Source organism: Melanerpes formicivorus, unplaced genomic scaffold (genome assembly GCF_026170545.1).
Source record: "Melanerpes formicivorus ecotype bairdi unplaced genomic scaffold, bMelFor1.0.p_v2 SCAF_2, whole genome shotgun sequence".
Taxonomy (NCBI): Eukaryota; Metazoa; Chordata; class Aves; order Piciformes; family Picidae; genus Melanerpes; species Melanerpes formicivorus.
In genome coordinates, this window is record NW_027142354.1 from 47258113 (window position 1) to 47383731 (window position 125619).

Here is a 125619-nt window from a genome sequence, read left to right on the forward strand (position 1 = left end):
TCTGCTGACCTTGCCATCAGAGCTGAGTTTCCTCTCTCTCCGCACCGCAGCTCTGGCTGAGTAAAAAGGACACACATCCAGCCCATGAAGTTCCTGCACAGAAAAATATTGGTTTTCCTTGAAGAGGAATCTCATCTGGATGCCTGCTCTATCACTGCAGCAACCAAGAAGGAGCATGGGCCAGCATGTTTGGATGGTGTCACATGGGGCAAGTTAAAAGCTCAGCAATGGGCTCAGGAATTGCCAAAATGTCACAGAGGTAGTGGAAGAAGTCAAAGTCTTGCCAGCTCTCACAGGAATGTGTGTTGGCTCTAGCATTCCCCCTGGAAGTCTTTATGTGGCAACTTGAATTTCCTCAGCTCACTCCTCTTGTTTCAGTTATCCGGTCAGGGCGTGAAAAAGCAAAACAAAACACAAGCACCCAAGGCCCATGATTAATAACTCACTCTGCAGAGCCCACAGGAACCAGCCAAAGCCTGGTCACGGCAAATAATTCACCAGCACTCCACGAGCTGAATACATTTGTGTGCAGTGCTCAGCCAGTCCTGGCCAGCAGGCTCAGAAATGGCTATTTGCAGGAAACTCATCAACAGAAAAATATGAGGTATTTGGTTTTGGCACCTTGACCACTTCTGTTGTTTGCCTAATATGGCAAACATGGCAAAGAGGAAGCAGAAGGTGCAAACGAACCACAATATATTGAGAGCAGCTCTGAAGAAAGGGACTCAGGTGTGTTGAGTGAGGAGAAGCTCACCAGGAGCTGGCAGTGTGCTCATGCAGCCCAGAAGGCAAATTGAGTCCTGGGCTGCATCAAGAGGAGTGTGGCCAGCAGGGCAAGAGAAGGGATTCTGCCTCTTTGCTCATGTGAGACCCCACCTCAAATACTGTGTCCAGTTCTGGTGTTCCCATCATAAGGACACAGAGCTGTTGGAGCGAGTCCAGAGGAGGGATACAAGGATGATTCGAGGGCTGGAGCACCTCTGCTATGAGGATAGGCTGAGGGAGCTGGGATTATTCAGCCTAGAGGAGAGAAGTCTCTGGGGGGACTGCAAAGCTGCCTTACAATACCTGAAGGAATCCTACAGGAAAGCTGGAGAGGGACTTTCCATAAGGGTGTGTAGAGATAGCACAAGGGGGCATGGTTTTAAGCTGAGGGAGAGTAGGCTTAGACTGGATCTTAGAAAGAAGTTCTTCATCATGAGAGTAGTGGGACTGTGGAATGGGCTGCCCAGGGAGGTTGTGGATGCCTCCTTCCTGGGGGTGTTCAAGGCCAGGTTGGATGAGGCCTTGAGCAGCTGAGTCTAGTTGAGAGGCATCCCTGCCCATCAGAGTAGAGGAGCTCAAACTCCACTTCCAACCTAAACCATTCTATGATCAGAAACCCAGGTGGGTACAAGGGTCCATGGAAGGACATTTGGCTTTATCACTATTCAGGATTCAAATCTTCCAGCAGTCACAAGTGGGGCACAATTTTTCCAAAGCTTTGATTGAGTTCAGCCCCATACACACTCAGATTTTCAGGAGCAGGTCACACCAGACATACTGAGTCTGTTTGGAAACCACAGCTGTCCAAGTGGGTCCCCAGATGAATTCTGAACTCTGTTGGAACTAACCATTCAAAGCTAATAACCTGGTTTTGGGCTTGCTAGTGTCTCACAGTGGTCATCAGATGCAGGAGAAAAATGAAACCTTGAGGGTGAAAGATCTTATCCAAGCTCATCAGTGGAAATGCATTGTTCTGCAAACTTATTTTCTAAATGGGCTTCCCTCCCACTACACCCCAAGTGGCACAAGGCCTGAAACACAGATGGATCAGCACCAGCACTTATACAGCTGTAAATAGATCACATATAATGGTGTTTCATTTTGCATTCCCAGCTTGCCAACAGATATTAGACCATGTGTCTGGTCGTGAGAGAGAGAACTTAAGCCCTGGAATAAGAGCTACAAATTTTTCCTCAGTATATAGCTGTGGAATAAGGGCCCCTAAGCAAGATCAAGGTCCTGTTGTGGCTGAGTGAAATGATTCATGCAAAGTCATGAACAAGCAGATGAGCATCTGAGCTGAACCAGAGCCCACATCTCTGAATGAAGGGAGGCTGCCCTGAAACTTACTGAATCAAAGAATTGTTTAGGTTGGAAAAGACCTTTATGATCATCAAGTCCAGCTATTACCTAACTGTACCAAGTCTGGCCCTAAACCACATCCCTCAGCACCACATCTCTCCCTCTTTTAAACACCTCCAGGGATGAGGATTCAGCCACCTCCCTGGGGAGCCTCAGCCCCAGCTGTTTCTCATGTCTGTGGTGCTTACCCCCCTGCTTTGACTGCCATCTGAAATGGTAAACAAGGCAAATAATCTGGCAAAGCCAGGCTCAGTAAAAATCTTTCACCTGTGTAAAGTCACCAAAGCACATGGAGAACCCAAACCCACTATTGCTGGCACAGGTACACTTCAGATAACTGGAAAACAAACAAACCACAACACAGAAGAAAGTACAAGGAAGTTCTGCTCCGAGGCATTGCTGTTCTTAGGTTAATTCTTAGGTTAATTAGCCATGAACAGTAGCCATGGCTGTCTTCCTTCTTGCATCCATGCAAAATGACCATGTGCTCCAGAAGAACCAAAGGACAAACAGGCAGGTCTTTGTTCTGTGTTTGATGGGTTTGCTTCTTGTAGCACCAAAACATCACTGAGCAGTTCTAGGGCAGTGTGCACACACCTTTCCATGCTGCAGTTGTGACTAATAGAGCCCCACCGTCTCTACACTGCAGCATTTCCAGTGCAAATAGCTGCAAGCTTAACATCTTCCCTGAAGATTGCTCACAGATGCACAGACTGCACCTGGGTGGAAGGGACCCTCAAAGGTCATCTTGTCCAACCCCCCTGCATTCAGCAGGAACACTGCCAGCTAAATCAGGCTGCCCATCCAGTCTGATCTTGTCCTAGGGTGCTGAGAGAGCTGGCGGATGTGCTAGCTAGGCCACTCTCCATCATTTTCCTCCAGTCCTGGCTCACTGGTGAGGTCCCAGATGACTGGAAACTGGCCAACGTGGTTCCCATCCACAAGAAGGGTCGGATGGAGGAACCTGGAAACTACAGGCTGGTCAGCCTGACCTCAGTGCCAGGGAAAGTGATGGAGCAGATTATCCTGGCAGCAATAACTGCGCACCTGAAGGATGGCCAAGGGCTCAGGTCCAGCCAACATGGATTCAGGAAGGGCAGATCCTGCCTCTCCAACCTGATCTCTTTCTATGATCAGGTGACCCGCCTGGTGGATGTGGGGAGGCCTGTGGATGTGGTCTACCTAGACTTCAGCAAGGCCTTTGACACCGTCCCCCACAGCAAACTGCTGACTAAGCTGTCAGCCCGTGGCTTGGACCACTACACTCTGTGCTGGGTTAGGAACTGGCTGGAGGGCCGGGCCCAGAGAGTGGTCGTGAACGGTGCCACATCCAGCTGGAGGCCAGTCACCAGTGGTGTCCCCCAGGGATCAGTGCTGGGCCCTGTCCTCTTCAACATATTCGTTGATGATCTGGATGAGGGGGTCGAGTCAGTCATCAGCAAGTTTGCAGATGACACAAAGTTAGGGGCAGATGTTAGTCAATTAGAGGGTAGAAAGGCTCTGCAGAGGGACCTCGACTGACTGGACAGATGGGCAAAGTCCAATGGGATGGCTTTCAACAAGTCCAAGTGCCGAGTGCTGCACTTTGGCTACGGCAATCCCATGCAGAGCTATAGGCTGGGGTCGGAGTGGCTGGAGAGCTCCCAGACAGAGAGGGACCTGGGTGTGCTGATCGACAGCCACCTGAATATGAGCCAGCAGTGTGCTCAGGTGGCCAGGAGGGCCAATAGCATTCTGGCCTGCATTAGGAATAGTGTGGCCAGCAGGAGCAGGGAGGTCATAGTGCCCCTGTACTCTGCTCTGGTTAGGCCACACCTTGAGTACTGTGTCCAGTTCTGGGCTCCTCAGTTTAAGAAGGACATTGAGACACTTGAGCGTGTCCAGAGAAGGGCAACAAGGCTGGTGAGAGGCCTTGAACACAAGCCCTATGAGGAGAGGCTGAGGGAGCTGGGATTGTTTAGCCTGGAGAAGAGGAGGCTCAGAGGTGACCTTATTGCCCTCTACAGCTACCTGAAGGGTGGTTGTAGCCAGGAGGGAGTTGGCCTCTTCTCCCAGGCAACCAGCACCAGAACAAGGGGACACAGTCTCAAGCTGCGCCAGGGGAGGTTCAGACTCGAGGTGAGGAGGAAGTTCTTCACTGAGCGAGTCATTCGGCATTGGAATGGGTTGCCCAGGGAGGTGGTTGAGTCATCGACCCTGGAGGCGTTCAAGGGGAGATTGGACGTGGCACTTGGTGCCATGGTCTAGTCATGGGGTCTGTGGTGTCAGGTTGGACTCGATGATCCTCGAGGTCCTTTCCAACCTAAGTGATACTGTGATACTGTGATCTCCAGGGATGGGGTCTCAGCCGCATCTCTGGGCAGCCTGTTCCAGTATTTTACCACCTGCACTGTAAGTAAATTCCTCCTAATGCCCAAAACTAAATCTACCTTGCTGTGGTTTCAAACTGTTGCCCCTTGTCCTACCACAGATAAAAGACCTCAGACACATAAATACCCAGAGTAGACAGCACAGAGGAGACAAACACAAGAAGCTACATCCTACATGTGGACTCGAAACTGCAAACATCCCTGTTTAGGGACTGCATGCCTCCCAGCAAACACACCAAGGGGAATACTCAAGAGGACAGGTTACCTAATAATAAGACCAAGAATGTTTCTCTTCCAGAAATAAAACAGGGCACATATTTCCTCTGTTCCCTGTGATCTGGGAGGTCCAGATTCTGCTCAATGAGATGTCTCAAAGTAAGTTCTAAGCACAAGATGCCATGGGGAGTGCATGTGTGAGTGAGACAGGCTTGCATGTGACAGCCTTATCATGCTCATCACAGGTGCAAATCAGCTCAGGCATTTTCTGACCCCATGCCTGCTGCAGCCCCCTCCATAGCCAGCCAGCCCCTGTAAGCATGGCTTTGAAGGAAAAGTTCACTCATTCTTCAGCACCACTCTTTGCCTAGCCAGTCACGCAGGCCTCATTTTGGGATTGCTTTCAATGCTGCTCCTGCTTTTGCCCTGGATATATGATTTTTCACCCTTTGTCCCAGTTCTCTTTCCAACCCTTGTCAAGGCAACCAGTGCAGGCATTCACTGAAATGAGATCTTTACCAAAGCAGCATCTGACCTCTCTTGTCTTCTCTTCAGACATCACTGGCAGTGGGCACACAGTAGCAGTAAGGATGCTGCTAGTGAAAAGACAGTATTTCTCCAAGCACAATACACACACACAAACCTCCTTTGTCACATCTGCAGCTTGAAAACAGAGCTGGGAAGAAGTGAGGACCAGTGCAGGCCCAGCAAGACGTTCAACCTGCAGCACAGGATTGCCTCTTAACAAATACCTCAGTCCTGAGATCCAGCCTGGCACTCTGCTCAACCACGTGCTTACTGGAGGAAAAAAAAACCACATCTCCCATGGGAACACAACCACTTCCACACTAATCATCTTCTAAGTCAAACTTAGAATTAAACTCCCTGGCATAACATTATCAGCTCCTAAGGTCCCTTCCCAGTCTCTTGGTCCAGCAGCTAATGTACTCAATGTGTTGCTAACTCAGCTATGTAGCAGCTGCCTGCTGCTGCGCCCTGCTCTTTGAGCTGGTCCGTGTTTCCACCAAGCCTTCCCAGTGCTTGAGAAGATATACCATGGCTGTTGCTGTGGCAGACCACTAAGGAGCACACTGCTTGGTTCTCTTTTCTCAGCCTGAGCCAGGCAACCTACTAGAAAACTTAAAGGATCATGGTGCACAGGGCATCAGGAAGCACATCTTTGGGGCAGCATCTTCTCCCTCACCATGCCAGTTTTTACTTGGACTTGGCTTTTTATTTGTCAATGTGCAGACTTTTGCCAGCAACAGCATGAAGAGACAGAATCAAGTGGAGACATCATGGGGGTTCAAGTAGAATGCATCAACTTTCCTGTAACTGTACAGCTGAAACATCAGAAACTCCAGCCTGGGGTGAGCAGGGTCAAAGGAAAGCTGTGGTGGCATAGAGGGGAAACAGTATCACAGTATAACTTAGATTGGAAAGGACCTCAAGGATCAACACAAAGCACTGGTCCTGCCACCACAGACTTTGTCCAAGATGTAAACTGCTCTTTTCCACCATGATGCAGTTCCTTAACAATGAACAGGGACAGGACTTCCTTTTTCCCCACCCTCTTCTGGCCTTCTCTGTTCAGAAAGCTCTGGTCATACAGGTACACACAGAGTCTTTATTAAACTGTGGCTTAGCAACAGACTTTGTAGTGTTGGACTGATGGTTGGACTCAATGATCTGAAAGGTCTCTTCTAGCCTAAATGATTCCATGTTTCTACATTCCTACAGCACATACAAACTCAGCACTTGCTTAATTTTCCAGACTCCACCTAATTATATTGTCTAAGGTAAGAGGTTGGAGTCCACAGCCAGAGATTGATCAGAAGACTCAAGCAAACCCCAGGCTGGAGAGAACTCCCCAGCTGAAGCTGTGCAAAGCAACACATCAAGACAGGCAGCAGGCAGTCATGGGGGGGGGGGGGGGGGGAAATTAATTTTTTCCCAAGCAAAACATTTTTATTCATTTGATAACCAGCAGCATTTTGTTCCAACACACAGGGTCAGATTCCAGACTAGATAATGGGAAATGGCAGCTTGCTGGTAAAAGTGGAGGAATTTAGCCTGCCTTGTTTTTTTTCTAACAGCACCATTCAGCTCACTTGGAAGCCTTTGCCCTGCTGCTGCTGGGGAGTTTCACCTATAGCAGCGTGCACTGCTGTGTGCTCTAAAAAATATTTCCATATGCTACAGGAATGCAAATGGCTGCCAAGGAAAGTGGCTGTTACAGCAGCAGGCTTGGGCTGGTTTTGAAGGAAAAAGCTGCTGCAGAAAGGAGGTATCCACAGAGGTGCACTAAAGCAACACTAACTGCAGTGACCTTGAGATGACCTAGACCTCCTCATATTACAAAAATGAAAAGGGAGTTAGAAAATCTGAGGCCAATTAGGTGCTTTTTTTTTCCTCCTTCTTCTTCTTCTTCTTTTCTTGCCCCCCTTTTGATTTTTTTTTTTTCCTGGAGACATGATGAAATTTCCTGAAACAAAAACTTTAGCAAATTCTATAAAATACTTCTAGCTTTGGTGGAAAAATAAATGATTGCCTTTTTATCTCCTCATTCCTGAGGCACAGAACTGGCCCACTTCTGTTTGTGCAGATGGATTGGAGGGAAAACACCCAAAGAAGGGCCAAGTGGTGAGATTCTTGGCACCAGCAATTAAGTGTGAAGTTATTCTCAGGGCTGCCTACTTGTTATTGCAGCAGGAATCATTAAGATTATATGGAAAGATATTGTCTGGGAAAAAGTGTGAAGCAAGGATTATATGTCCTGAAGTGCGATTAGCGAGCGAGGCATCGGCTGTCCTCGTCAGGGGCTCTTGGCACCAGCAGCACAGAGGTGGCCACGCTCCAATGGCTCCCAGGACACTTTGCCTTTTGGTCTGAACTTCACTTCTGAAGCACATCCATCAACCAGGGACAGAAGCAGGAGACATCAACGAAGCGAAGAGATTGCCTCTTCACTGCCCTCCAGTGCTGTGGAGCATCACTCACAGCATGTGCAGGCACAAGCTATCCCCAGAGGAGGGTTTGGTGTTCAGCAGCTTCCCATCAGCACAGCCAAGCAGAGGTGGGTGTGATGGTTCAGCCTCCTGTTGAACACATCCCACATTGGCTCTCTCAGGGAGAGACACAGCTTTGCCTGGCCTGCTTGGGCCGCTGACCACAGTGTCTGGACATCCCGGGCACCAGCTACGCAGTGGGAGGAGACCTGCCTCTGCCCTTGGCTCATAGCTGAAGACAGCTTCTCTGTGTCAACGAGGACATAGCCAAGGCTCCTGTGGGACATACACCAGCAAGTGCAGCCTCTCCTCTGCCCTGTGCCTGGATGAGCTCCCCACCAGCAGGTCCCAGGTTTCAGGGCCAAAACAGTGGGGCAGAAGAGCACTGCTGCCCCTGTCTGCTGCTGTCCCTCCACCAACTTTGCAGACTTCCAGTTGCCCAGTGAGACAAGAGTAGACTGGGAAGGCCAGAAGAGCTAGCTGAGCTCCATGCAGAGCACAAGCTCTAATGTAGAGCCCAGGAACACCATTTTCAACTCTTCATTTACGTCTGTCAGCAGTGCCATCATTCCAGGAGGGAGTAGCTTTCTCTGCCTTTCCCTTGCTAAACACAACCCACTTCTTCAGCACAGGATAAGAAAGCGCTAGACTCCACTGCCAACATAGCTCCAGCTGAGGTCCCTCATGATGGACAGGCTCCATGAAGGGTGTGAGCCCCATGCTGGTCTTCACAGCCCAGATGAACACAGCCACTCAGCTCAGAGCAGTCAGTGATGGACATTGAATCTTAGGGCTCTGCTGATGCACATCTGTCCCTACCTTGGATGTCTGGGACCACCTGATGTATGCCCCACAGATTAGATTTAGATCACAAGGCAAAGGCTGTCCCTCTGCCAATCACTGTGACTGCCCATTGCCTTCTCCATCCAGGAGGTGCTGAGCAAGAAGAAATGGGTGCACTCAGGACAGATAAGGCATCTCTGCAAAGCAAACTTTTCTTGCCTGGCTCCTGACACTGCTGCTGTGCTGCTTCCCCATCTCCAAGCCCCCTTCCCACCCCTCTTTTATCTGTGGGCCAGAATCAAATGGAGAAGGTCTGCAGAGAAGGGTGGGGTATCATGCCAAGGAGCAGCAAAGTGGGGATCAGAAAAAATGAAATGTTCTCAGCAGATCACAGCCAAACCATGTGCCAAGGCCTACTGCCCCTCTGCACCTATGTCTGTACAAGCCCAAGGCTCCACAAGCAAACCAGTAAAGCCATTTGCTATCCCAGCTAAGGTAGAGTAGAGGTTTGGGGCCACACCACCCTGGCCACTTCCCTGCACCTCTCTTCCTTGCTCAGCGCAATCACATTCAAGAGGGAAACATTTGTGTCTCAGTCCAAATGCTGGTGGTTTGGACCTCTCCTTCCACAGCCCAAGCCTCATGGCATCTGCTGTGGAGAGTGACAAGGGTTTGCAAGCTGGCCAGGAGCATGTGCTGAGATAAATGGATGCCTTTTCTCCATCAGTTCTTCCACAGGGATTTGGAGTCGAAGATGTGTGTGCCAAGTGCTCCAAGGGCCTTTTCTCCATCAGTTCCTCCGCACCAGCTCCGGGGAGCCGTGGCCATGCAGACAGCACGCTGTGGGGAGAGGGGGCAGCCACATGAGAAACTCATCAGGGGCGCTGTGTTTAGCCAGGAAAGACCTGCGAGATCATCACCTTCATCTGCTGGTGAGAAGCTTTCTTGTGCTGACACCAGAAACCCCACAGACAAGAAGAACCTGCATTCCTGGGACATGGCTGGATCAGCCACCCCCAGGGCCATCAGACAGGAGGAAAGACAACACCGGGGAGAGAGAATGTGGTTGAACTCCAAACCTCTCCAGATGTAGCTGTAACCAAATACTGTTCCCACAGTGCTGATGGTGCTCAGGCAAGAGTGTGGAGCAGTGTTAGGTCATCATCAAAGAGAAGACAAAACGGGGTGGTTGCTGCTCCTGGACTGGATACATCCAATTGTGCCTTGCAGCGGTGCAGAAACCACACTGAAAAACATGAAATGTCTCTCAGGTTCAGCTGTAATTTTGACTAGTTAACCACAGAAACACAAAATATTAGGGGCTGGAAGGAACCTCAAACCATCATCTAGTCCAATCCCCCTGCCAGAGCAGCTTCACCTAGAGTAGGTCACACAGGAAAGCATCCAGGTAGGCTTTGAAAGTCTCCAGAGAAGGAGACTCCACAACCTCTCTGGGCAGCCTGTTCAGGTTCTCCATCACCCTCACAGTGAAAAAGTTTTTCCTTATGTTTCCATGGACTTAAGTTACTATTTAGCATATTCAAAAATCATCTGACCACTGAAAACAAAAGGCAAATCTTCTTAGGATAAAAATGCCCCACTTCAGGCAGTGCTGACAGCTTTGAGAGGGCACATAGCACACATTCACTGATAGCAGAAACACCCAGGGAACCCGAGTGAGCTCAAACAACTACATCAAGACGGGTATAGGCTTGAGTAAATCCTTCATCCTGCTACAGCACCTGGACTCAGCCCCAACTAGGTCTTCAGCCATAGATATGGGTAATTACTGTTGATTTTTGTCACCTTATGCCCTGAATTCCAGCTTTTTGTCCATAACAGCCTCTGTTGGAAAATGAAAAGCATTTCTAGAGCAGGCGTGCAGCGCCGTGCAGCAGCTGCCTCCCACAGCACCGCTTTTTCCTGGTATGCAAGTGATTAACAACTGACTGCGCCCCGTTCCAGTACCACAGAGCATAGCACAAATGCTTTCAGAGTATCCAGGGAAAAGCTGAAGCTTGGAGAAGCCAACGAATGCTCCAGCCCACCCCACTCCTAAGCAGTGGCACGGCGGGGCTGCAGGAACACAGGGCTGAGCTGGCGCAGGGCAGCTACGAGAGCCACTGCTGACAGAGAGCAGCACTTTGCTTGGCAAGCAAACCCATCCAGTCATGGCACAGCAACACCGATGCAGCTTTAGCATCCCCAGGGGTGGCCGTTCAAGCACAGCCATGACCACAGCCTGGTTCGAGCAGCTCAGCTTGTGAGGCACCTGGAGCTTTTTGCTCCACCTCTGCTGCTGGAGTAGCACATGTAAGGGAGGGCTGTGCTCTTGTGGGCTGGGTCTGGATGGGGGTTGGTAGGAAAAGCTCTGATGGGGTGGTATGGAGAACAAGATCTTCCCTGAGTTTGGTTTTTGCGTTATTCCTGTGCTCTTTCTTTAGAAGTTGGTCCTGAAGCTCCCTGTGGCACTCAGGAAGGGTGGAGTGGTGTCCATGACACCGCTTTGCTCCCAGGCAGCCCCTGGGCTCTCAGTGCAGAGGAAGGTCTATGTCCAGCACAGACCTGTTCTCCCCAGCCGCTCTGCCAGTGATGCCATGTTGTTTAACCAGGCTGGAAGCTTTTGGCTGCCAGAAATCCACTGCCCAGACCGCTACACACCTTGAAAATAAGGACTAAGGCCTTCATCTTGTTCCAAGGGGATGTTGTGGTTGGTGCTGTAAAAATACAGATGCTGAGGGCATGAATCTGAACTCGCTCTCTTGGAAAAGTGCTGAGAACTCAGTCCTGTGACCTGCTTCCCACATTAAGCAGGTGGCTCCCGTGGGAAACTCAGCCTCTCTCGGGACTCAGCTGAAAGGTGCAGCATATAGAGCTGCAGAAGGCACTGGCTCCATCACTCCCAGGATTTCCATCCAGCTTCAAGAGGCAAATTCTGAGACCTCACTACAGCTTTCATTTGGCCCTTCTTTGCCTGGGTTTTGCTTTTCCAAAGTGCAGGAGGATTTCACCACCCACATTAGAGAAGCAGATTTCCTGTAAACTAACTTCCTCAGCAACAGATCAACTTCAGTAAAGCTATTAAAGACATGAGAGCAAACCCAGAAGATGGAATTTTGGATCTTTTTGTGAGCTTATGTCCCTGTTACTCTTCACCTGCAGGAAACAAGTGAGCACCATGGGGAGCACAGAAAGGATCAGCATGAACTGGACAAGCATCTTCCCATGGATGCAGGTAACATGGAGCCCAGCCCAGCAGATCAGCTTCTCCAGCTGTGAGCAGGATGAAATGCACTGACCCTTAAACAGAGAAGGTCATAAACATCCCAGAGGCAAATCCCTTTAAAGCTCCCAGTCCAAGACCCAGTGGCTGCTGGCTGGGGATTAACTGCAGCAGAGGGAGCTTGAGAGGAGAACAAACCTCTTAGCTGTTCCCCATAACCTGCCCCAAAGAAATCGCATCACAAAACTAAGAGCCACAGGGGACCCCTAAAACAAGCTGCTCTGCTGCCGAAAACACAAACTGGAGCGTTCACGGCAGCTCCTTCCCCACCTCTTGTGAGCACCATCTCACCCACTTGAAAAACAAACTACAACTCTGCAAGACTGAGCTGCTCCTGAAACCTTGAGAGACTGGTTGACTCTATCCTTTCCATCAGTTTTTAATCACAAGTACACTCTTCCTTCAAAACCATCCCCCCCCATCAGCAAAATTCAGTGCACTGGCATACGGACTGCTCTCCAGTTCCCAAACCTGAGCAGGCACAGCCTCGCCACTGAGAGCTGGGGAAAACCAGCCCCACTTTGAGTCCTGCAAAGCTCTGAGCAGCTATTTGAAAGTGCTGCTGCTCAGAGCATCCCAAATCCTTGAGTCTGAGGAGGCTTCATCAGTCCTAGGCATGACCACCACACAGGAAAACTCAGGGCACTTGGCCGGGTGCTGTGCATCCCACAGCTCAGTCCCTGCCTTCCAGAGAGCTGCTGTAGAGAAGCTCAGGTTTCTACAAGAAACTCAAGTATCAGGGTGAAAGAGTACACTGCATGGACATGGAGAGGGTAAATCTGGTGGCAGTAGCTCAGAGAACCTGGAAAAACTGACCATGGCCAGGCATGATTCTCCTCTTCTTGTTTGCAACTTGTCTGTTCTAGCAAGACTTCAGGGGTCTCCCCAGGTGAGGTGAGGACATGTCTCAGAGTTGACTTTAGCGTGGCCAGGGGCTGTGTTGTACATGACACTGGGCAAATGGTGACTGTGCAGCTAGAGTCTGAACCAGCAGCAGCAGGGAGAGATGGATTCCTCCCCTGCTCCACACACCTCAAAGCATTGCTGGTTTTGGCTGCAGAGCCTGGTGCCTCAGTTTACCTTCGGTGTCTTCTCCTCAAGGCATAGATTTGGCTGTGGCAAATCCTTTCAGCAGAGTCTCTGCCAGAGGGATGTGCCAGCTCAGGAGCAGCCATTGCTGCTGCGGTGGCTCCACAGACAGCAAACAATCTCATCCAGCCAAAGGGGCAGGCACCACCTCTGCCCACTGCCCACCTGGCCTAGAGGCTCATCCCATGAAACCAAAGTCCCTGGTTCCCAGCTCGCCTGTTCCTCTGGTACGGAAGTGCCAGCCCTTCTTGGTGGAAGAAAACCCAAGCCTTTCTTCTGAGCATGGTGTGTCCAGAAATTAAAAACAAAACCTTCAAAGAGCTCCTTCAAAGCAAAAAAAAAAAAAGGGAAAAGAAAACAGGGAATGTTCAACTGTGGAACAAAAAACACTCAGGAGATACAAACGCATCTCGCTGTATTTGCACTGGCCTGTGCCAAGGAAAAGATGAAACTGCGACTCCTTCAATCCTTCAGACAAGGAAACCTGTTTCTACTTCAGCCTGGGACCTGTCTCCAGATAAAAAAGGGCCACCCAGAGTGGGGCTGCGCACGGCCCCGGCCAGCAGAGGCCAGGCAGTTTCTGTCACAGGGCGGCGTGCAGACGGACGTGAGGGCAGCGGCTCCCTCACCAACACATCGTGCACAAGCGTGCTGGAGCTGAGCAGTGGAACCATAAACACACAGCGGGGACGCTTCACAGCTTGCTCTCTGTGACCAGAGGGGAAATGCCTCCCCAGAGCTGGTGCTCACCCTCATCCATCTTCTCCTCTTCTTGGCACGTGTAGCCACTGCTGTTCATGGAGCCTTTCCACCATGTATCAAGAACAAACCTCCTCAAAATCACACCTCTTGCACTTTTCCAGAAGGGAAAATTGCTATTTCTGATCCCCCTGAAGAATTCTGACCTGTGCACACAGCAGCTCCATGTTGTAGCTGAGCAGCTCTTCGGAGAGCAGTGGCTGTCTCCTGTAGGCACTGGCAGGACTGCCTGCTCCCCCTGAAGGGCCAAGGGAGAGGATCTGCTGCTGCTTTTGTACATGAGGGTTTTGTGGTGCTCTCTGCACAGGTCTGCTCTGCACACTTTGCTGCAAAGCTTTGGGAAGAAAGGCCAAGATGTCATTCCAGGTGCTTCCTTAGTTCAGACCCCTTGAAGCAGTTATTCATAGTGGTGCAAGTGCTTCCAGAGTCACCTGGTAGCCAACAATCAATTCCTGCTCTGTTGGAAGTGGCCAGATGATACCCTGCAGTAAAGCATAAAGAATTCTTACAGAAATAACTAAGGATGCTTTTAGGGATGCTTGTAGACTGAGGAGATAAGGATGAAGTAAGGACTCCAGGACATTTGCCCATGCCTGGAAGTGGTCTTGCACAAAACAGGAGAAATCAGTGACACAGCTCCCCAAAAAAAAGACATCATCTCCCCCAACACAGGACCTTGAGGGACCTCACATGCCCCATTGCCTCATCTCTAAGTACAAACCCTCTCCCATTGCCTGGTTACCAGCAGAGATCAGCAGCTAGGACCAAGAGCACCCTAAGCTGCCCCAGCTCCCCCCTCCCTGAAGGCATCAAGTAACACCCCATGCTGCTGCACCACAATGAGCAGGGTAAACCCCAACCCACCACACAGCTAATGGCCAGGGCTACCTCAGCCCTTGCAACCTGAGAATGCTCCATGGCCTCTCCTTAACCAGGGCCAGATGGTCCCCAGACCTGCCCTCCTTGCCCACACACCCTCGGGGTGTTTCACAACAGCTCGGCTGTATCACACCCAGGGCAGCAAATCCCTCCCAAGCCTTGGTTGGGAGGGGAGAGTCAAAAGGGGCCCCAGACCACACCAGGATGGGTGGGAGCACCCATAGAGAGGTGCCTCCACAGCTTCACTGTGAAGTCCTCTGGTGGGAATGAACAGATGATTGTTAAATAAGCTACAATTGCAAGGGGGAAAAAAACCCAACCCACCACAACAACAGAGTCCAACCCAAAGGCCACCCAGGTGAGATGGAATTCCCAAGTCTGACCTCAATGTTTATACTCCAGATTTTAGCAGATAGCTCACAGAGCTGGGATGGCTTTTTTGGACAGCAGTACTCAGCAGGGCACTCACAACCCCTTGATTCACGGTTTGTTCACTTTTCAGAGTGAACTCCTAGCAGAAAATGAGATTTTACTGGCTTTGCTCTCCCTGAAGCTGCAGCCAGGGCAGCAGCAGCAGCGCTTCAAAAACGATGACCAAGTGTCAAGAGTGGGCCAGGGATATAAAGTCATTCAGAGACATTCTGAAGATTAAACTTAGCAACACTTAGCCAGAACATTAGCACCATTTATAGCACCTTTAAAAACATTCCAGGTCAGAGCTTCCAAACTAACTACACAGAACTCTTTCAAGAGAAGGTGGCTGGTGAGCCCCACGGGCAGCACACAAAGCCAGCTCAAGCACTGCAGGGAGCTTGAAGGAGACAATGATTTAACAAGACATTTTCACCACGGCTGCCCTTGCACCCAGGCCCTGACAAGCCAGTAAGATCCTGGCCAGTCCTGCTAGTGGCATGAGGCAGCAGCAGAGGATCTGCACAACCCATCGCTTCTGGTCTGATGGTTCAGACATGAACTGGAGCAACTCATGAACTGGGCAGCAGCAGCTTCACAAATCATTCAAAAGCGAACAACTCACAAAGACAACTGACAGCAGACAAGGGCGAGGATGAGAACTATGACTCACTTGTTCTCACCACATCACAGTCACAGAATCACAGAATGATAGGGGTTGGAAGGGATCTCTGGAGGTCATCCCGTCCAACTCCCCTGCCAGAGCAAGTTCACCTAGAGCAGGTCACACAGGAACACAATGTCCAGGTGGATTCTGAGCGATTCCAGAGGTGGAGACTCCACCACCTCTCTGGGCAGCCTGTTCCAGTGTTCCACCACCCTCAAAGAAGTTCCTCCTCATGCTTAGATGGAACTTCCTATGTTCAAGTTTGTGCCTCTTACCTCTTGTCCTGTTACTGGGCACCACTGAAAAAAGACCAGCTCTATCTTCCTGTCACCTAGCCTTCCAGTATTGATCAGCATTGATGAGATGCCTGTCTCCTCCAGGTTGAAAAGCTGCAAGTCCCACAGCCTTTCTTTGTAACACAGATGTTCTACTTCCTCAATTATCTTTGTAGCCCCTTGTTGTACACTCTCTAGCAGTTCCCTGTCCTTTGTGGACTGAGAATCCAGAAATGGACACAGGACTCCAGATGAGACCTTTCCAGGGCAGAGAAAACCCAGGAAGAGGCTTTTCTGGAGATAGAAGCAGCACTGGAAGACCCTTTCTCCACAGGGGGCTCAGGGCATGACACCAATTGCTTCAGCAGCCCAGGGACTGGGAACATTTGACACTTCCTAGCTGCGCTCTGGGTAAAGCGAGAATCGAGTTTTCTTGTGAGGGCTCTGCTGACATGACACAGAGAGGAGGATCTCAGTGCCTCTGAGACGAGTGACCCAGCTCAGCTCTGCTCTTCACCACATCCTCCCAAGGCCTGCAGTAACAGAGGGATAAAAGCCATCTCAGAACTGCACGTACCTGTGGCCAAGGGGTGCAGCTGGGCCACAGCAACTGTGCTTTGGGCTCAAAATGCTTTGGCTCAGCAGCTTCGTGCCCTATGCTGGGCACTGCTGAGTGACCAGGGAAAGGCACTGCCAGCACCAGCACACAGCCTGAGGGGCACTCAGCAGCACCAGCCCCCAGCAGCAACCTCACTCAGCCACCTCTTTTAAGTTCAAACTTCTTTTTTTTTATTATTAAGCACATTCCACAGTACAAAGCTTTAGATCATGAACGATATCTGTACAATTTAACAGTTCCAAGAAGCTGTTCATACACCAACTTTCCAAACAGATAATTGGCAAACATAATTACAAGTTAAAGAGTTAGACTATCCCAGTGCTTCGAAACATTAATATCGCAGTAATGTACAGTTGCTCAATTATGGTTAGCAAAACAAAGTCCAGGGTGCAGCCAGGATCGCTACCATGAATCCCAGGAGCCACGTTCCTTGGGTGCCAATCACAAAAGTCCACCGCTATGGTACACAAAGCACAAAAGTTTCGACTGCATGTTCAATACCATCACCTCCCCAAGGAAAAACAGGAATTTCAATCTTACACATGCATTTAAGGGAAGGAAGGAAGGAAGGACTCCGCTCTTCGGGAACAAAGAAACCTGGTTTTGTTTTCCTCTTCAGGGCTGCGACAGATTTTTGTTCTTCTTCAACAGTTTAATATTAAAGCTATTAGATGAGAAGGGTAAAAGTAAGACACTTCACGAGCTACTGCCAAGCTTACCAAAACAAAAAGTGATCTGATGGATCACGCTCGGGAGCGTGCCTGTCGTCCTCAGAACTTCCTCACATTCGGTCATCTCCATGAAATAAATATTGTCAGAGGAACGTGTTAAGTGGGAGTTTAGGGTCAACGCTGATCCCAACACCTCTCTCCATGTGAAGGGTGAAGAGGAGGAAGCCTTAAGTCACTCTCCTGCAAGGGTTTGGTAACACCTTGATGAACGCTCTCCCTGGATTCGCTGGGGACAGAGGTGATGTGCCCCACCACGCCTGTCCCGCCGGTACCGACCCCTCGGCAGCCGGGTGTCCTCTCACCCTTCTGACTGGAAAAGGGAAAGCGCAACCCCAAGAATGTGCTGCCAGAGGGGGAAAATACAAACAAACAAAACTCCAACAAAACCCAAAAAAGAAAAAAAATACCCAAAACACCACAGAGGGTACAAAGGAGCAGAGGAATGAGGAAACATTTCTGTGCCAGCACGTGTCCTCCCCAGGAAACTGGCCGAGTTCACACCACGCTTGGCTGGAGCAGTAAAGAGAAGCCACCACCACCACATGCAGCTGACGCAGGTGGAACACCCACCTCTGCACTGATCCATGCCCCAGGCTGGCAGCAAAAAATAATGCAGCAGCATTTGTGTCACCACATAAATTAGAGAGGAGACCACGGCAGTGTCAGGAGACGCTGCACGGACTTCCTAAGCAAAGCGTGAAGAGAAACCGTGACCAGGACATCGTAACACCGTCACAGCTGCCAGCTACAGAAAACTCATTAGCGTGGTCACCAGCATGGGAACCAGAGCACCGACTTGAGGCACCTCCACTCCACCACACCAAAGTGTTACAGATCAAACACAAATAACTTGAACTTTGGCCCATGGTGTCTTCTCTCACTGAGCAGCCAAAATAACGCTAGAGAAGGACATCAGCAGTCGCCCTGCTGGTGTGGAAGGAAAGACATCTGTAAATACTGCAGCACAAAAATATAAGATACAGAACATAAATTAAACACCTTTTTAATTCTTAAAAAGTTTAGAAATTACAGTTTAAAATATGTATTAAAAAAAAATAAGTCATAAAATGAAATAAAACCTCTCAGGAATACTGAAAACCTCCTTCTGCAGAGAACAGGTCTGGGTGACTCACAGGAACCCCTGCAGTGCCAGGAGTGAGAAGATCCTGCTGCCAAGGGCCACCGGGGTCGGCGTCAGTGTGTAGTGTCAGGGGGTCCCGAGCCAGCCCCAGAGGCTGTGCTGTTATGTACACCACATCTACATGCTGACAGAGGGCTGGGAAGTGAGGCAAGCACACACGGGGAGCCTTTGCTCTACCAAACGCCGGGAAGCGCGGGACAGCTGGAGTACAGAGCGCAGGGCGAAGGGAAAGACAGTGCTACACAACTAGTTCAGATAAGCTAGCCTGAATTCATTACGAGGAATCTTTAACTTAAAAAGAAACTCTTGGTGCAGAAACAAGTAAACTGGCATCCAAAAAAGAAAGAACACAAAAAAAAAAAGGAAAACAAAAAAAAAGAAAACCAATTCTTACTGAGCAATTCAGCAACATTTCTAAGAGTCCAAGGTATGCTCCTACCAAACCAACCAGGCTCTGGATCTGGCATGAGAGTAAAGTCTAAAGGACAACGGTGACTTGGAAAGCAAAGCTCTGTACATTCTGGGCATGTGTTTGGCACCCAAATTTCATTGGAGAATGTTTGTTGGTTGGTTGTTCTGGTTTGTTGGGGTGTTTTTTTGTTTGGTTTTTTGTTTTGTTGTTGTTGGTTGTTGTTTTTTTCTTTCTTTTAAAGTCAGACAAAAGTGCAAAGCAATATAAATTAGGCCAAGTCCTTTCTTGACTTCTGATTTATTTCTGAAAAACAAGCCATCAGAGTTCGGTTTCTACGGACAATTTACATGTGAAGCTTTGGATTTCTCAACGCAGGGAAGGGAAGGCTTCGGAAATTCATCTACTCGGAGTCAGTGAATTTGTAGCAAATTCAAAGACGGCCACTGAGAGCAGGAAAGAGTAAGAAATTTAGATATAGAATTGTGCTGCTTTGCATCTACACAGCATCTAGAACCAATTCTGACTTTAGCTGTCAATCAACATCTTCAGGCATGTAGTAGCCAAAAATCCAGTAGTTCAGACTGTGAAACCCTGAAAAAGACAAAAGAGAAGCTGAAGTGACAAGACACACATCATAAAGCACCATTTGGAGGCATCTGGAGGTCAGCCCCACACCAACTTTTACACTGCAAGATGAAACTAGAGGAGCAAAACAAGAGGAAATAGTCTCAGGCTGCACCAGGGGAGGTTTAGGTTGGATGTTAGGAAGAAGTTCTACACAGAGAGAGTGATTGCCCATTGGAATGTGCTGCCCAAGGAGGTGGTGGAGTCACCATCATTGAAGGTGCTCAGGAGGAGACTTGATGGGGTGCTTGGTGCCATGGTTTAGTTGATCAGGTGGTGTCGGATTGGTTGATAGGTTGGACGCGATGATCTTGAAGGTCTCTTCCGACCTGGTTTATTCTATTCTATTAAACCTGTGAGGGTGGCAACACTTCTGTGACATATTAAGAATGTACCTCCTGATAAGCACCTCCCTCTGTGCCCCAAGTCCTTCCTTCAAGGAGGGTTACACCACCAACAGGACACTGCCTTTGCTGTGGAACACACTCTGAATTCAGCTAAAGAGCAAAGTTCTCAATGTCAATAGCCCCTTGGCTCACCTACAGCTTGGCAGTTTGCTTATGTGTAGCAAGAATCTAAAACCCTGCTGGGGACATCAGGTGGACCCCAGCTGGTCTGGCTCCATACTGAGGGCCATGCACTGTACGGTGACCTGTACTCAGCAGCAAGATGGTGTTCCTTTCCTCTCCACACTGCAGAGGAGCAAGCTCAGCACAGGATGCACCTCAGTTGCTTTAACACACAAATTTTGAAGTAAACAAACAAAAACATCCAGCAGTTATGTATTTCAGTTCCCTTTTTCAGCTGCATGAGTCCAGCGTAAGAGGGACATGGAACTGCTGGAGAGGGTCCAGAGGAGGCCAAGAAGATCATCAGAGGGCTGGAGCACCTCTCTTATGGGGACAGGCTGAGAGAGTTGGGGCTGTTCCACCTGGAGCAGAGGAGGCTCCAGGCAGACCTTACAGCAGCCTTCCAGGACCTGAAAGGGGCCACAAGAAAGCCAGGGAAGGATACTTAACAAGGGCTTGTAGTTACAGGATGAGAGGGAATGGATCTTAGCTTGAGGAGAGCAGATTTAGATTGGAGATTAGGAAGAAATTATTTACAGGGAAGGTGGGGAGACAGTGAAACAGGTTGCCCAGGGAGGCTGTGGATGCCCCCTCCCTGGAGGTGTTCAAGGCCAGGTTGGGTGAGGCCTTGAGCAACCTGGGCTAGTGGAAGGTGCCCTGCCCATAGCAAGGGGTTGTCACTAGATGATCTCTAAAGTCCCTTCCAACCTAAACCATTCTATGATTCTATGCATTACTAGCTTGGAGCCAGGGCAAGTTCTTAGTGTAACTAAACCTGAACTGTGCTTTTTCCCTTGCCACTTCCCCAAACCATTTTCTTGGCCTGGGGAGAAGCTCCCTCCTTCCGATGAGAAATTCCCACGAAAGGTTAAAACATCTTTAGGCACTTGCCCTTCGCTTCCCTCCCCCCCGCCCAAGGCCTAGTGCTTAATACAAGAATATTAGGCTATCATATGGTAACAATTTTTATCGTGTTACAATAAACAGGAGGAATTCAACAGAAAGCAATAAAACTCTGGCAGCCAACTGCCAGGACTGTCAGAAACCATCGGCGCTGAAGAGGCGTCACATTGCAAGCCTTGTGAAACAGCGCACAGGGCTGCTGCAGACTTCAGAAACCATCCTGGCTGAAAGCACAGAAACCTGTTTCATTAAATGTCACAGTGAAATATTAGCTGCTTGACCATGGTTTTACGTAGATTTATGGGTTCTGGCTTCTGAAGTCAGACAAACCTGTCAAGAAGTGACATCACAGCATCTCTCCCTGCACAGGAAAGAATTATTAAGAGACTGCCATTCCCAACCCAGCAGCTCCCAGGATATGGAGATCTGCATGGGTTTGGGTGCACAGAATGTTAGGGGCTGGAAGGGACCTCCAGAGGCCATCGGGTCTGACTCTGCACACCAGTTCATCTGTGTGTGAGACTCCTTCCTTAGTCATGGGACTAATGACATTAAGTAACTGCAAGTTCAGAAGACAGCTTTTTGCTTTGACCCCCTGTTACAACACAGAGCCAACAGATCCAAGTGTCATTTCCAGAGGGGATGTTATCCTGGCTTGTTATTTGTTAGTTAAATGAGCAGGAGTCCACTTGGTAGGAAAAGCAGCCAACCTTTTCCCAAGGAACATTCACAGGTGAAAGAAAACCTAGGATCTCAAAGAAGCAAACTGTTTCTTTGCAGTGGTGCCCAGAGACAGGACAAGGGCCAATGGACACTAAATGGAACCCAGGAGGTTCCATCTGAACATAAGCAGAAACTTCTTTCCTGTGAGACTGCTGGAGCCCTGGAGCAGGCTGCCCAGAGAGGTTGTGGAGTCTCCTTCTCTGGAGAGATTCAGAACCCACCTGGCCATTGCAAACCTGATTGATGCTGTTTTAGCAGCTAGGGTGGACTAGGTGATCTTCAGAGGTCCCTTCTGACCCTCACCATGCTGGGATTGTGTCTTTGCAAGGGAAAGTGTTTCCTAACCAGAAGCAGAGATCTGCAGAAGGAGTGGAAAAACCTGAGGGCCTCATTACCACCTATACAGGCAGATAATGAAGATCCCTGTTCAGGAAGAGTTTTTCCTACAATGTTTAGGAAATATTAATCATCTTCTTAAATAAAACAGATCCTTCCTGTTGGGGAACAATGTTACTCCCTACTCTTCTTGCTGTGGTATCTCCCCATCCAGTCTTGGTGCTGGCAGGGACAGGCCCTGGAGAGAGGTGTGAGCACTCTGCTTTGGTGGGCAGCTCCTCTGTTTCCAAGTCCCAGCACTTGCAGCTGTTTATAGTGTGAAGTGCAAACGTTGGCAGCAGTGCAGATGGCATAAGGAAAAGAATCCCTTCTCCTAATGAACAGATCTACACCAGAGCTTTCACCCACTGTGCTTCAAGAGCTAAGTGAAGATGACTCACAGAAAAGTGGAAACAAACCAGGCAGAGTTCCTGTGCACCATTTCTGACAGCTCTGAGTTGTCACATTGCCTAACAGGATGCAAGTTTCAGTTCTGAAAGCTTTCCCTGCCATTTGTGGTCATCACCAAAGAGCTCATTTCTGATGAGCATCTGTCCAAAGATCATACATACTCAGCTGACTACAGATGCACTACAATGCCTGTGACAAAGCTTCACATGGTGAGCAGATGCACCAGGAGTGCTGGAAGGCTCTGGTTTCACGGAATACCTGTGCAATACACCAAGCCTGCTCAAGGTCCAAGGATGTTGTGAATAAGTTCCCATAAATATCAAATTCTAAACAGAAGGGATCATAGAAGGGGGTGAGATAACATGACAAGGTTTGTTAAGCTGAAGCATGACCAAACAATGACCAGATGGTTAAAGAAGTGGCAAAATAGCTGTTACTTTCTTAAGGAAAGCACAGAATCATAGAATGGTCTGGGTTGGAAGGGACTCCCAAAGGTGATCTAGTCCAAACCCCCTGCAATCAACAGGGACATCCTCCACTAGATCAGGTTGCGCAGAGCCTTGTCCAGCCTGAAGATTTCCAAGGATGGGGCCTCAACTACCTTCCAGGGCAACCTGTTGCACTGTTCCAACACCCTCATGATAAAGAAGTTGTTCCTAACATCCAATCTAGATCTCCTCTTTTCTACCACGGGCTGCTCATTTTGACTAAGGTGAATCGCAGGCGGAGAGCTAAGTTCCGAGGCTTCTAGTAGATCCAGTAAAAGGGAGACTTACCTTCTGAGGGCAGTAAAGTGCAGACTGTTATCTGGAGATGTAAGTGTATGTTCTAGATGGAGAGCGGGTCTCGTTCTGGGCACTGGGTGGCACGTTTAGGAAGTCCCAAATCAGAATGGTATCGTCATGGGAACTACTGATGATCTGAAACTCATCAAACTGGAGCCTAAAGACACGGCCCGAGTGCTCCTGCGAGCAACACAAAACCAAGTTAGCGAGGCAAGAGGAGGCTAGCATTTCAGTGGTACTCACAGGTGTGTCTGCACACAGAAGGCTGTGCCCAACCCCTGGAGTTCTGCTTAAGAAACCCTGAGTCCTAATTACACTCAAGCTTAAGCAAAGCTGCTTCTGCAGGTCAGCTTTCTTCAGCAGAACACATGGCTCCCAAAGTCAATGCTTGCAAAGTCCATGGCCTCCCCCAGCAGGGCCAGCCTGAGGTGATGAAAGCCAAGAGGCAGCAGCAGTTTGGAGGGCTGTCTGGCACGGACAGCCTGCTAGGGCTCCTCTTGCATAAGACTCGTGATTAGCTCTGCTGCTGATTCACCACATCAGGACGTGCTGCTGGACAGATCATTATGGCTCGCTTAGGAGTCAGAGTGACTGTGCTCAAAGGGTGCCACAGAAAGGTTGCTGGAGAAGCATACACGCCATCACCTCTTCCAAGGAATCCCAAAATGGCACTTAGAGACCCAGGAAAGGCTCTGCTCTTTGTCCTGCTTAGCCATTTTTTATGAATCCAAAAGCAGCACACTGCTTTCATTAGAAAACTAACCAAAGCTGTCAGACTGATCTCCAGACTATGACCTGAGCTACAGCACGCCCACAGCAGAAGAATCAGCTCTGTCAGTACAGCTACATACACCCCATTCAGATGGAATCAAAGATGACTTAGATCTTATCTCTGCAAAAACTACTGAACAGCAAGAAAAATGAGAAGCCTTTCTGGCCACGAAAGCCCTTTTTGAGGTGTTGGAAAGGCCAAGCACAGGCTGAGTAAGACAGTTACCATCACAGGCAGTCAGTAACTTTGGGTTGCTACTCGCTTGTCAGACTGACCCCTGCACTAAAATTTCATGCACATTTCATTCTTTGCAAACAATTAACTAATTTTCTGCCTATTTTTAGTTCAGTCCATTGTCACAAATCAAACCCCTTATATGCAAAGAAAAATATCTCTTAAATTTGAGAGTCCCCTGAAGTGACTGTAAGTTCCTAGGGGAATCCATTGAACTCAACCATCCCTTCTCTTCACATCTCTTCCTCCCTAACTGAAAGGTAAGGAGAAAGGTTTGGGATAGGTTCAGAAGATTCCTCCCCTCTTTTTAATGTGAGGAAATTTACAGTCACTGATCTCAGGGAAACACACCAGTAATCAGAAGGACTTGATCTGTGAATCTCCAACAAGAAAAATCTTGATTGATCTTTTAAGCTCAGATCTAAATCATTCAGGATCTATCAATGTAGATTTTTCTTCTTTATTCTTAGAATAAGCAGCAGCCCAGGCTTTATAAAACATCCTGAGATTCTCACTTAGCCCACTACCAAATAATAATATGCTTCTTACTCTCAATCAAAAGATCTGAGAGAACCCCAGGTGGCCAAGAAGGCCAATGGCATCCTGGCCTGCATGAGGAATAGTGTGGCCAGCAGGAGCAGGGAAGTCATTGTGCCCCTGTACTCTGCATTGGTTAGGCTGCACCTTGAGTCCTGTGTCCAGTTCTGGGCCCCTCAGTTTAAGAAGGACATTGAGACACTTGAATGTGTCCAGAGAAGGGCAGCAAGGCTGGGGAGAGGCCTTGAGCACAAGCCCTATGAGGAGAGGCTGAGGGAGCTGGGATTGTTTAGCCTGGAGAAGAGGAGGCTCAGGGGTGACCTCATTGCCCTCTACAACCTGAAAGGTGGTTGTAGCCAGGAAGGGGTTGGTCTCTTCTCCCAGGCAACCAGCACCAGAACAAGAGGACACAGTCTCAAGCTGCACCAGGGGAAGTTCAGGCTCAAGGTGAGGAGGAAGTTCTTCACAGAGAGAGTCATTGGTCATTGGAATGGGCTGCCCGGGGAGGTGGTGGAGTCACCGTCCCTCGAGGTGTTCAAGAGGGGATTGGATGTGGCACTTGGTGCCATGGTCTAGTCATGGGTCTGTGGTGACAGGTTGGACTCGATGATCCTTGAGGTCTCTTCCAACCTTGGCAATACTGTGATACTGTGAATTAGTTTTACTTACCACTAACGTACGCAAGCATAATGTACTTGCTGGGGCACGGGGGTCAAGAGCAGCTTGCAAGTCCCAAACTTTAATTTTGCTATAAGAGGAAACAAGAAGGTCATTATGAAGTCTTGGCTCAAGGATAAGAACAAAAGCAACACCTAAAGCAATGGAGAGCGTGCCAGATTTTCCCTACAGCTGGTTCACCAGGATTAAGCAAAACGTTAGAACCTGTCTTTGCTAAAACACTCTACCTGGTAAAACACACCTGGGCTTGGGTTGCCTTTTTAGCAGCAGAGTGCTGTCTTTGTGATGGACCAAAGGGGTTGGTTATATGGAAAACTTAAGTATGCACAAGCTACTCTGGAACTGCAGAGGATCTCAAAAGCTCACAGCAAAGTTCCAGTGGGAACTGCCAGCCCCAGTGGGGCACTAAACACAAATAATAGGCTAGAGACAAATACAGTTCAAGAGCTGTTTTCAGTAACTCTGCTGCCTGCTTCAAGCATTCATCAGGCAGAGAAAGAAAGGAAGGATTTAGGCGTGGGTCTAAGATGTGTGTATCCACTGAACACAGGCAATCTGAGCAAATCAGGAGCACCAACAGTGGGGCTCCCACCCTCAACCCAGCAGAAATCACCACTGAAGACTTCTGAGAGCCCCACCAGATATAATTGTGCTCACAACAAACACTTTCAGTGCTGCTGCCTTACAAAAATAGCCTAAATTACTGTAAGCACAAGGGAAGGATTCCTGCAGGAACAAAGGAATGTCACTGCAGCCAAACAAAAGCTTGAAAGTCACACCTGAGAGACAACAACTGAGGAGTGTGCTAAAGAGCACCAGAAAAGCAGTTTCTAGGCTACTTTTTTTGCAACCTACTGCATCCAAACGCTTGAGCAGAAGCTCCTCAGTGAAATATTGATCCCAGAGTCAAATCAGGAGAGAACTTTTCCACCAGGGAGCACAAGGCTCAGTGGCTTTCAGAAAATGCTTTGCTAAGGAGGTTCAGAAACATACCCATCGTAGGCTCCACTGACAATCCTCTTGTTGTCGAACCTGATGCATCGAACCAGTTCTTCATGGCCTTCTAATACTCTTAAACAGGCACCACACTCGATGTCCCATAGCCTTAAGAGAACAGAGGAGAGAGTTCTGGACCACTGCAGGCTCAGCACTGCCTCACCTGCAGCGATGGAAGCATGCAAATGAGAGGGTTTCCATGGCAGATAACACATCACTGGCTTCAAAGAGCATGAGAACCATGGTGGGCTCCTTGCCTGCACTTCAGAAAGAACTTTGTGTTGCAGCTTCTGTACCGTGTCCAGCTCCAAGCATTATGTCCAGTTCTAAGTATGGGGTTCAGCTCGGGACTCTCCAGTTCAAGAAGGACAGGGAACTAATGGAGAGAGTCCAGTGGAGGACACAAAAATGCTGAGGGGCCTGGAGCATCTCTGTGGGGAGGAAAGGCTGAGAGATCTGGGGCTGTTGAGTGTAGAGAAGAGCAGCCTGAGGGGGGATCTGCTCAAAGTTCAGCAAGAGCTAAAGGGTGGGGCCTTGTCAATGGTGCCCAGGTACAGGACAAGGGCCAACAGGCACAAACTGGAACCCAGGAGGTTCCATGTGAACATGAAGAAAAGATTTTTGCTGTGAGGGTGCTGCAGTCCTGGAGCAGGCTGCCCAGAGAGGTTGTGGAGTCTCATTCTCTGGAGAGCTTCCAAATCCACCTGGCCATCATGATCCTGGGCAAGCTGCTGTAAGTGCCCCTGCTTTTGCAGGGGGGTTGGACTGGATAATCTCTAGAGACCTCTTCCAACCCCTGCCATGCTGAGATTCTGTGTATCAAAACTGAGTCACTGAAACTCCCATCCAAGTGAAGGCTGGATGTGTGTTGAGTTATCTTGGGAAATTTTTTCTGCTTGCAAAAATCAACAATTCAAGGCTCAGAACATAATTAAGAAACCCAGTGAGCAGTGTTTTCCTCACCTCTCCAAGCAGAAGACAAGGTGATAAACCACAGCAATAGGTAAGAATCTTTGTTTACCTTTGACACAAAGCTCAGTGCCCCACTGCTTCACAGGGATGGGACATGGACACAGCATGTTCACTCTCATACTAAGTTCATTCATACATCACCTGCTCCAGGAGCGAGATGCTTAAGGATGCTTTGCAGATGCAGCAGTGCAAGCCAGCACCCAAGGGGAGAGGAAAGCCTGTTCTCACTCACACGCTGTCACATACCAACAGCAGCTGGTGGGCACCCACCTAATGGTGTTGTCTGAGGAGCCGCTGACGACCAGTCGATCCCTGTACTGCAGGCAGGCAATGCCACGCTTGTGCCCATTGAGAGTGCGGACAAACTCACACGTACTCGTGCTCCACACCTGCGAGACAGCAGACAGCCTCCTCTCAGAACTACACCCAAACAAGGCTTTGCAGTTCCAATATACATCCTTAGGAATTCACAGATAGAAGAGGTCTGAAGCCAAACTTTGCTAGACACTGGAATGGAAACTTATCCTGGTGTGTATTAGAAAGGGTGTGGTTAGGAGGTTGAGAGAAGCTCTCCTTCCCCTCTATTCTGCCCTGGTGAGATTACATCTGGAATATTGTGTCCAGTTCTGGGCCCCTCAGTTCAAGACAGACCTCAAGGAACTACTTGAAAGAGTCCAGAGCAGAGCCACAAAGATGGTGAAGGGAATGGAACATCTGCCTTCTGAGGAAAGGCTGAGGGAGCTGGGATGTGAAGGGCAGTGTCAGGAGAATGGAGCCAGGCCCTGCTCAGTGATGTCCAATGACAGGGCAAGGGGTGTAAGCTGGAGCATAGGAGGTTCCACCTCAACATAAAGGGAAGCTTTTTCACTTTGAGGGTGACAGAGCCCTGGAACAGGCTGCCAGGAGAAGCTGTGGAGTCCCCTTCTCTGGAGTCTTTCAAAACCTGCCTGGATGCATTCCTGTGTGACCTGCTTTGGCACGGGGGTTGGAACTGGATGATCTCCCAAGGTCCCTTCCAATCCCCAACATTCTGTGATGTTCTAACTCGGTAGGCAAGCAGATCTGGATCAGAGCTCTTAAAGTCAGATTAGAGTCAGAGTCTGTCTTAAAATCCAACCTAGATGAGAGCTGTTAAGCTGAACTCACTTTAATGGTCCTATCCCCTGATGCTGACACAATGTACTTGTCGTCGAAGTCCACCACGTTGACAGCCGCACGATGGCCGACTAGGACACGGCGCAGGGTGATGTCCGTCGGCGATGCCATATCCCAAACAGCAATTGATCTGTCCTTGGAGCACGTCACCATCAAGCCGTTGCTGAACCTCAAATGAAGCACCGCTTCGTTGTGATGAATCAAGGTGTTCAGAACTTCACCTGTATTTACATCCCATACTCTGCAACACAGAAGGGGGTTGTTGCAAAGGAAGGGTGACGGCCGGGCACGGTGGCAAGTGTAAACATGAACAAGGCTGCTGCTGTCTCTAACGGAGGGCTCCCTGGTTGTGTAACAACTCTCTGGGCTGGGGGAAGGCAGGAGGATGAGAGCTGGAGAGATACCTTGCTCACCTTGCAGATTTACAAGCAACTATTAACAACAGGGAACAATTAGGCCAGGAACTGCCTATGCTGGGACCACTGCCAGGACAAAGAGCTTGCATAACAATTCTGCAACTCCTCCAGGTGATTAAACATTGTATGATGTATAAAGTGATGTGACAGACCACAATGAATACCAACCAATATGGTGTTTTCTTCCAGTTTTACACTGTTCATGCAGGTTTCACACATGCCAGTAGCAGCTGGGATGGAGCTACCTACTGTTTATACGAAGAGGAAGTTACACTAATATAGAATTAGAACTTGAAGGGTGTTGAGCTCAGCTCTTACACCAGATTGGTACTGGCGTATGAATGCAAGACAAAAGGAGGGGACACCAGAAGAGACAAGGCCATTCCACTGAACTGTACCCAAGTGTCTTCACATTGGACATCTCCTGACCATTAAATTCATACAAGAATTTAAACTCTCTCATCAGAACTGCAGTCAGACACTGCTCCACGTACACCAAATACCCTTGCATTAGTCATAAGAGATGTCAGAAGGCACTGGAAAATACCCTAACTGAAGGAATTATTGTATAGCTGGCCACCAGCCATTCTATAACTTCAGGATATGCCTTGAATCACATGAGTCATGGCTCTCCAAAATTCTTAATACTATATACAAAAAAACAACCCACCAACAACTATATTTGAAAAGAAGAAACAAACAAAACCCCCAAACTTATTGAAAATGATGCTTTGCCAAGTATGAGTATCTTTGTCTTGGAGATGTATCACACTCAAATTAAGGATGTTTGCTGATATTTAGAGATTACTGTAACTACTCCCAGCCCTGATACTCAAATGACTTCTCTACAAACCCTTACGCACTCACCTCACTGTAGAATCTGAAGATCCAGTTACAATGACTCTCTCATCATACTGCAGACAAAGAACTGAGCCAGTATGTCCTGTTAGTACTTTCAAACATTCCAAGCTTGTTTTGTCCCAGATCTGTTAAAGACAAGAAGTATAAACGGCTCATCAAGATGGAGCTGGGTCTCTGTAGCTTGGAGGAGACTGAGAGATGACCTCATTCATGTTTATAAAGATGTGAAGGGCAGTGTCAGGAGGATGGAGCCAGGCTCTGCTCAGTGATGTCCAATGATAGGACAAGGGGCCAGGGGTGCAAGCTGGAGCAGAGGAGGTTCCACATGAACATAAAGAAAAACTTCACTGTGAGGGTCACAGAGCTCTGGAACAGGCTGCCCAAACAGGTTGTGGTCAGACACTGGAACAGATTGCCCTGGAAGGTCATGGAAGCCCCTCTCTGTGGAGGTGTTCAAGGCCAGGTTGGATGAGGCCTCGAGCAACCTGATCTAGTGGAAGGTGTCCCTGCCCATGGCAAGGGGGTTGGAACTGAATGGTCTTTTGGGTTCCCTTCCAACCCAAACCATTCTGAATCAATGAATACTGGTTTCACAAGCATTTCTCTGTGGTCAGTGGCACTGATCTCTGGCTGGCAGTTCCCAAACTTTCTGAAGTACAGGTGAGAGCTCTGCCAGGCTGCAGAAGAGATCCCATCCTCATGAAGCCAGCACAGAAAAATACTGCCTCATGGAGACAAAAGAACTCAAGGAAACAGAAGCAGCCAGGCTTTGCAAGGCAAACTCACCCCCTGATCTCTAGGCAAAAGACTAGTAACAGTGCTTACCTTAATAGAGTTATCTCGTAGGCCACTGATAATCTTCTCATCATCATACTGTAAACAGTAGACACCTTTGCTGTTCTCTGAGCGGCACTGAATCCTTTGCAAGTTGTGTCGCCCGCACCGCCAGTTAGATTCTATAGTCTGACAGGGGAGACAAGCAGCAGTTAGGCTTCAGTATGACTCCTCCAAGACATACACAGCAACCCCTCCACCTTTACACACACCATTTCCACCTCTGAAGTTATGGAAAACTCTCATGTATCTTCTTTTCCCTCCTTAAAATGTGATAACTATAAACCTGAAGATTTCAAGTAACCCAAACTTACCTTCTTCCCTCCTCCCTGAAATGCATGGAAGTGCAAGTCTCAATGTTTTCCTTCTAAGGGTTATCTCCAAGGAAAGAGAGCTGATACCTTAAGTCACAAACTACTTCACAGCAGAACCAAGATGACTGCAGTGCTGTAATCAGCTTTATTACTTGCAAGACTACCAGGGTTGGGATTTTGAATAGGAAGTTTGTAACAGCAATCCATGCAGAGAACTCCAGGCCAACACCTACATCAGGTAGTGATAGGACTAGGGGGAACGGAATGAAGCTGGAGGTGGGGAGATTCGGGCTAGATGTGAGGAGGAGGTTCTTCACCATGAGAGTGGTGAAGCACTGGAATGGGTTGTCCAGGGAGGTGGTCGAGGCCCCGTCCCTGGAGGTGTTTAAGACCAGGCTGGACAAGGCTCTGGCCAGCCTGATCTAGTGTGGGGTGTCCCTGCCCACGGCAGGGGGTTGGAACTAGATGATCCTTGTGGTCCCTTCCAACCCTGAATGATACTATGATACCTGCAGTACCTACACAGACTGGGATGCTTTCCATCTTCCCACACAGGACCAGAACAATCCAGTTATTCCACTACTTCTCTGAGATTTCCTCCAAACACTGCATGGAAAGCTGGGCAGAAGGTGATCGACTACCAGCTTGTTTGGAAAAGCATTTCTATAACCAAATCTTCACTTCCAAAGCAGTGGCAGGCACCCCTACATCTCCTCCAAGACTGAAATGCAACTAAGGTGCTTACTTCAGACAAAGGTGCAGGATACATTGGAACTGTGACATCCCAGCTCCAGGAAATCATGCCTCCTCCAAGGGAAAACTAATCCAGCACTTTGTTTTCCACGTGTTTGCTCCTTCAACTGTCTCCCCTTATGCAACTTAGGGAGAATTACACACAGCATAATCCAAACCTGAGACACCACAGGAATCTGCCTAAATTGTAAGCACTAAGAGATGCTTCTAGAGGAGCACATTGATGAATTACTCATCTCATTCTCTTCCACTTTGGTGGAGAAACTAATGAAATTAAGATAGCAAGTCATCTCTCAGTTTGGGATCAGCTTTTCTGCTGATTTGCAGTCTGGGAACCAGGCTTAAAATGCTCAAACCAGAAACTGTGCTGGTTGGGTCATGGACTCCTGCCTTTAGGGTAGCAGACTGCTCTTTCTGTTACCTCTCAGCATAGGATTGAGGTTTTGAGGAGGAAGGACAGGCAATTCTCAAGCTTTATCTGAAGATTTATCATCTCTGCTAAGAACTCATCAACTCCTTTGCTGCTACAGAGGTGACCCTCAGAGAAGACTGCAGACATTAATAGCATGAACCAACAGAATTACAGATCTGAAGGCAAGATATCTAGAACTGCAGTACTGACAGAGGAGATAAAGCATCACAAATTTCAGCCTGCCAATTTTGGTAGTTTTACAAACCACTTCTGTTCAGATATTCAATTCTAGGAAGAAAAAGGAAGAGTTTCCCTAAAGCAAGGTTCTTGGAAAGGTCTGAAATCAGCAGCTGTACATAACACCCCCTGGATGTCTCCAGCTGCTGTCAGGTGGTGTTTGAGCACTGTCACACTGCAGCTTCTGTGACAGTGATTACCAAGAGCTACAGAACACGTAAAGAACATCACAAATCAGCAATTTTCCTTGTAGCAGCTTCCCAAGCCAAAAAGCAGCCAGAAAAGTAGGCTTGCTGGGGTTGTTCAGCCCAGAGAAGTGAAGGCTCCAGGGGAGAACTCATAGCAGCCTTCCAGTACTCCAAGGGGGCCTACAAGAAGGCTGCAGAGGGACTGTTTACAAAGGCCTGGATAGGACCGGGGCAATGGTTTGAAATTAGGGAAGAAGAGACTTATATTGGATGTTAGGAACAAGTTCTGCATCATGAGAGTTGCTCAGGGATGTATTTGAGGCCCCACCACTGGAGATATGCAAGGTCAAGCTGGACAAGGCTCTGAGCAGCCTGATCTAGTGAAGGGTCCCTCCTGACTGCAAGGGGGTTGGGCTAGATGACCTTCGGAGGTCCCTTCCAACCCAAACTGCTGTGTGATTAGTTCACTATAGGAAGCTACTTAATAAGACAATGCTGGCTGCAGACAACACTTGAGTTTTTCATTTAGGTGAAAGCACTCCACAGCTGTGAGTGCCATGCAGGTGCACAGCTTAATTATGTGAGGAGCTGTCACTGCATTTAGGCACTATACAGCGTGGCTACTGTGGGAAAATACTTGCTGTGTTCCGAGCCCTTGTAAAATCCCCTTACACTGAGTCAATGTTCAATAGGCTGGGAAAGTGGCCACGGTACACAGAGAACATACAGCAGCATTTCAACTGGCAACAGAGTGAAAACAGATGTGGAGGTATAGAGAAATAACATTATTTTAGATGACTAAATAGGCTGAGTGGGTGGGCGACCTGGAGGACCCTCTGAAAAGGAACATGTTTAATACAATACTGGCAACCACATGAAAGCTGCTGCCTGTAGGAAATTTCTGGTTGTTACTGGATAGTGGTTAGTAAAAGGCTTCATCTGCAGCCTCCTTCCAAGAGATATCTTAATACACTGTGTATAGGCTGAGTAGGTAGGCATGCACGTAGAAGGGGCGAGGAAGGAATTGCTGTGTTTTATGGACTGTTACAAGCACCAGGGAGCCAATGATCATAGAATCTCAAAATTGTTTTGGCTGGGAAACACCCCTAAGATTATAGAGTCCAGCCATTATCTACCCACTCTTGTGCTAAACCACGTCCCTCAGCACCATATCTCTGCCTCTTTGACACGCCTCCAGGGATGGGATGCAACCACCACTCTGGGCAGCCTGTTCCAGGGTTTGAGAACCCTTTCAGTGAAGAAGTTTCTCCTAATGTCCAATCTAAACCTTCTCTAGTGCAACTTCAGGCCATTTCCTCTTGTCCTATCACTTGTTACCAGGGAGAAGACAACAACCCTCACCTCACTCCAACCTTCTTTCAGGGAGTTGTAGAGAGCCTCCTATTTTACAGGCTGAACAACCCCAGGTCCCTCAGCTGCATCTCACCAGCCCTGTTCCCCAGTCCCTTCATTGCCCTTCTCTGGACTGGCTCCATCACCTCAATGTCCTTCTTGGAGTGAGGGCCCAAAACTGAACCCCATACTCAAGATGTGGCTTCCTCAGTGATATCTCAGGGGAACAATCACTGCCCTGCTCCTGCTGTCCACACTATTGCTGATGCAGGCCAGGATGCTGGTGGCCTTCTGGAGTACATGCTGGCTCATGGTCAGCTGGCTGTTGACCAACACCTTGAGGTCTTTTTCTGGTAGGCAGCTTTTCAGCCACTCTGCACCAAGTCCAGGAGCATCCATGGGGTTGTTCTGACCAAATAATGAACAGCCCCTTGGTTTATTTGCATATTTATGGCACCAAACCTAACACACACAACACCCATGGCTGTATTTTCTACAGATCCCCTCTAAGTCTCCAAGATAACTGCCTCTGAAGACAGGCAGATAATTAAGAGAAGTAGCAGAACCCCATCTTCCCAGTTCACACACAGAGAAAAACACATTTTTCACACTTTCTAAAAGCTCATTGGAGCAACAGCAGCAAGTAGCTGACAAATGTTGCATAACCAGCAAAACCTGGACATCCAAGGGATAAAGACCAAGCACGGAGCCAAAGCATCTGCCACAGCAGGAGAGCCATTTGGCAACTGAAGAAATGTATAAATGGATTACCAAAAGAAAAAAAAAAGACATTTAGTGAGGAAAGTACACACAGGATATAGTCCAAGCCATAGAGGTATAGCCAAGCCTTGACTATGCCAGAATATGTTTGCTGGTACAAAGATGCACAGTAAAAAAAAACAACACATAAGAGATGCAGTTCATCTGGACTAACAGTTGGAACATTAACTACACATTGGATGTGTTATGGATAATCTTCTAGGAACAGGGCTTTCTTCCCATTTGATAATGTACACTGTGTTCAGCTACTTGGCTATAAACTGCATTTTAGCCTTTTGAATGTTATTGCAGAGCAAGTGGGTTTATCTTAATCCCATAAAGCAAGGAGCTTCTGTTCCCTCTGCATATACAATTCTCCTGCAAATGGGGCAGAAAAAAAAGAGAAAGGAACACACACATCTGTTCTGTACCTGGGGGTCTCTCCTGAAGCACCGGGCATTTACACTAGGGGCAATTCAAATCCAAACCCTCATCCAGTGTACATGGGAAGACCAATAGATGTCACCTATATGGGCTTTTGTCAAGCCTTTGGCAGTCCCCCACATCCTTCTCTCTATGCTGGAGAGATAAGGATTTGATGGGTGGACTGTGCAGTGGATAAGGAATTGGTTGCATGATCACATCCAAAGGGTAGTGGTCAACAGCTCCATGTCCAAAGGGAGACAGGTGACAAGTGGTGCCCCTCAGGAGTCTGAACTGGGACCAGTGCTGTTTCATTTCCTCATCAATCACAGTATCACTAAGGTTGGAAGAGACCTCAAAGATCATCAAGTCCAACCTGTCACCACAGACCCATGACTAGACAATGGCACCAAGTGCCACGTCCAATTCGCTCTGGAACACCTCCAGGGATGGTGACTGTACCACCTCCCTGGGCAGCCCATTCCAATGACAAATGACTCTCTCGGTGAAGACCTTTCTCCTCACCTCCAGTCTAATGCTACAGACAGCAGGATTCAGTGCACCCTGAGCAGGTTTGCAAGTGACACCAAGCTGAGCTGATACGACTGATGGATGAGATGGCATCCAGAGGGACCTGAACAGGCTGGAGAGGTGGGCTGAGGAGAACCTAATGCAGAGCAAAGATTTCAAAGTCTAGCTGAAAAGATGTCTAGGGACAGAATGCTGACTGGATTCTCTACACACACAACACTTCTCCAGCATCACCATCAGAACTGGACTAAACAAACCCCTCTCTCTCAGTAACTATACGCTGCAACTTTCATAATCTAATGCTGGCAGTGCCTCAGGCTGAGAGTTGACTTTTTCTCCCTTTCTGATTTTCCCAAGGCTTCACAGTTTCAGTTCTAGTTCTAAAATCAGACCTTTTTCAAAATTCATAAGAACACACATGGTGTTTATCTGGTGGCCTGGCACCAGATCTTCTTAAAAATCTTCAGCAAAGCCACATTAATTCTCATCTTAATGAGGTGAACCTAAGTCTCCATGGAAACAAGATGAGGGCACTTGCCATGTGCCTTAAGATAAGGAGAATATTTATGAAGTAAGTCTCTCAGCTCATCGCAAGAAATAGATACTTGGGCTAATCCCGGGGGAAAAGCAGAATAGTTGGCCAAGCTTCACAAATAATATGGAAAAAATCCAGGGACTTGGGGTTCTGGAATCAGCAGCACTAAACCTCCCACCCTGGCACAGCGCCACGAAGCAGCTGATCTTCCCCACACCGCTGTGGGACTGCACCCGGGCACAGGGCTGCACCCAGGGCCAACCAGACTATCTCCACAAACAAGGGCTCGCAAACCCGGGTTCAGCCTTCCAGGATAATCCCCAAATCAGCTTTTCTCTTTAGAAAAAAAACACACTCCTAAAGAAAGTTGGCAATTCCACATCTGACTTGGAGGCTTTTGAAATGACTGGACCACCTCTTGTGAAATGAAAACTAATTAAATATTTGGCTTCACAGTGGAGGTGGAGAGGAGCTACCTCTTTCCAAGAATCGGGTTTGGGATCTCTAAATGCCCTCTCATGTTCGAATCCAAGGGTTTCACAAGCGACATTATGTTCCTGAAATGTGCTTGGCATGAAGCAAACAGGCATTGGCACCAGGAAACTTTCAGAGAGGCAAGGGCACCTCCCTCTGCCAAGTCACTGCCTCGAAGCTAACAATGCTTTGTGGCTGCGTGGACTTTTGACCCAACATGCAAATAGAGCCCAAGGGAAGGAATTCAGATTTGCTGTTTATCATTTCTCATTTTCCCTTCCAATTGTTGATTCAGGTTTTGGATTTCTTTGCAAACCCTGTCAATCAATCCCAAGGGGGAAAAAAAGCACATTCTCCTTTGAGCTTACCTCTGCCCACAACCCACTTTAGTACCAGTGGCAGCAAGTTAAGAACTCTTCTCATTAGATACGGTCTAGCAGAATTTGGTTCATCTTTGTGCCCCACAGACAGAATTTTTCTGTTACATCCAATATGTATTTTACAGTATTGAAGAAAAAAAATCCAACTCCTTTTGACCACCAGAAAGATTGCTTATAAAAATACTTCTGTAATAATATAAATGCTAATATGGCAGCCTTTGGCTCATCACTAGCTCCCTAAACTCTGACCCTCTGACAGAAACAGGAAGATCTTATTAAAGGTCCAGGAAAATATTTGAAGGAAAAACATTTTGGTATTCAGAGATACAAAAAGCTTCATCACAGCTAATATCAAAGCCTTATTGAGGAGTTTCTGCACATGGCTTTGAAAAATGAAGGGATGGGGAAAGTATGAAACTGAGGGAGAGCATGACTGCAGGTTTCACACCAGAGTAAGGGGAGGAAAAAGAACTCCTACTCTTCTAAGTTCTGTTGGTGGTGTTACTCATCAGCTACATTTTTAAACAGCATTAAAAGCTGGGTTTGACAGTCCTTTAGGGAAGCAATTTGCTAACAGTGCTTCAAAGGGTGATTCATTAGAAAAATCATAATAGACTTTTGGAAGTGGAAGAAATGTTGGACCCTTGACCAGTGGCAGAAGCAGGTTGGAAACCTGTGAAACCCCAGTATTTCAGAAGTCTGGAAGGAAGCACCTAGGCAAGGAGAAATTCAATGTGGCACAAGAGCCCTCCCCTTCCAGATCAGCAACTCTGAAGAACCAGGAGAGCAAACATGCTGCCTCCATACCCTAGGCACCAATGACTCTGCAAGTAGCCATTAGTTTTCAAAGAGAGATTTCAGCACCCAGAGACACAACTGTTTCCTGAATTTGGGCAAGCAGAGGCTTACATTTACTTGCGCTCAAGGGAAGTTTAGAGGCAAGCTCCCAGAGCTGACAGATCCTGGCTCCTTTCTGTTTTACTGCTCTACCAAAGCATCCATGGACAACACTGTAGTCAGTTGCCAACACCTTAAATTCCACTTCAAGTGACTTACAGCCACAAATGACCAAAGGTTTTCTGTAGCTTTATAGACACAAGCATGGAATAGGAAGCACAGAACTATAGATTTCCCCTTGACCACTCCTAATCTGCTTCTCTCTTCTACCTCCTCCATCTAAGCCTGAGACACAGAGGAGGTCCCTGTGTGCCCCAGCAGTACTTAACATCATTAAGGATGTATCATTGAGTCATTGTGTTCAGTTCTGGGCACCACAGGACAGGTGGTTCTGCTGGAAAGCAGTTCCATAAAGACAGACCCTGGAGTCCTGGTGGACAATGAGTTACCCACGGCACAGCAATGTGCCCTTGTAGCCAAGAAGGCAAATGGTCTCCTGGAGTGCATCAAGAAAACTGTGTCCAACAGGTCTAAAGAGGTTTCCCTTGTCCTCTATACTGCCTTGGTGAGACCACACCTGAAATACTGTGTCCACTTTTGGGCTCCCCAGTTCAAGACAAACAGGGATATACTGGAGAGTCTAATTGAGGGCTACAAAGATGACTGGGGGCTTGAACGTCCCTCCTGTGAGGAAAGACTGAGAGACCTGGGGCTGCTCAGTCTGGAGAGGAGAAAGATGGGTGGGTGTCAAGATGAAGGTGCCAGGCTCTTTTTGGTGGTGCCCAGTGATAGGACAAGAAACAATGAGGACAAGCTGGAAGACAGGAGGTTCCACCTCAACATGAGGAGAAACTTCCTTACTGTGAGGGTGACAGAACACTGGAACATGCTGCCCACAGATGTTGTTAGAGTCTCCTTCTCCGGGGAGTTTCAAAACCCACCCAGATGTAATCCTGTGTGACCTGCCCTAGGTGATCCTGCTCTGGCAGGAGGGGTGGACTCAGTCTTTGGAGGTCCCTTTCAACTCCTAACGCTCTGTGATTCTGTGATAAGTTGCTGAGGGTAGTTTTACACTGTCTAAAGAAGCAGAGCTCAGAAAGTAGTAGTGATACAGCTACACATTGTATGCTTCATTGCTCCAACATGCACCAACTTTCAAACACCAGCAACATGCAACACGATTGCCCCCACAGATAACAAGCACCAGAAAACATACCTCTATATCCTGTATTATCTTTGGGTATAAGGACCTGTAAAAGGAATTTGGGGGGCCATCTGTTGGTCTGTTTTTAAACAGGTACTGATCCCTAGGGAAAAAAACAAACAAAACAGAAACATTTTTTTTAAGCAAAGAATCCAAACTTGAAAGGAATCAGAAATATGCACAGAACAAAACCTTTGTTTAAGGCCAGGCTGGATGAGGCTTTGAGCAACCTGGTCTAGTGGAAGGAGTCCCTGCCCATGGAAGGGGGTTGGAACTGAATGATCTTCAAGGTGTCTCCCAAGCCAAACCATTCTATGATTATGACACATTCTGAGGATGTTTAGTATTGCTGTTCCAACAGCTGTGATTAACAATTTGACAGCTGTATTTTAAATGACCAAGAGTAACAAGGTCACAGGTGTCATCTTGGTGGTCTTCCAAGCTAGGGTTCACAGCTTCTTAAGGCTTTTAGCCTGCTAGATGCCATTCTCTTGCTCTTTACAAGGGCACCTTGCATTTTCTTAGGGACACCGCTAGAGAGCACAGAACAGCAGGTTTCTAAAGCAGAACACTTCATCTCTTCAGATACTTGTACATGAGCTGAAAACTCCACTGCCACAAAGATAAAAGGTTTCTCTCTGCAGCACAGTCAGCTTTTACATTTTCAACAAAAGGAAGTCTAACTGAAATAGCCTTGCAAAAGACATTGCTAGCTTTCATGAGCTGATTCTGTGTGTCACTTCTCCCTGCAAAACAGAAATCACACATTTGCAGACAGAAAGCAAGTGTGGAAAGCCACTGGGGCGTCAACAGAAAGGGGGCAAAGCCAAAACAGGAAGAGGAACAGACAGCTTTCACCCCAGCTACCCCCACGCGTCTGTAGCAGAGAGGAGTCTCAGCAACACCCATTTACTCTAAACTTACCTACTAGCAGAGTTTATGACTAGGGCAATTTGGAAAGGTGAACTTAGCTGTTGCCAAGGTACTTACCAACCCCTTCTCTCTGACAGTCCCTTCCACAGCGGGTCTGTGCGTACCATTCTCTCAATCAGCTTCTTCCATAGCATTCCCTCAGAGATGACTCTCTGCCACTCCTTACAGACCAGCTCTGCTGCACAGAGTGATCTGGCATCGAGATAGGAAAGGATGTTTTCTGCTATGTGATCTAAGCCTTGCTCTACAAAGAAATAAAGGCAATCAGAACATCTGTCACTTCACAGTACACTACTGAACAAGCTCTGCCATCCATCCAGAGAAAGCCAGTGCAGCTTTAAGGCACTTGAGGAACACAAAGGTTCAAGTGTCATAGAAGCACCAGGTACAAATTCATCCAAACAGATACACCAAAATATCTCTCACACTTTACTCCTTTCCTACCCCACTCTGCCTACTGGACTGCTCTGCTCCCACAGAGTGAGAACAAGCACAGTCCAAAATTCAGCACAGCGTGAAAGCAGCAGGAAACATTTGCTTCTTGGCACAGAATCCTGGATGGCTTGAGCACATAATGCTACATGGTCCAGAAAGACCATCATCTTCAAGGTGATGCTTCGCCAAGCAGCAGTACTGCTACATTAAAATAATTGTTTTACTGCTCCCTTAGATATGACAACAGATAATCCCACTCAGAACACAGGACACCAGAGGGAACAGACACATCCAGGAGAAGCATGAGCAAAGATTCTGTGATAACTTTCTTGCATCACCTGTGAGGCCACCTCTCTATTTAAGCTCTATAACCTGCAGTTGCCAAGTCCACTCATGCATTTCACTCAGGACTCTGTTGGTGGAGCACATAAAGATCTCATGCCCTGCAGCCTGGGCTAGAGAAGGGAAAATCAGTGAGATTGAGTTTGATAGCAATTTGTTAACTGCAAATGGTGCTTTAACACTTAAGGCTTTATCCTGACTCATGGTTCACCACCACTAGACTCCATACTTAGAGAATTTTTTACTGAGTGACACCAGAAGCTGGGAGTTTTGAGGCTTCTTTTCAGCTACAGAAAAATTGAAGAGGGACAATTTTCTAGAGACAACTTCAAGTTCAGTAAATCATACTGGAATATTTAATGCAATACTTATGTTGGGGCCAATGGGTGCAGTTTTTTCTAGTGTGAGACTCAGCAAAGAAACCTCAGGATCAGGAGTCAAGTAACCCCCAAATAAATGAAAAGTGACAGCTTAGCTTCTGCACTAGAAATTCCAGTGCAAAGGGAATTTAGCTACACAGAGGTCCCAACACATTTACAACTGCCATATGAAGTGATATCATCTTAGCACTTGTCTTGCATCTGCTGCTCTTCCTCCCTCCCTCTGGGCACACCACCTTCCACAGCATGCTGTGCCAGTTTGCACACTGCTAATGTGATGATGCCAGCTCTACTGGCCCCAAGAATGAGTTCAGCAATGTACCACACCAGAACTCCCAAGTAAAACAAAATTACTCCGGAGGAAAGCCTTTTGGTAGTACTCAGACATCCCAGAAACAACATCTACCCGCTAACTCGCATGCCCTGTGCTCAGCTGCAGCACTACGTATGCTGGTCAACCAGCACAGCTAATAGTGGAGTGGGAAAACACTGACTGCCATCATGAAGAACCCAGCCACCAGAGCAGCTTATTAATCCCTTCGAGCACAGAACCCCAGCACAGTGGGAGATTGAAAAGGACCTTTGGGGATCATCTAGCCTAAGTCCCCTACTAAAGCTGGGGCACCCACAGCAGCTTGCCCAGGTGGGTTTGGAATCTCTCCAGAGAAGGAGACTCCACAACCTCTCTGGACAGCCTGCTCCAGGGCTCCAGCACCCTCACAGCAAAAAATTTCTCCTCCTGTTCAGATGGAACCTACTGGGTTCCTGTTTACACCTGCTGCCACTTGTCCTGTTGCTGGGCACCCCTGAAAAGTCTGACTCCATCCTCCTGACCTTCACTGTTTAGATATTGATGAGCATTGAGAAGATCCCAAATTTCCTATCATGATAGGGTTAGATTCACATATTAAATACACTCTACACACCAGCAGAAGTCCAGGTATACAAGAAGTAGGGTCCTGCCCATTGGTCAAGGTCTGTGTAAAGCAATGTGCTACAAGAGCTTATTCCAGAAATATCAGTTAACTCTTACCCAGAAGCACCAAGATGGTACCAGCTGAAGCTGTTAGAAAGGAAAAGCATATCAATAAAGATGATGGATACAGCAAGCTACCACCAGAGATCTGTCAAGAGGTACACCAGGTAGAACACTGCGTGCACCTGCTCACTGTCTTTGCCTAGATCTTCCCTCCTGCTGAGAGGTGTTGAAAACAGAACTGTAACTAAGTAAATGTAACATTACATAGATGGTCACTTGCATTTAAAACAGCAAACTCTTCTTGTTTGTGTTCCAACTACACTGTCATTGCTCCCACAAAATAAAATGCCTGGGAGATCTGTTAGGTTATTCCAAGAGAGCTGCCACTTTGATTTCCCCAAGACTCCACCAAGTCAGAGATGGAGAATAACTTCACTTTTGTGAATAACCTTATGCCAGTTGGCCAAGCATGAAAGAGAATAAATCTTTCAAACTAGGAGATGACCTTCTTAATTTTCCACTTTGTCTCATGACAGCCTCCTTTAGACTTCAAAACAGGCCTGAAGAATCAAAGAAACTCCTGTTAATTTCTACAGAATTAAGGCAGTGTGCTCACACAGAGCTCTGCTGCATGCTAAATTTGGCAGAGCCTTGGTAAAAATGAACAGCAATGGAAAGGAGAAGCCAACACGTGGAGTTGGAGAGCTTTAGTACATTTCTTCAGTGTAGTTTAGAGAACTATGAAAAGGCTTTAAAGAATAGGCAGAGTTCCTACAACAGAAATTGGGGTTATAAACCCAAGAGACCTCCACCTGGAGCACTGCATCCAGCTCTGGGGCTCCCAAGCATAAGAGGGACATGGAGCTGCTGGAACAAGTCTAGAGGAGGGCACAAAGATGATCAGAGTGCTGGAGACCCTCCCCTGTGGGGACAGGATGAGAGTGTTGGGGTTGTTGAGCCTGGAGAAGGCTTCAGGGAGACCCTAGAGCAGCCTTCCAGAACCTGCAAGGGGCTACTAGAAGGCTTTTTACCTTTTACAAGGACTTGTAGGGATGGGATGAGGGACAATGGCTTTGAGCTGGGAGAGGGGAGATTTGACTGGAGTATGGGAAGAAATCCTTTACAGTGAGGGTGGGGAGACACTAGAACAGGTAGCCCAGGGAGGTCATGGATGCCCCCTCCCTGGAGGTGTAGTGGAAGATGTCCCTGCCCACGGCAGGGTGCTTGGAACTAGATGATCTTTAAGGTCCCTTCCAAGCCATTTTTCAATACCAGTAACAACAACAGATTCAAATAACTGAAATGTACCAAAGTCCAAATAACTGCTGGGTCACCAACCTGACCACTTCCAAAGCAGCAAATTCTCTCCTAACACCCCCATGTTTCAAAGCAGCTTTATGTCACACCATCAGCAGTTTGAAGAAAACACCAGAGGCGTTTAATTACATTGGGAAAGTACCTTCCAGCCTGCTACAGCCCAGTCTTTCTAGTAAGTAACAACTTGGAGATTCTAAATACTTGTTACTTAGGATGCATTTATCTTACTGGGGTGTTACATGCTTTGAAACAGTTCAAGGTTTTTCTGTCAGTGTAATCATTGCAAGGTCGTCATTCTCAAGACAGTTTAAAAGAGCCAAGACAAGAAGACAAGCTGAATCATTGTGCACACTGAAAGCCACAGCCAGATAAGAAGAGAGAAGAGAACCAGTTCTGCTGAGCAAGCAGCTCTCTGATGGCAAAGGTTCCATGGGAGGATGGGGCTCAGGCCATGGCTTAGCAGATCTAACAGATATTTTAGACTTCAGTACATTTGTGTTGAACAGCAGCAGATCAGCCTACCCAGAGCAAGGCACTGTCTGGTACATCTAGAATGCTGTTAGCACACAACACAGTCCTCTACAGATTTTCTCAGTTCAACATTACATTTTGAAGAGGAAGAATTTTCAACACCAAGCAATGATGCAAAGTTGATCAAATCCACTATCTGCACAGCCAGAGGAACAGCCCTCCTTAGGCAGAGTCTGGTCCAAACACAGCTATTTATCTCTAGGAAAGATGGGACCACAGGATCAGTGCTGAACAGATGCCCACCTACTGGATGTCTTTCTCATTCCAAAGATGAGCATTGCAATCCTCCCTAACTGACATAAGGCAGTGAAACAATCATCACATGGACACTGACATTCTTAGATGAGGGAAAATGAAATGCTTTTAGTGAAAGAGCAGTAAAACTCTGCACTTACTTCAACCACACAGTGAAAGAAAGGATATGGGACAAAGTAGCCATGCTGGCATGTCAGCTGCTAACACAGCTTTGAGCCAATTCTGAAATGTAAAGATGGTGAACATGTCAGGTGTGAAATAAGCCATTCCCAAGGGAGAAAGTGACAGACAAATGAAGGCCTTCAAATGATGTTCATGCAGGAAAGAATATTTTACAAGTTTATCTGTTGCTGCCATCTCCTGGCAACAAAATAAATGATTATCCTCCCCCAACAGAGAGATGAGAACTCTGACTGCACTGCAAAGCACCCTTCGAACCCAAGAGTGCTTCAGTGGGTTTGGGTTGCTCCCCCTGTCCTAAGACCTGTACAGCTTAAGAGCGGAACTTGAAATGCCTGTCAGTCAGGACTAAGTTTAAAACACATTAAGGCCTGAAACAGCTGCAGATAGCTGTTTCACAATAAAAGACAGTGAGCACTTAGCTTTATAAACCCTCTGGATTTTCTGTAGGAAAATGCATCCTGCAAAATGCAACCTGCCTGGATGCATTCCTGTGTGATCTGCTAGAGGTGATCCTGCTCTGGCAGGGGGGCTGGACTGGATCATCTTTTGAGGTCCCTTCCAGCCCCTAACATTCTGTGATTTATTGGTACACCTGTCAAAGAACAACTCTGTGCCCAACTCCTGTGTCTCTGCAAGAGGCTGTGCAGTTTGACAGGAAATGGTTCATGAACAGAATGCTTTGGAAATTTATGTAGTTTTAAGCCATCAAATGGTTTAGAGTAAATGACTTGCCATCAGGAAGCTCCATCCTGTCATGGACCTGATGGAGTGAGGCCAGAAGAGAGTCATCAGAGGGCTGGAACACCTCTTTCAAGCAGCTCAGACTGAGTTCTTGGGTAAATTTATACATACCACGTGGCCTTCAAGAAAGGCTGAGTACAGGAACAGTTCTTAAAAACAACTAAAGTTGCACAACATAAATGGTTATAGGTACAAATGTAGTGTAAGTAAGAGTCAGCTTATGCACCTCCAAAACATTTTAGGAATAAATAAGCCATATGAAGGAACTGTGCAACTACAAGCAGGGACAGGCTTTATAGCAGGGCCTGTTGTGACAGGCCAAGGGGTGATGGTGTGAAACAAAATGAGGGAGATTCAGACTAGATGGAAAGAAGGTTTTTTTTCCTACTAAGGGTGGTGAGACCCTGGCCCAGGTTGCCCAGAGCAATGGTAGATGCCCCATCCCTGGAAAATATTCCAGGTAAGGCTGCTCTGAGCAACCTGTTCTAATTGCAGATGTAGCTGCTCACTGAAGGGGGGTTAGACTATATCACCTTTACAGGTTCCTTCCAACCTGAAGTGCTCTGTGATTCTGTGGTGTCAGCCCCGAGGTATAAAAACAAAGTCCAGTTGTAACTGAAGCTCACACGTGCACACAACCACTACAACTGGCCACTTTAATTTTCAGTTAGTCCCAGAGAAATCAACATCCAGCACTTTGAAAACAAGCAGGAAGAAACATCCCCACTCCCTGAAGGAGCCAGCTCTCCTCTCCAAACAAGGAGCACACTTTCAGGTGCATGGTCTTCTAAAAAATAACTTACATGAAACTGAGGTTTGAGGGGAAGGGACACTACCTCCCATTCACAGCCCTCTCTCATGTTTTAAGCCTGGTTTTTAAGAGAATACATCTGTAATTCTGTATCACTTCCAGTCTCCTACCCTATGCTCTTCATTACCTTCCAACTACTAAGTTCATTTCAGCCATGCTTGACAGATGAGCCAATATTCTCCCCTTCACCTCCAAAAGTGGAATTCCTCAAGGTTTTGTGAGACCAGCCACCCATAACATCCAAGCACCATTCTGTCCCAGGAACCAGTGAAGTCCACCACACACAAGACCCACCTAAGCACAGCAAAGTCTACAAATGCTTCAGAGCTTCTAACATGACCAATCTTTAAAGAAACTTTACTTCAGTGGTCCCCTGTGCTCCAAAAATGACCATTTGCCAATTCCATTCATGATTTGTTTTGCCTCCTCATCTCCTCTCAGTGCTCATGTTGTGTCTTGGCATTCTTGAAAACATCTGCAGGCTACTCCACCACTGCAGGTGTGAGTCTGAGCTATTGTATCAGTGACAAACTGAACACTTCAAGCACTCAGTTCATGCTTATTTCCCACTCAGGAAACAATGTCCATACATTTGCTTTTCAAATAATCAAATGACTCATTCTTCCCAGCAGCAAAAATCCAAGGACACAATTCCTTCCAGAAATCTATGGGCAATATATCCAAGTTAGCAGGAGCCTGGAAGCTGGAGACTCTATGTAGCTGGTTATTACTGCTTTGGATTGTCTGAAGAAATACACATAGCAAGCACTAAGAACAGATTCCATATTTCCACTCTTGATAAGAGGTTTACACTGAGCAGGGGCAGAAGAGTCTCTGGGCCACAGAATGAAGGAATCATGGGTGGACTATAAAGACCCACAAGTGCTTTTGCCCTGGAGTCTGTAACAAGAGCAGAAAAATGACATAGTAGATATGTTCAGTCTGGAGAAAGTAAGGCTCCAGGTAGACCTTAGAGCAGCCTTCCAGGGCCTGAAGGGGGCTACAGGAGAGCTGGGGAGGGATCCTGTACAAGTGCTTGTAGTGGCAGGATGAGGGGCAATAGCTCTGAGATGGAGGAGGGGAGATTGAGACTGCAGATTAGGAAGAAAATCTTGACAGTGAGGGTGGTGAGACACTGGAAAAGGTTGCTCAGGGAGATCATAGATCTTCCAACCTTGGTGATTCTGTGTTCAAGACCAGGCTGTATGAGGTATTGAGCAACCTGGTCTAGTGGGAGGTGTCCCTGCCTGTGGCAGGAGTTGGAACCAGATGATCATTTTGGTCCCTTCCAACCCAAGGCATTCTATGAATCTAGCAGGAAGCTTTTAAGTTTTGTGAAACTCTGAACAAAACTAAACTGTAATAAAGATTTCCCAAATGAAAACACCTCTGTAGTATTTTCTACACCTAGTGGAGTGGTATGAAAAAGAAAATTCAGACCAGAGCTTGCAGAGATACTTTTGTGACAACTTGGTTCCAATTGCAACACAAACTACCCTTCAGGATACACTACTCAAGCTGCTTTTGCACGGAACAACACTGGCATCCAGTGGCCAATTCAATTAATCACAGAAGGGAATCACTGCAGCTACCCTCCTGTGGATTAGGAAGCATCACTTTACTTACAGGAGACTAATTAAATCTGGAGATGTTTTAAAGGATTTCCATACATCCAAAGTATCAAACAACAAAGAGGACAGGCTGGCAGAGTTGGAGCTGAGAGAAATGGGGCTGGAGAGAGTTGGGGCTGAGCCTTGAGAAATGAAGGCTCCAGGGACACCTTAAGAGTAGCCTTCCAATACCTGAAGGGGGCTGCAGGAGACCTGAGGAGAGATATTTTTACAAGGGCTTGCAGTGATAGGGCAAAGGGAAATTTAGACTGGAGAGGAAGAAATTCTTTCCAGTGAGGGTGGTGAGATGCTGGAACTGGTTGCCCACGGAGGCTGTGGATGCTCCCCCCCGAGGTGTTCAAAGCCAGGCTGGATGAGACCTTGAGCAACTTGGTCTAGTGGGAGGCATCCCTGCCCACGGCAGGGGGTTGGAACTGGATGATCTTCAAGGCGCCTTCCAACCAAGACCATTCCACGAACCTACAAATCAAAAGCACCTCTTGTAAAAATCAATACCGGTTTACCTGGTAGCGCAGTGATGAAGTCCCGTTGTAACATGGGCTTCAAGTAAGAGTTAATATGTCCATGCTGATAGTGACACATTCGTGAAATAAGGTGTTCCACAAATTCCACTTGATCTGATTCAGACCACTGGTCAAAATATTTAATACACAAGTCTTTTTCCTTTTCGTAGTTCCCTTCCGATGGTCTTTTTCTGGAGACGATCACGGAGGAGGTTCCATTACTTATCTGGGAGTAGAAAGGGAGTCGTCAGTGTTTGACAGCAACACAAGGAACTGCTTTGCAAGAAGTGTGACAAGGAGGAATGGGAGAAGATGCAAAGGAACGATCAACAAAACAGTTCAAAACACGTTCTTAGAGCTGTGAGTCACGTCATATAAATTTCATCTCCCCTAGATAAAGATCAATTCCAGAACTTTGTGCATAATTACATTACTTCTTACACTGAAAGACCTGAACTCCCTTACTCCCTTATGATTTAAACAGCAAGTAACTTTACTCTGCTCTGAGTTTACTCACCTGAAGTGCTGCATCCAGCTCCAGAGCCCTCAACACAGGAAGGACGTGGACCTGATGGAGTGGGTCACAAGATGATCAGGGGCTGATGCACCCCTGCTATGAGGACAGGCTGAGGGAGCTTGGAGTTGTTCAGCCCAGAGAAGAGAAGGCTCTAGGGAGACCTAATAGCAGCCTCCCAGTACCTGAAGGGGGGCTACAAGAAAGCTGCAGAGGGACTGTTTACAAAGGCCTGCGGTGATAGGACCAGGGGTGATGGTTTGAAATTAGGTAAGAGAAGATTTAGACTGAATGTTAGGAACAAGTTCTGCACCATGAGGGTGGTAGAACACTGCAACAGCTTGCCCAGGGAGCTGGTTGAGGCCCCACCCCTGGAGATATCCAAGGTCAGGCTGGACAAGGCTCTGACAACCTGAACTAGTGGAAGATGTCCCTGCTGACTGCAGAGTTTTGCCTAGATGACCTTTGGAGGTCCCTTCCTACCCAAACCATTCCATGATTCTATGAACTGAATTCCTTGTAGGACAAACTTTTGCAGATTTAACCAGTGTTTTCTGCTCCATATTTCACTCTGCCTCCACCCATGACTGCCACAGGTTCCAGCAGTTCAAACAATACAGGTACAGAGACCTATCAAACTTGGGTCTTAATGCTCTAATTAACACCAAAACTGAAGCCCCCCACACCCAATGTCAGTGTTGAGCTACTTGTCTGTAACTGAAAACTGAGACTTCTACAACATCAAGGGCTTGTTTTGGTTTTGAAAAATCATTCCTGACCATGCTTGGGACATCCACACAAAAAGATCATTGGAATCCCGGGAGCTCTAGCTAGAAATAAAGATGATACGAGGCAACCACCTCAGGACATACTGCTAATTAGTAAATAGAATCAAAGATTGATGCCAGGCTCTTCTGAGCCCTTCAGGAAACCAACAGGGCTGATGGGGAGCAACTGTCAGCTCTCTGAAATATTCCTTAACTTCTTCAAAGCAAATTGGTTGCAATTCCTCGTCAAGGCAAGGTGCTGAATTTTGCCTTTTCACTGACTGAGCCACGCTCAGAGAGGTTGAGCTGGATTCCCAACTATCCCCTGATGCAGAATTGTCCTTTCAAGGTCAGCACAAACTAGAAAATCTGAGAAGATCTTGTAATTTCTCAACTATTATTCATCAGCATCAGCCTTCACTTGAAGGCTAAGCTAATTTTAGCATGATACAGTCAACTACACACAAGGATGATTATGCAGATGCAAGATTCGGCTTCCCAAAAGCAGAAGCATCTTAAACCCATGCCAACTCTACACAAATGTGGAGTCCTACCTGCCATAGGGTATTTTTCTTTGGAGACTCATCTTCATTCTGATCCTCCATTACTGATGTGTTCTAGGGGAGGGGAAAGAAAGGAAAAAAAGAAGAGGAAGAATTATGACTTTGCTTATTTTCTTCCGTGGCAAACCCTTGCTCTACAAGCATTATGAAAAGGCAAATCAATTGAACAGCTAGCATTCATTTTCCCAGTGAACAGAATGATCAAAGCAGTCTGGCCACAAAACCTGGGTATTATAAATAAATTCTCCTTCTAACTGACATGTTTATCAATTCCATTTACTGTAAAGATAACTCCCCAGCCCCTCTTCAATTTCCTTTGACAGGTTTTCATGCAGCCTTTCAACACTTTTCTCGCTGGGAAATAAATTCTCTTTCATCCTATTCAAGCCAAAGTAATTAAACCTGTCAAAGTAATCAAGTAGCACTTTCTGCCAAAGTTAAATTGCATACATCTAGTTGGAAAAAGAAAATCAAAATTGCTACACACTACTTACATGCAACAGAATGGGACTTTGTTTTCCAGCTCTAGCTCACCACAAGGAGGGACCCTTCTCTGCAGAACACCTCTGCAACTCCCTGCCACAGCCTGTGTCCTAGAACCCTTGGCAGTCACTGTCTTGCTTCACCCTGACTTAATTACCTTGCTCTCCCAACACCATAACTGCTCCTCCCTATTCTTTTCTTCCCTTTTGTTTGAGAACCAGAGATGGAAGAATTTCTACCAATATTCAGCTGCAAATGTTTCTTGTAGATCTTACCTGAGGTTTTGAAAGCCTTTCACTCCTCTTCCCTTTTTAATTACCCACTCCCCTTTGCTGTCCATAGCACAGCCACCAACTATTTCTATCTCTTTGTTGGTATTCCACACCTAGGCAGGAACTACTCACGTAACCTCCCACCAGCCCTGTCCTCCCCATTACTCATGCCCAGGAGACACCAGCTAACTGCCTGAATGTCCTAAAACATTGTCTGCATGTTCTTCAGCCTCCTTCCCCTCTAGTAGCTGGCTCAGCAAAATGAGGAACAGCACTCTCAAGTAAGACACATGATGGAGTAAGTCACACCATTCCCGTACTGCCATCACAGATTATGGATTAACCCCTTAACAGCTGCATCCACCCTCATTCAAAAGGCAGTTCCACCTCAAAAGCATTCACTGCTCCATCTCCTCCTTGCCTAAAGGTTGGACCAGGAAATCAGAAGGCATGACAAATTGATAGTGTTATCCCTCTAGTCAAGCCTTCCTCCACTGCTGGGTCTGAAAGTTACCTTGAACTCTCTTCTGCCTTCCAGTTAGGTAAGAAAAAGCATGGATGAAAGATCCCATTACAAAACCTGTGTCTGTTGGGTGATGAAAAAACATTAAACCTACCTAGTTGTGATGCACATGACAATGACAAATACAAGGCCAGGGGATGGCTAGGGGAGAACCCAAAACTGGACAAAGGCAGGCAAGGTTTTGTGTTACCCCACAGTGTTTCTAGACATACACAGGAAAAGCAAACCACGCTTTCCACATCTTCCAAATGATGGTCTCCTGGGGGCCATTCCAATTATTCATAACTCCATTGTGTCCATAACCAGCACCACCAGGGATGGGCAAACCAGGTGTCAACGATGCCCCACCACCACCTGGTGCCACAAGAGGGAGCACAAAGCAGCCATGGACTTACCAGTCGGCAACTGGGCCACAGCAGTTCCACTACAAAAGCAAACATGACCCCAGGGAACTATGCAGTGGGGTTTTTTTTCCAGTTTAATTTTATTTTAAAGTTGAGAGTGTAGAAATACTAATTACAGTGATTACATGTTGGTTAACAGTGTTTTCAATTAGTATGCCCTTAAATGAGGATGGAACATCTCGTCTTTTGCAGCTGGAGACTAAATATAGGCATCAATAATCCTGTAGGTGAAGAGCAAGGAACAGGAGCTCTCATTGAAAACACCAGACCCAGATGACTTGGCTCAGCAGATTCAGCAGAAATCCCACATGATATGAGATTAGTCCCAACTTAGCTTTCCTTCAGTAGGTCACTGCAAGACTCTGACATTGCTTTCTTCTGCTGCTTTATTGGGAAACACCTCAGAAACCACTGCTAACTTTCTCTGGGTTGTAGGTTAAGAACTGTCTCCTGAATTCACAGATTGCATTGGCTTGAAAGGGACCCTCAAAGGTCCTCTTGTCCACCCCCCCTGCAATCGACAGGGACACCTCCAGAAGACAGGGCCTTCAACACCCCCAGGGAAGGGGCATCCACAACCACTCTGGGCAACCTGTTCTGGAGTCTTACCACCCTTAAACTGAAGAACTTCTTCCTAGGATCCAGTCTAAACCTGCTCTCCCTCAGCTTCAAACCATCCCTCCTTGTCCTGCTGCTAGACACCTTTACAAAAAGTCCCTCTCAAGCCTTCCTGTAGGATCCCTTTAGGTATTGGAAAGCAGCTCTAAGATCCCCCCCTGCCTTATCTTCTCTAGGCTGAACAAGCCCAGATCCCTCAGCCTGTACTCACAGAGGAGGTGCTCTAGGCCTTGGATCATCCTTGTGGCCCTCCTCTGGACTCATGCCAACAGTTCTGTGTCCTTATACACAGCTTGTTTTCCCTATTATATCTTCCCTCCCTAGAAACTTCACTCTACTTCTGTCCTAAAAACTTTTTTGGTGTAATTCCCTGGATCACAAATATCCTAACTCAGCCTCTACTGTGTTTCTGAAGTGCTGACTGAAGACTAAAAGATGACCGGATGGATCCTGTCCTGTTGTCTGCAAGAAGCAAGCAGACAGCTCTGATCTCTCCTGCACATACACAGCACTTGGCAAAAGAATTTCAGAATTCCAAGCAGCTGGAGTCACCAGCCCTTGTTCAGGAAGGCCTCCAGCTCTTGTGCAAGAAGACAGATAGGAATCTACAAGTTCAACTCTCCCCTTTGGCGTGCTGCTCCCTTCTCTCAACCTGTCCCTTGCTGTTTACCACACCCACCCTCGTCATAAAGCTCCTGTTCTGGTCACCTCCGTGGGTGTGCTGGTTTTGGCTGGCATTGAGATCGTTTTCTCCATAGTAGCTGGCATGGGGACGTGGTTTGGATTTGTCCTGGAAACAAGGTTGATAATTCAGTTTTCCTCACTGCTAAGCAGGGCTTACACAGAGTCAAGGCCTTTTCTGTTTCTCAGCTCACCAGTCAATAGACTGGGTGTGTAGAACAACTTGAGAGGGGATGCAGCCAGGACAGCTGACCTCAAGTAACTGAAAAGATGCCCCAAACCATACGATATCATGCTCAGCATATAAATCATTGAGGCAAAAGGAAGGGGGGAATGTTGGAAGTGCTGGAATTGGTCTTCCCAAGTCACCATTACACATGATGGAGCCCTGCTTTCCTGGGGATGGCTGAACACCTGCCTGCCCATGGAAAGTGGGGAAGGAAATCCTTGGTTTGCTTTGCTGCTATGCATGGCTTTTGCTTTATTTGTTAAGCTGTCTCTATCTCAATCCATGAGGCTTCTTGCTTTTACTCTTCCAATTCTCCCCCATCACAGTGGAGGGGAGCAAGCAAGTTGCTGAATGGGGCTTAGCTGCTGTCTGGGGTTAAACCACAACAGCAGGTTTCCCAATCAGTTTCGAAGTGGCATTAACTGGGAATTCACTCCAGTTCCCTGCAGTTCTGCTGCTGAACAGCACCAAAACCTGGTGCAAATGACAACTTCTGACTCTAGCCTCTCTGGCAAGGCCATGAGCCCCTACAATACAACCAACCTGCATTTGCAGATTCTGGAAGACACAGATTTGACTTTTCATCCCCACAACCACAAGAGCCTAGCAGCTTCTCACAATGGAAATTTAACTTCTAAATTGTGTCAATTAATCATTTATAAGTTCATTTTTTCCCCCCCAGAAATTCTTGTTAAGTTGCTCACAGCTCTTGCAAAAGTAGAAAGATGATTTCCAACCAGCTGTCATTCCTTAATTAGCCTGGAAAAGGCATTCTCCATCCCCTACTGGGAATGGCAGGAGCAAAGTGATAACAATGAGTCTAAGCAGAGATGTTTTCCACTGCCTTTTAGTTGTTATAACCAAATGAGTAAGCTACACTGAGAAAAGCTCTGTCTTTACCCTACCAGCAAAGCCAGCAATGGCAGCAAAGCTTGCAGACTGCTCTACAAGCTGCAGGATTTTAGAAGCTTGCTTCCTCAAGGTTTGCATCCCATATCCCTCACCTCACTTCAGGCTTTCTTCAGTCTTTCTGTCCACAATACCACAAGTCTTCAGGATTTCTATGAGATGCAGATGAACATGGCAAAGAAGTTCAAAAGTTACTTAGGGAGGAGAAGGTACTGACAAGAGTAATTACAGCAAGCTCATTTTCTTTGGAGACCATGAAAAGCTTCCAATAGAAAAACAACCAGGAGAGATTCCCCAAGGGCCAAAAAAAGGCTAGTCATTTCAAAACTTCATAAAGCAGAGTTTCACTGAAGATCCTTAGCTACCTGGTAGCACTGAAAACTGACATCTCAAGCATCACAGTTCCACACCTGTATGACATTAGGGACAAAAGCACCCAAGTTATTCTGTAGATGAATGGCACTCAGCCTGCAAGGCTCATCTCCTTCAGGAGATAAACCAAAAAAGCTACAGCTTTTCTAGTAGAAACCTATCAAACTTGTATGTGTCATCCAAGTTTCTGCTATAGGTAGAGTTTCCACCATGCTCCAGGACCTGGGAGTGCCTCTAGTAACTTAATTGTCTCTGAGGAGAAACTGCACAGGGCAGCTCTCTTCCTTAACCCAGTTTTAGTTCCAGTATCCAGAGAGCAATTACAGAGGTGATCGCAATAGTCCTGGGAACTGGGACAAGACATGCAAGCTGCAGGAGTAGCCAAGCAGACAGCACTGCTAAGTTTCTTTGATGAGAAAGGCTTCCCTACCAAAGAATGGATGCACAGGATACAAAGGATGGATGGACAAAGCTAGACAATAGCTGTGTTAGCTTGCAAAAACCAGCAGTCTTCAATGAGTGCTTTGGGCTGTAATAAAAGAGAAAGTGATAGAAACCAAGAACTTCTCTTTCCCACTACCCTTGAGACTGCACCAGCAATTCTGATTTGAGTTAAAGATCAACTAAGCCTTTAAAAATCCTCATTTTGGACAGGATTCCCACTCACTAGCAAAGGTACCAGGAAATTTGAGTCAAAATTACAAAATAAGGAAAACTAATCGGAACAGTTCTGCTCAACAGGCTCTGGCCTCCTCGAACAAATCACACCTGCAGCTGACTCTGAAGTTAAAGAGAAGACAAAGAACAACTAATACCTACTTGGATATCTTGGAGTCAAACCCAGTAGATCAAGCTCATGCTCTGGATACTTACATTGCCTTCTGAAACCAGCTCTGCCAGCACAAGGGTTGCTGGAGGTATTAATTACACATTCACCCAGAGGAGGAGAGGAATCCACCATCCTCTGTGACAACTGGCCCACAGCAGTAAGGAGGAAAGCTGGGGAACCATCTTCACCGCCTGAAAGACGTGAGCTTGTGTTCCTCAGGGCTTCCTGCTTCCAATATAGCCAGAAGAATCTCGAATGGTTTAAAGCTCTTCCAAATCAATGCAAGCCTGTCTTTAGGATGGAATGGGCACCACTTTCTAATCCTGTTCAGCAAAGTTTATTAACAACATCTTGATACTCGATCAGGGATAGCAGGGGATTTTGCCTCATTTAGCTACTGAGAGGCTCCACAATATACTGAAGTGCAAAGCAAACGGAGTCGTAGAACCGCTACTACACTGCCCAGGGTGTGACTCAACTCCTCTCACAGCAAGGATCACATAGGAGCACAAAATGGTAGGTGTTGGACAGGACCTCTGGAGATCACTGAGTCCAAGCTCCCTGCCAAGGCAGCTTCACCTAAAACAAGGTCACACAGGAACACATCCAGGAAGACTCTGAATGTCTCCAGAGATGGACTCCCAATACCTCTCTGGGCAGCCTGCTCCAGGGCTCCAGCACCCTTAAAGAAGTTTCTCCTCGTGTTTAAATGGAACTTTGTATGTTCAAGTTTGTGCCTGTTGTCCCTTGTCCTGTCACTGGGCACCACTGAACAAAGCCTGATCCCATCCTCCTGACACCCACCCTTGGAGTACTGATCAGCATTGATGGGATGCCCCCTCAGGGAGCTTTTTTTCCTGACAAATCCCTTACTTATCACAGCCTTCCAAATCTGCACATACGAGCCTGCAAAGAAATGCAGAACTACTACAGTGCTTACAAATGCCAGGTCAAAAATAGGACACTGACAAGACTGTGCTTATGCCAACCCAACAGCAAGGAGTCACCCCTTCAAAAAATGCCTTCTGAAGCATAGCCATAGGCTATAAAGGGAGGAATGACATTAAAGATGCCTAAATCAAAGCATACAAAGGCGTGGAGAGTTATTCAAGTCTGGTCAGTGAAAATGTTTGGCTTCACAGACAGCACTGTATATCTCCAGGTTTAACCTCATTCAGCTTGCCCAGAGAAAATGGTTCCTTCCAATTCTTCTCCATTAATTACATAAGAAGATAAAATATGCTTTTCTTATAAATAAATTAGTGAGATAATCACAGGAGGTGGATAGGATAGGATAGGGAATAGGATAAGACCAGGTTGGAAGAGACCTTCAAGATCATCGCATCCAACCCATCAACCAATCCAACCCACCTAAACAACTAACCCATGGCACCAAGCACCCCATCAAGTCTCCTCCTGAACACCTCCAATGATTGTGACTCCACCACCTCCCCAGGCAGCCCATTCCAATGGGCAGTCACTCTCTCTGTATAGAACTTCTTCCTAACATCCAGCCTAAACCTCTCCTGGTGCAGCCTGAGGCCCTGAGCGACCTGGTCTAGAGGAATGTGTCCTTGCCCATGGGAGGGCATTGAAACTAGATGATCTTTAAGCTCCCTTCCAACCCAAACCATTCCATGACTCTATGAGAGGTGTCAAAGCAGGCATGTAAAATGCTAGGTGTCTTAAAAACATCCCACCTACAACCTGTGGTCAGACCACAGGGGTTTTTCGAGCTACTCGAAACACAAACTGGGTAACTGTCTGCTGGTACTGAATTTACCCTGTCGCCCTGTAAACTTTTGGGTGCTTAGTCAGAAGCCAAACAAGAACGGTGCCTTATTTTCAGTATCAGGGGTTCTTTTTCTAATTTTGCCTTCAGCTGTTGGATCTTGGTGGACTCTTTTAGTGTTCCAAGTATATTTTTGCTTGAGCTTCCAGCAATAACTGCACTAAAATAAAACCTGGTAACTGGGAGAAGAGCTAGCTAGGTAAGGAACTGAGTGGATTAAGCTTAGTTTGTGCTTGCATAAACAGTTTAATTTAGGCTGAAACAAGCAGTTGCTAGTGCAGATGTCAAATATAGACAAGTTCAAGTTAACTTTCAAGACAGAATTGCTGAATATCTCAAGCTGGAAGGGATCTATAAAGATCAGTGAATTAAATTCCCTGCTTCTCACAGGACTACCTAAAACTAAATTAAGTTTAACTTGGTGAACCTCAGACCTTAGCTTTTATAGTGACAGTGGACCGTAGGTACTTTCAGAAAATCATTTGGCCAGGGGCTCTACTTTCTACTTTCCTCAAGGGAGGTGGATTTTTGGGTGCATGAAGGAATGACTTTACTTTGGTTAAGACCTGACCTAGAGTGATACATCCAGATCTAGAGCTCTCACCACAGGAAGGACATAGACCCGATGGAGTGGGTCCAGAAGAAGGCCACCAAGATGACAAAGGGGCTGGAGCACCTCTGCTGCAAGGACAGGCTGAGGGAGCTGGGGTTGTTCAGCCTGGAGAAGAGAAGCCTCTGGGCAAACCTAACAGCAGCCTTCCAGTACCTGAAGAGGGCCTACAAGAAAGCTGGGGAAGGACGTTTTACAAGGGTATCCCTCTCATGTCGGGGGCTCCAGAAATGGGCACAGTGCTCCAGGTGGGGTCTCACCAGAGCAGAGGGGCAGAATCCCCTCCCTGTGCTGCTGCTCTCACTGATTCTGAGGCAGCCCAGCACATGGCTGCCTTCTGGGCTGTGAGTGACCACTGCTAGCTCATGGTGAGTTTATCAGCTGACATGCCCAAGTCCCTTCTCAAGGCTGCTCTTGAGTCACTTCTCACCCAGCCTGGACTTGTGCTTGGGTAGCTGTTTCAAAGACACCCAAGCTCTCTTTTAATTTCCGAGTGTCTGGAGTAAAGAGCCAATATTCCAAACCTGCCTGTATCCATCCTGAATTAATACTTTGTATTTACAGGGCCAATGAGTACTGAATTGTGTAACTGTAGCAATTTGATGACTCATCCCTGCACCATTCCGGGTATCCAACCATGAAGGCTTGCAAAACTTGCACATCATGCAAACTATCTTGCTGAAAATAAATATGTTGACCCTCAAATATATAAAATCCCTTTCTCCACACCTGACCCCCAAAACAAAAAAGTGCCAGTTTTATGCCGAGTGGGCTAATTAAAACCATGGCAAATTCAGTTTTAAATTCAGCTAGGCAAGGATTCAGGGCTATGTTAAGCCTTGCTGTAACATTTTCCATTGCTCAGCTCAAGCTGGTAGTTGAACAAATTTGAATCAATAACAACAGTAAAATCTGAGATTGTGCAAGAGCACCCAGCAGTCAGGAGCAGCCAGGGAGTCTTGCTACAATGCCCAACTTGAGGCTTAATGATCTTGTTTTACTCTAGCTGAAAGCTGGCTGTATTTTCCAGCTGGACTCAGCAGCCCTTTTCCCAGCCCAACAGGAGGTTTAATTACACCTTCAGCTTACAAGTGTTGCTTGTTCTAGAGCTGCCTCCATTCATGCCTTTAACAACTCCATGGTCACTCAGCCTTTCTGGCCAGATAATGCTGGAGAGTTAAGCATCTCTCTTACAAGGAAGGACTGAAAGACCTGGGGCTGTTTAGTCTGGAGAAGAAAAGGCTGAGAGGGGACCTTATCAGTGTCTACAAGCATCTGAAGCGTGGCTGACAGGAGGACAGAACCAATCTCTTTCCATTGATACCCAGTGACAGGACAAGGGGCAAGGGATGCAAACTCAACCACAGAAAATTCCATCTCAATATGAAAAAAGCTTCCCCACTGTGAGCCCTGGAGCAGGCTGCCCAGAGATATTTTGGAGTCTCCTTCCCTAGACATCTTCAAAACCCACCTGGACACATTCCAGTGTGGCCAGCCCTAGGTGGTCCTACTTTGCAGGGGAATAGGATAGAATAGGGATAGGGATAGACCACACCAGACCAGAAGAGACCTTCAAGATCATGGCGTCCAACCCACCAACCAATCCAACCCACCTAAACAACTAACCCATGGCACCAAGCACCCCATCAAGTCTCCTCCTGAACAACTCCAGTGATGGTGACTCCACCACCTCCCCAGGCAGCCCATTCCAACAGGCAATCACTCTCTGTAGAACTTCTTCCTAACATCCAACCTAAACCTCCCCTGGTGCAGCCTGAGACTGTGTCCTCTTGTTCTGGTACTGGCTGCCTGGGAGAAGAGACCAACCTCTGCCTGTCTACAACCTCCCTTCAGGTAGTTGTAGAGAGCAATAAGGTCACCCCTGAGTCTCCTCTTCTCCAGGCTAAGCAATCCCAGCTCCCTCAGCCTCTCCTCATAGGGCTTGTGTTCCAAACCCCTCACCAACTTCATTGCCCTTCTCTGGACTCGTTCCATCAAGTCAACATCCTTCCTAAACTGTTGTACTCAATCTCTGGAGGTCCTTTCCAACCCCTAGCACTCTGTGATTCTCTTTGCAAGTACATCAGTAACCCACAGGCTTGCCCAGAGCAAGAAAATCAATACTTAAATACTGTATTAAAGCAGCCATCAGGCCTATCACTGATACCACTGCAATCACCTTCCTAAAATGATTCTGAGTTAAGCACAATTCTAGAGTATGAACATTCCAGAAGAGAAATCCTTTCTGCCTGCAAATAATAATTTTAACATTAAAACATTTACAGCAGAATTCTGGCTCTACCAAACTGTCTGCAGAAAGATACACAGATACTAGGAGCCAGGCACTGGGCTCTCTTAATTAAATACAGACAAAAGAAGTTACCTTAAGTTCTCAGCTACAATTACTACTATTGATTTTGCACTAACAATATTGCTAATGGTTCATCTAATTAATTTTCCAAAGAAACTTATTTAGTGGAATCTATCTGTGCTTCTAGTCTCAATCCATCATGAAGCCTGCAGAAGAGAAGGCTCCTGGGAGACCTTAGAGCTACATTTCAATATCTGAAGGGGACCTACAGGAAGGCTGGAGAAGGACTGTTCAGAAGGCCTTGTGGTGATATGGCAAGGGGCAATGGTTTGTAACTGGAGCAGGGGAGATGTAGGTTGGACATTACAAAGAAGCTCTTTACGATGCAGGTGGTGAGATAGTGGAGCAGCCTGCTCAGGGATGCGGATGAGGCCCTGGAGACATTCACGATCAGACTTGATGTGGCCCTGAGCAGCCTGATCTAGTTGGAGGTGGGTTGGACACAATGACTTTGAGAGTCCCTTCCAACACACTGCAATCTGTGAGTCTGTAGAACTTTTTTTTCCCCACTGCAAGTTTAAGACTCCAAGGAAACTCGGAACTGTGTTTCCCACAGTGAACTCATTGAAACTACTGAACTAAACGCACCACCTCTGCAGAGCTCCCACCGCATCGCTTGTCCCCTGCCACACAGTTACATGTTCAGACCATTTGTATCCACAACTATACCAAAAGCTACCCTAAATAACTGCATTGTTAGGGAGTTAAGGGGATGTGATAGATCAAGTTGGGTTTTTTTTCAGTCTGATGGAAACAAAGTAGTGTTTACTATGTTGTAAGCTGTCTCAAACCATGTAAAGAGCCTCTTCAGCTTTTATTTCCTGTCTAAAAAATCATCACAAATGAAAACTTGAGGGAAAAACACTGTCTCAAGAACTCACTAACTTTTCTTCCTTCCAGAGCAGATGTAAAGAAAGCTCTTCAGATTCACTTATCTCTTCATTTATAGGACTTGTAAAAGGAAAACAAACTATATAGAAAGTTGCATTTCACTGCTGACTGCTCAAATTAGCACATCCATCAGAACCTCTTCAACTGAAGAATTTAAGCAGGCAAACAGCAGCTGACTTCAAGGACTCCATAAGCAGCCAAGCCATTTTAGAGCTCCCTGACACATCCCTACAATCAATAGCCTATTTCTACATTAGCACTCATGTTTCAAAGCCCAAACCAGCTCACACGCACCTCCTGCCAGCCAAGGAGCTCAAACAGAGTGTCACTTCCAGAAGTGCTAGCACTGTGTGGACCTCCCCAAGTCAAGTCCATGGCAGATTCTAAATTACACTGTGTGCTGGAACGTGTCCAGAGAAGGGCCACAAGGATGATCAGAGGGCTGGAGCACCTCTCCTATGAGGACAGATTGAAGGAGTTGGGGCTGTTCAGTCTGCAGAAGAGAAGGCTCCCAGGTGACCTAATTGTGGCCTTCCAGTATCTGAAGGGGGCCTACAGGAAGGCTGGGGAAGGACTTCTCAGGATCTCAGGTAGTGATAGGACTAGGGCAAATGGAATGAAGCTGGAGGTGAGGAGATTCAGGCTAGATGTGAGGAGGAGGTTCTTCCCCATGAGAGTGGTGAAACCCTGGAATGGGTTGTCCAGGGAGGTGGTCAAGGCCCCGTCCCTGGAGGTGTTTAAGAGCAGGCTGGATGAGGCTCTGTCCAGCCTGATCTAGTGTGGGGTGTCCCTGCCCATGGCAGGGGGGTTGGAACTAGATGATCCATGTGGTCCCTTCCAACCCTGAATGATACTATGATAACACTGAGTACAAAAGCTCTAAGGTGCCCATTTTTCTCTGCATTATGTTCGGGGGGAAAGAGGGCAAACCCCACAACATTCCCCTACAGAAGGAACAAGGCCATTACTGGCACTTCAGATGGAAGGCAGGGTAAGTAACACCTCACAAGTAAATTTCAGGCTAAGCCAGTTAATTAGATGACTTCAGATTCATCAAAAAGAAATTAGCCTGAGTTAAGTTTAACTACATTTGCAACTTGGCTGCCTGCTGCAAAGTTAAAAATACTTCAAGGGTTATTCCTAGATTCTCAGAGGAAATTTAGGTTCAGATCTCTGCTGCTAGTTCCATGTGAAACCAGCTTTGTCCAAATTTAGTTACCTCAAGGTGCTGGCCAGCAGACAGGCAAAAACAGTCAACACCAAGATGTCTAAAAACCAGTATGAAGAACAGGCCACTAATGGGCATCAGAAATACAACACTGCAGCCAGCTAAGGATCCAGGTCATTAAACCATGTTTTCAGAATCTGATTTTTTTTTCCTCCTCACATCCACTACTACTTTACACATGCAGTGGTGCTTATTACCTTTGTCTTCCCCTCAGATCTCTTTGAGATCTTCAGCCCTTTAACCCTGGAGGAAAACAACACCATGGAGCAGAAGGAAGAGAAGCAGCAGACAGGTACGTCCAGAACAGTGGCTGAGCAACAAACACAAACACCACACGCACCAAAGCACACACAACGGCAGAGCAATTGAAAATAAGCAACTCCAAACAACTGCAAGTCCATAGCCACAAATTCATGGCCATTAAATACTAACAGACTAGGGCTGGGGAACCAAAAGCAGCTATAAGCTTTCATTAAACACTCACTGCATTCCTCCAAGCATGCCTATGTATTTTATCCGGGAGTAGCCACCAGAAGTCCCTCCCCAGCTTTCTTGCAGGTCTCCTTCAGGTACTGGAAAGCCTGGAGAAGGCTCCAGGGATACCTTAGAACAGCCCTGAGTATCTGAAGGGGGGCAATAAGAAAGCTGGGGAGGGACTTTTTACAAAGGCTTGCAGAGCTAACATGAGTGGGAATGGCTGAGCTGGGAAGAGGTGGATTTAGACTGGAGATTAGGAAGAAATTATTTACAGTGAGAGTGGTGAGACAGTGGAACAGGTTGCCCAGGGAGGTTGTGGATGCCCCCTCCCTGGAGGTGTTCAAGGCCAAGCTAAATGAGGCCTTTACCAATGTGGTCTAGTGGAAGGTGTCCCTGCCCATGGCAGCAGAGTTGGAACTGGATGATCTTGAAGGTCCCTTCCAACCTAAACCATTCTATGAATCCATGAATGAAATACTCAGCCAGCAACTCCAAGAAAGAAACCTCTGCTTTTGTAAGTCCAGCTTTGTGCTCCAAAGATGTTTGGTAACTCATGATTCCTAATTTGGCAACTCGTGAAATGGTATCAATCCACCCTAACTATTCAGGAAGTCCTAATCACTCATTAATTGCCTGAAACACAATCTTTTGCTTATACACCATTTCAGCATCTTTCTGTAATTACTGATATCCAAGCAACAAGGAGAAAACCTTATCTCAAAGACGGCTGCAGGCTAACTTCAGCTAAAGAAAGAACCCTTCAGTAATACAAGATGGGGAAAAAATATTCCCCAATCATCTCTTCAAATCCCCACTCAGCTTTGCCTGGGGTTAGCCTGACGCTCTGCATGCGACTGCAGATCTTATCTGGGTATTAAAAGGAATGTGCAATTGCATCATTTAGATTTCACAGGATTTCCATAATGGATGTCTAAACGCTCCTGACCTGTAAGGCCAGCACCACTTCTCCCTCTGCAACTTCAAGAGACGGTTGATTCATGCAAGAAGCACGTCACTGGAAGGCTGTAGAGAACAGGATCTGAGAAGTGCAGGAGCAGTGGCCCAGTGCCTCAAGTTCCTCTTTTTGGAAGATTATTTTTAATCTGTGACTTACTCTATGTTACAGCACACCATCTTGCAGGGGTGTAAATGAAAGGTGATAAGCTGCTGAGCGGGGCAGTGATTGCATTAGCTTTGATGAGAACGTAAACTGATGTTTGAAATTACCACAGCTATGAGCAATGCCTCTGGATTTCCTGAGGCAGGATCTAGTATCATGTGTTGATACATGAATCCATCATGAAGAAATGGACTTGCTGCCTTGGGGACAGATCCTTCCCAGCCGGAGACAACGAAATGTCATCTCTAATGGTACAAGAGAGAAACACTAGACACAAGGCAGGCTAGTGAGTCTCCCAAAGGGATAAGGACCGGATCTCTAAGCTCATGTTACTTACTCTACATTCAGCAGTCCCTCCTGCAGCAGCCAGCAGCTTAGTGAATTATCTCAAGAGGAAGTCTTATCACCGCTTCCTCCTTATCTCTATCATAAAGATTAACTAAATTACAAGCTTCTGAATACTAGTGACTTCTGAAGAAAAGAAAAGTGAGAGAACTGCCCACCAACAAGTGAAATAAGTGGAGAAGAAAGAGAGCCAGACTGCTGAAAGGAGTCAGCTCTTCTGCTCAAGCAAGCTTGCAGCTTGGGGATGTAGTGACAAAGTCACAGAATGTGAGGGACTGGAAGGGACCTCAAAAGATCGAGTCCAGTCTCCCAGCCAAAGCAGGATCCCCTAGGGCAGGTCACACAGGAGCACACCCAGATGGGCTCTGAATGTCTCCAGAGAACGAGACTCCACAACCTCTTCTGGGCAGCCTGCTCCAGGGCTCTGTTACCCTCCCAGTGAAAGTTTTCCCTTATGTTTCCGTGGAACCTCCTCTGCTCCAGTGTCTAACCCTTAGTGCTCTCTCAAAACTGCTGAAAACAAAGCCTAAAAAAAGCATTTGTACGTACTGAGCTGTTTATACCAGCAAAACCCTCTACCCACAAGCAGAAAGGTCAGTGGTTGGCAGGACCAAACAGCCCCACCCTGGAGAGGCCACTGCAGATGACCAACGTACAGAGTGGTTTTGCAGGCTGCCTTTCAGCTCCCAGCCCAGAGTCACCATTTGCTGCATGTTTCACACAGCCCAGAAGGAAGAGAGCCCAGCAGAAGCCATGAGCAGCCACCAGTGAGTGGTGCATGTTGTGTCTGTGGGACGGTGGGGGGTGGATACTGAAATCTACTCCATTTCCTGCTCTCCTGCCACCAGGGAACACACTTCTGCTCCTCAGCTAAAGGAAACTCAAGAGGAAGAGCTTGATTCATGGATCAATACAAGCTCATAGACTGAAGTTTAATGTAATCTACTAAGCAACCACTCTCTCCTACTTAAATGTAAACCATATGAACTGACCCAATACAGCGAAGGTCTCCTCTCCTCGCTAAGAACAAACAGGCTTAGTTAATTATTAAAGTCATAAAACTCAAAGCACTCAGACACACAAAGGATGACTGCAAAAAGTGCTTACCAGAACACTTTCCTTCAGATAATAAATCATGCTTAGGAAAACAACAACCCATGCATTTTACATCTTATCTTACTAGTGTCTAGACCTAAAAAACAAGCTGTGGCCACACCAGCAGGAAGCACCACAAGCTGCTGGCACCTCAGGAGACTGCAGGCAGAGCCCTACCTGGCTCTCCCAGGACAGCATCCATAACACCAGTCCCAGTATAGGCACTCTGTGACAGGAAATACACTGGGATGCCAAAGTGTGGTCTGGAGGAGACCACCAGGATGTCTGAGGACAGGTGAGGGGGTAGGAAAATGCAATGTTGCCCTTTACAAAATGCTTGCAATATAGATTCATGGAATGGTGTAGGTTGTAAGGGACCTTAAAGATCATCTAGTTACAACTCCCCTGCTATGGGCAGGGACACCTCCCACTAGACCAGTTTACTCAAGGCCTCATCCAACCTGGCCTTAAACACTTCCAGAGAGAGGGCAATCCTGGGCCACCTGTTCCAGTGCCTCACCACCCCCAGTCTAAAGAATTTCTCCCTAATCTCCAGTCTAAACTTCCACTCCTCAAGCTTCAATCCATTGCCCCTCATCCTATCACCACAAGCCCTTGTAAGTCCCTCCATAGTTTTCTTGTGGCCCCTTTCAGGTACCGGAAGGCTGCTCTAAGGTCTCCCTGGAGCCTTCTGTTCTCCAGGTTCAAAATCCCAGCCTGTCTTCATAGGGCAGGTTCTTCAGCCCTCTGATCATCCTCATGGCCTCATTTGGACCCGCTGCAACAGTTCCATGTCCCTCTTATTCTGGGGGCACCAGTACCTGATGCAGTGCTCCAGGTGAGATCTGACCAGAGCAGAGGGACAGAATCCTTGCCTTCATCCTGCTGCTCACACTGCTTTTGATGCAGCCCAAGATACACAACTAACACTGAGCTGAGCTGTCACATCAGTCCTCAGAGTCTGCAACACACACAGACAACAAACTAAAACAGTAACAAAATCCAAGACATTATGAAAAACTGCTGAAAACAAAATCCAAACTGCTCTTAATTTTGAGTGGAGACATGGGGAATAAACAAGAAGAATAGAATAAACCAGGTTGGAAGAGACCTTCAAGATCATCGAGTCCAACCTATCATCCAATACCACCTAATCAACTAAACCATGGCACCAAGCACCCCATCCAGTCTCCTCCTAAACACCTCCAGTGATGGTGACTCCACCACCTCCCTGGGCAGCCCATTCCAATGGCCAATCACTCACTCTCTGTAGAATTTCCTCCTAACATCCAGTCTGAACCTCCCCTGGCGCAGCTTGAGACTGTGTCCTCTTATTCTGGTGCTGGTTGTCTGGGAGAAGAGCCCAGTCCCCGCCTGTCTACAACCTCCCTTCAGGTAGTTGTAGAGAGCAATAAGGTCTCCCCTGAGCTTCCTCTTCTCCAGGCTAAGCAACCCCAGCTCCCTCAGCCTCTCCTCACAGGGCTGTGCTCCAAACCCCTCCCCAGCTTTGTTGCCCTTCTCTGGACACCTTCCAGCAAGTCAACATCCTCCAGGTTTAGCCAGAAGCAACAGCAGTGGAAAGCCCTGCTGCTGATGAGCAGAGGGGAAAGTAGCCATTTTTAGGCCAGATCTGCAGACTGGGCAATGCAGACCATTCACTGTACAACATGGCAGCAGGCCTCCTGCATGGGTGTCTTTAATTACTCCTACACTAATAGGCTTAGCTTTAAAGCTTCCTGCCTCAAAGAAGCGAGTTTGAAATGGAGGGACAAGCCCAAGTATTTCAGATATTGGAGAGAACATCCTGTTCCTATCATAAAAAGGAATCAAATATGTATTTCTTTTTAATGGACCTATTGGAGTGCTTCCAGAGAGAAATGGTAACAACCCCGCTGTTTTGAGGCGGAATACCAGAAAACATGTCAAAGAAGTATTTGTAAGTGACCTCAAACCCAAGAGACGAAGCAAAGCAGTTGTCTGACTGTGACAACTCATTTGAACAGCTGCATGGAAGAGCAACACTTTCAAAAAGGTGCAGACTACACAGCTATTCATCACCCACAAATTTGTGATTTCATGCACCGTAGGAAAAGGTTTCAGCAGAACGCAGCTCCGGCACTCAGCGGCGTTTTAAGAACACTGCCTCACGTCCGGGTCTGGACTTGTACTGGGAACAACAGATGAAGTTTTCATGTCATTAAACCACAACTCTTAAGTCTTCACATACAATTTTTTTTTCCACCTCTATAATCTCCATTGTTTTACTTCCTTCTAGCATCTGAATAGAAGCATCAACCAACAGAAGCTCGAAGTCAGTAAAGAATAACAAATAGAAGCTGAGGCAAGTTAATGCTAAATCATATCAATAAATAGATACACTTCCTTCTTTGGGCCTCAGGCTCAGCTGTGATTCCCCACTGCTAATACATCATTTCCTTTGCAGGGAATGCTACTGAAGGGAATAAATATTCAAACCCTAATGCTCCAGAGTTCCACTTGCCACTGGTAAGCACTAAATATTTCTGAGCAGCAATAAACTACGAACTGGCTGATTCTAATGGCTTTTATGATCACATATTTGTGCAGACAGCTACAGAAAATCAATCAATACTCTCCTATAAGCAGGAATGACACTGGCAGGAAGGAAATGTCACCTTCCTGCTGCTTGTCCATTACCAGAACACATGGTGTAAGAATGAAAATGCAGACCAAAGAAAACCTATGGAGTTAGACATCTCATTCTGCAGTAGTCAAGGGTAAAGGACAGGTAAAGCCAAGTGCACTATCACAGGCCCACAGACCGCTGGGAGAACGAGCTGGCAGGACTCAGGGGAGCTTCAAGACTGAGGAAATCACTGTATGAACATCAAGATCTGGCCTCTGGTGGAAGAAGTTGACTTCCCACACTGGAAGATCTAGAAGTTTACTGTTCCTGTAGTGAATGGGTGCTCTGTTAAAACTTCTGAGCTACATACCCCACATATCAATGCAAAAGGAGGTAGAGAACATGACACAGAAAGAGCTACTCTGGAAACTCTAAGGGTAATAAACAGAAAGGTGTAGGAAAAATCCCAGAATGTTGAAGGGAGAGATCTAAATAAGAAAAAAAACTCAGCAGAGTTTTAGAAGATAGGTACAATGATCTCTGTGTTAATAAATAAACAAACAAATAAATCAAGGATAAAGTGTGACTTGGAGGGAAGGAAGAGCTGGCTGAGCACTGTTTAGTTACTAGGTTAATTTCATTACATCTAATAATTTTTGCCCAAGCCTTATCTCATCACATGCTACATTATGCAATAATTCAAAGCCATGTCTGAGCACTTATCTTCTGTTGCTTAATGATTAGTCTTCAGTTCACACTGGAGATGTTTACTTCCAGAATCAAGCACAGTGAACATTTCCCTCTGCATGACAGGGCTGGTGCAGCTATTTCCCAAGCCAGCATGACAGTGGATGCTCAAAACCACTGCAGTGCCTCACAAGTATGAAGCTAGGGAAGACAATGTATCCATATGGCTGCATTACACAACTGGTAACAGAACCAGTTTCTCCAAGCGCCTATATAAAACACCGGTATGCTTTTAATGTTGCTGTCAAATCCATATCAAAGAGGATGAAAACAGGAGCTATTCAAAACCAAGTTCACAACAGCAAGCTCCTTGGTTCACAAACATCATTAAAGATAATCAAGTAGTTAAAAGTAAGGCCTCAGAATCTAGTGGTTTCAGTTACTGTGAACTGGCATTTAAGATATCAGAATTACAGAGTGGTAGGGGTTGAAAGGGACCTCCAGAGATTAAGTCCAACCCCCCTGAATAATTCCTGGAGAAATTCTACAAGGCTCCAGATTTAAGATTAGGGGCTTTTCCACCCACCTCTTTCTGGTCCATTCACCATTACTCTACACATCCAACACACACAGATAACAGATACAACTCCTGGATAACTCCAGTGAGTCACTGCAGGGCTTCTCTACTTCCCATCTTAAACTTCCTATTAACGATCATTATGCTAATTGAATGCTACACAACAAAGATCTGCTTGTATTTATGCCCTGCCTGTTTTTATTTGAGGGTTTACAGCTCAGCAAAGAAGGGCAAATTGTGGTACCAAAAGTAAGAAATGGGGAAAAGCAGCTGCTGCCACTTGCCCTTTCAGGTTCCCCCTTCGGACATCACTGAGTCACACACCTGAAAGGAGAACCTTTCTTGCTATAAATATCTCCCACAGATGCTTGCAAGAGATTCAAAACTTCTTACTCCTGGTTGTAGTTCTACAAAATCCAGACATTTTTCTTTTTCTTTTTGTTCAGTCTTTGTTTTGGAACAAAATTGAAATCAGCAAGGCTCTCTACTGCCTCCCAAGAGGTGTGCTCTACAGGTATCATCTTAGGACAGTCATCCCTCTCATTCTCTAAACGACCCATCAGGAAGTGCAGCCAGTAGTAAAGCTCAAGCCCTCCACCACAGGGATATGGACATGCTGGAATGTGTCCAGAGAAGGGCCACAAGGATGATCAGAGGGCTGGAGCACCTCTTCTATGAGGACAGGTTGAAGGAGTTGGGGCTGTTCAGTCTGCAGAAGAGAAGGCTCCAAGGTGACCTAATTCTGGCCTTCCAGGATCTGAAGGGGGCCTACAGGAAGGCTGGGGAGGGACTTCTCAGGATATCAGGTAGTGATAGGACTAGGGGAATGGAATGAAGCTGGAGGTGGGGAGATTCAGAATAGATGTGAGGAGGAAGTTCTTCCCCATGAGAGTGATGAAGCCCTGGAATGGGTTGTCCAGGGAGGTGGTCGGGGCCCCATCCCTGGAGGTGTTTAAGACCAGGCTGGATGAGGCTCTGGCCAGCCTGATCTAGTGTGGGGTGTCCCTGCCCATGGCAGGGGGGTTGGGACTAGATGATCATTGCGGTCCCTTCCAACCCTGACTGATTCTATGATGGTGAAACCCTCCTCATTAAGTCCTGAAATGTGACAATCTGGATACACAAAATGATTCCTTGCCACTCTTGAGAGCTTTGAAGCAATCCCACCAGAGTGAACTATGTGGTTGCCCTGGCAGTGATCTACTTTTTTGGCACCATTTGTTAACCCTGTTAGGATTATAGAATGGTTTGGGTTGGAAGGGACCTCCAAAGGTCACCTAGTCCAAACCCCCTGCAGTCAGCAGGGACACCCTTCACTAGGTCAGGCTGCTCAGAACCTTGCCCAGCCTGACCTTGAATATCTCCAGGGATGGGGCCTCAACTACATCCCTGGGCAACCTGTTGCAGTGTTCCAGCACCCTCAAGGTAAAGAACCTGTTCCTAACATCCCATCTAAACCTCCTGTAATTTCAAACAATTGCCCCTTATCCTATCACTGCAAGCCTTTGAAAACAGTCCCTCTGAAACCTTGTAGACCCCCTTCAGTTACTGAGAGGCTGCTATTAGGTCTCCCCAAAACCTTCTCTTCTCCAGGCTGAACAACCCCAGCTCCCTCAGCCTGTCCCCATAGCAGAGGTGTTCCATCCTTCAGATCATCTTCACAGCCGCCTCTGGACCCACTCCATCAGGTCCAAGTCCTTCCTGTGTTGAGGGATCCAGAGCTGGAGTTTAAAATCTTCTGGGATTGTTGAATTCCTACAAGCATGTGGAGCAAAAAGCTCACACAACTTAACTGGTACTTCTAAAGTGGCTTCCATAACAGCTGACAGATCAGAAACTTAACAACTCCAGAAAACAAGATGGGTTTGAGAACCCTATCAAAGGGAAACACACACACACCCCCAACAGAACAGCTTCATCAGCTATGGGTTTTGAGCAGGTATGACACCACATCTATGTGCTAAGAGCTTTCCAAAACCATTCAGTATTTTATCTTACAAACAGCATTATCAACAGGAATTTGTCATACTCCATATTCTGCATCAATTAACCTGCCCAGCTTGCTCTGAGAATAGAATAATAATAATAGAATAAACCAGGTTGGAAGAGACCTTCAAGATCATCGCATCCAACCCCTCAACCAATCCAAACCACCTAAACAACTAAACCATGGCCTCTTCAGTTGACAGCTAACTACTATGCCCCTACTGAGAGATACTGTGACAAGAAGAAAAAAAGGCTTCATAATAAAGAGGTTTGCTGTTATTTCAATTGGTTGTGTAGACTTTCCTGTCTGCAGTATAGTTTTAATGGAAAGTTCAGCTGGGGGGAAAAAAAGAACAGTTGCTTTGCCATGACGTGCTAACTGATGAGATATTTCCAAACAACTGATTTGTAAGATACTTGGGGCAGTCATAAAAGTTCTCAGATTCATCATGAAGGAGTCCTTGCAATTCCCAAACAAGGCACTTGGAGCAGCAGGGAACCTGAGCTTGATAAGGAGCCCTAAGGCTGACAGACACTCTGAAATTCTTTGTGTGGGAGTCCAGCAGCTCTCCCCCCCCTCAATACTTGTAGTCCATGAAACTAAGATCTACATCTACCATTGAAAAGACAGCAACTACCAGCAGAACTGCTCCTATCCTGAAACAGTTCTCAAACTGCTAAATACAATTAGGCATAAGTCACAAATTCAAAAGTCAGGTAAGAGAGGAGGTGAAAAAATCAAGCAATAAGCAAGACAGTGTAGGACTGTGAGTATGCCTGCATCAAGGAGCAGGAGCACCTGTTTCCAGCTTACTACTCATACCTCTCACCAAGGTTCACCAACAAGCCTTGCACAAATTACTGACCCATCCCACCAGACTCCGTCCCATCATTATCCATCTTAAAATCAACTATGATAGCTTGCTGAAAATAGTCTGAGAGGCTCCTCAGCCATTGACAAGTTAGGTTCCAGGACAGAAAAAAAAATAATTCAAAATTACCACCGAAAAAGGTTTCACTTTTCCCGTGAGGAAAGAGGGTCAGAAGCTTTTGTATCAAATCTAGCTTATAGATCTAGGCCAGCCTGATCTAGCGTGGGGTGTCCCTGCCCATGGCAGAGGGGTTGGAACTACATGATCCTTGTGGTCCCTTCCAACCCTGAATGATACTATGATAAATACTCCCAAGACAGACACCAAACCCTGTGACTTTGCCCTTTTATGACTATAAGCATATCCCATAAGCATTATTTGGCCATGAGGTACTACCAATTTGTATCAAATTTTATTAGCCATCTATACATTTAACTTGGTCATGGCTCCCCACACACACACACACACTCTTGGAATAGTATTTCCATACTGGAAACAAAAAGCATTCAACCAGAAAAAGATGTTCAGAATCTAACAGGAATTTTGAAGTCATTTTTAATTCTGGAACACAAATTTGCTGGAACTTCAGGTGGCCACATTTTGCAGGCAAGGGGTTTGGAAATAAACAGTCACTACCTAAGGTAAGCCATTCAGGTTATCCACTCTCTGAACTCAAGACTGCAAACAAAACTCTATTTGTTTAAGTTTCCATTCACAAAAAAAGCAGTTTCCTTGAAGTAGCTGTTTCTTCCACATGAAAGACTGAGCCACTGACTATCAGAAAAGATAGCACTAAATAATAGTTCTGCTAAAAATGTTACATTCCAAAACACTTTAGGAAGTGCCACACAGTTGACCCACAGTTCTACATTTTCTCTCCAAGGCAAGCACCCTAGGAGTTCAACAACTAGGAGTTCAGTTTTCTTTTTCAATCCCTCCCAAACCAGGAAAGAAACAGCAACAGCTCCCCCATCTATAAATTATGCAGGCTCAGCATAAACAGCCTACTAGGAGAAAAACAACAGAGAACTTGAGATGTAGTGGTCTTCTGTGCAGAGTAAGCCCCCATCCCTTGTTCTTTGCTTTTAAAAGTTAAGCTAACACAGCAACCCAAGGAGCTCCAGGACTCTATGCTAACTATTCTACATTCAAACATGCCAACAACAGTAATGTAAGGCTATAACCAGGACCACACTTGGTGAATACCAAAAAGCTTATCCTTTCTGAAGGAAATCAGACAAATTATTACAGGCTGGTCAGTTCATTGTAATTTAAGAGAAATGGCAAAGCTCATTTATGTTGGTTTGTTTGTTTTAAACAAGAAAGCAAAAGGTAGCAGGCAACATGCACAACTATGCTACTTATATCACAACTTCAGTAAACAGGCAATAAAACACAAACGCTCTCCCACCCCCCCCAAGAGCCTACTGTACAGAAAAGCCCTCTTAAGGTTCACTCCTACAATGCAGTTCAGTAGAAGCTTTCAGAAAAGGAGGCACAAAAAAAAATAAGAAAGAAAGAAAAAAAGAAAGAAAAAGAAAGATTAAAAAAAAGGAAAACATTTAGCAGACTTAACAATTTGATTAAAACAGAGTCCTGAGAGTTTAAACACATGTTCAACAGCATACGCATAACATTTACAACAAGAAAGAAGAAAGGCACCTGGAGACATCTGACACTGGGCATGCTCTGCAGGCATCTCAGTGCGCACATGCTCTCTACCAGGTTGGAGCAGCCTAGCCACAAAGACCTTGGCACAGAACACTGCAGGGTGACAAAAAGGAAGGAAGAGAAGAAGCGGTTAGATGCCACAACAAATCACTCAAGGCAGGCAACTCATTAGTATGTTAACGTGGGTACTTATCTATGTTGTATCTACAGCGATCACAGGGTTAGCGGCCGAGGGTAAAATAACGACTGAAGATCCTTTTCAGAAACAAGCCATCCCTCTGGTCTTCAAGGAGAACAAGCTCATGTTCCTCATTTGCACCCATGTCACCAGATTAATAATTTAAGTCCCTGCCAGCAGCATCAGGGTTGTTACAGTGGTCCATCCACACATTGCTACCACCAGAAGTTCTGCTGCAGCAGGGGAAGATGCCTTCCTCACCCAGCAACCCAACCTAGCCACAATTGCTTGGGAGGCTTGTGCCTTTGCAGCCACCCTTGGGGAACAAGTGCAGGAGCTTTTCATTAGGGTGGCACATCTTCAAAATACAACCTGGAGGAGCTTCAGTAATTAAGGTTTGGCACCTCGCTCTGCCTTGACTTTCCCAAATAATTTGTGCTTACTTATTCCAACAGCAAAGCCAAGGTGAACTTCTGAGGTTACAATCCATGTACTGGGACACTGACAACTCAGAAGTCTTTTTAGAGAGGAACAACCCTCACCTAAATTTGAATAGCATTAGCAAGTTCTGCTTAGTCAAGATGCAGAATAGCGTCCTGATTAAATGGGTTATTGGGGGGGAAAAAGGTTCAATCATCAGCTGAGGGTATCCTAAAGCTGAATTTTACCCTAACTACATGTATTACTCAAACCAAAACCCAAGACAGAAAGAACCAACTTTAACTACTAGACTCCACACTGCTGACACTAGAATTTAGGAAACATTTGGGGATCCTTTTTGGTTCTTTTCTAAAGATATTTGTTGCAGACTCCCCAAACCTTTTAGAGCCCCATAACATGAGTTCCCAGTTCCTTTTCAAGACAGAGTACCACACACACACTACTAGCCATCAGACAGAGTTAGGGAAAGGGATTTCCATTCCTCACTCTCAAGCAGTGCACAAACCCAGCTCTAAAATCTGGCACCCACTGAGCTTTCAATAGTTTTCACACAGGATTCCACATTAGTTGTAACAAATACCAAATCTGCATAGGAAAAACCCCACACAGAAGTCTAAAGAGGAAGAACCAAGGTGAAGACTCAAGGAAAGCAGTTTGTGAGTTTGCCCCAGTCAGGGAGGGAGCCCAGAGCAACTCAAGAGTTAAAAACTTTTGTCTTTGTTTGGTATCTTATGAATAAAACAAAAGAAAGTTTATTTTCATCTCTTGTGCTAAGGAGAGCAATTAAAGGAAAAGCAGAAGAATCACCTTAGCAACACCAAAACACACAGGAATCCTCTTCTCTTATCCAGCAGGAAGGTTGTGATTCCATATGGAATCCTGTATGATGCACTTGGCATGGGGTGAGTAGGTGCATATACTTTATGTAGAGAGGTAAAACCAAACCTGTTTCTGCTGTACTGTACTATTCTTCCTTCTATAGGGAAATCCATTGATTTATATTTATGTTATTAAGAGTTTCTCATTTCACCTTTAGAGAAACATGATTTTTCATGTAACTAGGGAACAATTAACCCTGCCAAACCCTCAACATTTACTTCCCAGAACTGTTCCAAGATAGCCAACCCACACTAAGGAAACTACCTCAACATCAATGAGGCAACAACCACCCAGTTTTTATATTTACTGGTCAAACCAGCTGCTGAAGATGCTGGATCTTATGCAGATACTTTCCATTAGACCAGGTTGCTGAGGGCCTCATCCAATCTGGCCTTGAACACCTACAGGTAGGTAGGGAACATCAATGACCGCCCTGGGCGACCTGTTTCATTCTCACCGCCCTCACTCTAAAGAATTTCTCTCTAATCTCCAGTCTAAATCCGCCCTCCTCAAGCTTCAAGCCATTCCCTCTCATCCTATCACTACAAGTCCTTGTAAAAAGTCCCTCCCCAGCTCTCACCTGGCCCCCTTCAGGTACTGGAAGGCTGCACTTAAGGTCTTCCCAGTACTTTTTCTTCTCCAGGCTGTGCAGCCGCAACTCTCTCAGCCTGCCCCAGCCTCTCATCACTTTTGTGGCCTCCTCTAGATCTGCTCCAGCAGTTCCATGTCCCTCTGGACTGCTAGCTGACACTGCTAGCTCATGTTGAGTTTTCCACCAACTGCCACCCTCAAGTCCTTCTCCTCCAGACTGATCTCAAGCCACTGCTCACCCAGCCTGGATTTGTGCTTGGGATTGCCCCGAACCAGGTGTAGGACCCTGCCCTTGGCCTGCTTCAAAACAAGCCTATACAACCCAAGAAAGTTCCTGCTTTATCTGTTTCACTACTCAATCTCATTTGGCACACCTGAATGGTGTTTCTGTAGCACTGAATCACAGCAATACAGTGCAACACTGCAGATAATTATTAAAGGCAAGATAAATTTCTACTGTTAATGCTGCTTGTCCCACTCAGTAAAAGCCACTGGTGAATAAACAACCAAGTTCTCTCCTCAGATTTTCAGATCACATACACAAACCTGTGCACATAGAAGTATGACTCCACACTTAAGGGAGTCCATAAATTAGAAGCTAAAAGTAACTGCTATTAGGGCCACACTTTCTTTTACAAACTCTAGCTACATAAAGATGGGGAACCTGGGAACTAATTTTTACTTTGTTTCAAAATCCACTGGAGAGAGGCCCTTTCCATGCCGTGTTTAAGCCACACAAAAACCTTTCCACGTCATTAGGACACCCTGAATGAAAGGCTTTATAAAACCCACTGGACACTCAGCTGCAGCAATGATCTTGCACAATACCACTAATTAAATATTGCACTCTACTTCACACTACAACAGGAATGTGCAAATATTTGTGCGCTTCACTGACATGTTACTGCTTGACCCTGCTTGCATAGGAGCTGCCACAAATGAAAGCAGGGTAGTGCATTAAAGGGCTAATTTGTGCCTAACGAGTCTGAAATTAAAAATTCACTTTCCACTTGCCTCTCCTCAGGATCCTAGGGAGCCACAGTACCACTTAATGAAGTCTGGGGGAGGGAAAACAACATTGGGCAACGGGCACAATACTAAATGCACATGAGGCAGTGGCGACCCCACCATACGTGGTTAAAATACATGGGGGTTGTAGACAGGCAGAGGTTGGTCTCTTCTCCCAGGCAGCCAGCACCAGAACAAGAGGACACAGTCTCAGGCTGCACCAGGGGAGGTTCAGGCTGGAGGTCAGGAGAAGTTTTACACAGAGAGAGTGATTGCCCATTGGAATGGACTGCCAGGGGAGGTGGTGGAATCGCCATCACTGGAGGTGTTCAGGAGGAGACTTGACAGGGTGCTTGGTGCCATGGGTTAGTTGATTAGGTGGTGTTGGATGATAGGTTGGACACAATGATCTTGAAGGTCTCTTCCAACCTGGTTTATTCTATTCTAGTCTATTTAAACTAAGAGCAACTGAAACTCTGATTTTTAAGGAACAAAGTAATTTGCAATGCAGGGTTTTAACCAACTCACATCGTGATACCCCTGTGCTCACCTGGACTACCCTCAGGGGAGGAGCAAGCAGGTGAAAGGGATGTTACAGCTATTTGATGCTGAAAGAATAAAGACAAATAGAGAAACCCACATTCTGACCTTTTAGATGCCTCAAGTTTTGAAAGATCCATATATTAACTTTATTGTAGAATCACAGAATGTTTTGGGTTGGAAGGGACCTCCAAAGGTCATCTAGGCAAAACTCCCTGCAGTCAGCAGGGACATCCTCCACTAGACCAGGTTGTTCAGAGCTTTGTCCAGCCTGACCTTGACTATCTCCAGGGGTGGGGCTGCAACCAACTCCCTGGGCAACCTGTTGCAATACCCTCATGGCAAAGAGTTTGTTCCTAATATCCAATCTAAATCAACTTTTCTGTAATTTCAAACCATTGCCCTTTATCCTACCACAAATACCTGGTTTGATGGTCCAGCCTCAGGAATTACATCTCAAGATTTAGGTTTCAATCTTGGACCTCACAATTAAGAAACCAAATGCTTGCATTGGGGTTCTAAACTATAAATTCTTAGCAGTATTAGTAGAACAGGAATGTGGTTCAGCATCTTTAAAGGTCAGATGCTAAGAGCTTCTTGCATTAACAGTAAAGAACGCAGCAGCATTCTTCCAATAATCAACTTTGCAGCTGCTAATTTCTAGGATAGAGCCACTAATATATTTAAAAAATAATAATAGAACAAACAAAAAAAATACCCACACAAATTATCTGCTCCTAAATCATCCAAAGTTTTGATTCACCTTTTACTTCTCCTAGGTGGATGGCGCTGTTGTCTTGTTAAAGCACTGCAAAATGTCCAGCAACCTTTCATGGCAGTTCATTTGAATTTAAGTTATAGCCAAACACAAGTCCCCAGGCTTTATCATCCCCTAGGTAAAATCTAATCCACCCATTTATCCTAGCAAGCCCACCAAATTGCTCACAAAATAAAATCAGCCTGTAGTCTGTGATTAGTTCCTAATGAAACTAATACATAAATATCCTTGCTTTTGAGAATCAGTTTCTAAGCAGAGCCCAGAAAGGATTGGCATGGAGGTTATTCTAGAATGTCAAAGAGCAATACAGCAAAACAAATGAAGGAGCTCACTGACTTCATTTTTTCCCCAAGGAGCATGACTAACTGTATTCATTTGCTCCTCCTGCAACAGGACCCTTGAAGATTACCCAGTTCCAAGTTCCATGTGCAGAGACATCTTCCACTAGGCCTCATCTAAACTGACCTAACACCATCCACAACTCCCTGGGCAACCTGTTCCAGTGTCTCCCCACCCTCACTGTCAAGAATTTCTTCTTGATCTCCACTCTAGATTCCCCCCTCGTGCCCCCTCATGGGGGCAAAGCCATTGCTCCTCACCCTATCACTGTAAGCTCTTGTAAGAAGACCCTCCCCAACTCTCCTGTAGCACCCTTCAGGTACTAGAAGGCTGCTCTAAGGTCTCCCTGGAGCCTTCACTTCTCCAGGTTGAACCACCACAATTCCCTCACAGCCTGTCCCCATAGGAGAGGTTCTCCAGCCTCCTGATCATTGTTGTGGTCTCCTCTGGACCCACTCCAGCAGTTCCATGTCCTTCTTATACTGAGGGCACCAGAACTGGATGCAGTGCTCCAGGTGGGGTTTTACCAGAGCAGTGCAGAGGGGCAGAATCACCTCCCTTGCCTTGCTGCTCACACTGCTTTTAATACAGCCCTTTCTGCTTTTGATACATTCTTATGTAGTTTATTACAGAACCAAATTGAACATCAGAACCTATTAATTCGTTCAAGTTTACATCTTCTCCTCAAGTGTGAAATCCTTTCCTCAGCTTTCTTGTGACAACAAACCAGCTCCTCAGTAAGGTTAATTCATGTTCTGGGTGTTCACAAGATTATGAATAGAGATTGGAAGTACAGCCACAAAATTTCAACCTCTTCAGGATACTCTTCAGGTTTTTATTTAGAAGAAACTCACTTGCTGTTCAACATTGGTAATTTAATGCTTCATTTATTCTGATTTATGCCTGGACCAACAGAACTGATTCTTATTTCCATTAGCACTTAATATTGATAAATCCATGGGGTAGCTTCTGTTTGCTAAAACCACCTCTGCAGTTGGGAATGACAGACAGCTCCCACTAGCTCAGATTTAATGCTGCAAAAAAGGAGTACTCTGAAAAGCAAAGTTAGACTTAAGGACAGCATGACTGTTTCTGAAAGCTATGTGCTCCCAAGTCAGATTTATTATCGAGCTCAGATCTTAAGTTTCTCAAAAAAAATCAGCAACCACCACAATAAGACATTATGAAAATACAAAGCAGTTGCATTGTTCAAAGGCCTTCAGTATTATTTTACACTGGGCAGGGAACAGTGGCCAACTACTCAAACTCCATCCCATTTTGCTAGCTCCAGATCTTCCAGATCTTACCTGGTGTTTTTACCTCAAGTGACTCGTTCAAGATAGTGACAAGCAGAACAGTGTCGAACCAACTAGATACAGGAGTAATATTTGCAATAGGTGGAAAAGTAAAAATGTCAAAATATACTCTTAAGTGTGAATACTTAATCAGAAACCAAGTGTGGGGGCATGCACGTAGCACAAATATGCGTGATCCACAAGTGACAGCCTGGCTTGGCACAGCAACACACCACTACGCTGCACGTTTTGGCACAACATTGAAGATCTGCACTGAGGTACTCAAAAACAAAGAGAATTTACATCAGACCAATAGCAGTACTTTGTACTCCTCCTGTTCTCATTTCAAAACCAAGTTGTCCCTTGAGAGATGCAGTGTAGTCACATGCTCCATACAAGTTTGCTGCATTCGGTGCCATCACATCACTGCCTTTTCCACATCCAAAGTGCAATCTCACGTCTAGTCTTGAGTGTCTGATTTGGAAGGCTTTCTGAGTGCCATTTGTACAATGCATTTCCAAAACCCACACAGTTTTGGATATGCATTCAAGTGTTCTGCTTTGATTTAGCAGTGCCTGTATTCTCAGGTCAAGAAAGTTGGGTTTGATGTAATTTACTCTGGCATTTCTGTCGACGAACTACAAATGCCAAAAGTGAATGTCTCAAAAATAAGTACCCACAGAGCAGCCAACTCATTTTAACTTGTGAAATGGTTCTGATTACTCCTGTGTTACCAGATCATTCTCTTAAAAAAAAAAAAATAAATAAAAATGTGTGGCCAAAAACTGAGCCACACTTCCATCAGAAAAAAATCTATTTAGCTAAATGATTGCCACTCGAGATATAAATTGCTCAGCGTTGCAACCTTCCAACAGCCACTCAAGATCCACACGTAAGCTTCTTGCATTTGGGGAAAAAATACTGAAGTGAGGAATCAGGAAAAGTAAAGCAAGACAAAGGGGAAATAATTTATCAAATAAATTCTCCTCATTACCACACCGTTCTTCTAGATAGCACAATGAATTCACAGCAGGGTGATCGATAACGCAGTCCCACTCTGCTCCTGGAGATCAAAGTGTGCGTTTGCTACAACAAAATGAATGCTACAAAAGGAACAAGGGTTCAGTAGAGAAGAGAGTAAATGATTTATTTGAATATAACAGCAATTTTACTCCAGGATAATTTATTCATCAGGATAAGACCAAGGAGATGCAGTAGCTCCTTTTCAGGAAGGTGCAAAAGACCAGGAAGAAAACCCTAGTATGTGTACAGAAGTCACTGTGGATGTTAACCAAAAGCAGCTACATTTCCCAAGATACACAAGATTTCATTAACCCTTGCTTCTTTCACGTAGGTACATCCAAATTCCCCCAGCTTCAGAACTTCCAAAAGCGTGATAATATTTCTTTCTGTATTAATACACCTTATGTTAGATAAAAAAGGCCATTTCCAAAGAAAAAAGGCTTTCCCGTGCTCTCAGGCAGCATGAACAGAGGTGTTACACACATCTACCCACAGCAACACACCTGCTTGTAGTAAATCATAACTGGGGTGAAAAGAGAAACACTGAAAAAAGACCTAGCACTGCCGGCTGAAATGGTAGAAACTCTGAGTGAGTCAAACACTGAAACTTGCCCAAGATGTCAGGAGATATCTTAGATTCTTTTCTGCATTATGTTTTTAAGGATGAGACCTCACATAACCGAAAAATAACATTAACTCCACCTAAAAATCTGGTAGAGAAGGCAGTGTGCACTTGAACTAGACGAGCTGAAATGCATGGCAAGTCAGGGCTCAGCACACAATCAAATGCTAGCTTCCATTCAGGGCTTGCACATCAAATGTTGCAGAGGAACATTCACACAGCCTTTGATAGCTTACATTCTACTTTTTGAAGCTTAGGATTCAAAACCTGGGCAAGAACTAAGCCTCCAACCTGCGTGCACTTGCACTTGAGTTCAACTCAGCTTCAAGGCTGGCCTTTGACAGGGCTGCTTTGTTTCAGAAAGTTCAATTTTATTACATATCATAACATCAGGGCGCTAAATCTGGAGTACACATTTATGCTTCCTCTTTTCCCCTCCTCTCAGTGTCTTCCTCTTTTCAGTTTTCATCCTTAAAGATGAAAGTTCACTTCTGCCTCCCTGTTCTCTCACTTCAGCAAAGGGCACACCCTGAGCAGCAAAGACTCCACAGGAAGATGTTATTTTGCAGCTTTAACTCTAAGGCCAGTCTGGTGTGTGGGACAAAACTGGGTTGATGTTAGATGAGATTGCAAGAAATGTGTCAGACTGATGAGTATTTCCCTTAGATTCTCCCTCATTTTTTGTTAAGAAATTAAAGTTTAAAAAAAAAAAAAAGGCATGCCCAAGGCCTCTCCACCCTAACCAGATAAAATGCAAGCACTCAGATAATCACACCAGGAAACAACAGCACCCTGTGCAAAAATAATTCAATATTTATGTATTCAGCAATTAAATTCAAGTGTCACTTTTGCACAACACCATGCCAGCAAAACAAATGCAGAGCTAAAACAACACAAAAGATCAACAGCACCTACACGAGTTTCTTCTACAGTAGGTGAAATGTTGAGGCCTGAACGCTCACTTTAACATCTGTCTGCAGAAGAGAAGACTTAAGTGGCTCAGCGTCATTGCTGTTAACATCCAGAGGAATTGAGGCACATTGCTTTCTTTGGAAATCAGTTGCCAAGTTCATTAAAGCACTAACAATAAAGCTGGGCATTAGGAGAGGTGCAGGTCCCCTGCTCACACCAGAGACCTAACTCAGACAAGTTTGTTTTCTACCAGCCAGGGACCAAGCTTTCCCTCCTAGCACACACGAATACCTTCCAAACTTATCTTTAAGGTAACATGCCATAGCCTTTCACAGTCATCTCAGTCTCGGATCAACGTGTCTCAAAATACAACCACTGAATTCACAGAATTGTTTAGGCTGGAAAAGACCCTTGAAAATATCAAACCAAATCATCAACCCAACACTACCAAGCCCACTGTTAAAGCACGCTCCTGAGCACCACATCTCCATAGCTTTTCAATCCATCCAAGGATATTGACTCCAACACTGTCTTGATCAGCCTATTACAGGGCTTCACAACCCTTTCAGGGAAGAAACTGTTCCTGATGTCCAACTTACACCTCCCCTAGTACAAATTGAGGCCATTTCCTCTTATCCTACCACTTGCTACTTGGGAGAACCAACCAACCCCCCACCTTGCTCCAACCTCCTTTGGAGTTGTAGGTAGGATGAAGACCTTCCCTCAAACTCAACCGTACTTCCCTACTGTGAAATAAACCCACTCTGAAGCCCCTCATGAAAACCCTGCCTTACAACTCTGAGAACAACTATGAACAGAATTTGAGGTTGAAATCTTATGCAGATTTAAAAGGCTGACTCCAAGTGCTGCCCACAACAGAATTTCAAATGGCATCTCAGCAAGGTAAAGCTACTGGAATTGGCACTGCAAACAACTAGACAAGTTCTCTCAGTTTCTGATGAGCTCATCAAATGGCACAGCTAGAAATCAGAGTAGAGAGCTATTACTTTCCTGAACCTAACTGAGAAGCCCATTGAAGTCACTGGTGAGGCTGCTCTCCCCTTTCAGAAGCACTTGCTTAGTGCCCCTATTCCTGTCGACCCTGCTTTCCAGCTCTGCAGAAGGCAGATCTGCCTCATCTAAGTCTGGCTGTCACAGCAGCAGTGCAGTTCCCTAACAAACTGCAGGTGTATTTACTGAACATGCCCTTTCTTACTCTGAACTCAGCAGCCACCTTGGTGCACTCTAACCCTTGAGGGACACGAAGCAGTTAAAGCAAGGTACTGAATGTGCGGACAAACTCATCTAAGCAGAAGCAGCAAGATATAGTACAGGGTGACTTCTTACCTGAAACTTTGTTTCTGGGCTTCAGATCCACCAATCCAGAATGAAAGGGGATTCGAATGGGTTTTCCTTCTCAGACTTGTCTGTTAAAAGAGAGCAGCCAATCATCTTCAGCTTGGAGTATCTACTTCTTTCTTGAACGAACTCCCAGTTACGTTCTCCTACTGCTGTCAGAAGCCAAGGCAGCCTAGGCACCTTACCAGTCCGTACTGACTACTGCCTAGAAGGCTCATCGGATTGGTGGATCTAAGACAGAGAAACGGATTTACCAACAAGAATTGCTCTTTCCCCTGCCCTGAATCACCCAATGCACAAGTGGTTTGGGGCTACATCTCACTGTGCAAAGATCAGAAAGATGAGAACAAACTACAAGGCAAGTAATGAAGGAACTGCTAAAGCTTCAACCACCAGCTCAAACCTCACAAGCCTGCTCCATGAACTGCCAGAGCAGTAATACACAGGTTTCAACAGCAGGCCACCACAGTTCTCCTAATTTGCCACATAGATCCTTTAAAGCATTTTGGTGGAAAGAATAATTTCCCTGTTTCCAGACTCAAAATGATCTGACTTGCCTTACACATCTGCACCACAAAGATGGAGTCTTCAAGACAGCTGTGATCTGAACGACAGCCCTGAAATCAGGGTATTTTCAGTATGGCTGTATCTCTGGAAAACAATCTAGAATTAGAAGAGAGTAAGCCAAGGCATGCTACTCCCAAGACAAGAAAAAGTCACTTCCTAGCAAGCAAGATGATAAAAGGCCTTCATCCGGTGCTCTCAGCACCACACTTAAGAGCTGTGACTAATGTAAAGCAGCTTTAACACCACCACCTAAGAGAAGATGAAGTCTGCAGAAAGCCCATGCTATGCATGTAACAGAAAGCATATCCTAGAGACCGGACTCTGTGCCTTCCAGTCAGGTCTTCAAACCATACAGTCCACAACAGTGCCCCTAACAGCAGCCACAAGCCACAGCAGTTTCCTAGAACATAACACTGCAACATCCACAGAGGAATATGACACTGCCGCCTCTCACCCCTTCCTCTGCTCCCCAGGCCCTCCAGAGAGCTGAACCGAACCTTCTTCAGCCTCCACAACTATGTCCCAAATCTCAAAGCACCAGCAGCTCGGAGAAGGGTGGGAGAAACTGCCACTTTTCACAGCTGTGCCAAGAAACACTCTGAGTGAGGACAGAGCCACCCAAAGAAAGAAGCATCTTCATCACGGGGTGACTTCCTGCCTTCCTACTGCTGGTAAAGCAATAGTTGACTCTATGGTGACATTTCAAGGACAAAGCAGCACTGTAAGCCTGACACCATGTCCAATCTGGGATTTTTAAAGCTGCCAAGTAAAGTGATAAGATGTCAAGGCATATGACTCAGAATTTTTAGAGTACAATATAGCTCAGTAAGGCACCAGCTACCCAAATTACATAAATGTACTGATTTGCTAAGTCACAACAGAGCCAGCAGGCTGTTGGAAGGAGGCACACGTCACCATTCCTTAAAAGTATTCGCAAGTGTTACAGCACAGGTCTGATTTTTGTCTGGAGAAGTACTGGTGGGATGGGAGTCAGCCTGAATATCAAGTTTCCCTGGCTAGTCCTTCACTGCCAGAACAGACTTACCTAAGGTTTTCTACCAGATACAAGCTGTAATTGTAACTTAACTCACAATTAACTCACCATTTTGCAAAGATTCTCAGTAGGGATTTTCAGAGAGCTATTTTTGTCTGAAATATTTCTATTGGCATGACTGAAAGGGGTACAAGATTTGAACAAGGTATCGTGACATGAACACAGACCTCACAAGAAGGCAAAGAACACAAGGTAGTGTCACAACTTCTTCTGTACCAAAACTCCACTTTCAAGAACTGTACAACAGTACAAAACTTGGAACACAGCCCTGCAACGCATAACACTGAATATATAGTTGGGGTTTTCCTCCATGTCAATGAGCAAAACAAAACCTTGTAGTGTTGCCACAGCTAGTTAACCCAAAAAAGGTTTTTTTACCAGTTTACCCAGGAAGCACATCAGTCCCTATTCCTAACAAGCAGGCACCTACCTACATCTTGCAGATTCCTGCCTGTATTCACACAGAACACAGGCCCGGGAAGCTGAACTCCTCTTTGACCCCCACTGAAAACTTTTAATTACCTGGGGTAGGAGTAGAGGGATACAACTCCTGAGGGGACCTGCATTAACAAAGCAATGAGGAAAGGGGATGCCTTCAAACCCTCCCCTTGTTAATTTAGCCTGCATGAGAAGCAGATTAAGTCCCCCAACAGAGCCAGGGCTTTTTTGTCGTTAAAATAGGAATGGCAGCGAGTTATTTCTGCATTCTCCGGTTGTGCACGACTCGTACTGGGAAATGGGGGGAAGCAGCGCAGGAGAGCGGAGCAGGCTGTCAGCTGTCGCACCACTGAGCTCATGAACACACCAATAAACTGGGGAAGGAAGGGATTTTCCAGAAAAAGGGGATTTTCCCTGCATAATGGAGCACTATCAATACCATGGAAAACAAACCAGGGAATCACATTATATAACAACACAAACAGTGGCATTAGTAGAAAGAAGACATCGCCAGAGAACAAAGCTGGAATGTGAGTATTGTTATTAATCAGCATTAAACAACTTGGTAAATATTCTCATTTCCCTGCCATTTATTTTCTTCCTTGCATCAAAAAAAAACCAACCCTGACTTCTCACAGAGCAGCCCTCTTATAACCACAGTCTCTCATTCTCTTCCCACACATCATCCTTCTCACATTGGCACGTTTGCTGCAACATCCATTTCATTTTAAACCCATCAGCAATCTCCCTGTGCAGGCTGCTGCACAAGCACTCTGAGCAGCACAGGAAGATGAAGCTGGAAATGCCAAAGCAACAGTGACCTCTAAACTCCACCGCAGTAAAACGGAATGCATCAAAAGACACACGTGGAGCTGATTGAACAGGTAGTGAACGTGGGCTGGAAAACACGTGTGAAATGAAAAGGTACATCCATCCTTCAAAGTGCAAGCCCAAGTCTCTCTAAGGGTGCAGCTTGGAAGGAGGCAGTTTGTTTGCCTGAGATGCTGCTCACAATGCTCACTGGTGACCCAAATTTTTATCAGCATTCAACAGCTCTGCCTAAGGGATACAACCAGTGCCATCTGAAACGGCATACGTGTGCCTTACAACTTTTTAAAGGAGCAACCCAACAGCTGGCACATACCAGTGTGCCTGCAGAGATGTGATCTCGTGCCAGCGACACCTGGATGTTGGATTTATGAGCACAGTTCAGGACCTCCTGGTCCCAAGCCAGAGCTCAGAGGCAACGTGTGGCCCTGAACACTACCCAGCGGTGCCCACACACACAGAGGAAGCCAGACATGCATTTCAGGCAGCAACGGAATGTTCTCTGCTGCATCTGACTTGCTCTGCATTGTTGCAAAGGTTGGAAGACGTAGTAATCACAGAAAATGTAACTGCACTGCAAGGCTGAAGAAGCCTCTGAATGTCAAATGAGATTCTCAAAGCCTTTGGTGAAACACCAGTGTCTAGTCTCCACAAGAAACTATCTTTCTATTAAGAACTAAAACATTTGCATTTCACAGTTTTCCCTACAAATGGAGCATCTGCAGCTTTCCCTTTCCAACCTCCCTTCTGCCCTTCTGTGTTCTCCTTCTTCCCTTCACCACCCCAGTTTCCCAATCAGGCCACTGTTTTATCTCACCCTTCCCAAAAGCTACAGCTTTCCATGCCTCTTTGTCTACTTCCCCCATTTCATCATCACTGCTGGCTCTAGACGCAGCGTCTTGCTCCAATTCATTTTCTTAAGCTCTTCCTTCCCATTTTCTGCATCACTGCCAAAGTCAGTGCAATCTATTCTCTTTAGATTTGCATCCTTTCTTCTACAGGCACTCTCTGAAATGTGACTGTTGCTCTGACAGCCTGTGCAGCAGCACAGATCTTACATCCCCTGCCCTAAAGGCTCATCTGTGCCTTTCTAAGACAGCCATCTAGCTCCCTACCTCTTTAGATACCTGCTCCAGCCATTCCTCTTTTTTCCCCAGGTATGAAGCTGTCAAGCATGCCACCAGCTGCATGATTTAATGTCTGACATGCAGCTCTCAATTCTGCCAATTCAGCTACTGAAGATTAAAAAACAAGATAACTGCAAAGCAAATAGATTGTTATCCTACTGAAGCAAGCACAACTAGCTTACACACAAGTTGACAAATGTCTTCCTAACTCTCCATCTACTCCCAAGCATTTAAGAGCCAGTCACACTTCAGCTAGAACAGCAGCCTCTTTGTTTCAGATGCAAAGCTGATGGCTGCCCCGTCCACCTGTATCTCTAGAACTAAAAAAGTAAACTCTTTGAAGGGTTCCTCTGAGAGCACATGGAAAAAGGGTCACAAAACTAACTGCCTGCTTGGCTTGAAATGATTGAGGCAAGGAAGGAAAAAAACCCCAGAGTGTTACAGCCCTACTGAGATCTATGCAGCAGCTGTATTTTAAGTTTCCAAACAGAATGCTGGGATTTATTTTGCATGGTAAAGCTTTAAATAGTTTGGGGGCACAGGCATCTCCCATTGCAGTAGCCCAAGGAACATCAGGTACTTGCTGGCATGATTTACAGGACAGGCTGCTGCTGGCAGGCAGGCAGGCCTGTGTGAAATACTTGACTCTGAAATTGTTACCTTTTCATTTTGAAGACCTTCAGCTCACATCAAAGTTCTGCCAGGAGAAACTGAAAGACTTTTGGCAAGATATTCAACTGTAGTTCTTCATTTATTATTTACCAAGGCACTTAAACACCGGACACTTTTATGAGAGAGAGTGAGGTTCTACACACTAAAGGTAGCATATTAGAAAGAGTATCCTCCATACAGATAAGAAGTTTAAGATACAAATGATAATGCAGTATGAACAAGCTCTTCTCAGCTTTATTGCTAGGCATGGTCCATGCTGCTACCATGGAGCAGTGGGATACTGAACTTAAACCATCTCTGCAGTGGAGGGGGTGATCTGTGTTTGAATAACAGCCCATGTACCAAGGACAGAGTGGAAAGACAGATGAAAATAAGCCCAGAAAGAGTGAGAATTTACACACAGTTGGCTTTCTGCTTCAGTTACCATGTCCCACAGGTGTCTGCTGGGTTCATGAGCCTGGAAGCAACAGAATTATTTCATACAATCCACATCTTGTGCTGCACACAGTTCACCTCATAAATGCCTAACACTTTAACCTGTAGAAAACCCACAGTTGCCATACTCAAGTATTCTTTTATAGCCACTTCCATACAGCTAAGAAGCTAGTCACTCCCTACTTGAATATCTGCTGGTAAAACAGAAGAATGGTTCCGTGAGGCTTCCTAAGCAAGTGAAAACCAGGTGGTTTTTTAGCAGGTGTTGAAAGCAGATGCATACAGCAGGTTTGATGGGACTGAGCGACACAGATTTTATACAGAAATCACAGAATCACTAGGTAAAAAAAAAAAATCCCTGCTTCATAAAACATTGCTGTTGGGACTTCACCTTAAGAGAGAGAAAAGCTTCATTCCTTAAAAAAGGAAAAAAGGTTACAGTTATCTAATTTCACAGAGAAAAAAAATCAAACCCAGGGGAAGAAAGAGTCCTTTCAATCATTTTTTGGCTAGCTCTCCATCTGTTCTGGATTACTCCCTTACTACTACTCCTTTTCTAATAGTTTGCCCACTCACTGAGAGCATGGAAGTATCTAAGTACCACCCAGTTGGATATGCCTAAATCTGGATGCCCTACCCCTGCAGCACAAGTTAAACTTTGAGGGCTTGCACCTCTTAAAATCATCTCTAAAGGCAAAGGGCTTCTTGACTCTAGAAGTCATCTGCAAATGAAAGCCATGAAATGTCCCCACTGAATCCACTGCCCAGCACCTTTAAAGCAGCTACATGACATGATCTACAAAAATCAGAACAAGGCATGAAAAGCCTTAAGCTGTCCTAGAAGGCAGTGACTTCAGAGCAGTCACTAAAACTTCATACAGCAACTCCAAGACATCACTCTGAAACCCTCAAATATTTCTCTTGGATCCCAGCATTAAAAATAGAACAGTATTATTGCCAGGACTGATTTCTCTTTAAATAAATGGAAATAATCTCTCCAGTGAAGGCAGAGTTGAGGCCTAGAACACCATGTTCTGAAACTTCCATGCAATTAACATGTGGATACAGGATCTCTTGTTTATCAACCCCTCAGAATCACAGTTTGCTCCTCACAACTTCTGCCCCACACACTTGCTGCTCTATTTACTGTATACTCATCATGGATGCTGGAGGGAAGTGACCAAACCCAATCTCCTGTAACAAAAAGAGGCACAAAACATCCTGGTTGAGTGAACAGCAATGTCTTAACAAAGAAAACCATCCTGCTAAGCCCGAGAGGCTGAGGTGATCCCTGGTTAAGGGATTGTTTGCCACCAGCATTAACAACCGATACAAGAGTTTGGGTAGAACACTGAAATCACTGGCTGAGAGCTCAGTCAATACCACCTCTGCTTTGTATATTTAAACACATCTTCTGGAGAATCTTATCTCCTACAACACACAGAAAGGTAAAACCTCCACAAAATGTCTTCTTTAGGAATGACTTTCAATGATTGTAGTGAATCATTCAAACACTAAGCCTTCACTAATGCTGAAATTCGACTGCCAACCACATTTCACAGAGTTCCATTTTCTACTGGAAACTACAGAATTAATCATTAATCTTGTTAGTTTTAGAGTTATTCATTTCATGTGAAAGAGAGAATAACTGCTTTCTTAAATCTCCTACCAGGTAATAACAATCTGAACAACCTCATTGATACTTGCATCCATCAGCACATTTCCCAGGTCCAGCTGTAAACAGAGGGTACAACAATTACCAGCAATAGTTAGATTTGCTTCTCCCCGTTGACAGTTTGGCCCCAAACCAGAGAGACTTCCAGTAAGGAAGAGTGTTTGCAGAAAGACACACAAGAAAGTTGAGGGAGACAAACGTACCTTAGAGCCTCAAATGCTATTTTAGCACCTCACACACCCCCAGGCTGAGGAGCATTCGCAACCTCCGTGTTCCAGGGAGGGGGAAAAAACCACCAGAACTCACTCTGCAGCTCAGAAATCGAGCAGACATCTTTTGTGCAGCCAGCTGGTCCTGTAAGGGACACCAGCACAGCTGCCCCCAGCCTTTATCCTTCCTGCTGCCTGGAAGCTGCTGTGATGTCAACCACGGTGAAGCAGGACATCACCAAATCGATGGGGAACAGGAAGGGAGGTTCTCCAAGAATGGCCTCTGGGAGCAGAAACAAACCTGAAGGCATCACCAAGGGATTTTGGGGTTTCCCCCTTTTTTCCTAATTTCTGCTTCTTAAGAGCAGACAACACACAAAGAAAGTTTGAATTTCCCAGACCAGGTGCTTCAGCAAGAGCTCTACTGGCAAAATAAAAACATTTAATGCCTCCACTGAACCCAGCTGACTTTCAGAGTGCCTTCAAAGCCAATTTTTTGGCACTTTATCACTTAACCTTACAGTACTGCATGAAATTTTGTATGTGAAAGCAAATTATGCTCATGACAAATGAATGAGAAAACATTTAGGGCTTGTTACACTCTCCCAGCTCCTAACTTAATTTTATTCATCCCTAAAGGCAGCAAAATTAGAGCCTCCTAATATTTGGCTACAGAGATGGAAGATTTGCTTATATCAAAGCAAACCCCCTCCTCTTTCCATTGCTTCCGCCTGTCCGCCTCTCCACTAACCCGAATTTAGCGGCGTAAGCGTTAATTAGGGGGTAGAACGAACACACCAATTAGGTCTAGTTAGATAATACCGTGTTTGCTGGACCGGAGCCGCTCCGGGAAGATGGGAGCTGCCCGCAGCACCGACCTCGCTGCTAGAGGAGCCCCAAATCCTCACACTGAAAGCTAAAATCTGCACCCCTTCCCTGGGCCCGCCGGCCTCTCCCATGAGCCACCAAGGTGGGCCCCGGAAGCTCAGGGCCGGCGCCGGCGGGGCTGGCCGGGGGAAAGCTGGGAGGCCGCAGCCGGTAAGCAGACGCTGCAGCTCGGGGAGCGGCGGGAGCCCCAGCCCCGCACCGCCGGCGTGCTGCGGGGCATTTCGGTTTCGGTTTTTGCAGCGTGCCCCCATCACCCGCAAACAGGGCACGACTTTCCCCGCCTCCCAGCCGGGCTCTATCTTCTGGGATGTGGTTGCTATTTGTTTTTTTCCCTTTCTTTCTCAATTAAATTCAAGCGCTTTGCCGCGCCCGGGCCTGCGCCGGGAGGACCGACGGCCGGCCCAGCGGAGGAGGAGAGCGGCGCTGGTCCCCCCTGCGGGGCGACGGGAAGAAAGGAGCGGGCCGGGGGCGCCGGCCGCCCAGCGGACCTGGACCGGGAGCGAGAGCGGCCTCACCAGAGCCACCTTCCCGGCGGGGCGGCGAGGCCGGACCCCCGCAGGCCCGGGGCGCGACGTTGGGGCCTGCCGGCGGGCGAGCAGACGGAGAAGTGAGGGCTGCGCGGGAGGCGGGGGTCACTCACCATCAGCTCAATGGTCTTGTCTTCGATCACCGAGTCGGGCTCCATAGCGGCGGGCAGCTCTGCCGCGGCGCCCCGCCCGCCGCCGCCCCGCTCCCGCCAGGCCCCGCCGCTGCCGCTCAGCCAGCCCGCCCGCCCCCCCCCCCCCGGCTGCGCTCACGCACGGACGCACGCGCGCGCCAACGCACGCACGTCGCGTGCTACCCGACGTCACAGAGCCCGGAACCGAGAAGAGGCGCCAGCCGCTCCGGCGCCTTTCACAATCGACTACAACTCTCGGCTGCCCTAGCGGCACCGCACAGTCATTGGCTGAGAGCGGCTCCCAGCGTGCCCCGCGGCCCGCGCGCCGTGCCCTGGGAACTGCGGCCGGCCTATCCTGGGTGGCGGGGGACCTGAACCGGGGCCGCAGAGGAGCCTGGGGGTGTCCCACAACCAAGGGGTGTGCCGCCGGCAGCGCCGGCTGGAGTAGCGGCCGCCGCGGCTCCCAGCTGCTCCCGCTGTTCCCTTGGGTGCCTGTCATACACTGGCACTAGAGCCGCTCCGTCTTACTCGGAGCACAGCAGCGCCTCTGTTCAAAGGCAGAGCGACGGGAGGAGTGAGGAGCTTAAGAGGGACAGAGCGGCTGAGTAGAAAGGGCCAAGAAGGACGGCATCCGTCTCGCCAGGCTCCCCAGGACAAGGGGCGTTCCCATGGGCAGCAGCGTTGAACAAAAAGAGCGTAACAGCCGTTCTGCCCCGTTTCTTATGGTGCAGGTTTGTGTAAGAGAAAATAGCAGGGGGTTGGTGCGGGGTAGGGGGGGATCAAAAGCAATGGGAAACGCCTTTGAGACCACAAAATCCTCACGCCCCGTGCTCTCCTTGGCACACTGCCTTGTCTGACTCTCCCCTCACCTTTTCCTATCCTGTCTTGCTTGATAAATAAACAAATAAATTATTTCATCCTGTTCTCAGTACATTCGGGGGTTCCCCAGTCAGTTTTAATAGCCTGGTATTGAACTAGGAGCTGGCTTGATTTCATACCTAGACACATGGAGGGAAAGTGATTTTTTTCAGCAGCCAGCCCTTAGGAGAATCCTTTGTCAGCATGCACAAAGAAATGCCTCTTAAATTCCTTCTGACTTGCCCAGAGAGGAAGCTGGCCTCTGTGCCACACCTGAGGACTATTCTTGACTAAAACTTAGAAACACTTGGAGGATGAGGTCAAAAGGAGTTAAAAAGTCAAGCACTACACTGGCAGACTTGGAGTTATGAAGAGGAAAGTTTTTATGAAGGACAGTACTTTGGTTGGATGCCAACCATTACAGCACCTCTCAGTTTCATAGCCACAGCAATGGGTATTGCATGCTCCAAAGTGACAGTTAAAAAACCCCAATAACGTTGCAGCATTGGGAAATGAGAGCCCTCCCTGTCTGAGCTGCTGCATGGCTGTGGTGTGACAGGGAGAAGACATCACCTCCTGGGATGCCTTCACAGTGCTTGACATAGGGCTGCAGCTGCAGGGAGGCAGCTGGGGGGAGCCTCAGGTGGGATTACAGGATGCAGACACTGAAAGCTCAGGTGCTTTGGGTGACCAAGGGCACTCTGGCTGTGAGATGATGACACAGCAGAGACCAAATGCATTTGTAGACATTGGAAATTGGAAGAAAAAATGTCCTGGGCAGCAATCTGGTGTAACAGCACAGCACTACCAACTCTCTGCTTGCAATGAAAATGGACCCCACAGCTCCACGCTAAGCAGTTTGGTTTTCCCTATACCTGTTTAGATCTCTGCCAAACAGTTAAGCAATGGAAATTGTGCAAAATCCTTTCTTATTGACAACACCATCCCCCCCCTTTACAGGACAGTTCTGTCAGCAGAAATGTCCTTTATTAATTTAAAACTTGCTTAAAGGAGTAATCCTCTTGCAGACTAAACTCTCTTTGTAGCATTTAAAACTATAAACCCAGAGCAGCAGGACTCTTTCCTCATCAAACTGCTGCTGCTCAGTGAAACTTTGCTAAGCCCTGAAAGCTGTCCCATTTACATTCTTCTGGACACAGCAAATGCCAAATGTGCTACTGCCCAAAGTTCCTCTAACTGGGACTGCAAAGCCCAGGCTCAGCCATCACTGGTAACCTCAGCTTGGGCTGCGCAAGCGCCTGCTGCCCCTTACCCAGACACACTCCACTTCCATGTGAAAAACCCCCAACATCCAGGGGCTTTTCCTGTCAGACCTGGGCACCCAGGCTGACAGCTGAGCTGAATTCTTGCCACCTTCACATCCCAGCCTACACAAAGGTCAAATTACAGCCCAGCCTTTGCGTTGTGTGATGCCACCAACCTCAGCAGGCTCACAAAGGCGTCACCAAGAATGAGGTGGGACAAAATCCAGCTTGTTTTTGTTCTGCCTGTAATCAGGCATTCGCTCTGGAGATCAAACAAGGCAGCAGATGCTTGTTTGTGACACCAAAGTCAAAAATCAGCATGTCTCAGTCTAAATATATGTCAGGGAAGAGATGTGCTGATCGGCACAACACTCTTTTACGTGGCGCTTTCCAAAGTGCAACTGCAGAGTCAGGAGAGTTTTCTGGCTGTGGAAAGGAGTGACCAGGACAGAGGAAAAGGGGGGTGGTGTGGAATCTAAAAGAGAAAAATGGGTAACAATTCATCCATTTGTGTGGAAAAGAGTAAATCTGTGGTCTCATTCTGGCAGCCTGAGTGGTTAATGCATTGCAGTGACGGATGCTACAGAAGCAGATGTGGGTCTTTGATGCTGTCAGCTGGGACTCAAGTTCCTGCCATCTGCTTTTAATCACGGGGGGGGGGGGGGGGAAACAATTTATCTGATGAGAAAGACAAGAATGTTGAAAATAATTAAGGAAAGCATTATTAAAGAATCAAAAGTTTTGGCTTCAGTGCAGAACCCAGGAAAAGCAGGAGCAAGGGCTATCCTACCTGTCCCTGTAGCTGTAAAACTGTTTCTGAGCAACTCATGACTCAAGAGCTCACAAGGACTGAGCCACAGGTCCAAGGCCAGGGCTAATAAGTTGGCTGAAAAAACAGGCTTTTGGCAAATTATACAAACCCATTGGATTCTGATGAATCATAGAATGGTTTGGGTTGGAAGGGACCTTACAGATCATCTAGTTCCCGTGACTGTGTGAACTGCACAACTGCAGTAAGTCGAGGAGCACATCCCTGGGTGTGTGCTCTGAGCTGGGGTTACCACCACACAGTATCAATAACTCCTCTGCTGTGTGTCATCAGGTGCTGGCAGATGTGTCACGTATCTGCACATCAGCAAAGCAGGGACAAAGCTGGTCATTAAGTGCTAATGAGGACCTTGTTCTGGTGGAAGCACACCAGGGTGGTGGGGCAGTTTCAGCCTAAGAGGACTCGCTCTGCCAGTTTGTCTGCGAGGATGAGGAGGAGGGGGGAAGTGGAAGAGGGAAAGTCTCGGCGCCAGTGAACTAGAGATACCTCCACATTGTGCAACAAGGCAAGAATTAATTGAGGCTGATGTTGCTGTCACTGTCTCACAGCAAAAGTAACCACATGTTTCACTAAACCCTGGAAAGCTTCAGCCATGGGTCCACGACCAGCTCTGTCCTAACAGTTGTGGGCATCTGAGTTGCTGTGTCTACTCTGTGGGGAGGTGAGAGGCTGCCCTGATCTGCTGGGGATGCACTGGGATGCAAGCCCTGGGCTGGGGCTTTTACTAAAACCTAGTGATCACCTGAGATCTGTGTTTTCTGTCTGTTCATTGCATGATGTACTCATTTCCGCTTCCAGCAGAGCAGGTGGGAAGCACAAACTCTCAGGACTCTGCAGATGGCTTGTGGGGAGCCAAGGAGGTAGCTGAGCCACCAGCCCTGGAGCCTGCCCAGCCCCACAGAAGAAAGAATTGCTCACTAATCCCCTCCAACCTCTCCTCCCACAGGGGCAGGTCTGTTGGTGGCCCACACTGCCATGGACCAGCACCACAGAGCACCTGGAGAGGGATGTTAGGATAGACACACCACAGAAACATTTTCCCATTAGAACATGGTTTGATTCCTTTTTTATCCCCCCAGCTTTTCTGTGTAATAAAGTTAATTATTTCTTAACATCTGTCCATTTTCTGTATGCTTTTAGGCCTCAAATCGTAGAATCACAAAATGGGAGGGGTTGGAAGGGACCTTGAAAGATCATTGAGTCCAACCCCCTTGCCAAAGCAGGGTCATTCACAGCAGGTCACACAGCAACATGTCCAAATGGGTCTTGAAAGTCTGCAGAGAAGGAGACTCCGCAGCCTCTCTGGGCAGCCTGCTCCAGACCTCCAGCATCCCCACAATAAAGAAGTTTCTCCTCATGTTGAGGTGGAGCTTCTTGTGTTCCAGTTGCCCCTCATCCTATCACAAGACACTGCTGAAAAGAGACTGGCTCCTTCTCCTTGACACCCGACAAGAGATTCCCCCTTGAAGTTAAACACCCACAGGACAAGGATAAATGCAACTGGCTGCAGGTACCTCCCAGACAGGCTCCTCCATATCCACAGGCAAGAACACTGCTCCCTGTCCCATCACCCATTCAGCAAGGCTGTAGACAGCTGAAAACAAGAGGAAAAAAATGAGGAAAAATAAGAGACAGGCAGTGGCAAAATGATAGTGTGAGACTCACTATGGAGTGGGCCAGAGCTAGCTGCTAAAATCCCCCAGCAGGTCCATGGGTATCCATTTCCCAAGCTGCAGCTTCCCCAAATCCTCAGCTTAACCTAGTCCATTCCCTAAACCCCTCATCTTAGCATCTTACCATGGTTTATTTGGCTGTTTGGATAGGGATCAGAGGCTACTCAATGGGCAGTAATGAGTCACAGAGCGAGGAAAGCAGGGGCAAGAGCACTGCAAGGGCTCCTGCTGAAAGGGTAATTATTGAACTTGGAGCTGGAAGCAGTGAGATATAAATAAACATTCTGCTTTGGGCAGGGATGATTGCACTGGAAGTATGAAAATGTTGATTCTTCCTTCAAAGGAATATTTTTGTAGCCCAAATGGGGTGAGAGCAGGTTCAGTGGAAGACCTGGGAAACTCAGCAGGTTCAGAGGGATCCTTAGCCCTGCCCAGAAACAGATGCACCAACTCTGCCACCACCCAGAGAGGAGCAGCTGGTCCTTATCTAGCTCTGCTACAACGCTTAAAATAACGACGTCAGGAGCAGGGGGTAGCTCAAACTGCTGTTATCTATAAATAAGGAAAAGAAAATACCCAAAGCCCTCCCACCCTCAGGTGAAGGAGGTGCCGTCTGCTACAGGACTGCGGAGGCGATGGAGCAGCAAACCCCTTGTGGCCGTCCCCGGGAGGCTCAGGGATGCTTCCCCATGGCCGTGGCTCATGAGGATTTGGGCACAGGGCTCTCAGCCCAAGTGGCACTGCTGCTGCGGGGCACCAAACGCCCACAGAGCTTGCTCAGGACCCACACTCCCAAGCGTGGGACTCAGCACCCCAGTTTTTCTGCAGATAAGGAATGGAGGGAGGAGGAGGAAAAGGCAGTGTGGGCAAGGAGAGGGCTGCCAGCTGCAGCACTGGGGGGTTGTGACTCAGGGCTGCAGCTCACCCTCTCCAGCAATGCACACACTGCTTGCACACTGCCCTCGGGCTGTGCTTCTTCAGTTGCCATGTCCTGTATGATAAAGCAGGACCTGATGTTGTGGTCTAAAGATCAGAGAGTCAAAAGTTCCTATTCCAAAGTGTGGTTTCACATCTGACACCCCCCCCCCCCCCACACACACACACAGATCACCACTTCCATTTGCACTAGTCCACAGACCCTCTTGTCTTCTACACTCAAGGCCACTGCTCATCCAGGTCAGACTCACTGCACCACTCCTCAGGTCTCCCAAACACCAGAAATCATTCCTTGGGTATAAGGAAACAAGCACAAAGTTGCCCTTTTCACACAGAGGCAGGTGAAGCCAGTAATGGAATAGCCAGTACAATGGGACTTGGCCTTGAATGTGAGACAAAATTGCCAGTCATACAAAAATCACAAACCCCCCAGCAGCTCAGACAGTTCAGAAGGATATTTGCAAGGTGGGAACAGTTTAGAGAATGCCAGTTCTGAATTATTCAGGAAGAATACAGTTAATAAACCATATTTGAACATGACTGGCTCACCAGAGTTGCCCAGCCCTAGGGACAGAGCAGCTCTTTATTGCCTTTTTGACACTATTTTACTTTGCTCAAACAACTGCTTGCACCTTTGGGATGGGAACTGCACCATCCTGGCCAGCACTTCCATGGCTGGAGTCACCCACAGCTCCTTGTGTCAGCCTGGCTCAGCATCCCCCAGGTCACTGCATACATCCTTCCCTGCCAGAAACCCCACTGGCCACATCCTGATGTGATCCAAATCCATATTCAAAGCTCTGATGCCCCAATATGAAACCAAACCCAAACTCTCTGCACTCTTCCAATGAATTATTTCATGTCTAGGGTGTCTGCAGCACTATTTTTTCCCATACTTCCTGGCAAATACTCTTTGCAGACAGACTGTCAGGTTATTCTGGCAATGTCTTTATTTTCTCTGACACCTTTAGCATGTTTTAGACACTTAAGAAATTAAAATGTATCTGCACCTTGTGCTGAGAATGAAAACCAGCACCAAAATCCCTGCTTTACCCTTGCTCTGCAGCCTTCCCATGCTCTCACCTGTATTACATAGGACAAGAGGAAACAGACTCAAGTTGTGCCAGGGGAGGTTTAGGTTGGACATAAGGAACATTTCCTTCCCCAAAAGGGTTGTTAAGCTCTGGAACAAATTGGCCAGGGCAATGGTTGGGTCCCCATCCTTAGATGGGTTTCAAAGCCATGTAGAAGTGATGCTGAGGGCCATGGTTTAGTGGTGACCTGGCAGTGCTGGGTTAATGGTTGGACTGGATGATTTAAAAGTCTCTTCTGGTCAGAATGATCCCATGATTCTAGTTCAGGTGGGACTACAAAGGTTTCTGCATCTTCCACCTGGCACATCAGCCTCTGTTTTTCTGTCACTGCATGATTTGAAAGCAGAACCAAACTTTACTGATGCTCAGGGGTTGGTCCCAAGGTTGGCTGTAGCATGGTAAATAGCGCAGTGCTATCACTACCAGCCAAAACCAAACCCTAAGGACTTGGCCTCAGCTGGTTTTGGTTCAGCTTGAGTTCAAGCATACTGCCCCCCAGTGCAATGAATCCTCCTCACTGGAACAGCACGGCAGCCAGACCGTCAGGTGAGCAGCAGCTTGCTGCACTCCTGGCCTCAGCCCAGGTTTGTACACTGATGTGGTTGTTGCCCTCCAGGACTGGATGTATTTGGTGAACGTTCAGCCCTTGGTATTTAATTAATTTACAGACCCTTTGGCAAGGCAGAATGGTTGCCAATGGACTGCTTGGAAGCGGAGAGCTTATCCAGAACAAGCTTTTGACTGTATGAGCAGGGCAGCAGCTCCTACGTGTGGCAGCAGGCAGTGCTGCTGTGCCGGCTCCATCCTGCATAGGAGGAGGTGACATTTGGGCAGCTGACATCCTGCCAGCTGTGAGACAACCTCACAAAGCCAGTAATTGATTGGGAGATAACAATAAGGCTACAATCAGACTTGCTTAGCAGTGCAGAACCTTTTGGGAGCATCCAGCTCCCTAAGGAAAGCAGCAAGGAGCTGGAGGAGCTGTCACCCTGTCAGCAAGAACAGCAATTCTCACACATGGTCCTTGATTCCCAGTGCTGGGAGCCAGGGATTGAACCACCCACTGGTTTCACAACAGAAGGGGAAAGCCCCAGCCCTTTTGTTGGTTTTAACTGAATTTATTTCTGGGTTAGTCCTTTTACCACGTATCAAACCCGTGCAGGGACTTTGCCCAGGGTTAGTGCCCTGGGATTCCCTCCAGACTCTGTGCCCCAGCAGATGTGGTTTCTGCCTCAGGCAGCAGGTCCCTGATCAGGAGTCCCCCAAGATACAATGGCACAGAGCCCTGAGGACCCCCACTCTGACCAAACAGCAAAGGAAAAGCAGCTTATCACAGCTGGAGACTCAGGAACAGCAGCTCCTGCCAAGCCTTGCACGTACTTTTACATATCTAGGGCAGGCTCTTTGATTTCCCTGGACCACAGGACATGGCACAGGGGCAGCAGCACATGCCAAGGGCTGTGCTCACAGGGAGAGGAGGATCTCCACCTCAGCTAGGAGAAGGCCAGGAGAGTAAATTTCATTTAATTTAAACTATCCTCAGCTGTGCTGACAGCAGAGGAGCTTGTCCCTGTGCCATCTCCACTCACCTCCCACGTGTACCAATCTCTCTTCCAAGCTGCGTTCCCCATGGATAAGCTCTGACATACTCCAGATAAATAAGATGGCACACAAAAACTAGCTAGCCATCAGAGCTAGCCCTGTGGCGTCACCTGATGTGCTAGAGCAGCTCCAAGACGCTGCCAGGGCAGCTCACAATGTTCCTGACACCAAAACCACCCACAGCACATTACCCCTCAGCACCTTCCTTATGCCACTGGGGTTAAGAATCATGGAATTGTCTTGGTTGGAAGAGCCCTCTAAGATCACCAAATCCAACTGTCAACCCAACACCACCATGGCCATTAACCCATATCCCCAAGTGCCAGTTTCTTGAACACCTCCAGGGATGGTGACTCCACCACCTCCCTGGGCAGCCTGATCCAATGCCTGACCACTGCTGCAGCAAAGAAATTGTTCCTAATCTCCAAACTAAACGTCCCCTGGCACAATCCCAGGCCATTTCCTCCCATTCTACCACCCAATATTAGGGAGAAAAGACCAACCTCCACCTCACTTCAGCCTCCTTTCATGGTGCTGTAGAGAGCAAGGTCTCCCCTCAGCCTCCTCTTCTCCAGGCTAAACAACCCCAGTTCCCTCAGCTGCTCCTGGAGCTGCTCTAACAATCAAGTGTGACCCAGCAAAAAACCAAACCGGTGCAGCCAATGCTCATCTCATCATGGGAACACAGCAGTGTGTCTGCAGGACAGTCCCCTGGCCCCCTTAGCCTTGCAAAGCATGTCTTTTCAATCCCTAAATGCTTTCAGGAACACTGCACAGACCTTGCTCACTCTCAGGATGCACAGAGGATGCAGGAAGAAGGTGTTTAAGAATCATTCAGCGACAGATACAACCCAAATCCATCCCAATGTAACACAAACAGATCAGGTAGGGCCTAGAAGCTGGTGTGGCAAGAGGCAGCATGATGAGGAGAGGGCACATCAGCAACGCTCTCTTATAATCTCCTTTGATTCCCTAAAACTCTGGGGGGTTTCTGTGATGCTGACAAATACAAGATAAGTGTCTGTGTTCTAAGTTCTTTCTCTTGTCCTGTATTTAGCTGACAAACTATCTGGGCAGTTTAGCCTGCAGTTATGCAGCAGACAGGAAAATGAGCTCATGGTCCATTAGGGAAATTTCTAGGTTCTGTAAATAAAGTGCTGGGAAATTAAAATATAGAGAAAACAACATACCTGCAAAGCTGCATTGGGAGCAGGAGAAGCTGCCTGCAAGAAAAAAGGAATTCATAAACTCCCCATCAGTGCCACAGCTTAGAGAACTAGAGAATCATTTGGGTTGGAAAAGACCTTGAAAGTCATCAAGTCCAACTATTCTCTAAGTCTGCCAAGGCTGGTGCTAAAACATGTCCTCTGCCTCTTTTAAATACCTCCAGGGATGGGGGTTCAAGCATAGAGAATCCTAGAACGGTTTGGGTAGAGAAGGGACCTTGGAGATCATCCAGTTCCAATCCCCCTGCCATGGGCAGGGACACCTCCTTCTAAACCAGGTTGATCCATCCAACCTGACCTTGAAAACAAACAAGATCAAAGCTTCTCCTACCCCAAAGCATCACAGGGTGTTAATCAGCATCATGCTTGACCAGGAGATGACAAGACTTGTGTTGACAGGTCTCCAGCTCCCAGCCTTAGGAGAAGTTTGCATCAGGTTTCTCCCTGTCCTTACAGTCAGTGAAGGTTCAGCGCTCTTCAGGGATCTATCAATGCAAGCTGCATAGATCTGAACTTTGACTTCTGTGCTCAGATTTCCAACATGATGGCTAATAAAGATGATGAGTTTTATGATCAGGCCACTAGACTATGCAAAAGAGCAGACTATATCAAGGCTAGGTTTAAATTCTATCAGGCCAGGGCTAGGTTTAAATCTATAATTAGAAACCTCCATGCCCTTTCACCACTTTCATGACCCTTTTCAGTCCAATTAAGTCAAATTCTCCAAAGCTACATGTTTACATTTAAGACTCCTCTCTTCAAAACAATCTATATATAAACATATGTAAGATTATTTTGGCACAGAGCAATAGTTAAGGGTTTGCTGTGCTTTTAGCCTCCAGAAGTACCACTCACTTCCTGTGGAGTCCTGAATTACTCAAGATAGACTTCATTGTTCTCAGCTTGCCTGGTGGTTTCACTGAGGTAAAGCAAACACTCACTTTTTTGTTAGATTATTGTCCTACCGGCTCAGTTCCCTGACTGCACCCACCACGAGGACTGATAACAGCAAAAATCAGGGTGAAATAGAGAGAAGGAATGCTTGTTTGGTTGGTGGGAAAGGGTAGGGTTAAAGGGCAGCTTAAATTGCCATAGAACAGCAGAACTATAGATAACAGGCTTGAAACTAAGGGGAAGTGGGGCTGACCTGAACCCACAAGGGAGGGAGCAGATGAGCTTGTTGGGTGCAGGTACACCTGACTGAAGGATTTGTGTTTAAAATGAATCAAAGCACAGGTCACTTTATTCAGATCAGTGTAAACACAGCTGACCACAGAAGAGAGACTACCCTCCCCTCTTGTCATGGCAATTCAGCTTTCCAAAACCCAGCAGGAAAGGTTCTGTTGTTTCATATTAGAGATTGTTATCTGAATTAACCTCAAGTGCCAAGTCAAAGAGTGCCAGGCCGACATCTGGCTGAGCTAATTAACACTCTGAACAAGCAATCCTTACTCAGAAGCCTACAGATGAGAAAGTTAGATCAGGGCTGATATTTCACCAGATGATTGCTAACATTGCTCTAATTAACAACAACTGCCAGGAAAAGAGATTGTTATTTCCTTCCCTCCCCTCCTGTACTTTCCTAACGAAATACAATTAACTCCCATCCCTGTAGTTATCTGCTGCTCAAGAGTGCTTGCATATTCCTGGTACAACCAATATTGCTCCATCTGGGGTCTTTTGGAGCACATTCTACAGATCTCTGCGACTGAAAAAGTTTTTTTTTGAGTGCCTTACCTCAGACTGGAGGTAAATGTGTGCTGTGTGCTGGAATGGAAATGAATCTGATGGTGCTGTAGTTCCAGTTACCTCTCTCTCAAGTGGGTTTGCTGTCTACAGAGAAATTAAATGTGAGAAATACATTAGCCAAAAAAAAATTGGGTTTTGTTACCTTATTATTGCTAGAAGCAAAACTATGTTTTTATGTATATCTATTTCTGCAAAGGTGGATTTCCAGCAGCCAACACTATCTCGTCTCCCCGGCTCCCTCTGCAGGCTGCACTCACTCTGATTTTGTAACTCACCACGTGAAAAAGGTTAACTCACAACACTAATTTGGTTTCCAACACACTTCCCTGAGCCAAGGCTCCAGCCTCAGTGCAAGCAAACGGGTGGTTTCAGCAGGCAGCTGCAGATCTTTCTCTTTGGTTCCTTATCAGAAAGAAACCTGCCCCCACCTGCTCCCCAGCTGCAGCATATATAAGGGATGAGGAGCAGGCAGCCATTTTTTTTTGCCTTGAATATTTTAGGGGAGGCAATTGTTTGGTTGCAGCCTTAAAGAGTATGGAGGGTACCTGGAGAATTTGTGTTTGTTTCTATTGCTGTCTTCACTGGCTTGCTTCTAGCATCCAGTGTTCCCCCCACTTCAGGGATCGAGACATCTCAGACAAGACCTCGGGGCTACTGGCAGCTCCAGAGGACAGTGAGCTAAACCCATTGCTGTGGCTGCCAAAGAGTGTAAGGCATGGCTATGCCCTCCTGCCTCCCCTCCTCAAGGTGCTGTCAGACCGGGGACATGAGAACTGGGAAAGTGAGGTCCCCAGGCTGCAGCCAGATTCCAGAGCCCTTCGGTACATGAAGAGGCTCTATAAGATGTCTGCCACCAAGGATGGAATCCCAAAGGCTTATAAAAGCCATCTCTATAACACTGTTCGGCTTTTCACACCGTGTTCTGAGTGCAAGCACCTCTACAGGGACCTAATGAAAGGTAGGTGTGGGGTGACCTGAGCTGACAATGATAAGTGGGGGGTTTCCCTGTGTTCTGTGCTTAAAGCATAACACAAAAATCATAACAGCATAGGAGGACTGGAGTTGGGACCTTAAAGATCATTGAGTTCCACCCCCCCTGTCCTGGGCATGGACACCTTCCACTAGACCAGGTTGCTCAAGGCTCCATACAGCCTGGCATAGGATGAAGCACCCACAACCTCCCTGGGCAACCTGTTCCAGTGTCTCCCCACCCTCACGGGAAAAATTGTCCTCCTAATTTCCAGTCTAAATCTGCCCTCTTCCAGTTCAAAGCCCCTGTCCCTCATCCTGTTACTACAAGTCCTTGTCAGAAGTGTCTCCCCAGCTCTCCTGTAGCCCTTTTCAGGTACTGGAAGGCTGCTCCAAGGTCTCCCCAGAACCTCCTCTCCTCCAGGTTTCTTTCACAGAGCTTTTGTTTCATAGAACAGCTAGAGCCTCAGATAGTAAAGCAACAAAGTTTTGATTATCTGATTTCTGTAGAGCTGTTGCTATTTTAATCCTGATGGCTCTTCTCTTAGACTGTAGGAGTTTTTCGTAGCCTACTTCCCCTTGAATAGCATTAAACACAAATTACCCCCACACTGGGAAAGGCTACACAACTGGTACTATGTTCAAGATAATCCTGATGCTGCAGGCTGACTCAGAATGAGTCAGAGAAAACTCTACAACCAGTTGTGAGTAAAGTAAGAAAAGTGAGAGGGGAGAAAAAAAGGCTTCTGGCAGTTTGGTGCAAGTCTCTTTACAGTGCTCTACATGGCCTTGGGCCACAAAGAGCACTATAAAAAGGCTTGCACCAAATTGCCAGAATCCCATTGCAAGGTGACTTTCTCCTTGCATTGTACCTTTGCTAGGGAATAGAATAGAATACAATAAACCAGGTTGGAAGAGACCTTCAAGATCATCGTGTCCAACCTATCATCCTACACCACCCAACCAACTAAAGCATGCAACCAAGCACCCCATCAAGTCTCCTCCTGAACACCTCCAGTGATGGTGACTCCACCACCTCCTCAGGCAGCCCATTCCAATGGGCAATCACTCTCTCTGTGTAAAACCTCCCCTGGCGCAGCCTGGGACTGTGTCCTCTTGTTCTGGTACTGGTTGCCTGGGAGAAGAGAGCAACCTCTGCCTGTCTACAACCCCCCTTCAGGTAGCTGTAGGCAGCAATAAGGTCACCCCTGAGTCTCCTCCAGGCTAAAGAATCATGACCCCAGTGTGTGAATATGCTGAAGGAAGAGTAGGATTTGGAACAGGCTGCCCAGGGGGGTGGCGGAGTCACCATCTCTGGAGGTGTTCAAGAAATGTGCAGCCATGGCACTTGGGGACCTGGTTTAATGGCCATGGTGGTGTTAGGTTGAAGATTGGACTCAATGCTCTTAGAGGACTTTCCTAATCCAAAAAATCCTATGAGTCTATGTCTAGGTGGAAAATTAAGATGCAATAATGCTCCAAGATGTTGTTTCCCTTCTCAGGAGACATTCACTCGGTGGATTTACTCTTCAACCTGGATCGTGTTACTGCTCTGGAGCACTTACTCAAGTCTGTCTTGCTCTATTCCTTTGACACATCAGTTGCCAACTCTTCTTCCATTACCTGCATGTGCCATTTGTCTGTTAAGGAGCATGATTTTTCTGGCCAAGTATGCCCCAGCATTTCACACTCTATAGCTTTTAGCCTGCACTTTGAAGTTAGGAAGCGCAAATGGGTTGAGATTGATGTGACCTCTTTCCTCCAGCCTCTGATTGCCTCTAACAGGAGGAACATTCATATGGCTGTGAACGTCACTTGTCTGATGGGTGAGCCACCACAGAACACTAAACTGGAAAATCCCATTAACATGGCACTGGTTCCCCCCTCTCTTCTCCTTTACCTGAACGATACCAGCGAGCAAGCTTATCACAGGTGGAACTCACTTAGACACAAAAGGAAAAACCCAGTGAAGCCCAGGCCAAGGAACAGTCCTAGGGGTGGCCAAGAGAATTCACAGGGTAAAAGGCCCTCTCGGCGTCGAAGAGAGGAGAACCTGCAAGAAGCACCAACAACTTCACCTTCTGATCTGAGCCAATACTTCAAACAGTTCCTGTTCCCTCAGAACGAGTGCGAGCTCCACAACTTCCGCCTGAGCTTCAGCCAGCTGAAATGGGACAAGTGGATCATAGCCCCTCACAGGTACAGCCCCCAGTACTGCAAAGGTGACTGCCCCAGGGTGGTGGGGCACCGCTACGGCTCTCCTGTCCACACCATGGTGCAGAACATCATCTACGAGAAGCTGGACCCCTCTGTTCCGAGGCCCTCCTGTGTTCCTGCTGAGTACAGCCCTCTGAGCGTGCTGACCATAGAGCCTGATGGCTCCATCGTCTACAAAGAGTATGAGGATATGATAGCTACCAAGTGCACCTGTCGGTAGGGGTGAACCCTCAGGGGTTTGGGGTAGTTTGACATTTCTGCAGAGGTTCTGTAGCTATAACTTAACCGCATCTTGTCATTCTAATAGCTCTGTGAAACCCCTCAGGGTTCAGTGTGGAGTTAGTAGAAGGTGTTTACATCATGGCACTTATTTTTGTAGCCACTCAGCTTTTTCTAGCATGGGAGATTAAATGTAAATAATACCCTTTTTTATTGGAATAATTTTGCATTTAAAATATGGAAGGGGTTGCAACTACCAGATGCCTATTTTTAAGCTGGTTTGCTAGAGAATTTAAAGAAATAAATGGCAATCATGCATACACCAGTGCCTGCTGGTCTTCCTCTGTAGAAAGCCACAAGCTGTCCTCACACTGCCCAAATCACCTCAACTGCTGTTTGTGGAAACCAGAGATGCTGGGGGTTGGTGTGTTGGGGGTCTCTGCTTTCAGCCTCTCAATGCCTGCACTCATCCCTCTCCACCTCCTTGGAGATGTTTAAAAGATGCTTGGATGAGGAGCTGAGACCCCTGGTCTAAGAGCTGTGTACAGGGAGATGTTAGCTTATGGTTGGACTCAGTCTTTTCCAACCAGGCAATTCTAAGATTCTGCCTCCAGCAAGTCTCTAGGAAGAAAGTCTTTAATGTTACAATCTCTTTCTTCATTCTTTCCCTCCCTATCACACCTCCAAATCCCTCAAGCAAGAAGGTTGTTTCTTGCTTTTCACGTTCTTTGGGCTTTCTCAGCAATGAGTGGCAAGAACTGAAGGGCTGCAGTGTGGTAAAAATTGAAATCACTGAACTAGAGTATGAGCTGGCACCAGCTTGCTGGTAGCTGTTAAAACCAGACCTGATCTAGTTCAAGGACAAAGCACAAGCTGATCAGGGGCTGAGGGCACTGGATTCTACACGTGGAACCACACTGCCACTTCCTCCTGAATGATGAAGAGGTGTTCAGTGCTCTTGGCTGCTGCTTTTTAAAGACAAGGGGAACAAAATAAAAGCTTTTAGAAATCTGTTAATTAAAATGCTGTTAAATTGCTTTAGTAGTATGAGAATGTGGGGCCATGCCCTTGTTTCCTCTCACTATGAAACTGGAGGTAACAGTGCCTTAATTCTATATGCTTTCATCACAAATCTTGACTACAGTTGACTTATTTTCTTCTAATTTTAAGGATTTTGTCTAAAATGCTGGTTTCAGGATGGAGGTGTGGAAACAAATGGCCAAAAGTCATAGAACTTCTCTAAAAGTGGCTGTCAAGGGGTCCATGTCCCAGTGGAGGCCAGTGACAAGCAGAGTCCCTCAGGGATCAGTCCTGGGACCTGTCGTGTTCAACATCTTTGTGGGTGCCATGGACAGTGGCATTGAGTGCACCCTCAGCAAGTTTGCTGATGACACCAAGCTGTGTGGTGCAGCAGACATGCTGGAGGGAAGGGAGGCCATCCAGAGGGACCTGGACAGGCTGGAGAGGTGGGCACAAGCCAACCTCATGAGGTTCAACAAGACCGAGTGCAGGGTCCTGCATCTGGGTCGAGGCAATCCCAGGCACAAATACAGGCTGGGCAGTGACTGGCTGGAAAGCAGCCCTGAGGAGAGAGACTTGGGGGTGCTGGTGGACAAGAAGCTCAACATGAGCTCTCAATGTGCACTTGCAGCCCGCAAACCCAATCAGATCCTGGGCTGCATCAGGAGAAGTGTGGCCAGCAGGTCGAGGGAGGTGATCCTCCCCCTCTACTCAGCCCTGGTGAGACCCCACCTGGAGTACTGTGCCCAGTTCTGGAGCCCCTATTACAAGAGGGATGTGGAGGTGCTGGAAGGTGTCCAGAGAAGGGCCATGAGGATGATCAGAGGGCTGGAGCACCTCTCCTATGAGGACAGACTGAAGGAGTTGGGGCTGTTCAGTCTGGAGAAGAGAAGGCTTCGAGGTGACCTAATTGTGGCCTTCCAGGATCTGAAGGGGACCTACAGGAAGGCTGGGGAGGGACTGCTCAGGATCTCAGGTAGTGATACGACTAGGGGGAATGGAATGAAGCTGGAGGTGGGGAGATTCAGGCTAGATGTGAGGAGGAAGTTCTTCACCATGAGAGTGGTGAAACCCTGGAATGTATTGTCCAGGGAGGTGGTCGAGGCCCCGTCCCTGGAGGTGTTTAAGAGCAGGCTGGATGAGGCTCTGGCCAGCCTGATCTAGTGTGGGGTGTCCCTGCCCATGGCAGGGGGGTTGGAACTAGATGATCCTTGTGGTCCCTTCCAACCCTGAATGATACTATGATACTAAAAAAAAAAAAAAATAGGTCTTCCCTGAAGATTTGCATTAGCCTGGATCTGTTGAACTAAAACCAGAGCTTGCTTTGGCTCTAAATTAAAAGTACATTTGAAATAAATACTAAAAGCTCAAGGCAAACCCAAACAAATCCCAGCCCAAAATCCAAGCTACACTGGATTGGCTTAAATCATTGCAGCTGCCTAATACAGCACCACCCCTGTGAATATCTTTTGAAGAGTGGGAGTTCAGCTTCACTGAGCCACCAAGGAGGAAAGCAGTTTTTTTTCCCTTTGGCAGAAATGGGAAAGCCTGTTTTAAGGCAAAGTGCTGGAGTTCAGCTAAAGAAACTGCATTTTTGGGTCAGCTACCAGCAGCTTCAGAAACATAGAATCTCAGTGATGAGTTAAAGGCTGAAATCACATTCTCCAGGGTAGATTTATGTCACTGCACCATTCTAGGTCTGCAGAGATACTGAATTCTATTAATATATTCTAATATCTCAGATATTTGGCTGGGGATGGGACCCAGGATTGCCACAAAAAAAAAGTGGCTTCATCTGATGATATGGTTGGACTCAATATTAAAGGTCTTTTCCAACCTCAATGATTCTGTGTCAATAAGCTTGTATTTCAGATTAATGAGAGGATTTTGAAGTGTTCCCATGAGGTGCTACCCTCTGAACAAAGCTGAAATGACTCAGCCTGGCAACCTCCTTACTCAGAGGATTACAACATTACATATAATGTATCAACTGTCTTCACAGCAACACTGAGACCAGCTGTAGATAATAAATAAGGTGCTTCACCCAGTGTGCAAAGAGAAATGATAACCAAAGCTGAGGTATTTCAGTTCTGCAGAAGAGGGTGCTTTGTGTCGTTACCAACCCAGCAGCTAGCTCAAACAGCAGCACTTTACATCAATACCAAAGATGATGTATGATGTCACATGAATCTTTGTAACCATGCTCCATTAATTACCTAATTCATTTTAATATGACCTGATTTGTTATCATCTTATATTATTCTTTATACTATCACACTCTCTGCCCTAGTGAAGCCACATCTGGACTTCTGGGTCCAGTTCTGGCTTTTCCAGTTCAAGAGACACAGGAAGCTACTGGAGAGAGATTATAAAGATGCTGAGGGGCCTGGAGCATCTCTGTGAGGATGCAAAGGTTGAGAGTCTTGGGGCTGCTGAGCCTGGAGAACAGCAGCCTGAGAAGGGATCTGATCAAAGCTCAGCAAAAGACCTGTGGGGGGCAAGAGGATGGAGACAGACTCTTGTCAGTGGTGCCCAGGGACAGGACAGGACAATGGGCACAAACTGGAAGCCAGAAGGTTCCATTTGAACAAGTGGAGAAACTTGTTTGGTGTGAGGGTGCTGCAGCCCTGGAGCAGGCTGCCCGGAGAAGTTGTGGAGTCTCCTGTTCTGGAGAGCTTCCAATCCCCCCTGGCCATTGTGATGCTGGGCAGGCTGCTGTGGGTGCCCGGCTCTGGCAGGGGGGTTGGGCCGGCTAATCCCAGTTCTGGAGCCCCTATTACAAGAGGGATATGGAGGTGCTGGAAGGTGTCCAGAGAAAGGTCAGGAGGATGATCAGAGGGCTGGAGCACCTCTCCTATGAGGACAGACTGAAGGAGTTGGGGCTGTTCAGTCTGGAGAAGAGAAGGCTCCGAGGTGACCTAATTGTGGCCTTCCAGTATCTGAAGGGGGCCTACAGGAAGGCTGGGGAGGGACTTCTCAGGATATCAGGTAGTGATAGACTAGGAGATTCAGGCTGGATGTGAGAAGGAAGTTCTTCGACCATGAGAGTGTTGAAGCCATGGAATAGGTTGTCCAGGGAGGTGGTCGAGGCCCCGTCCCTGGGGGTGTTTAAGCCCAGGCTGGATGAGGCTCTGGCCAGCCTGATCTAGCGTGGGGTGTCCCTGCCCATGGCAGGGGGGTTGGCACTAGATGATCCTCGTGGTCCCCTCCAACCCTGACTGATACAACGATACTGCGATCCCCAGAGCTCGCAGAGGCTATCTCTAACTGGCGCGCAGGACCGCAGCGGCAGGGCGCACATGCGCAGCGCCGGCGCCGCTCCGCCGTCCCGGAAGAGGACTCCCCGCGGCCGCTTCCGCGTCCGGAGCGAGCGGCGGCGCGGCTGGCCGGGGAAGGTGACAGCGGCTGGCCGGGGAAGGTGACGGCGGCTCGCCATGGGCCGGCACTTCGGGAACCTGGCGCGGGTGCGCCATATCATCACCTACAGCCTGTCCCCTTTCGAGCAGCGCGCCTTCCCCAACGTCATCTCGCACGGCGTCCCCAACGTCTGGCGGCGCTTCAGCTCCCAGGTCTTCAAGGTCGTTCCCCGTAAGTATGGCGGCTGGGGGCGCAGAATCCCCTTTCCCTGCTCCTCGGCATCGCCGCTCTGGGGATGGGGGAGGCTGGCTGTGTGAGGGTGGCTCGCTGTAGCTTACCACAAAAGCCCCGTGGTTGAAGCCATGCCGTGCAGAGCCCCTCGTGAGCGTGTCCTTTCCTTTCCAGCTTTCGTGGCAGCCTACCTCCTTTACTCCTGGGGCACACAAGAGTTTGAGAGACTGAAGAGGAAGAACCCTGCTGACTACGAAAATGACCAGTAATCGAGTTAACGAAGAGCTCCTTACCTCGCCGTGTTATCACCGTTGTGTTGCTAAGCTCGTTCACATGACTGAAAGGGTATATAGAGAGTGATAAGTCTTGTCAAATAAACTTTAACCTTGCCCCATGACTTGGTGTGAAATCTTGTGTCCTGAGATGTTTCGAGGTGAGTAGCATCCAGTCTCTGTCTGGTACAGGGAGACAATCAGGCTAAAGTTCTGTGTGCTCAAATGCTTTTCCCTTAGAGCATTTCCAGACTTTTCTTTCCTGACAGGACGTTGGGGGTTAGCAGGCACCTCTGGAGATCGATCCAGCCCTTCCCCTCTGCTACAGCAGGGCAGAGCAGGTTACCTGAAATGACAGTGTCCACATGGGCTTGGAATCCCTCCAGAGAAGACCTCTCTTTGAAGTATTCTCAGTATAGCTTGTGTGTAGCAAGGGCCGCCTTCAGCTGGAGAAGGGTTGAAATAGCAGCTCAGAGCTCCCTTTATCTTCCCACTGCTTTTTCCTTTCACTTTGAGAGCTGTGAAAACAAACAGTCCACCTGCTGTGGTATTGACCCAAACTTTGTGAGCTGGCTTGATGGCTCAGGACTGAAGGTGGACCTTGGTCTCTGTACAGAGACTCTCTTCACAAGGAGAGGTACATGCTGAACCAGAAGAGGCTTCGTCTCGATGTAAAAGAGGAATCTTTTACTGTGAGAACAATTGATGAGTGGAACAGCGTCCCCAGGATGTGGTGGGGTCCCCAGAAGGAGGTTTTCAAGCTGTCAGTGGTGCCCAGGGACAGGACAGGACAATGGGCACAAACTGGAAGCCAGAAGGTTCCATTTGAACAAGAGGAGAAACTTGTTTGGTGTGAGGGTGCTGCAGCCCTGGAGCAGGGGGCTGCAGCTCATCTGAGCTCTCTTCCCTCAAAAGGTTGGACAGGGTGATCTTTTGAGGTCTCTTCCAACCCGGTCTGCTCTCTGATTCTGTGATACTCCTTACCCAGTTATCATAGTTATTAATGTTAATCAGATGATTAACTGCAATTCTGATTAATACCAGTGATTGGTGTTAATAGGCTGGATTAGATCTTCCTTCTTGGAAACTACCAGAAGAAACAGGACTGTTTAATACCTGAAGATGATTTTCAAACCAACCCTAGTAGTAAAGTTACTTCAGGATGTAACAAAAATTCAGCATGTGGCTCTGCACAGGCTTTGCTGTGTGAAGGCTGGAACATCTGTCTGGTTTCTTTATCCTTTTTTGTTCCCTTTCAGTCACCAGCAGACTGCCTAAAGCTTGTGTCCTGTGCAAAGCACCACGTTTATCTCCCTGTCATGCAGCAGCTGATGGCTTTTATCTTATCCACAGAGCAGCGGTGACGTTTCCCTGTGTTCCTTTGTTGGTGTGCTCAGGGCTGGGCTGTCTGCAAGACACAGATGCTCAGTCTCGGGAAGTCAGGGTTGCAGTTTATTTAGATGAATGTTTTATTCTGGGGGGAGCTTTTAATGTAGGTTGTACCTGAAGGGAGCCTACAAGAAAGCTGGGAAGGGACTTTTTACAAGGGCTTGTAGTGACAGGACAAGGGGCAATGGCTTTGAGCTGGAAAAGGGGAGGTTTAGACTGGAGAGTAGGAAGAAATTCTTGACAGTGAGGGTGGTGAAATGGTGAAACACTGGAACAGGTTGTCCAGAGAGGTCATGGATGCCCTGTCCGTGGAGGTGTTCAAGGCCAGGTTTGATGAGGCTTTGAGCAACCTGGGCTAGTGGGAGGTGTCCCTGCCCATGGCAGGGGTTGGAACTAGATGATCTTCAAGCTCCCTTCCAACCCAAACTATTCTATGAATCTAGGAAAAAGCAGATGGGGCTGAGCTCAATCTTGGGGCTGTTTCTACTGCTCTTGCATGTACTCTAAGATGGTATAAACAGGAGTGATAAAAGGTCATCCAGTGCCAAAAGTACTCTGCTTAAATTTAACTCTGCAGCTTAGGCAAGCAAGAAGCCATGAGCTGCCTGCTACAACTGAGAGCTAGCAAGGGTGTCTAGAAGTAGGCTTCATTCAAAACCTCACTGGTGTCCTATTTAGCCTGCAGGAGCACCTGCAGCAGCTGGTGGGTACCCTAAGTGCCAGCATGTGTGAACTTCGGTGCTGGCGGCTTCGGTCAATGTTTGGTTTTCAATACACTCCGCCTGGGAAGCAGTACTGAGGGTGAGTAGCTCAGCTCAGTCTCTCATGAGGTCTGTGCCCCTGTTCACAGACAGCAGAGCTGTGCCTGAGCCAAATGCCAGGCTTCTGTCAACAGCACAGCACCTTCACCTCGGCAAGTGACCCCTTACCACGGCACTGTGGCGGCCAGCACCCTGCTGCAGTGTCAGCAGCGAGTCAGCAAGCTGGGCACGCACCCTTTGCTCCACCACCAGCCTGTTGCAAGCCTGCCAAGCTGTGCTCCAGCCCCGCCAAGCTGTGCTCCAGCCCCACCAAGCTGTCCTCTGATCCTGCTGAGTCCTCCAGCCACAACCAAGCCGTTCTGTGACCCTGCAAGTCCTCCGGTACCACCAAACTGCCCTCCAAGCCCCAGCACACTTTCCAAGCCATGCTCCTGCCCCACCCCTGACCTTGCCCAGCTGTCCCTCAGCACCACCAAGCCATCCTGACCCAGCCAACTCCTCCAGCCCCATCAAGCCATCCTCTGTCCCTCCTGAGTCCTGCAGACCTACTGAGCCATCGTCTGACCCTGCCAAGTCCTATTAAGCTATCCTCTGATCCTGTCAAATCCTCCAGCCCCACCAAACTGTCCTCTGACCTGGCCTGGAGTACCCCGAGGGCCCAGCCTGGCTCCTGCCGCACCTCTGGCCAGTGGCACCTGCAGAAGGTGTTTGAAAATGTGTCAAGTCAGTCATGGACATGGTTTCACTCCTCCCTTTGGTAAATGTTAGAAGAGGCGAAGGAGCAACACTTGTTTAGTTTCTCTTTCTTTGTTCTAAGCTGCATCCTTGCCGTGGCTTTTTTGTTTTCACTTCCAGAGGGCCCTGCTGTCAGAGGGGAAAGAGCTGTCACTTCACATCCTGTTCTCCACAGATGAAGTCAGGACTGCTGTTGCTGCCTCTTGTTTGCCTTTCTCTGTTCTGCACTGGTGCCCAGTGGGAACGGCAGCAATTAGAACTGAGAGGCACGTACAGAAAGAGCTTCATGGAGAACAATGGAGAAATTCACAGCCAAATAGCAAAGAAACTTTTAAGTCCAGCTCTTTGATGTGCCGGGATTTACTGACCCATTTCCTTCTCTTCCTAAGATCCAGGAAGGTGAAGGACAGAGGAAAGGGTGTAATGACACCCGGTAAAGAACAAATTTCCCAACAGTGGCTGTGGCCAAGGTGCCAGGAAGGATTTTTATTTAGCCCCAGTGAGTTTTGAGCTGCTCTGTAGACAGGAACCTGACAACGGGGCATTATCTTAATCAAGGTAACTCACCTTCCACGCTGGCACTTGGTGCCTCCACATGAAGCAATCGTATAAAATTATGGCCAATTACATGCAGATTTGTGCTTATAGTTTAATTCAAGCAGACTTCACTGTTTTGTACAGGATCTTCTTGCTTCAAGTCACTCAAAACTCCCCACGCTCCAAAACCTACGTGGGCTTGACAGGAATAAATTGGTGTTTGCTGTTACCCTGCAATCACAACATTCTTGTACCAGGCAGATGTGACAGACAAGGGACAGATGTGAGAGCCAGATGCATGAAATCTCACAGAAGGAAGGAGGAGGAGCAAGGTCCATTCACAGACTGGTAGTCTCAGACATTCATAAACTGGGAGGTTTACAGAGAAGATGGGAGGTCACAGGTAGCTCTTTGTAAACATCCTTTTCTCCAGGTTGTTGCAATCCCATTTCACAATGGCAAGAAATAAGATTCCTCTTAACTACACACTGCCCATTCATACCAGTGGGAACTGTTGGCACCTTCAGAGGGCTCATCCTGAATTCCACTGCAAGGTCCAGAGGGAAAGATGGCTCGTCTGAGGAAACCATCCTGCCACCTGGAGCAACTCAGCTCCAGGAAACCCTTTCAGCAGCCTCTTCTACTTTGGAGATCTCTAAGTAGATACTAGGACCCTTGGAAGAAGAGGTCTGTCATTTAGCATGCAGAACATCCTTTTCACATTCCCAAACCCATCTGAAAGTGTTACACCTGCTTTGTGAGTACCATGGCTGTGGAAAGGAAGGGGAAGCAACTTCCTTGTGATTCTTTCCTGTACTGAGGAGGAGAAGCAGCATCAAAGGCAGGAGTCTGCTTCAGTTCAGCTTGCTAAGAATGTTTCAGAAGTTACATGACCTGTCTGGCTTGTGGTCTGTACCATCACACTTTGGGACAACTTTTGGTTGCAGATGGACCATGGAGTTCTGGGAACATATTTGGGGAGGTGGGGGGAGGTGTGCAGGGGGGTGTCAAACAGAACAGCTGGTGCAAGAGGAAAGCTGGCCAGACAAAGTACAAGTGGAAAGGGGAGTAAATCATTAGCTAGAGAGACAGGCCTTGAACCAGATCACTTCGGCAGCTGCTAACTTAGTAATTCCCTCATGCTCCCAAACGAACTTTGTTCCTGTAATGAGTGACAGCTGATGCAATGATAAGAGAATGAAGTCTATAAAAATCTCCCTGAAGCCTGGGAAGTTCTATTTGGGGCTCATCCTACCTCTTCCTCCCATGGCTGGTCCTGTGGCTGAAGTGACAGCTCCCCCTGTGAAGATGCACTGGTGGAGAGGGATGGTGCTGGTCCTTTTGCTCTGCTTGCTGCTGCTCGGCCAGGTAAAGAGAGAATGATTAAAGTGCTAATTCTAACGGTCAGTCAGCTAATTAATTTCACTGCTCCCTTTGGTAAATGTAACCAATAAAACTGGCTAGATTTTCAGGGATTAGAATGACTGGCAGGAGTTAGGAGACAGCAGAGCTCTTTCAGAGGAGTCAACACCACAAAAGAGTGGAATAACTGCCTGGTGAAGACTGGGTTACTCCAAGCTGTTCGTCAGTGGTTGAACTCGATGATCTTAAAGCTCTTTTCCAACCAAAATGACTCTGTGATTCTAGAAGACGTAACTTGAGCACTTCATTCTGCCTTGCCTCCCAAAACATTAGAAAATACAGTCAATTTTTCATAGATCTATAGAATGGTTTAGGTTGGAAGGGACCTTAGAGATCAAGCAGTTCCAACTCTAGCACACAAGCAATATATACTTTCACAGAGCATGCTATGAGCTGAAAATAAGGCAGGCTTCAAGTTCTTCACTTAAAAGCAAGCCTATTGACCTCAGCAGCAGAATGAGTGAGTGCCTACAGCTGCCTGCTGTTGTGACATCCACATCACCTTCTGTTTCAGACACACTGTGCTTCCCTGCACCACCGACAGCCTCACCTCACCAGACAGAAGAGGATGACTCCCTTCTGGAGAGGAGTCTCACTGCGACCCGTGGGAGCCTCGTGCAGGGATAACAGCGAGTGCATCACAATGCTCTGCAGGTAACCAAGCTTGATCAATGATCAGGCTGATCCTACAGGATGGGAGAGGAGGTTCCCACTTATTCTCACCCAAACGAGACATGGAGTTATTCTGTACATAAAAAAAAGAAGACACTGGGAATGGGGATGGGGCAATAGATTTAGTCCTCTTTAGTAAGCAAGGCAAACAGAGCAGAGTCCACATGCCATTGATAGCAAGCCTCAGACTTTCCATGTAACCCAAAATAACCTCTCTTCCCCAAAGAGAACACAGCATTCTAGACAGCTTGGAGACATGAAAAACAAGCCTTCTCCAAATACTTCACTTTAAAGCGTGTAATACCTAAAAGCAGTGTCTTACTTTAAATGAATCACTTGAAGGTGATTACTTAAGATCACAGTTTAAAAGGACAGCTAAAATATCAAAAAGCATCAGACATGAGCAAACTGACCAATTCCATGTGAATTGATGAAAAGTACTGCTGAGTGACTGAAAGGTGATGTTGTGGGGCACCTACTGTACCAGAGAGCAAACAGAAACAGGGCAAAATAGATCCACTCAATTCCTCTGCTGTGAGGCCAGGCTGACAGAGTTGGGGCTGTTTAGCCTGGAGGAGAGAAGGGTCCAGGGAGGCCTTAGGGCAGCCTCCCAGGATTTGAAAAGGGCTCCAGGAGAGCTGGGGAGTGACTGCAGGAGTAACGGCTCCAGGCTGGGAGAAGCTGGATTTAGATCAGGTACTAAGAAGAAATTCTTCCCTGTGAAGATGGTGAGGCACTGGAACAGTTTGCCCAGAGAAGTTCTGAAGGACTCAAGCCTGGAAGTGTTCAGACAGGTTAGATGGGGGCTTGAGCAACCAGGTCTAGGAGGTGTCCCTGCCCATGGCAGTGGGGTTGGAACTAAATGATCTTTAAGGTCCTCTCCAAACCAAACCGGTCTGGGGATCTATGATATCAATTTTCTTCTACATGAAACTAGAACAGGACATGGCACAGGGCTGCTGTTTGGCATCCATTTGAAATGCATGGTCTGCTTCTAACAACTAACACAGCTGAAAAATTGCAGGAAGAGAGAGAGAAAGGGATTTCTGTTGTGTTTCTAAGCCCCAGCCTGACCATACAGCCGTGGCAACAGTACTTTGGAGCTGTTATGCAAAGCAGAGACATGAGCTGGATTTGTTCAGACTTGAGAAGGTTTAGGGGAGACCTTGTCACCATAGATCAGTACGTAAAGGGTGGCTACCAGGAGGAAGGAGATTCTCTTTTTACAAGGAGTTCTATGGAAAAGTCAAGAGGTGATGGGGACAAGTTATGGCTGGGGAGATTGCCATTGGACTCCAGAAGAAAAGGTTTCCCCATGAGAGCAGTTGGACACTGGAATCACCTCCCATGGGAAGTGCTGGAGTCCACTCTATTACACAGTTTTAAGGCTCAGCTTTGCAGGGTGCTGGGCCAGCCCATTTCAACTGTCCTGTTACCTAGAAAGGTTGGACCAGATGATCCTCGGGGTCCCTTCCAACCTGACATTCAATGGACTTACTGGAGGTGACTATAAGGCGCAGGGCTACCCAAGCTGAGTACAGGCAGTACGGTGAAGGCTGCTCAGGCTGCAGCTGAGGATGTGACTCTGCACACAGCTGGCAGGAGGAGCTGGCAGTGGCTGATGGTGTTGTGTTTTCCAGGAAGAATCGCTGTTTCCTCAGAACAGCCTCGGAGTGACCTGTCCCGCTGAAGAACACCCCTCGCTGTTACTGCTGACTCTGCTCCCCTCCACTTGGGAAATATTTATGGACCGTGCAGCAGCTAGAACAGTGCCTCCAGCAACCAGTGTACTTAACAGCTCTGTCACAGGAGCTGATGAAAGGACTTCAAAGAGCTTGAGAGCATTTCCCCACGAAGGCTGCATCACTGGAGCAGATGCTTCGGGATGACTCTGGCCAAGCTCAATAAAAGGACTCTGCCTCTTCTCTTCGTTTTGGGTTTTTTTGTAAGAGTTCATTTTATTTTTTTATAAGGTGTGAATTAAAAACCTTTGTATTCAAGCAAAGCTTGGTTTCTCCTTGTGTCCTCTGAGCACAGCGGGCGGGGAGCTCGATTCAAACAGGACTTTAGACATTTCTCCTTCTACCTGGCAAGTGCACGAAGCCGATCGTGCCTCCACCGCGTTCCAGTCTCAACAGCTGAGCTCTTATCAGGGCTCCAGATAAAGGCCTGTTAGAAAGAGGGAGCAAGCAAACTGATAATACTGATAGCATTTTCAATATCCCAAACATATCCAGCGATAACTGGACATATTTGCCTTGAATGAACTAATCTAATGTATTTCAATGCGCGACCTAGACTGACCTTTGCCACTGCAGTCTCTCCTGTTTCAGAGCAGCCTCCTGTTGTGACCAGCTGCACAGAACCGGGAGGGCTGAAAGAAACAAACCTGCTTTTGATTAGATACCAACATAACAGGGACACTGCCCATGGGCTGAGGAGAAAGTTCTTCACAGAGAGAGAGTTATTAGCCATTGGAATGGGCTGCCCAGGGAGGTGGTGGAGTCACTGTCCCTGGAGGTGTTCAAGAGGGGATTGGACGTGGCACTTGGTGCCATGGTTTAGTAGACATGAGGTGTTGGGTGACAGGTTGGGCTTGATGATCTTTGAGGTCTTTCCCAACCTCGATGATTGTGATTCTATGAATCTGCTGCTGATAGTCCATCCCATGCTGCTGTCATGCCAGCTCTGAAATGAGAGTGCTGGCAGGAGCAAAGGATTGTGAGGCTTGCAGCTGAGGTTGCACCATAAGAGGCTTCCTAATCTGCTTGCTGCTTCTGGTTAAGGGGTGCAGAGCTTTTTGGCTGGGCAGGCTGCAGGGCAGGAAGTAGCTGGCTTCTGCTGCTGCTTTTTGCTGCACTGTTTGCAAACACGCTGAGGGAACTGTGCATTGGATCGTCTCCTTTCCAGTAAAACTGCCTCAACTCTTATCTCAACCTAAAGTTGTTTTCCTTTTTTTGTGTTTCTTTCCCTCCTGGTGGGGGGGGAGAACTGAGAGCAGCTCTAGTAACCCAGTAGACACAGATGCATAGATTCATAGAAGGGTTGAGAGTGGAAGGGACCATAAAGATCATCTAATTCCAGCCCTCTGATGTGGGCAGGATCACCTCCCATTAGACCAGGCTGCTCAAGATCCCATCCAGCCCACCCCTGAACACCACCCTGGGCAACCTATTCCAGCACTTCTGAGGTTGTTCAAACTGGAGAGGGCTCCAGGGACACTGAATAGTGGGCTGCTAGTACCTGAAGGGGGCTACTAGAAGGCTGCAGAGGGACTGTTCACTAAAGGCCTGGAATGATAGGATGAGGGGCAATGGTTTGAAATTGGAGAAGAGTAGATGTAGCCTGGATGTCAAGAACAGGTTCTTCACCACGAGGGTGCTGGAACACTGCAACAGCTTGCCCGGGGAAGTAGCTGAGGCCTCATCCCTGGGGATGTTTGAGGTCAGGCTCAACAAGGCTCTGAGCAACCTAATCTAGTGGAGGATGTCTCTGCTCATTGCAGGAGGGATTGGACGAGATGACCTTTGGAGGTCCCTTCCAACCCAAACCATTCTCTTATCCTCTGATCTCCCCAACACTGAAAGCTGTTTTATTATACAAAAAGAGCCAAAAAATGATCACTCTGCTTTAAAAATGCAGGGGGGGGGTGGGGAGGGGGGGTGGGGGGAGGAGGAGGACACCCAGACAAAGAGAGGAGCACGGCAGGCATGAAGTTTAATACAGAAAAATCTATTTGATATTTATTAAACTTAGTTTCTCCAGTTACAGTTTTGCATTGTACAAAGCATTTTTTTTTTCCTCTCTCTCTCTCTTTAATGACACAGTAGTTAAAAAGATCTTTACAAATTGAAATGTGATACCCTTTTCTCCAAATAGGTTTTGTTTTTTGTTTGTTTTTTTCCCCTCCTTTCTTCTTCAATTGCCATAAATTTGTTTAAAAATACACATTAAACGCATGTTTCAGACACTAAACTTTCTATAATCTCAATACCACAAAATACAGAGAATAGAACTATACAGATGTGGGAAAAAAAACAAAACCCTCAAAAAAAAAATCTAGTTAGTATATAATACTTTGCTCACCATTAACAGCTTTCTGAAGTGAAATGCACATACTGACTTAGAAACCCTCCGTCGGCTTTCCTTGGGTCTTTTGTCATTGCTGTGGTTGGGTTTTTGTGGGGTTGTGGTTTTTTTTTTCCCCCCCCTCTTGAGCCCCAAAGTACCCTTTTGAAATCTCAAATGTATTGCAACAAATAAAAATCACAGTTTGCCTTTTTTTTTTTTGGCCTTTTTTTGTTGTTGCTTTTACAGTTTTGGTTGAAGACAGACGCCTGAATCTTCTGATAGAAACAAACTAAACAGACAACGATGTGGATTTGGTGTGTACAAAGCAGGAAACAAAGAGACATCCCATCAGTGACTAACAGTACCTTTTCTGGATGGTTTCACCAAGGGCTTTCATTTAGAAGTGACAGAGTTTAAAAGTGACCTTCCCCACCTCACTCCCTCCCCCCCCACACCCCCTTGACCCCAAACCTGACCCTCCCCCCCCCCAAACAAAACCCCCAACCAAAGCCTCACCCTTTCTTCACCAAATAATAATTTCAAATAAGATAAAGGATTTGGTTTTTTTTTTGTTTGTTTTTTAATAAATATATAAGCACTTTATCCTCCATATACAAAATTTCTTTTAAACAATTTAAAAGGAGGGGGACCAGATACAAATGTCAGGAACTGTGCTTGCAAAAGTCATGCCTGGTCCTTAAAGAGTTGAGTTTGCAGGTGCCAAAACGCCAGCGCAGCCAAAACCCAATGCTGCAGAAGGACTCTGCACCCCAACCACCTCAACCAGCAGGGTTGCATATAAAAACTGAAGACAGGGAACACTGCACCCCAGTTCCCCCGGGTCAGCTCTGAGAGCGCACGTGGAGGGTTACCCAGGAACGGATATGTTTCCGTTTCGGTTCTGGGCGAAGTTAAAACAGGTGAAGCATCTACATAAACACAGCCCCCAGAAATCCTACTGCTCCTTACATCCCACTGGAACTCGGCTGAGTATTGGCAGAGAGCTGCAAGGCTGCCCAGAGATCACACAAAGGGAAGAACTCACTGACCCCAGCGCTGACCCTCCTCTCCCTGCCTCTCCCGGGCCCAGCAGTGCTGTTTTCAAACAGCAGAGACAAATTCCTCAAAACCCAGACTGGAGCTGGACAGACACCTCACCATTCCCTGATTGTTCCAGTTAATGTAACCTTCCCCTTTGGGATATTTGTCTCCTGGAGTAGGTCTGGATTAGTCTGAGATGGCCAGCAAAAGCTTTGGCTGCTCCTGACAGATGTCTAAGCACTAACTTTGGTGCCTAGAAACGGAGGGGTTTCCCTAACACCCATTCATCAGATGGAGGAACTGAGACCCTGACCAAACTCCGTGTCCCAACTGGAAGAATTTGGAAGTTGCTTACTCCCCAATGGGTAATTCAAACTTGACTTGCTCAGGCCCTTTTTGTATCTGCCTTAATAACAGAAACACTGCAGTGACAGCAAAGATCTGCTCTGGAAATGACACATTAAATACAGCAAAGGTAGTTTCTCTCTCTCTCTCCAGCAGCTTGCCGCTTTGGCAAGCTACCTGAATTTATCCGCCTAAGGCTTTTGTTTTACTTGCCCCAGGCAAGTGCTTACATTATTCCCCTAAAGTCCTGACTCTCTGGATGTTGGGGGGCCAGTCATAAATACAATTTCAGGGCATGATTATTATTATTATTCTTATTATTATTCTTTTGTGTGTGTGTTATCACAGCAATCAAGCCTCAGCAATCTAAAGGAATATACATTGCACTCCTGTATAATATGCAAGATTTCTCACCGAGAAGGTGGCGATTCAGCACTCAATAAATAATATATCAATATAGTCAGTTGCACCATCATCTAAAAACAAGTAGAACATAGACTTTGGACAGACAGAGTTCATATAGATATATACATAATATATTAAAAGACACATACAATACAAATTGCATACTGCCATCAGAAGCCAAGAAGAGCCATCCCTCTGCTCTGCTTTATGGCTAAGAGTTTCGAATCGAAAAGAAAAAGTCTTGGGCTGTTTGACTCTGGTGTCCTGAAGGTTTGGTTAGCATTACAAAAGGGTTGCACCTTATCATCACCTAAGGAAGGAACCTGCAATCTGTCAGCAAACGCCAAGTTTCGATAGCTGAGCAAGCCTAGTCTGATTAAACCATTTTTCAGATTCACCAACTGGGTCAGTGTTCAGTGAGGGCACTGAAGCAATGGTGCTGATATGTATTTCATACACAATCATCCCAGGAATCACTCAGGAAGCCAGAGGCTGGGGATTCCCTGGTGGTTTACTCACTGTGTGACGGGTGCTAGCACTGATGTGCCACCCATTTCCACAGCTGTGGTGTGGGGAGTACAGAAGGACAGACTGAGACCCTTCCCCTGCACTCTGACAGCCTGTTATTTCCTTGCACTTCTTTGAGCTCTGAAACCTGACCAAGCACAGAACCTTTCTCTGGGGACAACGGGAAATCCCAAACTGAGATATGCTTTGGGAATGGGGAAGGTTCAATCTGTTTGGAATAGCCACAGGTGCATAAGGCATTTCTTCTGAATGAACAAAGCACTGCACAGCTCCTGGACAGACAGCAGACCTGGGACAGCACTGGAAGGGACCTCACTACCATGGACACTGCTTTGGGCGGGACACTTTCAACCAGTTCAGATCCACATTTTGACACGATGTAAAAAGTCTCCTGGTGATTTGAAGACAAAATGTTTAAGATCCTGATCTAGGAACAAAAGATACAGCTTTAGGAGAACCACTCTGGTGTGACACCAAAAAGGGGGGTTGTGACAATGGTTCAAGATCCTGGTCTAGGGGTAAAACATACACCTTTAGGACAACCAGTTGGGGGTGACACCAGAAACAGGGGGCTTTGGGTGACAACAAAAACCAGGAGCTTGTGTAACAAAAAAACCCAGGGGTTTTGTGAGATCGAAAAGGGGTTTTGTGACACCAAAAAAGAGTTTTGTGGGACTCTAGTTAAGAAAAAAAAAACCCTAAAATTCCCAGAGCTGAGCCCATTCCTGCCACCAGGAATGGCGACTGTGCAGGAAGGAGCAAGCCAAAGAGCAGCCATGCTGGCCAGCGCAGTGCTACACAAACCATGACCACAACACCCACGAAGGTTATTTTTCATATAGCGTCAAAAGTGTGCTAGGCACTTTATAGAGTATGAAAGGAAAAAAGAGTCGACAGTGTCCCATGAACCAAGAGGTGGAGTTTGAGGGTACAGAGTTCTGTCTCCAACAGCAAACACGAACAGAAAGGTGACCTTTTTGCACAGTGTTTCAATAAAAAGGATGCTCCAACAGACCTGGAGAAATTCAGCTATCATGGAAAGAAAAGAAGTCAGAGGTCTGTCGACCATGTCTCACCGACTCGTACGTAGCAAAGCTTTTCTGGAAGTACAAAACACGCTGGAACGCAAAGGAAGCTCTACGAAGATGCAGCTACCTTGGAGTAGGTTTTACTACTTTTGCAAAACTTCTAAACTCTTAAAGCCCAAAGGGACATCCTGCAGTACTAAGTGGCGTAGAATTCTATTCCTTCTCTCGAGGTTGCCGTTGAGTTTGGCACTTTGACTACAGCTACACCAAAAACAAAAACCCCAAAATCAAAAGGAAACAATTCACAACTTTAGTGCAATAATTTTTTTCCTGAACATGCACGTTCATATCTGGGGAAGAGAATAAAAATGGGAGAGGAGAAAAAAAACAAAACAACCAAATGGAAAAAACCACAAAGCAGCATTCCATGATCTCGCTCCAAAGGGTTCAGAGTTGCGACTCTTCGAGAGGAGCCCCCCGCCAGGAGCAGTCAGTTTGTGTGACAGACACGAGGACTCGTGGGTAGAACGAAACAACCCAGGAACAACAAAAAAGAGGAAATGGAATTTTACCAAAGTACTGCAGAAGACCACTGCATACAGTATACCTGGTCCTGCTGTAAAACATCTTGTAAACAGTTCATAAAATCTTCATCTAAAAGTAAGGCATAAGGCACACCAGACATGTTAGGGGCACTAAGCAATACTGAAAGCAGTAGCAGTTTAAACCTTTGACTCGGACAAGCACCTCGCATGGAAAGGTACTTTGGTTTTACACTTGGAGAGGACTCCACTGCAACTCCACCCCAACTGCTTCAAGTTGCAGCAAGCTGCTCCCTCTGCTCCATCAAACATTGAAAGGGACCTTCATCAACACTTGGTAAAATACAAGTTAGCAATCCATTCAGCAGCCAAACAGTCCATTTTTCCCTGGCAAAGCAGGCGCGCTCCCACCCCACGATGGCTGTTGCACTGTCATCCTGTAGTGTCCGTTACCTATCAGACCCTAAAAGGAAACACAAAACGATAATAAAAGGACCTCGATTC

At 46.9% G+C, this 125619-nt stretch overlaps 4 protein-coding genes and 2 long non-coding RNA genes across 10 annotated transcripts; 4 read left to right on the forward strand and 2 right to left on the reverse strand.

Moving 5' to 3' along the window:
* Positions 1-16645: 16645 nt before the first annotated feature.
* FBXW11 (F-box and WD repeat domain containing 11) lies at positions 16646-92225 on the reverse strand. 4 transcript variants are annotated; one of them, XM_068158807.1, is made up of 16 exons: positions 92105-92207; positions 83560-83639; positions 80650-80758; positions 73598-73699; positions 49951-50013; positions 48116-48341; positions 40065-40251; positions 39087-39177; positions 30606-30743; positions 29787-29905; positions 28495-28744; positions 27619-27737; positions 26374-26484; positions 25372-25450; positions 23151-23339; positions 16646-19360 (listed from the first exon to the last, which is right to left on the reverse strand). In XM_068158807.1, exons 4-15 carry the CDS (start codon positions 73646-73648, stop codon positions 23178-23180), a joined length of 1596 nt encoding a protein of 531 aa, XP_068014908.1. In that variant the 5' UTR covers positions 73649-73699; positions 80650-80758; positions 83560-83639; positions 92105-92207; the 3' UTR covers positions 16646-19360; positions 23151-23177. The 4 variants fall into 4 exon arrangements, with proteins under 4 accessions (XP_068014908.1, XP_068014931.1, XP_068014923.1 ...); XM_068158830.1 differs by lacking the exon at positions 73598-73699; XM_068158822.1 differs by lacking the exons at positions 73598-73699; positions 80650-80758.
* Positions 91412-96169, forward strand: LOC137451409 (uncharacterized). Its single transcript, XR_010989818.1, has 3 exons — positions 91412-91614; positions 91821-92853; positions 95873-96169. It is a non-coding gene; the product is annotated as an uncharacterized lncRNA (long non-coding RNA).
* LOC137451412 (uncharacterized) lies at positions 96130-103434 on the reverse strand. Its single transcript, XR_010989819.1, has 3 exons — positions 103343-103434; positions 101570-101602; positions 96130-96668 (listed from the first exon to the last, which is right to left on the reverse strand). It is a non-coding gene; the product is annotated as an uncharacterized lncRNA (long non-coding RNA).
* A 420-nt stretch (positions 103435-103854) lies between these two features.
* Positions 103855-107123, forward strand: GDF9 (growth differentiation factor 9). 2 transcript variants are annotated; one of them, XM_068158850.1, is made up of 3 exons: positions 103855-104312; positions 105826-105992; positions 106089-107123. In XM_068158850.1, the coding sequence occupies exons 1-3, from the start codon at positions 103889-103891 to the stop codon at positions 106758-106760; spliced, it is 1263 nt and encodes a 420-aa protein (XP_068014951.1). In that variant the 5' UTR covers positions 103855-103888; the 3' UTR covers positions 106761-107123. The 2 variants fall into 2 exon arrangements, with proteins under 2 accessions (XP_068014951.1, XP_068014945.1); XM_068158844.1 differs by having other exon boundaries at positions 105826-107123.
* A 4006-nt stretch (positions 107124-111129) lies between these two features.
* UQCRQ (ubiquinol-cytochrome c reductase complex III subunit VII) lies at positions 111130-111764 on the forward strand. The gene is made up of 2 exons (XM_068158884.1): positions 111130-111367; positions 111542-111764. The coding sequence occupies exons 1-2, from the start codon at positions 111214-111216 to the stop codon at positions 111634-111636; spliced, it is 249 nt and encodes an 82-aa protein (XP_068014985.1). The 5' UTR covers positions 111130-111213; the 3' UTR covers positions 111637-111764.
* A 4374-nt stretch (positions 111765-116138) lies between these two features.
* Positions 116139-119154, forward strand: LEAP2 (liver enriched antimicrobial peptide 2). Its single transcript, XM_068158874.1, has 3 exons — positions 116139-116429; positions 116998-117137; positions 118796-119154. The coding sequence occupies exons 1-3, from the start codon at positions 116259-116261 to the stop codon at positions 118830-118832; spliced, it is 348 nt and encodes a 115-aa protein (XP_068014975.1). The 5' UTR covers positions 116139-116258; the 3' UTR covers positions 118833-119154.
* Positions 119155-125619: the final 6465 nt, after the last annotated feature.

Coding starts and splice junctions, on each gene's coding strand:
- FBXW11 (XM_068158807.1), bottom strand. CDS start 73,648: ATGTGCGCACTGAGATGCCTGCAGAGCATGCCCAGTGTCAGATGTCTC. Junction 40,252..48,115: donor CTTCATCACTGCGCTACCAG/GTAAACCGGTAT, acceptor ATTTCTTTGTAG/AGCAAGGCTTAGATCACATA. Junction 27,738..28,494: donor CAGGGGATAGGACCATTAAA/GTGAGTTCAGCT, acceptor GCTGTCTCGCAG/GTGTGGAGCACGAGTACGTG.
- GDF9 (XM_068158844.1), top strand. CDS start 103,889: ATGGAGGGTACCTGGAGAATTTGTGTTTGTTTCTATTGCTGTCTTCAC. Junction 104,313..105,825: donor CTACAGGGACCTAATGAAAG/GTAGGTGTGGGG, acceptor TTCCCTTCTCAG/GAGACATTCACTCGGTGGAT.
- UQCRQ (XM_068158884.1), top strand. CDS start 111,214: ATGGGCCGGCACTTCGGGAACCTGGCGCGGGTGCGCCATATCATCACC. Junction 111,368..111,541: donor GGTCTTCAAGGTCGTTCCCC/GTAAGTATGGCG, acceptor TTTCCTTTCCAG/CTTTCGTGGCAGCCTACCTC.
- LEAP2 (XM_068158874.1), top strand. CDS start 116,259: ATGAAGTCTATAAAAATCTCCCTGAAGCCTGGGAAGTTCTATTTGGGG. Junction 116,430..116,997: donor GCTTGCTGCTGCTCGGCCAG/GTAAAGAGAGAA, acceptor CTTCTGTTTCAG/ACACACTGTGCTTCCCTGCA. Junction 117,138..118,795: donor TGCATCACAATGCTCTGCAG/GTAACCAAGCTT, acceptor TGTGTTTTCCAG/GAAGAATCGCTGTTTCCTCA.